The 114,151-nt window shown below is 37.3% G+C and overlaps 5 protein-coding genes, 1 long non-coding RNA gene and 1 pseudogene across 7 annotated transcripts; 4 read left to right on the top strand and 3 right to left on the bottom strand.

The window, feature by feature from the left end:
* The first annotated feature begins 3,419 nt into the window (after positions 1-3,419).
* LOC131530094 (zinc finger protein 239-like) lies at positions 3,420-6,308 on the top strand. The gene is made up of 3 exons (XM_058760217.1): positions 3,420-3,659; positions 4,174-4,740; positions 5,851-6,308. The coding sequence occupies exons 1-3, from the start codon at positions 3,611-3,613 to the stop codon at positions 6,306-6,308; spliced, it is 1,074 nt and encodes a 357-aa protein (XP_058616200.1). The 5' UTR covers positions 3,420-3,610.
* Positions 6,309-12,721: 6,413 nt separating this feature from the next.
* On the top strand, positions 12,722-14,147 carry LOC131531281 (zinc finger protein 239-like). The gene is made up of 2 exons (XM_058761965.1): positions 12,722-12,980; positions 13,342-14,147. The coding sequence occupies exons 1-2, from the start codon at positions 12,932-12,934 to the stop codon at positions 14,094-14,096; spliced, it is 804 nt and encodes a 267-aa protein (XP_058617948.1). The 5' UTR covers positions 12,722-12,931; the 3' UTR covers positions 14,097-14,147.
* Positions 14,148-18,325: 4,178 nt separating this feature from the next.
* Positions 18,326-19,069, bottom strand: LOC131530093 (gastrula zinc finger protein XlCGF49.1-like). The gene has a single exon (XM_058760216.1). The coding sequence runs from the start codon at positions 19,067-19,069 to the stop codon at positions 18,326-18,328; it is 744 nt and encodes a 247-aa protein (XP_058616199.1).
* Positions 19,070-24,312: 5,243 nt separating this feature from the next.
* LOC131530092 (NACHT, LRR and PYD domains-containing protein 12-like) lies at positions 24,313-75,652 on the bottom strand. Its single transcript, XM_058760215.1, has 17 exons — positions 75,527-75,652; positions 73,107-73,348; positions 67,215-67,319; positions 66,781-66,870; positions 65,778-65,862; positions 65,407-65,602; positions 63,467-65,294; positions 60,848-61,018; positions 41,183-41,356; positions 40,855-41,025; positions 36,551-36,724; positions 28,382-28,555; positions 27,472-27,645; positions 27,212-27,385; positions 25,619-25,792; positions 25,276-25,437; positions 24,313-24,431 (listed from the first exon to the last, which is right to left on the bottom strand). Exons 1-17 carry the CDS (start codon positions 75,650-75,652, stop codon positions 24,335-24,337), a joined length of 4,317 nt encoding a protein of 1,438 aa, XP_058616198.1. The 3' UTR covers positions 24,313-24,334.
* Positions 75,653-98,073: 22,421 nt separating this feature from the next.
* LOC131531293 (gastrula zinc finger protein XlCGF7.1-like) lies at positions 98,074-99,487 on the top strand (annotated as a pseudogene).
* LOC131531279 (gastrula zinc finger protein XlCGF49.1-like) lies at positions 98,074-108,354 on the top strand. Of its 2 annotated transcripts, XM_058761964.1 has the most exons (3): positions 98,074-98,188; positions 107,092-107,164; positions 107,570-108,354. In XM_058761964.1, the coding sequence occupies exons 2-3, from the start codon at positions 107,116-107,118 to the stop codon at positions 108,247-108,249; spliced, it is 729 nt and encodes a 242-aa protein (XP_058617947.1). In that variant the 5' UTR covers positions 98,074-98,188; positions 107,092-107,115; the 3' UTR covers positions 108,250-108,354. The 2 variants fall into 2 exon arrangements, with proteins under 2 accessions (XP_058617947.1, XP_058617946.1); XM_058761963.1 differs by lacking the exon at positions 98,074-98,188 and having other exon boundaries at positions 106,809-107,164.
* Positions 108,355-111,005: 2,651 nt separating this feature from the next.
* LOC131531424 (uncharacterized) lies at positions 111,006-112,353 on the bottom strand. Its single transcript, XR_009268686.1, has 3 exons — positions 111,838-112,353; positions 111,627-111,719; positions 111,006-111,322 (listed from the first exon to the last, which is right to left on the bottom strand). It is a non-coding gene; the product is annotated as an uncharacterized LOC131531424 (long non-coding RNA).
* Between the last annotated feature and the right edge of the window lie 1,798 nt (positions 112,354-114,151).

Below are 114,151 nucleotides of genomic sequence, written 5' to 3'. Positions count from 1 at the left end.
TGTTAATCCTTTTAATCTTTTATTTAAAAAAAAAAATCACAAAAATCTAACCTTTCATTGGATAATAAGAATTTAAAATGTTTAAATTATCATTCCATTAATTGATTTAAATCATAAAACTATTTAAATATTATGATTATATTATGATTGCTTTTGGGTCTTTCCATATGTTTTTATGATAATATTATGATTGCCTTTGGCTCTTTCCATATGTTTGGATCTACGGTTGGTTTCGCCTCGCGGTGATGACGTCATGAGTCGCGCACGCGCTTCAGTGTGGAGTTTCTGAGGTAAACAGTTCAGCTATTTCACTATTTGTAAAAAAAAATGTAATTTAATTTTTAAATTCTTACATTGTTTATATTTGTTTTTCACTTTTTATATTCTTTTAATTGTATGTGTTTTTTTCCCTATATTTCTGTGCCTGTATATTAATGAGAGAAAAGATAATAGATGGATAATAGAAGCATCAGAGGATCAGCAAGAAGTGAAATCTGCAGAGACAGAGTTTATTGCAGGACAGAGAGAACATGAGAGATCCAGAACCCTGCAGAATGAAACACACTGAAGAACAAACAGGTTGGTGTTTAAGCCCAATTTATACTTCTGCGTCAGACCTACGCCGCAGCTATCTGCCTCAGATACCTCTAAGTAAGAGGTATCTGACATAATATGACATAACATTGATCTTTTATATGAAGTTTCCAGAGCCATAGGCTATAATATGTTGTTTTTTAGATAAATAGCTCAGAGGGGTCTATTCTGTCCCCAGCATGCGTGTGTCGAGTAGAGGTTGACATTTTTTCGTGAATCCCGCGGGATGGGAAACAAAATTGCTACGAATCACGTGATTGGGACGGGACAGGAAAAAATGTCAGCGGGAGTGGGCGGGAATAGAAATGATACCCAACTTTATACACAATTATACCTTTTATATAAATAAACTATAAACTGTATATTTTAATTCTGAACTCAATTCTAGTTGCCCTGTCTCTTTATGCTCTTTTCCTCCTGTTTGCTTTGGTGTGGCTGGTTAAGTGAATGACGCAGTCCATGACGGACAGATTGTTAACGGCTGGTCTATGTGGTAATACAGTACTCGGGGCAGGACATCCAAACACTCACCTATCATTCATCGACCTCAAATATGGCTTTTCATCTGAAAGATGTATGCAGTAGCAACTTTACATGGCCGCTCAATATGATGTTAACCTAGAGAAATGCGCGCTATTGAAGTGTTTGTGTGGAGAGTGGAATTCAAAACTGTCCCAATCACCTTTAATTCACCCTATCATTATGCCCTTTAAAAAAATAAAATATCTAAAAACAGATTTGTTCACTAGAGTCTTTCTTTGATTTTTTTATTTTTGTATATTTGTTTTAACATACACTGGTTTTTGTACTTTGTTTTACTTTATCTCTTTTATGTTTGTATCTTGGTTTTTTTCTGTGAATGAACACATGCATCTCTCTGTAAAGCACTTTGTAAATACTTTTTTAAAAGGTGCTATTATAAATAAAGCTTTAACCAATCAGACTTCCACGACTGACCGATGAAAATACTACGTGAAATCTAATTGGCTGAGAGGAAACTGCACCTGGAATTCTTTTGACAATCAAAGATGGATCTTTAATTTCTTTCCAGTTTAATAATATTTAGCATTATTAATCAAATGTATATTAGAAATAGCTAGAAATTGGGTGCTTGGATGATTTCACATATAAATAACCCCTCCGAGCGATTTATCTAAAAACAACATATTATAGCCTATGGCTCTGAAGACTTCTTATAAAAAGATCAATGTTATGTCATATTATGTCAGATACCTCAACTGAATTTAAAATATTTGCAATAAATTTTCAGTTGGTATGATGGCAATAATAAGTAACAATTCCTATCAAATCAACATTGAATGCAAAAATTTATGTAAATGATAACAACAAATGCTCTTATAAAATCACTGTTTGGACACTATTGACAATAAGGGCGTTTTTAGACACGATTTTAGTTAGATTTAGTTTATTTTATTTTATTTTTTCATGAAAACCCACTTCATATTAGCGACACATCCAATGGCACTCTCCTCTAACACGGTTACAGGTAATTACATTGTCTGTGAATGCATTAATGTTATGACAAATATGAGAAATCTGTTATGGTGGTATATTTGATCTCCACATCTTAAGAATTTAGGGAATAGTGCATCTGACCCAGATCTAAATAGTCTTTTTGCTCCCTCTTGTATGTTGGTTATTAAAATGTAATGAAAGTAATTAATATCATTTCTATGATTGTAACTGTTTGGTAATGAGTATATTAAAAGAAAAATATACTGAGTGTTAGATGTTTTGCATGTGTGATGACAATTATAGCAATGATTGCAGTAGTGCTTTGCTAATGGAAACGGTGTTAATGTTCTTCCGAGAGATGTTTTTTCTTCTTTCTTCTCGCTAGAAATAAATAACCAAAATAACCTGTTTTTTTTTTTTTTAATTCATGAGTGATTCTTTTTCATGTTCTTCCAGTGTTTTTCTCTACATTCGTGTATGTGATTGTTTCAGTGTTTGGAGTCCAAAGCTAAAGTATGAATCTGTGAGGGAAAATAATAGGAATCAATCTCAAGACTTGCTGATGCAATTTTAATGTTATATAGCTTTCTTTCTTATTTTACATTTATTTTTGTAAAATAAAAAAATAGTTTTAGTTACTTTACGTTTTTATATTTGAATAGGACTGCAAACAGAAACTGTAAAGATGAGTGTGTCATGTCAGCGTGAGAAGTGTTTTTTTTTTCAATAGAGCTGTATTTCTAATGGAAAGCACTCAGAATAATATACTCAGAATAAAGTGAGATGATCTGCTGCTGATCCTGAATGGCTTGTTTAATGAGTGTTTATAGTCTGAGGCTCATCAATATTATCAGCTGCTGAAAATCCTCTTTATTTCATGATAATAGATCCTGTTTTCAAGTCATTCATTATGCTGATCTCCTGTAAATTGCCAGTTAAAGTTCAATTCATTCTTTTCAGAGACTTGTAGTCACTATTATGATATCTACAAGATACAGATGTCCTAACAGCATTTATTTCATTAGTCTGTGTTAAACTGTTTAATGTAAACCAAAACAAAGGTTAAAAACTAATGAACAAAACTTTAAACTCAAATGGAAAGAATTATGAAAACACTGATTTTTGTTGGTTACATAACTGTACTGTTTATTCTTTTGATTTCATTCTTGAAATTGTAATATTTGTAAATATTAAATGTAAAAATCTAACAGATAAACATAAATTAATGTGTGAATTTGTATTCAGATATTTTACTATAAAATAGCAGGTAAACATAAATGCTTAATATGTGAATTAGTAGAAAATCAAACTCACAAACTTTGGCAGATCTGCTCCTCCTTCAGTGAAGCTCCTCCCACAACAATCACACCTTCAGTGAAGCTCCTCCCACAACAATCACACCTTCAGTGAAGCTCCTCCCGCTGCAGTTCAGCAATAAATGCTGGAATATTCCCATCAGTCTACAAGTGAAGACGAGCATCAGAGCATCAGGAAGAAGTGAAATCTGCAGAGACAGAGTTTATTGAAGGACAGAGAGAACATGAGAGATCCAGAACCCTGCAGAATGAAACACACTGAAGAACAAACAGGTTGGTGTTTATTCTTGATGCTTAGTAATGAGAGTGGAAATCATTTAAAGTTATCAGCAGTTCATCAGATTTAGTGTTTATAGTAGAAAAATACTTTGAGTTTTAAAAAATGAAGAAAAAAAGTCCAGACTTTCTATCTCCAGGGTACAAAATAGGGACTGAAACTTAAATGTTGAAATGATGTCACTTCCTGGGTGTTAAAAAAAAAAAAAAGCTTTTGTTTTAAAAAGAAAGAAATTGAATGAAAATTGTGCTGCAACAGTGTTGAGTGAAAAAATATTGGTCAGTTAATTAGTGTAAAATAGTTATTAATTATAATAGTTCTCACTACAGAAACTCTGGATTAGTGTCTGTATTTTTTATATAGATTATTGTATCTTATTATTGCATCTTATTTTGTAAAAATGTAACAAAATTATTATAATTTGGTTAGCTGTTGTCTGCTTTTACTTCACATTTCTCCGATTTTTTAATGATTTAATTATATTGTAACCACTTTTAACTTTAATTTCAGGTCTAATGGAGGAGAAAAAACATCATGTCAAAACTGGAGAAAAAACTCTCTTGCCGACTGAAAGTATTTCTTTATTGAAAAGAAGAGACAAGAAAAGGTTCACCTGCACTCAGTGTGGAAAGAGTTTCACAAACAAACAGAATCTCAATGTTCACATGAGGATCCACACTGGAGAGAAACTGCATGAATGTGATCAATGTGGAAAAACTTTTTCATGGGCTTCAAACCTGAAGGAGCACCTGAGAGTTCATACGAAGGAGAAACCACATTCATGTTCTTTCTGTGGAAAGAGTTTTTCACAACAACAGAGTTTAAAAGTTCATCAGAAGATACACACTGGTGTGAGAGATCATATGTGCTTTGAGTGCGAGAAGACTTTTATTACAGCTGGTCAGTTAAAACGGCACCAGATGATCCACACTGGAGAGAAACCTTACAAGTGTTCACACTGCGACAAGAGATTCAATCAGTCAGGAGATCTGAAATCACATGAGAGGATTCACACTGGAGAGAAACCGTATCACTGCACTGCATGCGGGAAGAGTTTCGCTCATTCTTCTTCTCTACGCATGCATAAAATAAACAATCACATTAAGTAGTTTATCTTCAGGTCTACTGCTTTCAATGTTACACCACATCTCTTCCATATTAATCTGTCATAAGAAACATCATCTAATTTAGTCACAGTGAATCAAGTTAATCTTCAAGACCAGCAGATTCATCTGTGAGATTCAGATCAACTCAAAGATGGAGTTCCTCCCCTAAGAACAATATCTAAAGTTGTATTATTGTGTAAAATTTTTCTATATGATATAAATTATATTGTTATTCTTCATTACAAGTATCGTTTTATGTTCAAAATGTTCTTAAATTCATATTTTTAAGATTTTTACAGGTTCAAAATGTTCTTCTTCACTAAGCATTCGTGTGTATGATTGTTTCAATGTTTGGAGCCAAAAACTAAAGGATGAATCTGTGAGGAAAATTAATTAGACATGCTGATGCAATTTTAACGTTATTTATCATTCTTTCTTTTTTGACATTTATGTTTGTCAAATAAAAAAATAGTTTTAGTTACTTTACGTTTTTAAATAGCCTATAATTGAAAAGGATTACTAACAAACTGTAAAGATAAGTGTGTCAGTCATGTCAGTGTGAGAAGCGTGTGTTTTCTTCAATAGAGCTCTGTATTGCTGGAAAGCACTCAGACTCAGAATAAAGTGAGATGATCTGTTGCTGATCCTGAATGGCTTGTTTAATGAGTGTTAACAGTCTGAGGCTCATCAATAATAATAGAGCTGCTGAAAATCCTCTAGGCTATATTTGTTAATAGCTCCTGTTTTCACCTCATATTATGCAGATCTCCTGTAAACTGTCAGTTAAAGTTCATTTAATTCTTATCGCAGACTTAAACTATGCAGTTATTATTATGATATCTACAAGACACAAATGTCGTAACAACATTTATTTCATCATTAGTCTGTATTAGACTTTGTTAAAGTCTGTTGGCAAACGTGTGCAAAAATGTTATAATCAGTATTTAACAATGTTATCGGATGTAGATTATCTATATATCTAGAGTTTTTTTTCGAGTTTAATTCTTTTAAATCATCCAAAAAAAAATCTATAAAAGTTAGAAGTTAGCCCATCAGGACCGGGTGATTTATTTAATTTGAGGTTTTTCACAGCACATGATCATCGACACTGGAGAGAAACTGCATGAATGTGATCAATGTGGAAAAACATTTTCATGGGCTTCAAACCTGAAGGAGCACCTGAGAGTTCATACGAAGGAGAAACAACATTCATGTTCTTTCTGTGGAAAGAGTTTTTCACAACAACAGAGTTTAAAAGTTCATCAGAAGATACACACTGGTGTGAGAGATTATATGTGCTTTGAGTGTGAAAAGACTTTTATTACAGCGCACCATTTAAAACTGCACCAGAGGATCCACACTGGAGAGAAACCTTACAAGTGTTCACACTGCAACAAGAGATTCAGTCGGTCAGAACATCTGAAAAATCATGAGAGGATCCACACTGGAGAGAAACCATATCATTGCACTGCATGCGGGAAGAGTTTCACTCATTCAGCTTCTCTACGGAGTCATAAACTAAACAATCACATTAAGTAGTTTATCTTCAGGTCCAGCGCTTTCAAGTGCTACACCGCATCTCTTCCATATTAATCTGTCATAAGAAACATCATCTAAATTTATCACAGTGAATAAAGTTCATCTTCAAGACCAACAGTTTCATCTGTCAGATTCAGATCAACTCAATAATAGAGTTCCTCCCCTAAGAACAATATCTAAAGTTTTATTCTTGTATAGACTTTTGCTTTATGATATAAATTATATGATTATGCTTTATTACAAGTTGAATTTTATGTTCAAAATGTTCTTCTGAAGCATATTTGTAGAAGCTTTTTACAGGTTAAAATGTTCTTGTTCAATAAGCTGAAAAAGAGGCGCATTTACTTTTCATTTCAACTAGTTATTCTCCCGCTTATGGTGTGTTTTACAAAATGCAGCTGTAAGATAGTCTGTCATGTAGGTTTGCATCTGATCCATCTTCACTTTTACTCACTTTAGATGCTTTGCTATCTTGTTAGTCAATATAGAGAGAGATCTGTCTCATTCGCTTCCACTTTTACTTTTTATTTGCTTCAAGTATTAAACTCTTATTGTTCATTTTGTTGCCTGTTGATTTTTCTTGCATCACAAATGAATACTTTCATAAATGTAATTACATCTAAAAGCATCTAAAAATGAAATAGCAATTGATTTTCGGGGGCTTATATTTGCTTCAGGTATTACATTTGTATTGTCCATTATTGTTTTCAATTGATTTTTCTTGTATCACTAATTAATAATAAATAAGCCATGAAATATTAATTGCTTTTGGGGCTTTCAATAATTAAATTTCTCCTAAAGCTTTTAAATGCTTAATAAACTGTATTTCACCCATAGACTGTATAAAAACATGGACATAGTGTCCGTGACGCCATCTGTAGGTTTCCAAAGAGTGTTTTTGAAGCTCAAAGTGGGCGGAGACGTCAACGCGTGTCACTTCCAAATAACTGAAAATGGGCAAAGAGGCGGGAGTTGGGTGCTGAAACCACGCCCGCCTAGCTCGACGGTGGTGACAGCAGCCGCAATCCACCTGTCACTCAAGTGGCCACACCCTTAATTATGCAGAACTTTAAGGCTTAATATAATTTAAACGGATTAAATTCACCCCCCTCACAGTTGTCACGAAGGGCAAAATTAGCTATATAGACCAACATCATTTTTTGAACCAGGCTGTAAACATAATTTTTTTTTTCTGTAGTAAAGTTGGGCATTTTAACATGGGGAGTCTATGGGATTGAAGCCCAATTTATACTTCTGCGTCGGACCTAAGCCATAAGTGCATCGGTTTCCATATACTTCTGCGTCATCGTCCGCGTCGACGTGCAGTACACATGCGGACCGCTAGTCTGCAGTGTCCATGGGCATGTTGCTTGTGAACCCACAGTACCACGGCAAAAGCCGAAGAAGAAGCGGCTCGTCGGAGAAGCGTAGCCGTGACAGCGCCAAATAAATATCAAATCATTAAATCATTATTTAAAACTACAAAAAGGAGACAACAACGGAACACGAGAAGATGGCATCCTTTCAATCTCCACAGCAGATCAACATTGTTTGTCGCGGACAACTACTGATGTATAATGCTATGTAGTATAAATGATAAGACACTTGTTCTTTGCTTTGTTTTATTTTAAATAAGAAGGTGTAACATTAAACTATATTACCGTGCTCATAAACGCACACAAAACTCAAGTGCATACAGAGGGAGGGGTTCTAGCAGACCAATCACAGCACTTGCGGTCCGAGGTGCACGTCAGGTACGGCGTAGGTCCGACATAGAAGTATAAATTGGGCTTGACTCCCTTTTGCAGCCAGCCTCTAGCGGCCAGTCGATGAATTGCAGTTTTAGTCACTTCCGTGTTGGTTTCACGAGAGAGAGGGAGGTTGCCGTTTGATTTCACCGCACACCTGACTGTCTGTCTACATCAGTACGTCGTTTTACGGATATTTTGCCATTTTAAACAGAAGTTGGCGCGGTTTTGATCATCTACCGTTGGTTTCGCCTCGCTTCATCATTCGGGCACTCTTCAGTGGAGTTTCTGAGGTGAGCAGTTCATGCTATTTTCATATAATTGTAAAATACACATTACATAGTTTGTTTAATCAATTTATGGGGTCTGGATAGTTTTTATCAGGCTCAGTGCTATTTGTGTGCCTGATAACACTTATAGGTGTCTAAAGAAGCTTTGTCGTTTCTCTTCACATACAAAACGGTAAGAGGGAACTATTTTGTTGTTGTGAATGTAGTTATTGGAAAATCAAATTATATTTATAATTCATATGGGCAAATAAATAAATAAAGATGTCAGTGTCTTTATATTAGACTGCTGAGTCAGGCAGTCGTCCCCACGTGTCTCAAATCCACCTCCATAATTCCAGCACCAAAGAAGTCACCTGTGTCCTGTCTGAATGACTATTGTCCCCAATCATGATGAAGTGCTTTGAGAGGTTAGTCATGCAGCACATCAAGTTAAGTCGTGACGTATTGTCAAGTATGTTGACCCATACTCAAAATTGGTGCTCTGCATTTAACCCATCCAAGTGCACACACATAGCAGTGAGTAGTGAACAAATGCACACACACACACACACACACACACACACCCGGAGCAGTGGGCAGCTATTGCTCCAGCGCCCGGGGAGCAATTAGGGGTTTGGTGCCTTGCTCAAGACCACCTTAGTCATGGTATCAAAGGTGGAGAGAGTGCTGTTCATTCACAATCCCCACCTTCAGGTTACAAGCCCGACTCCCTAACCATTAGGCCACGACTATCAAGTCCAGTCTCCCAAACACGCTGGACCCACTCCAGTTTGCATACCGTCCAAACCGTTCCACAGACGATGCAATATCCACCACTCTCCACCTAGCTCTTACCCACCTGGAACAGAAAGACTCTTATGTTAGAATGCTGTTCATTGACTCAGCTCATCCACAAACTAAACCTGCTGGGCCTTAACACCTCCCTCTGTAATTGGATCCTGGACTTTTTAACTGCAAGACCTCAGTCAGTCCGTGTCGGCCGCAACACCTCAAGCACTACCACACTGAGCACAGGTGCCCCACAAGGCTGTGTGCTCAGCCCGCTGCTCTTCACGCTGCTGACCCACGACTGCACTGCCAAGTCCAGCTCCAACCACATCATCAAGTTTGCTGATGACACAACTGTGGTAGGCCTCTTCAGCAACAACGATGAAACGCACTACAGAGAGGAAGTGGCACAGCTGGCTGAATGGTGTGGTGCTAACAACCTGTCCCTAAATGTGAGTAAGATGAAAGAGGTTGTGATGGACTTCAGGAGAAACTCTGTCGACCACCTCCCACTGACCATCGACGGCTCAACTGTGGAGAGAGTCAGCAGCACTAAATTCCTGGGGATGCACATCACAAAGGATCTCATCTGGACCACCAATGTCGCGTCACTCAACAAGAAGGGCCACAGCGCCTCCACTTTCTCCGCCGGCTGAAAAGAGCAAGTTTCCCTCCACCCATCCTCACCACTTTTTACAGGGGCACCATTGAGAGTGTGCTGACCACCTGCATCACTGTCTGGTATGGGAACTGCAGTGCTGTGGACCGCAAGACCCTACAACAGACAGTGAACACTGCTGCAAAGATCATCGGTGCCCCTCTCCCCTCCATCCTGAACATTTTCCTTACACGATGCTCCAGCAAGGCCTCCAGCATCGTGAAGGACCCCACCCACCCCTCTCACAACCTCTTCCAGCTCCTGCCATCAGGTAGAAGGTACCGGAGCATCAGAGCTTGTTCTGTCGTATTGCTCAACAGCTTTTTTCCCCAGGCTGTGAGAGCTCTTAACTCCAATCCCCCTGCCCCCCTCTGAAACCATGAACACCTCAGCCCTCTCACCCCCAACTCATTAAAAAAACTGTTGACAATTTTACTAAGTGCAATTATGAATGTGCTACACACTGGTGAGTGGGCTCACTATATGCATACTAGACACTTTCTATAAACACTCCCTGCTACAAAGACTCTTAAGAAAATGTCTACTTGAACATTGCACTACAAAAAAAAACAAACAAAAAAAAACACGTTTACTTCAGCATTGCACTACAAAATCTTTTTGCACTATGCACTGTCTCCCACAAAAATCTCTCTCCTGCACAATAATTTAATGTACAAAATATATATTTTTCTGCACAATTTCATGTACATATATCTCTTTCGCACAATTGCATGTACAGTATGTATGTAAAGTTCTTGTACAGTCTCAGTTTGTGTATGTGTAGTCAACTAGGTATAGCAGTTATAGTATTTTTAGTATATGTATAGTCAGATGGTTAACTTGTATAGCTCTATTGTTTTTCCTATACTTTCAATGTTGTATGTTTATCTTAGGTTTAACTAGTATGTAGCACCGTGGTCCTGCGAGACACGACATTTCGTTCCACTATATGTCCACACATGTAGCAGAATGACAATAAAGCTCGGCTTGACTTGACTTAGTATTTTTTCTGTATCACTTGAGAAGTAATTGTCATATTAGAACGTTTTCCTAGGCTTTCAGCATATACTGTGACTCAAACAATCAGTTTCTTCCAGCAAACACTCAGAATAAGCTGATCTGCTGCTGATCCTGAATGTCTTGTTTAATGAGTGTTTATAGTCTGAAGCTCATCAATATTATCAGCTGTCGAAAATCCACTTTTTTTCATGTTAATAGATCCTGTTTTCACCTCATTCATTATGCTGATGACCTCAGATCCGCAAATTGTCACATTAAGCTCATTTTATTGCTGTCCAGAGGTGGAAAGTGTATGGAAATATTCTACTCAAGTAAAAAAAAAATTTACTTAAGTACAAGTAAAAGTATCAGTCTAAAAATCTACTCAAGTAAAAGTAAAAAATAGCTTGTTTAAAATTTACTTAGTTATAGTTTGGTCTATAAAGGGTCTATAAAGCAAATACTTGTTTCATTCTTCTTTTCTGCTTCTGCATATTATAGAGCCAATTGGAAAATAATGCAACTATAATTGTGTGGGTGTGTTGGTATAGATGTCAGAGTTTGGTTTGTACGTGTGTCATAAAAAAATTGTGTGTGTGTTCCTGTAAAATTTGAGAGAGAGAAACTCTACTGCAAATCACAAATACAACCACTGCACCAGCGGAGTTTTGCTGGCATCTAATGGGGAAAATTTGGTACTGCACCCAAACAAAATTTTAACGAAATCTCATTTTTTGAGATATCAACCTCAAATTTGGAACACAACTTGTTTAGATTTATGGCTTTGATTTTCTAGCAGGTTTAAAGTTCAACATGTTTCATATATAAAATATTCATAAAATAAATTATAAAATATTGTTCATAAATAATTTTCATGAACGTAAACCTGTATAACTTTTTTTTGGTTTCACTTTTAAAACTTTTAAAACTTTAACAATAATCTGCCATGGGTCTTCTTTAAAATGAGTCTGTGCTCCCAAGCTTCCAATTTTTATGACCGTTATTTGAGATGGACATTTTTGTCCACTATGGACCTAAGTGTAACTTTTTTTTATTAATGCACAAGGTTAAGCAACAGTCAAAGAGGTACTTTCCGAATTGCTTTCTGCATCTGCTGACTAAAACATTTATCACAGCAGGCAACGAGCATGTGAGGGAAAATGTTAAGATTTAAGCAAATTTGTGTTTTTGTATGTTCGTTTATGATTGTTTAGATGTTTGAAGTGATAATGATGCAGGTACTGAATGCTCTTTATTTTTTAAGATTTTATAATTTTTTTCAGTTTCTGGACATACCAAAAAGAAAATAATATTATGTTTTAGTTTTAGCATTTAAACTAATTTTCTTACGTGAATAATCAGTTTCTACCCACAGATGCTTATATAAAAAGTGAGCTGATCTGCTGCTGATCCCGAATGGCTTGTTTAATGAGTGTTTATAGTCTGAGGCTCATCAATATTATCAGCTGCTGAAAATCCTCTTTATTTCATGTCAATAGATCCTGTTTTCACCTCATTCATTATGCTGATGACTTTAAGTCTGTTAATTGCCACATTAAGCTCATTTTATTGGTGTTAACAGACTTAAGCAAATGACACAATCTGCTATTGTTACATTACAAGATGTAACTATCACAACAGCATTTACTCATTAATCTGTGAATTAACCATGTTTCATATAAAACACCCAAACTAGTGGGTTATTTGTTTCTTAATTTTAAATAAGTTGTATATATTTAATATTCTGTTGTTTTTATTCTTCTTTACATTGTTTATATTTGGTTTCTTTTAATTGTAGCATTTGTTTTCAAATTCTTGTTAGATAGTATGTATATAAAACATTGTACAATTCATTGACAAAACATACAGTACTATATATAGAGATGATATAGGTAAACATAAATGTTTAAAATGTGTGAATTAGTAAAAAGAAAATAGGTTACTGATTTATTCTTGATTTTGACAGATAAGGCTCCTCCTACTGCACAGTCATGATGATGCTCCTCCCACAACAATCACACCTTCAGTGAAGCTCCTCCTACTGCAGTTCAGCAATAAATGCTGGAATATTCCCATCAGTCTACAAGTGAAGATGAGCATCAGAGCATCAGGAAGAAGTGAAATCTGCAGAGACAGAGTTTATTGAAGGACAGAGAGAACATGAGAGATCCAGAACCCTGCAGAATGAAACACACTGAAGAACAAACAGGTTGGTGTTTATTCTTGATCCTTCATCAATGAGACTGAAGAACATTTAAAGTGATCAGCAGTTCATCAGATTTATTGCAGTAGGAAAATTTGTAAAATCTGTACAATAGTTGAAGCAATTAATAAGGACACTTTTAATAAACTGGGTAATTAAAAAAAAAAAATTTATGTTATATAATTGTGTATCTGGAAAGTTTCAGGGTCAATAAGGTCATATAAAAAATGCATCAAAATGATATAAAAATACATAGCAATTGCTACTTTCCACTGTTTCATTAGGGTTCACTTTTTTGTTCTTTCTTTTCACATTTCTCTGTTTTTTTTTTTTTTTTTTAATTCAACATTTTTTACTTTAATTTCAGAGTTGATTGAAGAAAACGAGGAGAAAGAAGAACTGAATAAAGAGGAGAAACATCATATCAAAACTGGAGAAAGTCACTCTCAAACCAAACAGAAAAATTTAAAGAAAAGAACAGACGAGAAATCTTTCACCTGCACTCAGTGTGGAAAGAGTTTCACATACAAACAGAGTCTCAATGTTCACATGAGGATCCACACTGGAGAGAAACCGTTCACATGTGATCAGTGCGGGAAGAGTTTCACACGATCAGCAACCCTTAAGGAACACATGAGCATCCACACTGGAGAGAAACTGCATGAATGTGATCAATGTGGAAAAACATTTTTGTGGGTTTCAAACTTGAATAGACACCTGAAAATACATTCAAAAGAGAAACTACATTCATGTTCTTTATGTGGGAAGAGTTTTTCAGATTTGCCGAGTTTAAAAGTACATCAGAAGAGACACACTGGTGTGAGAGATCATATGTGCTTTGAGTGTGAGAAGACTTTTATTACATATGACGATTTGAAACGGCACCAGAGGATCCACACTGGAGAGAAACCTTACAAGTGTTCACACTGCGACAAGAGATTCAGTCGGTCAGAAACCCTGAAAACACATGAGAGGATCCACACTGGACAGAAACCGTTCACATGTGATCAGTGTGGAAAGAGTTTCAGACAACAAGGACACCTTAAAGAGCACATGAACATCCACACTGGAGAGAAACCTTACAGTTTCAACTGTGAGATTCAGATCGACTCAAAGATGTAGTTCAAGTAGTTATTCTTCCATTTATGATGTATTTAGAAAATGCTGATGAAAGATGTACTGTAGCTTTGCAACTGATCCTCTTTTATTTCTCTTGTAAAATGACCATTTATTATTGTTACATAAACAGTATCATGTGAATTGTGTCTTGCCAACCGTTTCTATATAATATCAATATATTATTTGATGTGTTTTTACTATTCACACTCCAGAACAGAGATCTCTCTCACACTTTAGGTCTGTGCGATTAATCCAATTTTATTTTCGATTTTGAGTTTGGCTTCCAATGATAATGAAAACAAAATATTTGAGGTAAAGTGATTATTGTGCTGCATTCTGTCTACCTTCACAGAGCTTTTGTTCCTCTCTAAAAGTCTAGACATAACATTGTAGATCTCAGAGTGAATCAGACAGTGATAACATAATCAGAACTCAAACTGACCATGAAGCAGATTTCCACAGGAGGCCCCGAGTCCACATTTAGGACCTTAAAATGAGAGATTCTGTCATATAACGCCAGTCTCCGGAGCAGGGTTTCATAATCCCGGGTAAAATGCGGTGCTAACACCGCTTTCAAACTACAGGTGTGAAACGTGTCTTTACCCGGGGTTAAAAATGTTTAGAACGACGATAACCCAGGGTTAAGCGCAGTGTGAAAAGCCCTTGATTATCTCTAATGATTATACAGTAGTTTGAAACAAGACGTTTGTAGTACTGCTTATTGAGGTCCATATCTGTCCGTCTTCCATACCGCTTATACTCTACAGGACTCGGGATGGGAGTGCTGGATGATTACTGACAGCAGTGGTATTGGAGTAAAGAGGTTAGGAGAACGTTCTGGGAACATTCAGAGAACTTTCTGGGAACTTTCTAGGAATGTAAATATGCACTCACAATGTGATATAATACTACCAAAAAAATTATAATCCTAACCTTTAACTCCATACCGAAATCCCGGATTTGAAACTGTTTAGCTTAAATGAAAACACTTAGTTTAAATGTTTAATTTTAATAAACAATGCTCATAAACGGCTGCTGAGGTAGTATTCTCAAGTGAAGCGAGTTGAGACTTGGACCCAGAAACAACGCTTCTTACATCACCACTTAACAAGTGAATAGAGTGGTGGAACTATGATGTCACTTTGTAGGCGAGTTAGCATTTTAGCACTTCCGGTTCCATCGTCCCAGAGTCAATGGGTTTTTTAATGGGATTTTGGTTAAATCCCTTAAATAAGGTCCATGGTTCACACATGCTGAAGATACTTTCACGTTTTATTCTATGACATAAAACACACCAGTTACATCCAGTGTTGGGAGTAACGCATTACAAGTAACGCGAGTTACGTAATAATATTACTTTTTTCAAGTAACTAATAAAGTAACACATTACTTTTTAATTTACAATAAAATATCTGATTTACTTTTTCCATTTATTGACAGACAGTGCGCTGTGTGAACATGCTGTTACTGTAGTTCTAGACTAAATGTGAATGTGCATTAATTCATCCCACTCGCAAAAAACAGATTTGGTATTCATCAACATGAATTAAAACAGTGAAATGCAAACTCAGAATATGACGCAAACCTGCAATAATTAAATGTTAAACAGCATAAATGTATCTAATCCCATTTTATTAACTAATGTCTTTGTTGCTGACCTTTGATGATCCAATTCAACCATACTAATAAGCAAAAATGCCTTTAGATAAACTAACAATTGTGCTTCATTGTTTTTTTATTGCTGAAGAGTGTTGAACCTTCTCCTCCTGTGTTCTACTTTACAGACATGAATTTACTTTTCCTTCAGGGGTTTATTCATGACACCTTTTGGTGTGAAAGGGCTTTTACATTTGCTATAATTAGAACTTTTTGTATTAAAAACAATCAAGCCCTGCTCATATATAAAAAGTAACGCAAAAGTAACGTAACGCATTACTTGCCATAAAAAAGTTTGCTGATGACACAACTGTGATAAGCCTCATCAGAAACAACGATGAAATGCACTATGTAAGAAAAATTGATGAGGACGTCGAAGATCTCGATGAAGATGTTTATTGCAGCATAGTAGTGGCAAAGCACATGTAGTACCTTGGGTTCAACGGAGTCAGAATGAACCCAGAACATCCTAAGTTCAAACCTTTTATACATTTTACGTTTATTACCCTTCATGTAAGTGAAGTTGCTCCTGTTGTAACAGTTGTAGTCTGTATGTTAATTAAGTTCTGACACCCCTTTGTCTGAGGTGGTTCTCAGTGTCCCACACCTGCTCCCATTCTACAATTGGTCACCATTTTCTCAGGATGTGATCATCCCAAATGGTCTACAAACAACGTAACTGTTGACTTTCTTCTTATCTATAATAATTAAGCCATTTTGGGAAATGAGCATGATCAAACATATTGTGGAGTGGAAGCTGGGTCGAGGCAGACTATAGATTCTTACACACTACAGAAAGGAAGTGGCACAGCTGATTGAATGGTGTGGTGCTAACAACCTGTCCCTCAATGTGAGTAAGATAAAAGAGGTTGTGATGGACTTCAGGAGAAACTCTGTTGACCACCCCCTACTGGCCATCGATGGCTCAACCGTGTAGAGAGTCGGCAGCACTAAATTCCTGGGGGTGCACATTAAAGAGGATCTCACCTGGACCACCAACATCACGTCATTCAACAAAAAGGGACAACAGCGCCTCCACTTTCTCTGCCGGCTGAAAAGGGCAAGTCTCCCTCCACCTATCCTCACCACTTTCTACAGGGGCACCATTGAGAGCGTGCTGACCACCTGCATCACTGTCTGGTATGGGAACTGCAGTACTGCTGACCGCAAGACCCTACAACAGACAGTGAACACTGCCGCAAAGATCATCGGTGCCCCTCTTCCCTCCATCCTGGACATTTTCCTTGCATGATGCTCCAGCAAGGCCTCCAGCATCGTGAGGGACCCCACCCACCCCTCTCACAACCTCTTCCAGCTCCTGCCATCAGGTAGAAGGTACTGGAGCATCAGAGCTCGCTCTGTCAGATTGCTCAACAGATTTTTCCCCCAGGCTTTGAGAGCTCTTAACTCCAATCTCCCTGCCCCCCTCTAAAACCATGAACACCTCAGCCCCCTCGCCCCCAACAGTTTCTGCTGGCCTTCTTGTCCTTCAAACTGTTGATAATTTTCCTAAGTGCAATTCTGAGTGTGCTACACACAGGTGATTGGGCTATACAAATAATCTGTAGTAACGCACTCATCCCACTATATGCACACTAGACACTTTCTATAAACACTTCCTGCTACAAAGACTCAATAGGATAATATGTGTTTAACTTGAGCATTGCACTACAAAATCGCGCTGCTTCCCACAAAATCTCTCTTCTGCACAACAATTTAATGTACAAAATATGTATATTTTTGCACAATTTCATGTACAAATCTCTTTTGCACAATTTCATGTACAGTATTTATGTAGAGTTCTTGAACAGTCTCAGTTTGTGTGTGTGTGTAGTCAACTAGGTATAATAGTTATAGTATTTATAGTATATGTAGGGTCAGATGGTTAACTGTTGTATAGCTCTATTGTTTTTCTTATACTTGCATTGTTGTATGTTTATCTTATGTTTAACTAGTATGTAGCACCTGCGAGACATGACATTTCATTCCACTATATGTCCACACATGTAGCAGAATGACAATAAAGCTTGACTTGACTTGACTTGAGTTTTCCCAGATGAATGTAAACTCACGGCAGGAAGAGTTTAGCCCCTTTCACACAGTCTTTACTGGTAAATTAATATCCTTTTCAAAACTACCGGTAAATTTGTTCTGGCATTCATATAGTTCCTATGGAGATGACGTAATTAATTTAAGCTGTTACAAAGCTCTGCTGCTTTTTTAAATAGCTTTTCTATGTAAATATGGTGCTAGAAAGACATCTTTGAGCATTGCTCCTCGCAGCTTTTTCAATGTGCCGCGCGCTCAAGACACAGCCGCTTCTTTTTCATTCCTCTGCTATAATGCGTGTCTCGTGTTTATGACAGCAAAAACTTCTGATGGCTAGTAATGTTAGTTTGGTTGAGAGTGAATGCAGTGTTCCTCTCATACCATTGGTGGGCGAACTCATGAATTTGAACATGATGTCAGCAAGTTTTTTTTTAAATGTAGGACTATCTTTTTTTTTAACGCTGCCAAACTCCACACGCTGGAGATCCAGCATGGTGCTGGAGGACTTTAAGCCCTGTGAAGATAAACTACTTAATGTGGTTGTTTATTTTATGTCTTCGTAGAGAAGATGATTGAGCAAAACTCTTCCCACATGCAGTGTAGTGATACGGTTTCTCTCCAGTGTGAATCCTCTCGTGTGATTTCAGATGTTCTGACCGATTGAATCTCTTGTTGCAGTGTGAACACTTGTAAGGTTTCTCTCCAGTGTGGATCCTCTGGTGCAGTTTTAATTCTCCAACTGTAATAAAAGTCTCCTCACACTCAAAACACATATGATCTCTCACACCAGTATGTATCTTCTGATGGAGTTTTAAATTTTGCAGTTGTGAAAAACTCTTTTTACACAAAGAACATGAATGTGGTTTCTCCTTTGAATGAACTTTCAGGTGTTTATTCAAGCCTGAAGCCCACAAAAATGTTTTTCCGCATTGATCACATTCATGCAGTTTCTCTCCAGTGTGGATGATCATGTGGTCCTTAAAGTTTGATGATTGTGTGAAACTCTTCCCGCACTGATCACATGTGAACGGTTTCTCTCCAGTGTGGATGATCACGTGGTCCTTAAGGTGTCCTCGTTGTGTGAAACTCTTACCGCACTGATCACATGTGATTGGTTTCACTCCAGTGTGAATCCTCATGTGTCTCTTGAGACTCTGTTTGTATGTGAAACTCTTTCCAGACTGAGTGCAGGTGAAACTTTTCTTGTCTGTTCTTTTGAGTAAAGAAATACTTTCAGTCTGTGAGTGAGTTTTTTTCTCCGGTTTGGACATGATGTTGCTTCTCCTCCATTAGGTCTGAAATGAAAGTTAAAAAGGTAAAAATATAAATAAATCATGTGAAGTGAAAGCAGACAACAGCTACAACAAATTATGATAATTTCAACACATTTTACAAAATAAGGTACAATTATCTATATAAAAAAATACAGACACAAATTCTTTGTTTCTGTAGTAAGAACTATTTGATACTTAAAGGTGCTGTATGTAGGATTGCGGTTGAACTAGGTATTGCAGTCCACGCAGGTTGCCAGATTAACGACACCAACAGGAACGAGCGCACATGACGATTAATTAAATGAAATGCGCTGTGTTTTCCACCAACTGGCAACCCGGGGTGCTGAAATATAATTGGGTAAACTGACAGTGGGCGGGTTTCACAAACCATAACAAACACAGACTTTCCGGGCCGGAACGCACATTTTCAAAGGAGAATAACTGACTGTAGCATTGTTTTTCAGATAAACAAGTATGTTAACTTAGTATGTTTCTTAAATATCTGCAAACATATTATGGTATTTTTATGCTTTAGTAGAGTCAAAATCCTACATACAGCACCTTTATTCAAATCCACGATTATAATATGATATTATGAATATAATATTAGTATACTACACTGAAAAATATGTAATTAAGCATTTTAAACTAATTAGCTGGCCAATATTTTTCACTCAACACAATTTCCATTCCATTTCTTCCTTTTTAAAGCATTTTCTTTTTAATGGCAACATCATTTGAACATTTGAGTTTCAGTCCCTGTTTTGTACCCTGCAGACAGAAAGTCTCCCCTATATTTTTTACAACTCTTAAGGTATTTTTATAAACACCAAATCTGTTGAACTGCTGATAACTTTAAATGTTCTTCAGTCTCATTGATGAAGGATCAAGAATAAACACCAACCTGTTCAGTGGCGTGCACAGACCTCCGGAGGGGCAGGGGCAAAATGGGGTGGGGGTATGGGGGTATGTGTTTGGTCCCCCTCAGCTAGGGGTGGGCGATATGGCAAAAATATCACAATTGTTTTAGAAATATCATGATTCACAATATTATCACAATTCTTTGTCATGTTGGATTTTCTATTTTGCAAGCTGTTTGAGCAGTACAGCCAAACTAATTTCCCTATTATAAAGACAAAGCCTTTCAAGGTAACAAAATATTAAAAAGTATGGCAGATATTTAGGCCAAAGTGGGTGAAGATAAAAATTGTCGTCATTATTTTATCTTTGTTATTAAAAGATGAGAGCAAAGATACACATTACAAATTGTTAGAATCTAACTCTTAACAAACACCAAGATCGGCAGTCAGGTTTTGCTCGGATGCACAGAGAAGAGAAACCTTTCGGGTACCCGGGAGGCAGTGATTAAAGACAAGACTCAAGTGTCCCGTTTAACCAAAGCTCAGCATTTATTAAGTCATTGTGGAGTATATCTACGAAACGAGAAGTTACACCATTGGACGATCACAAGATCTTATCAGACACAGACATCTAAATCATCTAAATATGGAACAATGTCTCTTTAGCAATCAAGGCCAAAGTTTAGGACATATGCAAGCTCAGCACACATCAGCGCATCTTCTGGGCAAAAGGGCACAGAGTGTTTCTGCTAAAATCTAACAGTGGCCACTTTAAGACACCGTAATGTCTTACCTCTAGAACACTCTTGTGCAGGTTTAAGAATCATGTATATATACTCATTACATCATCAATAATCACCAAATCATTGTTAGCATATAATTAACCATCAACTCTGATCTGTGTTAATCAATAAAACATAAACATATGCTAAGGATTACAATGTTGATTCTTCTGGTTCCAACTCATATATTGATACATAATCACCTCCATTAACCTCATTTGCACGTTCGTAAGCAGGATTAACTGATACTACGTCAGGAGCAAATGTCCTCACGTTTCGTGCACTCATCATTACTTGATCGGTTCCTCTTGTCATGAGGGCTGTAATTGAGCGAGTTACAAGACCACCAATACATTGAATTATACATGGTGCAATCATTAATAAGATCAAACACAAAACTCCAATAGGTATAACAGTGTGGAAGATCCAAGTTCCCCATCCACCCAGAGGGTGTTCAGCCAGCTGAACCAAGAGGGATCCACCTTCTCCGGCTCTGGGATAGATTCCTTCATGTGCTCCACAATGTTCGTGATGTTGTCTGAGTTATCTGGAATGTGAAAACAACAGGACACTCCCAAGATCTTACAAACTCCTCCCTGCTGAGACGTCAAAATGTCCAAGACTAATCTGTTCTGTATAACAGCTTCTCTCATTTTCTTTAACTCCTCTGTGAGCAAATCTAATACAACAGCTGTATCATTTTCTAATGACAGAACTTGCCATGCTAACCCATTAATCTTATTCAGAGCAGTAGTAGTCCCTAATCCTGTAAACATACCTGCTAAGGACCATCCTACATTTTCCCATGGTTTTGTCCATGGACTCACGGTCTTATACCCATTATAACGAATAGGCATGCTAGATATGTCTCGTCTTTTGCGACTTCGTTCTAATTCTACATCCTTCCTTTCTATGTCCTTCTCTGTCAACACCGTAGTTCCTGTGGAGAGCAGAGCTGGATAGCAACATCCACGCCAGTCTCCCTGATCTAAATGATAGTAGGCCATTCCTCCACAGGTCCAGACCATTCCCAGAGCACTGTCAATGTGAGAAAATGGGCATACAAAATTACTTGTAGTTTGATTAAGGAACTTGATAGTACAGTTGTTAATACCATCTGTGTGAATCAGTGTTACAGTATTTCTGCATTCAGATATTCCTACATTATGCTTTCCATCATTTGAGCAGATACATAAATCTACCGGGTAGGACTGTACACGAAAGGCTGGACCTTTAAACGGTAATCCTACATGGGAGCAATTATGATCTTCAATATTGGATGTTATTGTTCTGTTCGCTTTCAAATTACCCATCATTTGTATTATCTTTGACATCTGTCTTGGTATTTCACATTTGTCTTTCTTGTGACATACTGTTTCTGGGGTCACTGGAAATGTTTTCCATGCTGCGTGTAATTGCATACAAATCCAACAATCTCCAGCTACTTCACTTCTCAGTACTTCTCTCTGTAATAGTGCTAATGCACAGGCATAGTTTCCTTCACACTTCATCTTTGCTATTCTCACTTCCTTAATATCATCACTAAACCCTGATCCCATGATGAACTCTACATCGTTTATGGGTGCAGCTGCTGATTCTTCTGCAGCTGAGCTTGGTCGTATTTTTAGATATTCCTCCCTCAACCTACTAATCTGTTCCTCAAATGGTATCACATCAATTCGAACTTCCTGATACGAATCTCTTCCCTTTACTGCCCATGCACAGTAATATACTCCTGCATCTGAAAACTGTACATCTGTTATTGTTACATTCAAGAGCAATACATGTCTCTTTTTCCCATCTTTCCAAGGTTTACCTCTCTGTTCTCTCTTAACTGATATTGCAGAAAACCTTGGGTCTATTCCCCAGGATCCTGGTCCATAATAAGCTTTTACCTCTGACCAGGAGCATGTTCCTGAACAGAAATACATTTCACGCCCATACCGTTCTTGTATTTCTTCTCGATTGTCATCTATCCCCATTGTTATGGATATGGGGTCACACAGGAAACTTTCATCTTTCCCTGTTTCTAACGTGACTGTCAGAGGGTTTGCATGTGGTGGACCTTTAGACCCAGGCAATGCTCTCTTATGATGAGTGGTGACGTTCTGCTTTTTCTTTTCTGTGTTCCATACTCGGGTCATTAATACAATTATTGTCGCAATTATCAATATTGCTAATACGGTTCCCCGTATCCCACACATACCTGGTCTCCTAAATGGATGCCAAGGCCTTGAATCTGTTTCTACTCTTCCCCGCATAGGAAGCGGTAGTGTATTTCCACCAATGTTTTTCTGACTTTGTCTATCCTGTACAAAACCAGTAACCCCTTGCGATGTGCTTCCAGTGGGTTTGTTACATGTACTATAACAGTGTCTGGATGCTTCCTTGCTAATTGAGCCTGTACAAATGCCCACGAATCCTCCCTTCCTTCGGGTGGAAACGTGTACACTGTAGATACTTTTCCAAAAGTGACTTTGTCTGCAGGTAGTCCTAATTTGGTCAATGCTCTTAAGGCGACTTCAATCCAAGTTTTCCCTCTTACCACTGTCCATTCCCTAAATAAACGTACCACGGACATTAGTAAAACACTTCACTTTTATATACTTCTGATGGTCCGTGTTCTTTCGTAAACATATAGAAAGAAATTTTATCAGGGTGTGTTCTCTGGAGAATTATGTGTATCACACCTGGATTGTCTTCTAGCGCAGCGTTTGCTAGCTGGACAATGTTTTCGCTAAATTCCAATATTGCCTCTAGAACTGGACATAAAGTAAAACTTTCCAGCGGAGGAACATTCATTACTGTAATCTGGCCCTTAATGCATAAACAGGGTTGTGTAAGGAGTTGGCACTGATTTGACTCAATGGGTCATCTACCTTCTTTGCCTTAGACAACCCCCACCCCACTATAAGAGGTAGTTCCTTCCTTGCTTTTCAAACAAAGGAGTTGTTTTTAACTGTACATGTAGCATTTTATTTACATGCAAATGTAAATGTGGTAAAAAAACACAAAATGTATTTGAGTATCTAGAGGAGAGTGAAAGACACAAATGCTGTTCACTGCTGAAAATGTTTAGTTGATCTGAACTGATGAAGGAGACTCCATCCACAGAACAAAGACAATATACTGGATATCTGTAACAACACACACACATAACTAACCTAATATAAATTAAAATAGAATAACAATGTGTATGAAATATGAGATAAGAAATGTTTTTTGTAACATGGAAATTTCACATTGTAGACCTGTTTTATTTCTTTTGATACATTTAAGTGCTGCACTTGACAATCACTTTTAAACATCTGAATCATTATGGATGAGTTTAATACAAATATTATTAAACTGAAGAGTCAGACAGACTCAACTGAACCTCTTCCTCTGTTCCAGCTTTAAATTAAACAAAATGATCATTATTTTGAATACTAAAACAACATCAATCATTCAATATCATGTTTCTAACACATGCTGCATTATTTCATTGTAAAGTCTGAGTCTCTTCACCTGTATGGATCACATTTACACATTTATCACACATTTATCCTCATAGACACAGTAATGAAGCTCTTCTGTGGATCTCACCTGATGTTTACTGCTCCTCTCAAGACGACTTCAAATTATGATATACAGCATTTATCATCTTTTGGTGATTTAACTCTATCAGGTATTTCTTGTGATTGATCAGGTTTTTCTGATGATGGATCTCTATCTACACTGTAAGGTGGAACAGAAGAGAAGATAATCAGAGTTCAGTGGAACAAAGTACAAATTAGTTACTATATTTCAATCACACTTTGTTTTTATTTTGTTTGGGGGTTTTTTTTTAGCAAAAAGTTCCATTTAAATCCTGTGATCAGATTAATTACTGACTATACCTGATTTTGAATATGTATTTATGAAACAGTATGTGTGTTTTAAATATAATACATTTAGAACATGAATTGCATTCTGTTTGTGTCTCTATTGAGTCAATATAAAGAGAAATACATACTAACGAGTGTACACCAAATATAATAAATTACAAGGAAAAAATACAAATGTGATTTTGCCTTAAAACAAAAACCGGTCAGTTAAATGTTCCACTAGTTAAAGCTGTTTGTCCTCTAGTTTAAACATGTGTTTTGGTCTCAGTAAATAACTGAAAGTAAAGTAAGTGTAAAGTAATGTGACGTGTTGCTTGTCAAAGTAAAAACATACAAGAGACCGAGACATTGATCATGTGATGCTGGACAACTGTGAGCTGAAGCTGGAATCTGCTCTGATTTTACCAGCGTTTTCCTACAATCTGACCAAATCTATTTCAAACTGTAATGGTTCACTATTAATGATGTAATTAATAAAGCAGCCGTTGCTGTATAAAGCTGTGACAGTGTGCTTTTGTTCTCTTTCCTTCTTTGTGTTAAACATTTTAATCAACTTTACATTTCATTCTGACACAAACCATTTGAAATAAAGCTTGATGATAATTTTATGAACTCTTTTCACAAATATTTGAAAGTTAATTTGTTCACATATCATAAATGAATCTCTTTAACATCACAAAGTGAAGTTTACTCACCTCAGTTTACAGTTTGAGTCTCGTAGCGCATCAATGAGCTTCTGCTTTGAGTCTCCAATCATATTGTCTCTCAGATAAAGCTCTTTTAGAAACTGCAGTGCTTTTGTGTTTGTCAAAGACCGAGTTAAAGAAGAAACATCTGTAATGCCACAGTCATAAAGACTAGAAAGAGACAAACAGAGGAAGAGAGATCATCTTACAAACAAATCATTAAAGTGAATAATTCTTCACAAATATAATGCGATCTCAGACTCATCATGAGATATTGAGTATAAAGTGTTTTGGTTTAAACTGCTGAAGTGATTTTTCATCATTTTGATTCTTGTATGTGAATGTTACTGACCTCAATCTCTCCAGTTTACAGTGTGAATCCTTCAGTACGTCACATAAGTGATTCACTCCTGTGTTTTTTATTTGATTCTCACTCAGGTTCAGTTCTCTCAGGTGTGATGGGTTTGATTTCAGAGCTGAAGTCAGGATGAGACACTGTTTCTCTGTAATACTGCATCTCCACAGACTGAAGACAGAAAGAGAAAACACAATGAATCATGTTTGAGTAATTCATCATGTGTTAATACCACACAGTGCAATAATTAAAAAAAAACACTGCCAAAAAATTAACAAAGTAGATTAAGATATAGGATCAACTATAGACTTAAAACAAAAAACAAAACAAAAAACATTAAAAATGTAAAAATTGAGTTTAAGTGTGAGAAATCAAGAAAATTGTGTTTCTGAATTATAATTTACCTAAAGACATTTTAAGAGTCGGGTACAACGGGGCTAAAGGCACACCTTAAGAATAAATGTGCTATTCACTCGCCTAAAATATATAATTGCAGAAAAATAAAAAAATATAAAGTATACGTTGTATTGAACATTAATGGAGCAACAGATTTTGTGTGAAAATAAATCATTCAAGTTGTTCAACAAAATCATTTTAATAAGTGAAGATTCTGAAAGTATTGATGGAAATCCAATAATAATTGAATATTTAAAGTAGTAACAACAAATGATATTTTATTATATGATATGATTAATATCTTGTTTTTAAACATGATGTTTCATTCTAAACATGGTGATTATCTCTAATATGGACACCCAACATAATATATGATATTTACCATCTGAATCTAACCATGTCAACAAACGGAAAAGTCAGCGATCTATTAATTATCATGTTAATAACTGTGCGCCTTTAGCCCCAACAGCAGCGGCGCTTTTTACCCCAAATACCATACTTCTACATATTCTTTTGTTATTTAAAAATTGTTGCTTTAATTATCTTAAACAAAACAATTCATAAAGAAGACCTTTGTCTCAAAATATATGCATTAATTTTAGCGATTCTCATTTGCTACTTAAATCTACAACATTTTTAAAAACATAAAATATTAGATCAAATAAGCACAGAATCAACTTTGCACTGCTGCCGGCGATCGCGTCAAAGATCAGATAAATATACACCTGCATCTTGAAAAGCGGATCTTTTGGAAAGTGCTAAAAAAAAAAGCTCCGATGTACCCCACTTTATCATCAATAAACATTTTTTTTTTTTTTTGCAATTGTCATTTTTTATTGTACAGCATGTCTGAATGAATGTTTAAAAAAAAAGTATGGCAGGATTTAATTTGGTCCATTAACAATTAATTGGACTGCTATCGTTTGTTTTTCCTGTGACCTCCGGTGATTGACAGATTTTCCTGCTCCATCAGAGGAGAGAAGAGATGTTGTTGTGAGGGAGAAGGAAAGTTATTCAGATGAAAGATCAGGAGGCCACATCAATTAGAAATACATTATATGCGCGTATAAATCATTTAAGCACTACAATATTCCATAAAAAAATATTAACTGTCAACTTTAATTTCATAGTGACTGAAAGTAAACCGTAAACTTTAATCACACTGTAACTTCTGTAGAGTATAATAATACTAACTCTAGTTTCTCCAGCTTGAATTGTGTGTTCATCAGTAGATCACTGAGGTTTTTCACTCCAGAGTCTCCTAGTTCATTCCTGCTCAGCTTCAGTTCTCTCATGTGTGATGGGTTCGATTTCAGAGCTGAAGTCACAGCAGAACAACCTTCATCTGTCATTTCACAGCTGCTTAACCTACATTGAGAGAAATGAGAAGACACACTTCATTCTGTTTCATTGAAATAAAATACTTTTTATTCTTGTATGTGAATGTTACTGACCTCAGTCTCTCCAGTTTACAGTGTGAATCCTTCAGTACGTCACATAAGTGATTCACTCCTGTGTTTTTTATTTGATTCCCGCTCAGGTTCAGTTCTCTCAGGTGTGATGGGTTTGATTTCAGAGCTGAAGTCAGGATGAGACACTGTTCCTCTGTAATACTGCAAACACGCAGACTGAAGACAGAAAGAGAAAAGACAAGTTATGTTCATGTGTGAGTTAAATTAATCAAGAGTAAACACCATACAGTGCAATAAATAAAATGTTGCTAAAACCTGAAAAATAATATAAATTAAATAAATAATCATACAGACATAAACTAAAACTAGGATTTGAGGATACTAGTTACATTTCAAGTCTGGAGAATCTTTAGTCAGACCAAGAAAAATGGTTTGTGATTTTTAATGTAATTAAGATACAGGATCAACTATAGACCCACTTTAAAATTGAATTTAAAATGTAACAAATCAAGAAAAATCTGTTCATAAATCAAAATTTACTTCAAGACATTGTAAGATTGTAGTTTACTATCAACAAATACAACATTTTGTGATCATATTTTGTTCTTATTGTGATGCATGTCTGTGTGAAACAGCTTTCTGAAAAAAAAAATGCAGGTTGGGAATTCATTTTTGATGAAAAGCTGGATAATTGTTGTCTGTTATTGCTGTGATCTCATGACTGACAGGTTTTCCCACCTTCACGTCATCAGACGAGAGAAGAGATGTTTTTGTGAGGGAAAGGGACAGTTATTTTTATTAAAGATCACAAGGGTACATTCATTTTTGGAAATAAATTATTTACCCAGATAAATCAATTATAATAACCACCAATTTTGATTTCGTGATTTTAAGAAACTAAACAGTGATCTTTAATCTCACTGTAACTGCTGTAGAGTATAATGATACTAACTCTAGTTTCTCCAGCTTGCATCGTGTGTTCATCAGTAGATCACTGAGGTTTTTCACTCCAGAGTCTCCGAGTTTATTTCTGCTCAGGTGCAGCTCTCTCAGGTGTGATGGGTTTGATTTCAGAGCTGAAGTCACAGCAGAACAACCTTCATCTGTCATTTCACAGCTGCTTAACCTACATTGAGAGAAAGAGAGAAGATAGAAGAAAACTATTTAATAAAGTCACAATGTCTTGATAAAACAAAAAACAGAGGAAGAGTGTCCAAAAACCTTTGGATAATTTTCAACAATTTGGGCTTCACAACAGAAAAACAAAAGTTGCTAATTTAATCAAATAATTTACACTTCTCGTGGTTTATGTACAATTTGTCTTGATTCTTGATATAAATACAAAGAAGTTTTAATTCCCAACAACCGTGTGTAGGTGTTAAAATATTTCATATCTTTTTATTTCTGTGATGCAATTCCCATTTCACCTTTTGTCTAAAACTGAGCATATTGTCTAAAATAAAAGTTCTGACTGCTGTGTATTTGTGCTTAAATAGATGCTGGTCTGCACATCACTACAACGTAAATGCATTCGCTCTTCTCTGTCCAGTGGCTTGATCAGCTTTGCTACACAGATTCAACTTTGCACATCTAAATAAAACTGCAGGTTTGTCTGGGTGTAGATGTGAAGTACAGTAATATTTCTCTGAAACAGGTAAGGTTGAAGAACCAATGCCTGCACAGAATAAAGCCCAGTCTGGACCGGTTCTGTTCGGTTGTGTTAGACATTCATTAATCTGGTGGTTTGATGGCAGAGAGATGATATGGAGCATCAATAAACACTATGAATATGTTCTTCTACAGCAGCACAGAACTATTCTGTTGCATTCCATTAATAAACACGATGAAAACAGTTCTGTCTCATTGGATAAAAGTGAAATGTTTGTGTATTTTTTGTATTATTAACAGAAATGATTGGATATTGGGTTGTGTATTTGACCTGTTGTATGGGCAACAATTGAAGCGGACAGAAATGAGCTCATTACATATTTCAAATATTTAGACCACACAACAACTTACTTTGTGTCTCCCTTACATAAAAATATACAGTATAGAATATAGACAGATTATCTAGACAAAAATATACGAACATATACAAAAATATACAAATATATATTGTGCAACAAACAAGGTAACAGTCAGTGAATGTAATGGGGAGTTAGTTTTAAAGGGTCATGAAACCCCAGACTACTTTTTCTGAGACTTTATCAGGTGTTTGTGTTGCACATCATAGAAGGTAATGTTAGCATCCGTTAATTTTAATTGTTGGATAAAACTGGTTTGTCACGTGTCTGCCCTCCTAAGTTCCTGTTTTCCCTTATTTGGTTTAGTTCCGGTTCTTGTTAGTTAATTGTCGTTCATTGTCCCCACCTGATTTGGATTATCTTGTTTGCTCTTTTGTTCTCGTCCTGTTATAAGTCCTCAGTTTTCCCGTTGTCTTTGTCTCAGCTTAATGTTTATTAAATGGAAAAGTGTGTTAATGTTATTTCGTTCTCCTATCCTTTATATGATTTCAACTATAACCACAAGTCCGTGACATGGTTAATTTTGAGCTTTTTTTGGGGGCGATTTTTGCCTTCCATGTTTAAAATCGACATTGTGTTGACGTCACAGTTTGTGAGGTGGCAAAGGACTATAGTACTTCGATGACGCATCGGTGTCTCTTAATTATTCATGAGACTGCGTGTTCTTATCCAATGAGAAGACACTTTGCTTAATTATTCACAGCAGCCGCAAGTAATAAAAGTATGAAAAACAGTAAACAAGTTTCACCCAAATTTAATTTGTCTTTTAATTAATTAAATTGAAACACATTGTATTGTTTTGGTAAATAAAGGGGATTTACTATTAAAATTAAAATATGGAAGAAATATTGTGATTTATTTAAAAATATGTTTTAAATAAATTTAAAAAAAAATTATATATATATAAAATTATATTTCTGGCACAATGTCTTTATGATGAACTTTTATTTTGACGGGTTGCCGTGAATACCTTTACATTTCTGTGTAGCTATATGATATGACGCTGGTTTTACTCAATGAAACGGTAAAATGCTCGCGAGGGGACTCTCAGAGCAGTTTCTGTAGATGTTGTTTATGTATTTATGTCCTCATTGAGATGGCAGATGATGAATCACCGCGAGCATCAGGCGCGATTCAGTGTATGTAGTAAAAAAAAAAAAACTGCGCGTCTCTGGCATTCATTCATTCACTCACACAGAGACTCGCAGAACATGCGGGATTCATATTTGAATCAACTTTTGCAGCTTAATATTTACAAATACTAGTCCACGTCGCGATTTGATTTAAGTGCAATGACCTACTTTTGATTAATTCATCCAAACTTTGACAAACTCCGTGACCATTCCGTGCTAAACTGTAAATTCCGTTTTTATAAATGGATTCCGAGATTCCGTCCGCGTTTTCTGCATCGCGGAAATCATCGGGCCGTACGCGTCAAGAACCGGGTTGACCGGGTACTCAGTACCACCGGTACTTAAAAAAACCTGGTACCGTGACGTTTTCACTTTTTTAGTACCGACTTGGTACCGAAGTACCGGGTCTTTTGACAACACTACTTCACAGCGCAAAGGCTTGTTATGGAGTCTGATGTCTTGTGGATAAAAATGGTTTGTGAGTCTTTCTGTTCTTGATTTCATTCTCCTGCACCATCTCCAGACAGCAGAAGTGTGAAGAGACTGTGTTGTGGATGTGTATCGTCTCTGATGATGTTGAGGACCTCCTGATGTGCTGTAAATATCCTGAAGTGAAGGGAAGGCTACTCGACAAATGAACTGTGCAGCTTTTAAAGTAAGAGCTTATTCCACTGTATTAACCGGACAAACGTCTGTGTACTCAGCAGAAAAACATTGTGCAATTTTGACTACAGAATCAATGAAGTAATAATTAAGTGCTTCAGCCACTTCAACTGGATTATTAATGGAAGTAATGACAACATATTTGGAGCGGTCGAATGTGGCATCTACCTTTACATATCTATGGTACAACCAAACAACTCGCTGAGAGCGGAAACTACGGTAATGCAGGACTGTCAGTCATCAGCTGTGGGAGGGGCCTAAACAATGTGATGTCACACTGCTCAGTGAATCAAAACAGCAGATCTAATGAGACTGATTTGGTTTAAAGGGGATTAAAAAACAAGGAGTGGGTGGATTTTTATTATTGTAGGGTGGTTGTGCTCACACACTGCCAACACATTTATGTCCAAACACTACCAGTAATTAGATTAGATTCAAGTTTGCCATTGTGCAGAGTAATCACAGACACATATTTATATATATATAAAATTATATTTCTGGCACAATGTCTTTATGATGAACTTTTATTTTGACGGGTTGCCGTGAATACCTTTACATTTCTGTGTAGCTATATGATATGACGCTGGTTTTACTCAATGAAACGGTAAAATGCTCGCGAGGGGACTCTCAGAGCAGTTTCTGTAGATGTTGTTTATGTATTTATGTCCTCATTGAGATGGCAGATGATGAATCACCGCGAGCATCAGGCGCGATTCAGTGTATGTAGTAAAAAAAAAAAAACTGCGCGTCTCTGGCATTCATTCATTCACTCACACAGAGACTCGCAGAACATGCGGGATTCATATTTGAATCAACTTTTGCAGCTTAATATTTACAAATACTAGTCCACGTCGCGATTTGATTTAAGTGCAATGACCTACTTTTGATTAATTCATCCAAACTTTGACAAACTCCGTGACCATTCCGTGCTAAACTGTAAATTCCGTTTTTATAAATGGATTCCGAGATTCCGTCCGCGTTTTCTGCATCGCGGAAATCATCGGGCCGTCACGCGTCAAGAACCGGGTTGACCGGTACTCAGTACCACCGGTACTTAAAAAAACCTGGTACCGTGACGTTTTCACTTTTTTAGTACCGACTTGGTACCGAAGTACCGGGTCTTTTGACAACACTACTTCACAGCGCAAAGGCTTGTTATGGAGTCTGATGTCTTGTGGATAAAAATGGTTTGTGAGTCTTTCTGTTCTTGATTTCATTCTCCTGCACCATCTCCAGACAGCAGAAGTGTGAAGAGACTGTGTTGTGGATGTGTATCGTCTCTGATGATGTTGTGGACCTCCTGATGTGCTGTAAATATCCTGAAGTGAAGGGAAGGCTACTCGACAAATGAACTGTGCAGCTTTTAAAGTAAGAGCTTATTCCACTGTATTAACCGGACAAACGTCTGTGTACTCAGCAGAAAAACATTGTGCAATTTTGACTACAGAATCAATGAAGTAATAATTAAGTGCTTCAGCCACTTCAACTGGATTATTAATGGAAGTAATGACAACATATTTGGAGCGGTCGAATGTGGCATCTACCTTTACATATCTATGGTACAACCAAACAACTCGCTGAGAGCGGAAACTACGGTAATGCAGGACTGTCAGTCATCAGCTGTGGGAGGGGCCTAAACAATGTGATGTCACACTGCTCAGTGAATCAAAACAGCAGATCTAATGAGACTGATTTGGTTTAAAGGGGATTAAAAAACAAGGAGTGGGTGGATTTTTATTATTGTAGGGTGGTTGTGCTCACACACTGCCAACACATTTATGTCCAAACACTACCAGTAATTAGATTAGATTCAAGTTTGCCATTGTGCAGAGTAATCACAGACACATATTTATATATATATAAAATTATATTTCTGGCACAATGTCTTTATGATGAACTTTTATTTTGACGGGTTGCCGTGAATACCTTTACATTTCTGTGTAGCTATATGATATGACGCTGGTTTTACTCAATGAAACGGTAAAATGCTCGCGAGGGGACTCTCAGAGCAGTTTCTGTAGATGTTGTTTATGTATTTATGTCCTCATTGAGATGGCAGATGATGAATCACCGCGAGCATCAGGCGCGATTCAGTGTATGTAGTAAAAAAAAAAAAACTGCGCGTCTCTGGCATTCATTCATTCACTCACACAGAGACTCGCAGAACATGCGGGATTCATATTTGAATCAACTTTTGCAGCTTAATATTTACAAATACTAGTCCACGTCGCGATTTGATTTAAGTGCAATGACCTACTTTTGATTAATTCATCCAAACTTTGACAAACTCCGTGACCATTCCGTGCTAAACTGTAAATTCCGTTTTTATAAATGGATTCCGAGATTCCGTCCGCGTTTTCTGCATCGCGGAAATCATCGGGCCGTACGCGTCAAGAACCGGGTTGACCGGGTACTCAGTACCACCGGTACTTAAAAAAACCTGGTACCGTGACGTTTTCACTTTTTTAGTACCGACTTGGTACCGAAGTACCGGGTCTTTTGACAACACTACTTCACAGCGCAAAGGCTTGTTATGGAGTCTGATGTCTTGTGGATAAAAATGGTTTGTGAGTCTTTCTGTTCTTGATTTCATTCTCCTGCACCATCTCCAGACAGCAGAAGTGTGAAGAGACTGTGTTGTGGATGTGTATCGTCTCTGATGATGTTGTGGACCTCCTGATGTGCTGTAAATATCCTGAAGTGAAGGGAAGGCTACTCGACAAATGAACTGTGCAGCTTTTAAAGTAAGAGCTTGTTCCACTGTATTAACCGGACAAACGTCTGTGTACTCAGCAGAAAAACATTGTGCAATTTTGACTACAGAATCAATGAAGTAATAATTAAGTGCTTCAGCCACTTCAACTGGATTATTAATGGAAGTAATGACAACATATTTGGAGCGGTCGAATGTGGCATCTACCTTTACATATCTATGGTACAACCAAACAACTCGCTGAGAGCGGAAACTACGGTAATGCAGGACTGTCAGTCATCAGCTGTGGGAGGGGCCTAAACAATGTGATGTCACACTGCTCAGTGAATCAAAACAGCAGATCTAATGAGACTGATTTGGTTTAAAGGGGATTAAAAAACAAGGAGTGGGTGGATTTTTATTATTGTAGGGTGGTTGTGCTCACACACTGCCAACATATTTATGTCCAAACACTACCAGTAATTAGATTAGATTCAAGTTTGCCATTGTGCAGAGTAATCACAGACACATATTTATATATATATAAAATTATATTTCTGGCACAATGTCTTTATGATGAACTTTTATTTTGACGGGTTGCCGTGAATACCTTTACATTTCTGTGTAGCTATATGATATGACGCTGGTTTTACTCAATGAAACGGTAAAATGCTCGCGAGGGGACTCTCAGAGCAGTTTCTGTAGATGTTGTTTATGTATTTATGTCCTCATTGAGATGGCAGATGATGAATCACCGCGAGCATCAGGCGCGATTCAGTGTATGTAGTAAAACTGCGTCTCTGGCATTCATTCATTCACTCACACAGAGACTCGCAGAACATGCGGGATTCATATTTGAATCAACTTTTGCAGCTTAATATTTACAAATACTAGTCCACGTCGCGATTTGATTTAAGTGCAATGACCTACTTTTGATTAATTCATCCAAACTTTGACAAACTCCGTGACCATTCCGTGCTAAACTGTAAATTCCGTTTTTATAAATGGATTCCGAGATTCCGTCCGCGTTTTCTGCATCGCGGAAATCATCGGGCCGTACGCGTCAAGAACCGGGTTGACCGGGTACTCAGTACCACCGGTACTTAAAAAAACCTGGTACCGTGACGTTTTCACTTTTTTAGTACCGACTTGGTACCGAAGTACCGGGTCTTTTGACAACACTACTTCACAGCGCAAAGGCTTGTTATGGAGTCTGATGTCTTGTGGATAAAAATGGTTTGTGAGTCTTTCTGTTCTTGATTTCATTCTCCTGCACCATCTCCAGACAGCAGAAGTGTGAAGAGACTGTGTTGTGGATGTGTATCGTCTCTGATGATGTTGTGGACCTCCTGATGTGCTGTAAATATCCTGAAGTGAAGGGAAGGCTACTCGACAAATGAACTGTGCAGCTTTTAAAGTAAGAGCTTGTTCCACTGTATTAACCGGACAAACGTCTGTGTACTCAGCAGAAAAACATTGTGCAATTTTGACTACAGAATCAATGAAGTAATAATTAAGTGCTTCAGCCACTTCAACTGGATTATTAATGGAAGTAATGACAACATATTTGGAGCGGTCGAATGTGGCATCTACCTTTACATATCTATGGTACAACCAAACAACTCGCTGAGAGCGGAAACTACGGTAATGCAGGACTGTCAGTCATCAGCTGTGGGAGGGGCCTAAACAATGTGATGTCACACTGCTCAGTGAATCAAAACAGCAGATCTAATGAGACTGATTTGGTTTAAAGGGGATTAAAAAACAAGGAGTGGGTGGATTTTTATTATTGTAGGGTGGTTGTGCTCACACACTGCCAACACATTTATGTCCAAACACTACCAGTAATTAGATTAGATTCAAGTTTGCCATTGTGCAGAGTAATCACAGACACATATTTATATATATATATTTTTTTTTTTTAAAAAGAAAGACAAATGTCAAAAGTAAATTATTTAAATGAAACTCAGGGGCAAAAGCTGACTAGATCATGATTTTCAAAAATATCAAGATCTTCTGGCTTTTAAGCAGGAGATGAGGAAAGTTAGCAAAGGGATAACTAGCTTGTGACAGCTAAGCATTCACAGCAATATATTTTGCTGATCTTTTGATGCCAGCTCTTCCTATTATTATGTAGCAGAATTCACCAAACTTAACTTGATTACTGATCCACTAACAGGGAACATGATCTGGGTTTAGATCATCTCTGGATAGTTTTATTTAACTGATGTCTGTTGATGCAACAGCAATTCTGCTCATTATGAGAGGAACAGCAGGTTCAGACACTGAATGTGTGTTTGTGTGTGTGTGTACCCATCGGTAAGCTCCGCCTCCCTTAGTAACTGTTGCTCCATCGGACAAACAAAGGGAGTTGCTCAATGTCTTACAATGACCGCTGCAGTGAAAACCTTGTCTCACGATGTTTTTGCACAATTTTGGACACAGAAGGCCACCAAATGGAAATTAAATATTCCATGGAGAGATTTATAAAATATTTAAAAATAAATATCCAATATCGTGCATGCCTAAATATAATATAATATATTTACACATAAGGTAATTAATTCACATACGTATCATTTATTTGGCATTATTTCATCATGTCTCACCTCAGTGTCTTCAGTTGACAGTTTGGATCCTGTAGTAAATCACTGAGCTCCTTCACTCCTGATTGTCCAGGATCATTTCCTGTGAGATCCAGCTCTATCAGGTGTGAAGGGTTTGATCTCAGAGCTGAAGACAGAGCTTTATAACCTTCTTCAGTGATACTGCAGTCTGAAAGTCTATTAAAAACAGATGTTATTCTTCCTTATAACACAGATTGTCATACAAGTACATGTTCTATAAAATAAAAATCTTAGGCCTGAACAGACCCTTTTCACGGTATAGCAGGGTAAAGTTCTATATTGGTGAACGTTAACTACAAACAAATGCAATTTTTGCATTATTTTCCACAATTATAAGCTACAGTTGCAATCAAATTTACTCAACCCCTCACATACTTTAGAAAGTCTAAGGCTATATGAAGATTTCCAAGACATTAAAAGCTCTCAGCCTTATTCCTTAGCTTTAAGTGTGTTGTACCAAAAAACCTTTGAGGGTGTTGAAGAAAAAGCATAATATCATAAAATGTTTAATCAGAGCAACTGACAAAAACCTGCAATGTACAGACAAAGACTTGCAAGATGACCTGATGAAAGGAGGAAAACCATTTCAATGCAATGTGTAAGGAACAGCACTTGACAAGTATGGCTGTAACATCTGATAAGGCTCCCATCCTTCAGAGGGAGCCCTCATCTGAGTATTGAACTCTGTCTACTTCCTGTTCCTGCCACATCAGTTCCTGTCTTGTCAATTCCTGTCACCATGTATTTAAGCCATGTGTTTCCACTACCATTTTGCAAAGTATTGCCAGTTCCACTGCCTTAAGCGTTCTTTCATGCAATTACTGCTGTTTATTGTTATGCCCATTGCTTTTGTTCTCCTGACTCCCACTCCTGGATTACTGTTTTGGATTTGTCTGCCACTGGATTGTTTCCTCCATATTTTGACTCAAGCCTGTGACCTGACTAGGAGCTGTGATTATTGTTTGACCTTAGATTGCAGATCACTGAATAAAGAGCCGCATATGGAATCCACTAGGCCTACCTTTTCCTTACAATGGCCTTCATGTTGAGGCATTTTTCTGAATACCACTCTTGACCATGAAGAACAAAAGGCCGACTAGAACTTGCTATAATTCATTTGGGTAGATCTGTGGAGTTCTGGAAGAATGTTTTATGTAGTGATGTGACCAAACTGGGACTTTGGTGGATTAGTCCTGTTATGGGGTTGCTTTACTGTAGCGTGAGTGAAAATCATGACCGTATGAAGGACATCATGGGTTCTTTGAAGTATCAGGCCATTTTGATAAGAATTGTGATGCCTTTGGTGCAAAGAAAGAAACTGATCCCTGAAACAAGCAAAAGTAGATTTGGATTGCTCTCCTGCAGGAAAGTCCATTGATCATCAGTCATAGAATGTTACTGAGTGTCCTGTTCAGTCTACAGACTTAATTCTCATTGAAAATATCTGGTTGAATTTAAAGAAAGCAGTGGCAATGTGAAAATCAAAGATTGTGTGTCTTTTTGTGGGTTGAATAATTTTGAACATGAATGTTTAGAGCCAGTTTGAACTTTATCATTATTCATAAATGTTACATTCTCAGAATCACTTAAAAATTGTATTAACAAACATTCTCTAATACTTTACTGATGACTTTGAATTCTTTTCATAAAATTGTGTTCTCTACAGCAAAATGTCTTGCAGGTCAAGGGTGGTGAATAATTTTGATTGCAACTGTATTATAACCTTCTTCAGTGATACTGCAGTTTGAAAGTCTATAGAAAGACTAAATAAATAAAAACATTTATTACACCATTAGCATATTAACATTTCCCATCACCTCAAAAAGCAATCTGTTTGTCAATATTTTATAAATGTATCTACACCAACACACCAGTTTCACATTACTGACCCATTCCTTGTGACACAGCGCCAGTTTACAGACCAGCTGGAGCTTTACATTGATTCATGTTTAGATTAACCAAATTCAGACCTGAGTATCTGTAGTGTGCTCTGTGAATTTCTCAGCAGACTGGAGATTTCTGTCACTCCAGAGTCTCTTATTTGATTCCTGCTCAGATCCAGTTCTCTGAGGTTTGACTTAAACACTGATGCCAAAGCAGCACAACCTTCATCTGTAATACTGATGCAGTTTAACCTGTAGAAGAGAGAACAAAACTAATTAAGCTATACATACATTAACGCTAATAGCAGCTTTAGCTACTATTTTATCCATCAATATGAGATCTGCATGACAATCACACTGTGAAATATATTTTTTTATTTGATAATTATAATAATATTTTGTATTTTGCAGTACAATACTTAAGCCTAAACCATAATTACAACACTACATAAAACAAGCAGCTTGGAGAAGGATTTCAGTTTTGAAGGATGGAATTATAAATTTACTATTGTGATATTTATTTCTTAAATTCTTTACTTTCGAATGTTAAGCCCTCAGGCTTTTATTTTGGTGGAAAACTGAACAGTGACCTTTAAATTTCTGTGTTTAGTTCTCATCAGGTTTATAAAGACTTTGTTGTACAAATATGGTGAAATCTGTTAACATTTGTTAACATCATCTACCAAAAAATATTGGAAATTACATTAATGTAAAATTAAGTGAACCTTTCAAATTCACGTCATAAGCTCAAAATAACTCACTCACCAGCCAATTTTTTTGAACATTTACAGCCATTCAGAACTTCTACTAGCCAAAACAAAAATATCAGAAATAAATGAAGATGTGGTTTTGGTAATCTTGGATTAAAATATACTTCATATTAAATCTGACCCTGAATTATTTAATTCTTTCAGTTTAACGACAGTCAAATTTTGTTTGGAGGTACAAATAAACAAAATAAAAATAAAACAATTCTCCATAACTTTTGTACCAGCATTTATTTTGTTTTTATTTCTAAATATAGCTCAGTCCAAAATGAATGTTTAGTGGCAAACATGTTAAAGATTAATAGAGAGGCTGTTTCCTCACAAATATCTGTGTACTGAACTCCACTGTTATCCTTTAAAAAAAGCCAAATCGAGTCCTGGTCTCCAGCAGCTCCAGTAACAAGCACTGCTACTCAGACTCAGATCTCACAGGCGTTACACACTGGATGTGTCATCTGTACTCTATTCTGATGTTCAAGCTTCAAAACCGTGAATCTAATCACTAGTGGCAGTCGTGGCCTAATGGATAGAGAGTCGGACTTGTAACTTGAAGGTTGTGGGTTTGAGTCTCAAGTCCGGCAGGGATTGTAGGTGGGGGGAGTGAATAACCAGCACTCTCTTCACCCTCAATACCATGACTGAGGTGAGACCCTTGAGCAAAGCACTGCAGCATTGGCTTCCCACTGCTGTGTTCACTACTGTGTGTGTGCGCACTTGGATGGGTTAAATGCAGAGCACAAATTCTGAGTATGGGTCACCATACATGGCCACACACCACTTCCCTTTGCCTAGTGTGCAGGCAAAAGTTCACTTAAAGAATGAACAAAGTGAATTTTAAAGACATGGCTCTTCTTTTCCAGTGTGCTGGATGTTAAATATTGGAGGGTACTGATTGAAGGACAGGATTTATTGATACTAACTCATGATCTGCTCACATGTAAATGCACTTCGCTCGTAAGCATGTGGCACTGCAGACTGTATATTTAATTAAATAGCAGCCTGTTGTGATTTGATAACTCCACTAACCCATATCACAATTTCAATTTTATTTTGATTAATTGTGCAGTCCTAATGAGAAGTATAAAATATTTTCCAATTTATGAAGCTGTGGTGGGTCACTACACTCTGGGTAATTAATGTGATACACTTTTAAAATACTTACTTTAGTTTTTCCAGTCTACACTGTACATTTTAAACAGAGTCAAGATGATCTTCATTCCTGGGTTTCCTAGTTTATTCTCACTCAGATCCAGCTCTGTCAGATTTGAAGGGTTTGAGTTTAGAGCTTCAGCCAGAACATGACAACCTCCTTCTGTGATACAGCTGTTATTCAGACTGCATAGAGAGAAAACACTTCAGTTTTAGTCTGAATATTTACCAGTATGTTTCAGCTGACAGTTGACAAATACTGGTGATGATGATGATGACGACAACCACATTACAAAAGTCACATGAGATTTTTTTCAGTCAGCAATCTCTTATACAAGACACATAAAAACACCCAGCAGCAAGAATTTAAAAGTGTCCTTGTAACAATGAAAAAACTTACATCAGTGGGGTCGGACTCAAATGAACATTAAAATAGACTACTGTAACATTACTAGTCATGTAACATGAAATGATGTAAGATACTCACAGCAGTGTGTTGAGTTTACAGTGTTTATCCTGCAGTAGAGCAGCGATCTGATTCACTCCTGTGTCTCCTAGTTCATGTTCACTCAGATTCAGCTCTCTCAGGAGTAACAGGTTTTTACCCACAATTCCAGTCACATACTGACAGGCTTCATCGGCAGCAGGACCCAAAAACCTACAGAAGGGAAGATGAAGTAAACTTAATTTCATAAATAAACTTGAAAAACAACATCTGACTCTAAAACAGTTTGTAAATTCATGCCTTTCACAGTGTTTAAATTAAATATTGAATTACCTGCATATTTATTTTACATTATTTCATCACGTCTCACCTCAGTGTCTTCAGTTGACAGTTTGGATCCTGTAGTAAATCACTGAGCTGCTTCACTCCTGATTGTCCAGGATCATTTCCTGTGAGATCCAGCTCTATCAGGTGTGAAGGGTTGGATCTCAGAGCTGAAGACAGAGCTTTATAACCTTCTTCAGTGATACTGCAGTCTGAAAGTCTAAAATAGAAATGAAAATGTAACATTCAACTGATTAATGAGTTATTCTAGGAATTACCTTTACAATATTAATCCATTAAGTGAATTATTTTTGTTGCTTGTCAGTTTACTGTGTAATTTAGTATACAACTGAATCCAAAAGGCCTAGATACCTTTAATATTTTACACATCAGCTCACCTGAGAACCTTCAGTTTACAGTTACTGAAAGGGGTCATGAACTGAGAAATTAAATTTCCCTTGATCTTCTGACATGTAACAGGTCAATGTACTATAGCTGTACTTTAACCTGGGTTTTCATCTCCGTCAACGTTCTTATCACAGAGTAACTTCCAAACGGTGATCCATGCTTTTGTAACAACTCGTTTAGACTATTGTAATTCAATTTATTACAGTGTTTCTCAGTCTTCTCTCTCTCGTCTGCAGCTAGTGCAAAACGCAGCTGCTAGACTACTCTCTGGTACCCACATGTATGAGCCAGTAACTCCTATTTTATCTACACTGCACTGGTTATTTATCAAATATAGAATTGATTTTAAAATTCTGTTATTTGTTTATAAAGCCCTCAATAATTTGGCCCCTCAGTACTGACCTGCTCCATCCGTACACCTCTTCTAGAACACTGAGATCCAGTGATCTCTGTCTACTCATCGTGCATAGAAAAAAACGAGGTGATCGAGCTTTTGCAACTGCTGGTCTGAAACTCTGGAACAGTCAACCTCTTCATATTAGATTAGCCCCCTCTATTTCTGCTTTTATGTCTGCTCTAAAGACATATCTGTTCTCTCTAGCTTTCAATACCCCTTGATCATTGGTTTAATTGTTGTGTTTTAAATTTGATAGTCTTGTTTTATTCATTTTATTTCTGAATTTTTATTCTATTCTGTACAACAAATTGGTCAGCTTCGGTTGTTTTTAAATGTGCTTTACAAATAAATATTGTATTGTATTCTATTGTATTAGTATGCAAAACTGTTAGCCTTGAATGTGCCCTGTGTCTTGAAACAGACTGTTCTGCAGAGAGGGTCAAAACTTAGACACAAAATAACCTATTATATCTAAATTATGATGTTTTTAGATGTAAAAATCTAACATTATAGGTGCAACACAGAGAACATTATAAAATAATTTAAAATGGAGTACATGACCCCTTTGAGGTTTCAATTATCTAAAACTCAACAGGTGTTAAAGTCTTTCATCTAAATGATCCATAACATACAAACAACCTCAAAATGGTTGAAAAAAAAAAGAAAATTACATTTTTGAAATTGCCTAACGTAAGTCCACTCTTAAACCACATTGAAATGCTGTGGAAGGATCTAGAATGTAGAGTTCATGCTGGAATTAAAGCCTATAAATTTCACTGAGCTGAAGTAGTTCTGTCCTTAATTCTGTGGCAAATTATCTAGGTCCATGTTAACAGATGGATCTGAATTCTAACCAAACAAGGGATTGTCACAAAACTTACCTCATTATCTCTAATTTGCTATTTATATTCTTCAGTCCAGTGCAGAGCAGCTTCACTCCTGAATCCTGCAGATTATTATTGCTCAGGTTCAGCTCTTTCAGACTGGTATCTGATCCAAGAACTGCAGCCAAAGCTGAACAGCTTTTGTCTGTTAAGCCACAATCATTTAGCCTACAAGAGAAATAAAACAAATCACAGAGTTAGATACATGTAATTTATTTGTTAAATACAAAAATTTAATTTATACCAATTATTTTTACATGAAAAAAATTATAATACTGTATATACGCAGTATATTTAATTGATTCAAATTTCCTAGATAAAACAAACTAGCATGCTTGAATAAAACTTAATAAAATATGTAAATAGATAATAGGTGTATATCATTAATGGCAATGAGTTATACATTTAAAAGTGCTGCTCTATTATCTTGATGAGTGTCTTGAGGTCTCTGAGGTTAATAATTTAAGCATCAGCTGATTCAAGTCTACCTATAGGAATACAACACCTATCACTACTTCCTTATATAAGGTCCATTCAGTATTATTCTGCAGTCAGGACTTGGCCTTCTGATATTCCTCATTGAGTCAGACTTTATCCTGAATTATGCTGTTGCATTAAATTGACATTATGTTTGATAGTGGCCCTGACAGAAATAGTTAGTTTTATCTGTCCCAACATATAGCATGCAACTCCATTCCAGGTTTTTTTTTTTTTTTTTTTTTGGGTAGATGTAATGTAGATTCAGAGCATTAAGCCAAATAAACAACATGTTAAAGAATATTTCAAAACGAACAATTATAATTAGGAAAATAACTTGTAGATGGCAAGGAAAGACAATTAAAACTTTCAAAATACTAAAATTGAAATTATTGGATGAGAACTGAACTGAGCTGATGATGACGTCACTGTTTTCTCCACAGTTGCTTTATAAATGAATTAAACTCGCTCTTAAATTGATGGACTTTACATATTTACTGAACCAAACTGAATCAACATTAAACTGATGTTAACTGAATAATGACTATTTTCTATCATCTTTTTAGAGTTACTTTGCAGCAGAATTGAATTTCGTTTGCATCACTGATTCACTATTTTCTTGTTTATACCAGTAAAGCAGCTTTGAAACTATCTGCATTGTATAAAGTGCTGTATAAAGACTACACATGTCTTGCCTTTAGTAGTTAACTTTTTCCTGTTCATCATGACAGAGCATTTTCATTATTCATGTAGTTTGTTTGTTTTGAGGATACTTATTTTAAGCAAACTATAAAAATTGTCCAGATTTCAAGAGGAAAACCCTGAACTCCCATGAAGTATTATATCAGTAAATGTAATACAAAAATTTAAAAATAACAATAGCCTGAAAACATCATATGTTAGCTCTCGATAGCCAATTATACATAGACAAACAGATATGCATAATCATAGATACAAATGGACCATCAAATGCATGTTAAGTTATCCCTACCTTGAACATAACCAAATACAATATACAAATACAAAAAGAAGAGAAGGGAGAAGGGAGAAGGGAGAAAGGGGATATTTGATGGTGTCCTGAGTTTTTAAACTCGGCTTCTGGACACATCCCATGTGGTGTCTTGACCAATTAGATAGGCTATTATCTTAGCTAGGGTTGTTCCTTCCATCATAAATCAGCATGTTATCAGTCACATGGTCCGAATTTTACACACTCTTGCAAAGTGTACTTTTGGATGTGATTTCTATAACCGGAATATGATACATATGACAGAGAATCAATTGGAAGAAACGTTTCAAGCTAGAATTGTCAAACTCATACATACCAAACGCGAATAAACCTTAACCCTCTGGGGTCGACAAATGCGTTTTGAGGCAGATTTTCCTGATAAGGCCAAAATGAGCTTAAATTACTCTGCCATTTTTGATCGTACAGATAAGAGCAATACACCATTCGAATCTGTAAGGGGTCTACTTTTATTTGTATACACTCATAACGACAACTAAACTTTGTGCTTTTGAAGAATAAAGAAAACAAACAGGGTGTGCTCTCGGTCTTCTCTGTCTCCGTGAACTGCTTTTTGAAACACGTCACTAAAATGAACTGTAACTCAGAAAATACTTCACACAGAGACATGAGAAATATATCTATAGAAAGCTTGACATGTCTACTGTTAAATCTGAAAATCTTACCGAAAACAAATATTCTGTGATAAATTAATCCGTATGAAACCAAGGACATGTCCAGTTTTCCCGTCTGGTCTCATTATCTCTAATTAGGTCACGCCCACGCGCTGCTCGCACTATTGTTATTACAAACCTCCACGCGAGCCACTCGGCATGTAAATGCCCACACCACCGTAAACAAAGCAGCAAAGCGTTCATCTCAGATACTTTTCAGTTTTGGAAGAACACACTGAGAGGAAAAAAGAGTTATATTTACCTCTGAAACGCGCTGAGAGGAAAAAGAGTTATATTTACCTCAGAAACGCGCTGAGAGGAAAAAGTTGTATTTACAGCCAGAAGACGAGCTGAGAGGAAAAAGCTTTGTTTACCGCACAAACAGAACGCGAGCGCAGCTGGAGCCACGGAGGACGAGATACTTTATACAGAGTAAGTAATGTTTCTTATTGGCATTCGATAATGTGTTGTTGTGACAAAGTTGAACGCATTTACTGGTGAACTTTTCCCAAACTATAACTCCAGAATAAAATGTGTGAAATCGAGTGCAACATTTTGAAATATGATAGGCAACCTTTCATTGCATTTAAATGTTGCACGACATGAGGATGTTCTATAAACAATGATATAAAAGTAATGTCTAAGAAAGTTTAGACCAATCTTTACTGTGAAGTAGCCTACTCTGTTTGCAAATACCTGCTCAAACATGTTTATAATAAGCTTAACAATAATAATTTAGTTTCTCAGTTATAAAATGTTGTTTTTGTATTGTATGATAGTACATGTGTGCATCTATGTTATAAAATCACGTGGGCAATATTGGTGATTGCTAATGTAATAATATAGTTGCGCCTGATAAGACTATCAACATGCTCACTAATTTATTTATTAATTTGAGTGTGTGTGTGTGTGGAGGGGGGGGGGGGGGTGCTTTATTTATTTTGAATAGTAACAATATGTAGGCCTATATATTATAATAAATATAATGTACTGTTTTTGCTGTACTTTGTATCAAATAAATGAGCTGAAGACATTCATTTCAAATCTTACTGTTTAAATAATTTGACTGGTAGTGTATGTATTGTCACCATGTTTGCTTTGTCTTTGTCCGTTCATTGTGTTGCTCACGTCTGTTTTGTGTTTTCTCATGCAGTTTCTGCTGTCTCCTGTTTTCCTGGGATCCAGTTTCCTGCCACGGTTTTGGATATTTTGGATTTATTTTTTTTGTTTATTTTTTAGTTTGTTACTCAGACGCAGGCAGTGCGCAGCATGAGACAAAAAAAGTGCCAAATCCACCGCTTAGCCACTCTTTAGTGTAAGGTTAGATGCATGTTGATTTTATCAGACGATGTCACGATTATAAATGAGAGTGACATGTATTAACGAGTCGTGTTTAATCACTATTTAGTGTGGAATTTTTCTACAATATTTGCTTATCATAACAGTAAAATAGGGCATTCTAAGTCAATCTACTGCAGTTTTTCCTCTCTCAATCAGTAGAAAATGTGGATAACACCCGGTCATGCATGAAAAAAAAAAAAATAAAATACCGTCATATACCGTGAAACCGGTATAATTTTGAAAAATACCATGATATAAATTTCATACCACCCAGCACTACTGGTCTCATTATCTCTAATTAGGTCACGCCCACGCGCTGCTCGCTCTATTAAGGCGAGACACTGCAGGTGAATAGGGTAAAAAAATTAACTAATAGTTATCGCCTTACTTACCTAGTTGATTGATTACATTGATAATTGCAAACATTTTTTGTATTACAAGTTTTCTAAAATGTTAGGTTTAAATATGCAAATGAGGCATTATTTAATGAAATATGCACTAATTTGCATACATTTCTAGTACAAAAATCTAAACACTGGATGAAGTCAGTTTCAAAATTCTTGTTTAATTTTTTTGACATATTATAAACAAAAGTTTTTACAGAGGGAATTTTGGGTATCTCATTTTGTCACTCCATAATTCAGAAAATACTTAGAACAGACAGAAAACACTATATTTTGACAATTTTGGGGCGATTAAAATGTTGTATATAATCAAGCAAATTATATATGAACAAATCCCTCTGTAAAAACCTTCAGGATATAGACAGGAATAAAAATGTAAAGTTTGGTGTGTCTAAGTGCTACTGAAGTGGAGATTTATGGCTCAGTGTAGGAGAAAAAACTCATTTTGAGAAAACGGCCTTTAAAAATATGTATTGTAATTGAAATCTATTGACCCAAATAGATAAAGTGCTATAAAAGAAACACTTAACAGTGTCTTTTGGATGTTTTCGTTCTACTAGTCTGAAAAAACACTTTATGAAAAACCAAAAAGCCCAAAATCTCAAAATTGACAGGTGCATAAAAAAAACTGTGTTTTTGCCTGTAGTGTCTCCCCTTAATATTACAAATCTCCACGCGAGACACGCGGCATGTAAACACCCACATCACCGTAAACAAAGCAGCAACACGTTCATCTCAGATACTTTTCAGTTTTGGAAGAACACGCTGTGCTTTTTTCAGTTGCTTATAAACATTTTAATGGCTAAAGTCTAAAAACACTGTATTCAGCACAAACTGGGCTACAATAATATGTGAGCAGCATGTACGTCCGTGACAGTGTTTTTGAGAAAACAACGTTTATAAGTAACTGAAATAAGGCCGTAAAACACATACAGAACATTTGTTCACATGACTTTTGAGAACTGGATCTTGTAGCCTAGAATATTTGCTTCAAAATGATCTGAAAATAATCTAACTCACTCATTCAGAGAAAACGATAAATTGATTTAAATTTTCTAAGTCACTTTTTGAGTAGAAAGTGTCTATTCTGGGTAATGCTGTGACTCACACCTGAGAAGACAAAGGCCCGCATAATGAGCTATTCAGTCAGGTGGCTGGCTGAGAGGGAAGAATTACAAGAAAGAATGTGAGGAAAAAAGAAGTGTATACACATTAAATAACTTGAGATTCACTTGCGAGTGCAGTTAAACAGTTTATTAGGAACAAACAAACAAATAAACAACAGAAGAGTCAAGACATTGTGGGTGCAATATCCAAAATATCCAAAACAGTGGCAGGAAACTGGAACCCAGGAAAACGGGAGACAGCAAAAACTGCATGAGAAAACACAAAACAGACGTGAGCAACACAATGAACGGACAAAGACAAAGCAAACATGGTGACAATACATACACTACCAGTCAAATTATTTAAACAGCTCACCAAGCCTGCATTTATTTGATCCAAAGTACAGCAAAAAAAAGTACATTATATTTATTATAATATATAGGTCTACATATTGTTACCATTCAAAATAAATAAAGCACCCCCCCCCCCACTAAAATTAATAAATAAATTAGTGAGCATGTTGATAGGCTTATCAGGAGCAACTATATTATTACATTAGCAATCACCAATATTGCCCACGTGATTTTATAACATAGATGCACACATGCATTGCATGTATTATCATACAATGCAAAAACAACATTTTATAACTGAGAAACTATATTATTGTTAAGCTTATTATAAACATGTCTGAGCAGGTATTTGCAAACTGAGTAGGCTATTTCACAGTATAGATTGGTCTAAACTTTCTTAGACATTACTTTTATATCATTGTTTATAGAACATCCTCATGTCGTGCAACATTTAAATGCAATGAAAGGTTGCCTATCATATTTCAAAATGTTGCACTCGATTTCACACATTTTATTCTGGAGTTATAGTTTGGGAAAAGTTTGACTAGTAAATGCATTCAACTTTGTCACAACAACACATTATCGAATGCCAATAAGAAACATTACTTACTCCTTATAAAATATCTCCTCCTCCGCCGGCTCCAGCTGCGCTCGCGTTCGGTTTGTGAGGTAAACAAAGCTTTTTCCTCTCACCGCGTCTTCTGGGGGTAAATACAAGGCTTGTTCCTCTCAGCGCGTTTCTGTGGTAAATACAAGGCTTATTCCTCACAGCGTGTTCTTCCAAAACTGAAAAGTATCCGAGATGAAAGCGTTGCTGCTTTGTTTATGGTTGTGTGGGCGTTTACATGTCGTGTGGCTCGCGTGGAGGTTTGTAATAACAATAGCGCAAGCAGCACGTGGGCGTGACCTAATTAGAGATAATGAGACTAGACGGAAAAACTGGACATGTCCTTGGTTTCATACGGACTACTTTATCACAGAATATTTGTTTTCGGTAAGACTTACTTAATTTGAGAGTATACATGCCAAGCTTTCTATAGATATATTTCTCATGTCTCTGTGTGAAATATTTGCTGAGTTACAGTTCATTTTAGTGACGTGTTTCAAAAAGCAGTTCGCGGAGACGGAGAAGACAGAGAGTGCACCCTGTTTGTTTTCTTTATTCTTCAAAAGCACAAAGTTTAGTTGTTATTATGAGTGTATACAAATAAAAGTAGACCCCTTACAGATTCGAATTGTGTATTGCTCTTATCTGTACGATCAAAAATGGCAGAGTAATTCAAGCTCATTTCGGCCTTATCAGGAAAATCTGCCTCAAAAGCAGCGATACGTTGTCGACCCCAGAGGGTTAATGACAGCAGACTCAAAGTTACGACCTTGGTCACTGTGCAAGCGTTCTGGAATCCTGTAGTGCACAAAGAAGTTGTTCCACAGAGCTTTAGCTTTGTTTTTGCTCTCTGATCGGCTGTAGGGACAGCCACAGCATATTTAGTAAAATGGTCCGTGATAACTAGGATGTTCTTCGTACCACGGCCATCTGGTTCTAGAGAGAGGTAGTCCATACAGACTAGTTCCAGTGGCCTGCTGGTTTCTATATTAACCAAGGGGAATGCTCTTTCGGCCTTGGCCTTCCTTCTGATGCATCTCTTGCAAGTGCTGACTTTGCGTTCAACATCTAGGGACATCCTCGGCCAATAAAAGCGAATGCGCACTAGATCTAAAGTGCGTTCTCCACTCATATGACCTACTGAGTCATGTAGTCCCTTGACTGTTCGGCAATCCACTCCTGCTGTGACATTCTGGGGAGAGTGCTTGACCCAGGGAGTAAATCTGCCAGCAATAACTCTGCTGGAATGGCATCAGTATTCATGACCAAACATTGCAAAATAGCAGGTAAATAATCTTGCTCTTCTTCTGCCACAAGCTCATGCAATTGATGTTTCTGGCAAATGGCTTTCACAGCCTCATTTGGGAATGAATTTGCATTTTCTTTTTTCATGAACTTAGAAATGAATTGATAAATACGATCGTCCTCAGTTTTAGAACTGAAATCGATGTCGGGCTGAGGGTGTGGTCGCCGGGACAGATCATCGGCATCTTGATTTTTCTTTCCGGCTCGGTACTGAAGGCTAAAATTGAAATGTGATAAGGACGCAAGCCAACGGTGTCCCGCAGCGTGAAGCTTGGCAGATGTTAATATATATGTTAGTGGGTTATTGTCTGTCATGACAACGAACTCTGCTCCGTTCAGGTAGTCATAGAATGTGTCAGTTATCGCCCACTTCAAGGCTACAAATTCCAGCTTGTGGGTGGGGTAATGTCTCTCACAATTTGATAACCCTCTGCTGGCAAATGCGATAACTCTCAGGTGGCCTTCTTGCTCTTGATATAAAGCAGCGCCCAGGCCATGTAGGCTGGCATCTGTGTGAAGAATATACGGCAACTTTGGGTTTGCAAACCCCAACACTGGTGCGGTAGTGAGTTTCTCAAATAATGTCTGAAAAGAAACAAATCACACTCAGGTGTCCATCTACTGCCAAAAGGCTTCTTAAAGTCAGTGTTAGGAGGAAGTCTGGACCCCTTTTTCTTACGGGGTGGACAGTAACCAGCTGTCAGTGCATTTAAGGGCTTCGCGATTTTTGAGTAGTCCCTGACAAACCTTTGATAATAGCCAGTAAATCCTAAGAAGGATTTTAGCTCACTGATATTAGTGGGTTTTGGCCAGGTGGTAAGAGCTGAGATTTTATTGGGGTCAGTCTCTACACCGTTTTCGGAAACAATGTGTCTAAGGTACTTTACAGACTTCATGAACAACCGACACTTGTCTGGGGACAGCTTTAGACCAAATTCTTTTAGTTTGTTCAAGACTTTCATGAGGTGTTCCTCTAGACTGCTTGAAAAAAACGATTAAATCATCAAGAAATACAAGGACTTCTTTCAGATGTAGGCTGCCCATACACTTTTCCATAACACGCCGAAAGGTGCTAGGGGCGTTTGCCACCCCCTGAGGCATCCTGTTAAGTTCCCATAATCCCATAGGTGTAACAAATGCTGTCTTATGTTTGTCGTCCTCTTCAACCTCGACTTGATAGTACCCTGACTTCAAGTCCATAACAGAGAACCACTTTGACCCTGTTAAGGCAGAAAATGTCTCTTCAATGTTTGGAAGTGCGTAGGCATCCTTTATCGTTTGATTGTTCAACTTTCTATAGTCTATGCAGAGTCTAATGGAACCATTTTCCTTTTTCACGACAACTATAGGTGAAGCAAATGGACTTTCAGACTTGTGGTTGACGTTTGCGTCCTTGAGTTCCTGAAGATGAAGTCTAACAGCCTCATAGTCAGAAGGATGGATGGGCCTTGCTCTTTGTTTAAAAGGTGTTGGGTCAGAGACGCGAATTCTGTGCTTAACCCTCTGGGGTCCGAGGTCATTTTGGGGCCCTTGAGATGTTTTGACATGCCCTGATATTTGTGCTTATTTCAGCAACTTAAAACATACTATTGACCAACATGTAATTTTTTTTGTATTCAGCACAAACTGTGCTACAATAATATGTGACCAAGATGGATGTACATGTTTGCATTTTTTAGAAAAAAAATATTATGCGTGGTTTGTAAGTTTTGGGGAAAAAAATGTAGCTGAAATAAGGCCTTAAAACCCATACTAAATAGTCCTGACCAAGACTTTTGAGTAATCAGTCTTGTAGCCTATTTACTTCAAAATTATGTGAAAATCATTCTGCTTACTCATTCACAGAAAACAATATATTGATTTAAAATTTTCAAGACATGTTTTGTGATCGAGGATCTATATGCGAGGGAGTGGCAATGGCCATGAATATTAATTGATTTTCACCTGAGAGACAAAGGGCCCTCCCCTATGGGCCCCTAATGGCCCATCAGTGTGACTGTGACTTTGAGGCAGGTAAGAGAGAATGTGAGGAGATTGAAAAAAAGTTTTTTTTTTAATTATTTGTATTTTATTTACAACACAGTATAATCAAAACATACATAATGAAGGTCAAAGACACATTATTGTGCACACTGATCTAACCACAGAGATGTGAACAGACTTTGAGTCATTCCTGCAACAGATTCTGTTCAACAAGTGAAACAAGTAAATCATACCTGATATTTACGTGTGTTATTTAAGTGTTTCTACTTCTTTCCATGGATTCAAGAAGAAAAATCATAATCAGTAGAGAAGGAGCTTGTTTTGACATAGAATATCAGTGTAGTTGAACATCTGATGTTGGTACAGCGCTCTCAGAGGAAAACAGTTTGAAGAGACATCAGGATTCATCTGGTGCTGGTATCTGATTCAATAAAATACAAACAAAAAAACATTTGTGAGCATGTTAATATCAGGAACATCTGTATATATATCATAAATATCATATATATCACTATCATAAAAAAGAGAAAGAAATCTTATATCTGAGAAACTAATTATTATTGTTTAGCACGTTATTAAAATCTATTTCTGAACAGAGTAGGCTAGTAATAATAAACATGTACTAAACATACTTAGACTCGTAGCATTCATCATGTTGCAGTGTACACTCATATTACTTTTATTGTTTTATATAGAGCATGAAAACATCATAGCGCTGTAAGAAATTTAAATACAATGAATTGCCTATCATATTCAAAATGTTTTACATGATTTCAAACATTGTAGTCAGGAATTATAGTTTGGGAAAAACCCAACTATGATTTTGTAGTCATATAGTCTAGTATGTATGATTTTATAGTAGCCTATGATATGATTCTGTAGCCACAGACTCAAGCATGCTTTGTACAATAAAAGGATGTACTTTGTACTATAAAAAAATGATATTTTATATCTGAGAAACTAATTATTATTGTTTAGCACGCTATTAAAATCTATTTGTGAACAGAGTATTAATAATAAACATGGTCTAAACATTCTTAGACGCGTAGCATTCATCATGTTGTCGTTTGGGGGAAAACCCAGTTAACGGTTAGTAAATCTGTTCAGGTTTATGTCACAATAAAACGTTAACTAATGTAAAAAAGAAACATTACTTACTCATCTCCTCTGCTGGGTGAAATCGTGTTCTTCTTTCGAGGGAAATCCTGCCTTTACTCAGCGCGTCTTCCAGAAACGAACAGTAGCCGCGATGAAGGACCTCCTCTTTGTTTGTGTTGTTGGGCGTTTGCACGCGCGCACTTACCACGTGGCTATTTACATATGAACAGCGCGAGCCGCGCGGGGGCGGGATCACATTAGCGATAAAGAGTCAGACGGGAAAGATTGAACATCGTGTTGGTTTCATACGGATTACTTAATCACAGAATGTTTGTTTTCGATAAGACTTGCTTCATTTCAAAGTAGACACTCCAAGCTTTCTATAGATATAACTCCCATGTCTCTGTGTTGAGTATTTGCTGAGTTACAGTTCATTTTAGTGACGCGTTTCTAAAAACAGTTCGCGGAGACGGAGAAGACAGAGAGCACACCCTGTTTGTTTTCTTTATTCTTCAGAAGCACAAAGTTTAGTTGTTATTACGAGTGTATACAAATAAAAGTAGACCCTTTACAGATTCGAATGGTGTATTGCTCTTATCTGTACGATCAAAAATGGCAGAGTAATTCAAGCTCATTTCGGCCTTATCAGGAAAATCTGCCTCAAAACGCGTATACGCGTTTGTCGACCCCAGAGGGTTAACTGCTGTGGTGTGTCCGTAATCGAGATCAGTCATAGCAAAAACATGAGATACAAGGGTTCCCTTCAAAGACAATTTCCGCAGTGCATCTGGGACCTATGATACCAGGAATCAACTCATTGTCATAAGCTGAGGAACTGGAATGGGCTTGACTCTTTATTCCTTGTTCATTCAATCCATTGGGACACTTCATTTTGCACTGGGCTCCAGTATGTCCCATTACTGAAACCCGACCCGGTTTAGCAGCATTCCTCTCCTCGTTGCCCAGTCATCCTGTTTGGCCTTGAGCTCCTTGTACTTTTTGTCTACTAGAGCTTTGTTGATGGAGCCTTCACATGATCTGGCTACATGGCCATCTTCCCCACATCTGAAGCAGAACCATGGCTTTTGAGGTTTATTTGTAATTTGCTGTGCATTTACCTCGGCTTTAGATGGAGTAACTTTTGGGCTTTCCACTAAAGCAGGCTCATGTCTTTCTTTCTTTTCAGACTTTGAGGACTTTAACTGCATTTGTAGATCAGCTACTTGCTTTCTCAATGCCTCAGTCTCTGACAGGCAAGCTTGCAGCACACCGTGGTCACCATAAGCAGAGACATCAGTAGCAAACTGTGTGTGACATGTAAGTTTATGCTTTGAACTACCTATGTGTCGCTGCATCCCGTCAAGTTTAGCAGCTCTTCTGTCCTCTTCAGTTCTCAGCAGTAATAACAGCTCAGCAAAGTCAGGTGGAGTCTTTGTTTTGGACTCAAGCTGAAGGGTAAGTATAAGGGAATGATCCCAGCAGCCGCGCTGGAACTGTTTCAGTAAATGGCGATTTGCAGAGGACTGCTTCACTCCATTCTGCCTGACAGCAGTGCTAAGGATTGTCTGCAGTCTCTGTAAGTAGTCAGAAGCTTTTTCACTGGTGTCCTGGTGAGTATTTAGGAACCTGGCAAATATCTCATCGCCATCCTCCACCAGCCCATAAGCAGAATCAAGAAGTTTCACATAATCCTGTGGAGGGGCAGTGGAACCAAGTTGCTTGATCACATCTGAGGCTGGTGGTAAGAGACTTTCAAGGATGCTTCTTCGCAGTACATCTGAAGGGAGAGAGTCCTGCAGCAAAAGGTCAACATGAAGACACCATGTGATCAGCTTCACCTGGGGGTTTTGGAATTCGGCCAGAGAAAGAACGCAGCCATTTTGAATGTGCTTGCACTGCAGAAGCATCATTTTTAATGATATGTTCGACAACTATGCGTTGCTCCTCAGGTGGGTTTAATTCATCAGGAGTAAGTGCATTCAGTGCAGACTTTGGAGTCTTTTTCCTCACTACTGGATCAGATTTCATTTTTGATCTTTGTAACATCTGCTTATGATCCTTGATGGTCGTTGGGACTTTATGGCTTAAGGGACCCTTTTAGCCTTTTGACTTTTGCATATAAATTACTGACCTGGCCTCAGCGTTTACATTTATATGGGTACTAAATTGCAGATGGTCTTTATCACTATCAAAAGGATGCAAAGGATCGACTAAGTGTCCTTATCAAGCTTCAAAACATTCCACATAAGGGGGGGTGACCCCCCGGACCAGAGAAGTCTGTCTCCACGATTTCAAATACACATCACACACACACACCTAAAGACATTTTCTCTATTTAGGCCATAATTAAGCAGTTATAAATGTATCTGGTATATGCATGTGTTGTTTGTATGTTTCCTTATTATATCAGCCTAGTTACCACTCGTTATTCGTATTAGTAAGCTCTAAACACTCATATTTAGAGGTATGAAGGTATCTCTGGTTTAATACCTTTCAGATGTCTCTTTCTTGATATCAAAATGATCTGCTCTTTATTCCTCACACAATGATGTACACTATGTGATCATGAAATGCATCACACTATTTTTACTGTACTGTGGGGAAAATTACACCAGTCTCCAGATCAGTCGTAAAACATGCAAACGAGGTGTCAAGTGGGACAAAGAACATTTTCCCGCTGAAACTATGAGCCTTGTTATTGGTCAAACTAACCAAAATGGGTGTTACAGGGAAACTATAATAATAAAACTTCTCCCGCACCAAAAGCCAACGCTCCTCTTAACTTTCGGTGCCCCGGAGACACACTTATCACCTTGGAAACCTCACGGCTCCCCTTCCGGGGGGAGCCCGATCTTCTGGCAGATTTTAAGATCAGTAACTTTGTCAACTCACTTCGGACTAATCCACCCATGACTGGAATGACGAAGCTTTCAATCCTAAAGGAATTCATCAGGAATCTACGCATTATACATGCACCAGGATGCTTTACTCAGCACCCACGAAACCCATGCAAGTAACCGCTTGTTAACTATCTAGATGCGCTTCTAGGCTTCGACCCCTTTTAATTAAGGTGATGTGATTATCTAATGGTTCATAACAGGTTTTAGTTAGCTGATGTTAAAATCCTGCCATTCTCTCTCTCTCTCTCTCTCTCCAGGCCTTCCTTGCGTTGGCATCTATGTTTAATGTGTGTATGTCTGTGTCTAGTTCTATGTTACATGTTCCCTGTAGTGTAGTTTAATAAACATCCATATGTATTCACACTTGGTTGTCTGTGTCTGCTACTCTCAGAACGAAGTCACTTTAACGTCCGGTCTTGTTACATGCTCGGAAGCAATGTTTCAGTAAGGAAATTATTTGTCGTGGCCAGATAAATAATTTTCCTTAGAGTCAATAGAAGGGTCCGTACTGCGGACGAACTAATCATTTTATTGTACTATTAATACTACAGCTAGTTCCTGAAGATGGATATATAATTGATAACCCGTCCTGATTAATTATGTTCATCTCATAAAGCAAATATGCTACATCTTTTAGACAGTGATTTCTTTTTGTATCTTTGCAGCATGGAAGTGCTGTGGTCAGAATATGAAATACCTGAAACAGCATCATCACAACTGGTCTCACTTGAATCCAGAAAAGAATGTTCAACTTGAGCATGCGACTGTTTAGTGAGTGGGGCTAACATTTTGACGCTATCTACATGCCAGGTAACTGTGGGGTTTCGAACATTTTTTTTCTCTAGGGGGAAAATCAGGCTCCATGAGTGCAACAGGAGTCTGTGTATCAAACTCTACCACTACAGTAGATTGTCCTGACAGTGCAGTACTGGGGGCTACTCTCACTACTTTGTTTTATCCTACTACCCGGGTAGTGTGAGTATGAAGTAACAGCTTAGCTGTAATTGAAAAGAATCCCACGATGCAGACTGGTCCGAGTTGGACATCGGCAGTAGGTCCTTCACAGAATCACAGGGTCTGGCTCGCCATCGCTATCATAAGCTCACAGTTGTTCATGTCACAGGATGGAATCAGGCAAAAAAAAAAAAAAAAAAGTCAGAGCTCGTAGAAATAACTTCTCAATTGACATCAATATGAATTCCTTTTGAAACCCACGAATATACTCGTGCGTACCAGCTGCGAAGAGTTTTCTTCTCCTAATCTCTACGTCTCAGTTAACGAGATCATACAGTGACCCCTACAGGGAAACTACGGTACTGCATGAAACTTAAGTATAGAACAGTGTGTTATGTTCCACGTGTGTTTGTGTATATTATTTCTTTTTCTCACTCTCCTGTCTTTTTTTTTGTTACTTTTTGCTCCGCTTCTAGGTCGGTGTTTATTGGCAGACTTGACTGTCAATCATCATTCTGACGTCACGATGTTCTGCCAATCTGCTGACGTGCCAGCTGCATTTGAGGACGCGAGTTGATTGCGTGTGCGTGCGCCACGCCAGCGTACCTTGTGCTTCCAACACGATCAGCAGTCTTGTGTCGACGCCAATTGTCTCCCGAGGCTCAATGTATTTTGCCTTATGAAGTTATGCTTTGCTCTATTTATATATTTGTTCTTTGGCTATTGACTTGTATCGAATCCTTCGTAAAAGATAACGCTGATGTCGGTGTTGGAGTTTTAGTCCTATTACGGGTCAAGTTCAAAGTAAAGGATGCATTTTAGCGCATCGAACTACTTAATCAAACCTGTCTCTTGGTGATGATTGGAATACCTAGTCAACTGTTGTGATAATACTGTTCGCTTGTTTTTGATTAGGTTAGTTTGAACTTTGTTAGATTAGATTTCCAAGTCTTACGCCACCCTTGTATTTTTGTTTGTAGTTTAAAGGAGTTTAGTTTGAGCATCGTATACGCTGAAGAATTCTGTTTTATTTTCATATTTCTTTTGGTTAGTTAGTTTAGAGGTTAGTTATAAGGATTGTTCTGTTTTGTTTATTTCTATAACCCTCTGGGGTCGACAAACGCGTATACGCGTTTTGAGGCAGATTTTCCTGATAAGGCCGAAATGAGCTTGAATTACTCTGCCATTTTTGATCGTACAGATAAGAGCAATACACCATTCAAATCTGTAAGGGGTCTACTTTTATTTGTATACACTCATAATAATAACTAAACTTTGTGCTTTTGAAGAATAAAGAAAACAAACAGTGTGCGCTCTTTGTCTTCTCTGTTTCCGCGAACTGCTTTTTGAAACACGTCACTAAAATGAACTGTAACTCAGCAAATACTTCACACAGAGACATGAGAAATATATCTATAGAAAGCTTGACATGTCTACTGTTAAATGAAGTAAGTCTTACCGAAAACAAATATTCTGTGATAAAGTAATCCGTATGAAACCAAGGACATGTCCAGTTTTTCCGTCTGGTCTCATTATCTCTAATTAGGTCACGCCCACGTTATTAATTTGTGGGGAGCTTTATTTATTTTGAATAGTAACAATATGTAGGCCTATATATTATAATAAATATAATGTACTGTTTTTGCTGTACTTTGGATCAAATAAATGAGCTGAAGACACTTCTTAAAAAAAAAACAAGAAAATTACAAATCTTACCATTTAAATAATTTGACTGGTAGTGTACTGTATGTATTGTCACCATGTTTGCTTTGTCTTTGTCCGTTTATTCTGTTGCTCACGTCTGTTTTGTGTTTTCTCATGCAGTTTCTGCTGGCTCCTGTTTTCCTGGGTTCCAGTTTCCTGCCACTGATTTGGATATTTTGGATATTGCACCCACAATGTCTTGACTCTTCTGTTGTTTATTTGTTTGTTTGTTCCTAATAAACTGTTTAACTGCACTCGCAAGTGAATCTCAAGTTATTTTATGGGATAGTTATACGTATACACATTTCTTTTTTCCTCACATTCTTTCTTGTAACTCTTCTCTCTCAGTCACACACCTGACTGAATGGCTCATTATGGAGCTCATTATGCACGCCTTTGTCTTCTCAGGTGTGTGTCACGCCCTCTCGCATAGAGCCTTTCCACTCAAAAAGTGACTTAGAAAATTTAAATCAATATATTGTTTTCTCTGAATGAGTGAGTTAGATTATTTTCAGATCATTTTGAAGCAAATATTCTAGGCTACAAGATCCAGTTCTCAAAAGTCTTGTGAAAAAATGTTCTGTATGTGTTTTATGGCCTTATTTCAGTTACTTTAAAATTGTAGTTTTTTTGTAACCACGCATAAACGTTGTTTTCTCAAAAACACAATCACATACGTACAAGCTGCTGACATATTATTGTAGCCCAGTTTGTGCTGAATACAGTGTTTTTAGACTTTAGCCATTAAAATGTTTATAAGCAACTGAAAAAAGCACAAACGTCAGGGCATGTCAAAACTTCTCCGGGGCCCCAAAACACCCTCAGACCCCAGAGGGTTAATTTGGGTGACACTCCTGTTTTTTTTCTCCTGTGTTAAACATCATAATTTATTTTCCTTTTTTACATATTATCTGTTTACAAAGCGTCCAGTAAAGATCTTTTCGCAATACTATTTCTCAGTACCATCTTTGATCCGCACCACACCCAGTAACAGCGGTCTCACATAAATGTTATGGTATCATCCCGTTTTAACATCAAGCACATAACAAGTGTAAAACTCTAGGGGGTTACAAAACGATATAGTTTCTCTGTGCCTTTATCATTATAGCTGTGGTGTGGACTCTGCTGTTCTTTAATATTGAGAACGATTTTAAGAACTATATCTTTATCACTATCATCTTTCAAAACAGTGGAGATGATAGTAGACTTCAAGAGGAGCCCCCTGCACTCCCCCCACTCACCATCATGGGCAGCACTGTGGCTGCAGTAGAGTCATTCAGGTTCCTGGGCACCACCATCTCCCAGGACCTGAAGTGGGACATTCACATTGACTATTGTGAAAAAGGCCCAGCAGAGGCTGTATTTCCTCCGCCAGCTAAGGAGGTTCAACCTGCCACAGGAGCTGCTGAAACAGTTCTACTCTGCCATCATCGAGTCCGTCCTGTGTTCATCTATAACTGTTTGGTTCAGCTACCAGAACAGACATCAGAAGAATACAACGGACAGTCAGGACTGCTGAGAGGATTATCGGTGCCCCTCTACCCAACATCCAAGATCGTTATATCTCCAGAGTGAGGAAAAGGGCTAAGAAAGTCACTCTGGACACCTCACACCCAGCTCACTCTCTCTTTGAACTGTTGCTCTCTGGCCGGCGCTACAGATCACTAAGCACCAAAACAGCCAGACACAAGAACAGTTTTTTCCCCCAGACCATATACCACCTGAACAACACATAACACACCCCAGTACTGTACATCTATAAATAACTCATCAAACCTTCATCCATACATAGGACATATGCACATTCACAGTTCTGTCTATGGAGATTTTTTATTTTCTGTATATTTATTTTTATTACTGTTGTTATTTATAATTTGTCTATTTTCTTCATTATTATTGTTTTTATTACCTTAATTATATGTTGTCTGCACTATGTTTGTACTTCTGTACTGGAAGACCAAGACAAATTCCTTGTGTGTTTAAACACACTTGGCAATACAGCTCTTTCTGATTCTGATTCTGAACATACAGACTTGTTCAATATCTAAGTCTGGTTTTCACCTTATGGTTTTGTTGAGCTCAATTTTTGTCTATGGTCACAAAACTTACCTCAGTATCTCCAAATGACACTTCATATTTTCCATTCCAGTGCAGAGCAGCTTCACTCCTGAATCCTGCAGATTATTATTGCTCATGTTCAGCTCTTTGAGACTGGAATCTGATCCAAGAACTGTAGCCAGAGCTGAACAGCTTTTGTCTGTTAAGCCACAATCATTTAGCCTACAAGAGAAATAAAACAAATAACAGAATTAGATGCATGTAATTTATTTGTTAAATACAAAAATTAAATTCATACCAATTATTTTTACATGAACAAAATTTTAATATATACACAGTATATTTAATTGATTCCTACATAAAACAAACTAGCATGCTTGAATAAAACTTAAAATATGTAAATAGATAATAGGTGTATTTCATTAATGGCAATGAGTTATACATTTAAAAGTGCTGCTCTATTATCTTGATGAGTGTCTTGAGGTCTCTGAGGTTAATAATTTAAGCATCAGCTGATTCAAGTCTACCTATAGGAATACAATGCCTATCACTACTTCCTTATATAAGGTCCATTCAGAATCATTCAGCAGTCAGGACTTGGCCTTCTGATATTCCTCATTGAGTCAGACTTTATCCTGAATTATGTTGTTACATTAAATTGTCTATGTTTGATGATAGTGGCCTTGACAGAAATAGTTAGTTTTATCTGTCCAACATATAACATGTAACTGCATTCCAGATTTTTTATTTTGTTTGGTATATGTAATGTAGATTTAGAGCATTAAGCCAAATAAATAGCATGTTAAAGAATATTTTATAATGAACAATTGTAATTAGGAAAATAACTTGTAGATGGCAAGGAAAGAAAATTAAAACTTTGAAAATACTAAAATTGAAATTATTGGATGAGAACTGAACTGAGCTGATTATGACGTCACTGTTTTCTCCACAGCTGCTTTATAAATGAATTAAACTCACTCTTAAATTGATGGACTTTACATATTTACTGAACCAAACTGAATCAACATTAAACTGATTTTAACTGAATAATGACTATTTTCTATTGTCTTTTTAGAGTTACTTAGCAGCAGAATTGAATTCCGTTTTCATCACTGATTCACTATTTTCTTGTTTATGCCTGTAAAGCAGCTTTGAAACTATCTGTATTGTATAAAATGCTATGCAACTAAACATGTCTTGACTTTACTAGTTAACTTTTTCCTGTTCATCATGAGAGAGCATTTTCATTCTTCATGTAGTTTGTTTGTTTTGAGGATACTTATTTTAAGCAAAATATAAAAATTGTCCAGATTTCAAGAGGAAAACCCTGAACTCCCACACAGTATATTATATCAGTAAATGTAATACAAAAATGTAACACTAACAATAGCCTCAAAACATCTTATGTTAGCTTTTGATATCCAATTATATATACAAACATATGCATCATCATAGATACAAATGAACCATCAAATGTATGTTAAGTTATCCCTATCTTGAACATAACCAAATACATTCTGTAAACAATATAGCACAATGCGTCAGTTTAGAACAGAGTCAATGACAGACCAAATCAGAAAAAGAATACTACAGCAGGCATAAATATAATAGTATCTCCATGCACAACATACAGACTTGTTCATTATCTAAGTCTGATTTTCACCTTATGTTTTTGTTGAGCTCCATTTTGTCTATTGTCACAAAACTTACCTCAGTATCTCCAAATGACACTTCATATGTTCCAGTCCAGTGCAGAGCAGCTTCACTCCTGAATCCTGCAGATTATTATTGCTCATGTCCAGCTCTTTCAGACTGGAATCTGATCCAAGAACTGTAGCCAAAGCTGAACAGCTTTTGTCTGTTAAGCCACAATCATTTAGCCTACAAGAGAAAAAAAAATTACAGAATAATTAGATTGAATGCATTTACTAAATACAAATTATTACAATACAAATTTTTCATCTACAGCTTTAATTACAATGAATTATACATTTGAAAGTGCTACTTCCATGGTTTCACGGAAAAGCATTACTGAGTAGTATGGATTCTCATCTGTGAAATGCGCTACATGCGGTATTTTCCCGGTTAGTCGATGCCAGCAAAATGAAGTCGAAGATTTCAATCAACGAATCTCAACAGCCCTATTACTGAGTGACTTCTGATTAAACACCTTTACCATTGCGATCATGTGCTCAACATTGTCTACAATGCACAATGCTGTAAAACATGTTGTAAAACACAATGCTTTTTACAGAGTGCTCACAAAAAAAAATGGAAAGGAATGTTTGAAAGCAGCAGCCTATCAGCAGCACTGGCCCAGTATTTGGTACTACTGGTATTGCAGAAAGGCTGGAATTATACATTAAAATAAAACGCAATCACTAGGTAGCTGATTTTCTGTTGACATTTACTGCAAACATTTGATGGACTAACCATCATCATTCAAAATACTTCTCTCATATGTCAAACCTCAGCATCCCTGAACAAAGCATTTTCTCTACTAACATTAATTGTTTCAAGAACAAAACTCTTCATTCTCAGCTAAAGAAAAACATTTTTTTTAAATAATTTTCCACAACAACAAGATTTTCGCTAATTAATTTTCCAAGATGCATGGGAACCCTAGACAAATGTCTTTTTCAGGATGAAAGCAAAAAATGATTAACTTACAGAGCTCTTTTGGAGGTTCTGATGACTGCTGATAATCTAATGAGACACTCGTCTGATTTCTTGAATTTCTGAAGCTCAAACTCCTCCAGCTCCTCCTCTGATGTCAACACAAAGGCCAAAGCAGACCACTGGGCAGGTGAAAGATCAGCAGATGATAGACTTCCTTTGCTAAGGTGGGTCTGAATCTCTTTCACCAGAGTTTGGTCGTTCAGTTCATTCAGACAGTAGAATAGATTGATGGATCTCTCTGGAGACAGATTAGCTTCTAATTTCTGCTTGATGTACTGAACTATTTCCTTTTTGCTCTGGTCATTTCCATTTTGCTGTGTCAACAGACCCTGTAAGAGTTTCTGATTGGACTGGAGTGACAAACCAAGGAGGAATCGAAGAAAGAGATCCAGGTGTCCATTATCACTCTCGAGTGCCTTGTCCACTGCAGTCTTGAGCAAATCAATCATGTTTTCACTTTTGTTTTCATGTTCTGTAGAGTCTTGAGCAAATACATATTTCTTGTTGATGTCTAGAAACAGATGTGCATAAAGGCCTGCAATAAACTCTTGAATGCTCAAGTGAACGAAGCAGTACATGGTACCAAGGACGATCCCCGTTTCCTCTTTAAAGATCTGGGTACACATGCCTGAGTACACTGATGCCTTATAGACGTCAATACCACAGGCTTCCAGATCGGTCTCATAGAAGATCACATTGTTTCTTTCCAGCTGATGAAATGCCAGTTTTCCCAATGAAAAGATGGCATCTTTATCCCAGGAAACATCTGGTGTATATTCTCCATCATACTTTCGTCTGCTTTGCTGGATCTGAAATCTGAGAAAGTGTGTGTACATTTGTGTCAGAGTCTTAGGAGTGTCTGCAGTATTTGACTCACGCAGTGTTTTGGAGGCATCATCAGCCTGATTGTTTTTCACAACATTATTTATTTTCTTCTCTAAAATGTTCTGGAGAACAGTGGCTGAAATCCAGCAGAAGACTGGGATGTGGCACATGATAAAGAGACTCTTTGATTGTTTAACATGATCAATGATTTCTTTGGCCAGATTCTCATCCATAATTTTTTTTCTGAAGTACTCCTCCTTTTGTGCATCATTGAATCCTCGTATCTCTGTCAGCCGGTCGATACAGTCAGGAGGAATCTTACTGGCAGCTGCTGGTCTGGTGGTGATCCAGATGAGAGCAGAAGGAAGCAGATTTCCCTTGATGAGGTTTGTTAGGAGAACATCCAGAGAGGCTGGTGATGATACATCACACCACGTCTCATTATCGTCAAAGTTTACAGGAAGTCGACATTCATCCAGTCCATCAAGGATTAACAAGACTTTGAATTGATTACTTCTTGTAAGGTTCAGTCCTTTTGTCTCTGGGAAAAACTGAGTTATAAGGTCCATCAAACTTTGTTTTTCTTTCTCCTTTAAGTTCATCTCTCTGAATGGAAGAGGAAATATGAAGCTGATATCTTGATTTTCTTTTCCTTCGGCCCAATCCAGAACAAACTTCTGCACAGAGACTGATTTTCCGATGCCAGCAACTCCTTTTGTCAGTACAGTTCTGATCTGCTTGTCTTGATCTGGTGCTTCAAACAAATGTTTGCACTCAACTTGTATCTCCTGTGATTCATGACGTCTGGAAGCAACTTCAATCTGTCTTACCTCATGTTCAGTATTGACCTGTTCACTACAACCCTGAGTGATATAGAGATCTGTGTAGATGTTATTCAGAAGTGTAGAGTCACCTTGCTTTGCAATTCCTTCAAACACACATTGATACTTCTTCTTTAGGCTACATTTTAGCTGATGAATGAAGACCAGCTCATCTAAATACAGGGACAAAAAAAAAGTTTTTTTTTTTTTTTAGTACTTTATATTTACTATTTTCTCCAATACACTTATAAGTGACAGTCTGACAGATGGTCACAAGTCTCTTACCTTCTAGAGTATCAGCAGCTTCATCTTGCTTCATCTCTCTCAGGAAGTAGAGTGTGAGATCAAGAGCTGCTTCTTTGATACTGCATCTGTTCTCATTAAAATCCTTCACAAAGCATTGTATGTCTTCTTTTTGTAATATTTTCTTAAACTTTTCCAGCTCATTCTTCAGAAATGTGATTATTTTGCTTTCAAGATCCTAAAAATCAAAGAAAAATTCATTTTTCATTTTACATTTTTATGTGTTCCTAAAAGAAAACAAATGATCAAGATAAAACAGAAATCAAATTTTTATAGAATATGCTTGCACACGTTGTTCAGTAAACTATTTGTTTGTTATAAATGTAAACATTATTGAACATGTGTTTTCCTACCTGGAAGATCCTCAGGAGATTTTCTTTGAAATTCTTGTAGTTCCTGTGAGTCTGGACGTCTGAATCTAATGTCTCATATTGAACCCTATTACTGAATAAAATGAAGTACTGCATTTTCGGGAAACTATTAGATAAATAGCTTGCAAATATTTTGTTTAAATTCACACGGTTACAAGTATAGGATCTACTTAATTATAAATTTGGTAAATATTAGGTCTCTCATTGTAATATTTTATGTCCTATAAGCAAACAACACAGTGGCTGGTGAATTAATAATATATACCGCATTGACAATGGATATTTTCATACAATGTTCAGCAGTTATGTCAGTGCACCAAAATTAATGGGGTTTACAAAATATATAGTTCACATCAAATCATTTTAATCTTTGCTGATGCTCTTAGCATCTTAATGAAAACTCTGATAACTATTTAACCTCTTAACTGTCACCGTCCACCCTGTGGGACGCCTAGGTTTACTTCACTATTTTACAATTAAATCCTAATCTAATCATGACAAACTATATATCGTTGGAAAGGTATAAGACTCCTAAATAGGTATTTTACCACTTTTTTTGTAAAAACATTATGTAGGAAAAGTAATAGATTAATTTATGACAAGAGTGCACCTGAAAAATCTACATCATAACAGGAGTTCTGACCTTTGTCACAGAAAGTCTTCTTTTTTGCCTTTTTCTCTATCACGCTTTAGAAATCATAAGAAATATATCAGCTGAAAACTTAAAATCTCAAAATTCATCCTTTAAAACCCATTTTAAAATCAGACATTGCATTACCATGGAAATGGTACATCAAAATCACGTTGGAAAATGTTTTCATTCATGAATTATAAAAAAATAAGTTTGGATAGTGCACTATAATGTCTGTGTTCAAAACTGTGAGTGACAGTTAAGGGGTTAAACAATATAGAGTCATGCTAAATATTCAATGAAATATTTTCTAGCAGTCCATGTGCAATCAACAATAAGAAAAACAATAAATACCTTTTGGTAGATGTTTTTTTCTCACTGAAGGTCGGTGACCAGTCACTCTTCACAGACACAGAGCTGAACACATGTGAGCCTGATCTTACACTAATGACACAAAGAACAGAGAGAAACAATATTACACAATGTACTTCGGTCTAATTTATTCAGTTTTAATGTTGTAAATGGTAATTAATATACAGATAGCCATGCATTTGTTCTTCTATGCCTATAAATGTTTGGTTGCATGATCTACTCTATTTTTCATTGTGAATTTATGCCTCCTAATGTCTGCCTGTATAATTGTTTTATTGGAAAGAAGCTCCAGACTGAGTTCAATAAAAGGTCACCATACATTGTGTTCAGTGATTTATTTATTTTTATATTCAGTCAACATCTATCACAAAAACCACAGTGACGAAATTAGGTAACATAATGCTATAATGTCATACCTTTTGGTAGATGATGTTTTTTTCTCACTGAATCTCGGAGGTACATCTTTTGACCGGTCACTCTTCACAGACACAGAGCTGGACACATGTGAGCCTGATCTTACACTAATGACACAAAGAGAGAAGATAGGAGATACTTCAAAAAGAGATTTTGTGTGTCAAATGCGAGTTTGTTTAGTCCAGTTTAACACAAACTAATTGACTAACTTATCAGTCCTGCTATAAAGGAATCATCTAACAGTCAATTGAAGCGCTGCTTTCTCATCCTGCACAATTTCTACTTCACTGAAAAACACAACTGGCTCAAAAACTGTGTTATAGTGCAACAATATCAAACCTGTTGAGTAAAACTCTGATGACCACACTGACAGAAGAGAAAATACTAAAAAACAATATCTTGTATCTATAGCAATGAATATAATGAACTGTACAGTGAACGAGTCTGAGAAAGAGACAAACATCTTTTAAATTTCCCTTTAAAAATATCCACAAATCTGCACTGTAAGAGTTTGATGTATTTTTTTTTATTAATTTAAATGAAATCTAGTTTGCCCATTATTTACATTTAACACCCACTAAATGTGCACCCCCAAACGTGTAATGCAATCAGATTTATGATAAGTGGATAGTGAACATGGCGGCCCGTGCGGTAGCACGTGCTAGAGGTGCTGTGTGTTCTCAAACGAAATCTGAGATTTTTATCTATAAAACAGCTGATGGGAAAGTGATAGTGGAGGATGAGTTTTTGGAACTTTATTGTTGTTAAAATGAGAACACTGTCTCATGATGAAATTGTTTTGTTGGCCTCAAACAATTTTTCATCTGAGTGGACTGAGGAATCCAAGTGACTGTTGTTTGAAATGTGCACGACTACAATACGAAGCATCAAGCATAAAGGCCCTCAGAAGGACATTAATAACATCAAGGACTTTTTGAAGGTGTTAAATGAGTGCGGTGAAAAGATCCCCAGGTTTGTTTATCTGGATGAACTTCCGCCTGTGGGATTTGGTAACATGGACGCCTCGGCGTTACTCAGTAGAGTGGAAATGCTGAGTCGGGAAGTTTCAAGTTTGAGAGAGGCCCTGGAAGCTCAGGTGAGTGTGAATGAAAACGTGCAACAGATTCCTTTTCATGTTACTGCTGAGTGTAATGAAATAGCAGATATGTATGACCCACAACTTTGGACGTTGGGGATTGTAAACAGTGACGTTGTGGCCCTCAAATTAGAAGGGGGGGGGGGGGGGCGATTTGCATGAACATCGCCCAGTGTCTGAACTGAATTAAATGAAGATCAATGTTGTGTCATATAATGCTCAAGGACTGCGTGTTGGCCATAGTGATGCAGATAAATCACACCGTTTTGTGGTGGATAAACTATTGGAGTCCTGTGACATTTGTGTGTCCAAGAGACTTTCTTACCTAAGCAGGACTTGGAAAGACTGAATTCTATACATAATGACTTCTATGGGACGGGTGAATCTACCACTGACCTAAGCACAAAAATAGTTCAAGGTAGAATACCGGGTGGTGTTGCCATATTATGGCACAAAAAGTTCGACCAGCTAGTTAATGTGGTTAGATTGGATGTTGATTGATCTATAGGAATTGAGTTCAGTGGTGATGGGAAAAAGTTAATCATTCTGAACATTTATACACCTTATGAGAGTCCCCAGAATGAAGATGAATACCTAAACAGGTTGGTTTGTAGGGCTGCAACAAACGATTATTTTGATAATCGATTAATCTAATGATTAATCGACTAATCATCGATTATTTCACTGATCAATCAGTAGACTTTGATTATTCAGCTTTTGCAACTACTTAAAATATTAAGTTACACATATTCTAACATAAATAAACGTCACTTCAGCTTTAGAATCAGATTCCATCCAGATATGCACAAAATCAGATTTGGGCTGACAGTCTGAACAAGGCTAAAGGGATGTGCCACAAAAGATCATCAACTTAATCAATGCGGAGATCGCTGGAATCTGTGCTTCAATGATGAATGTCCACAGATCTGACCATCAGCACATCACCCATGAGCATCTGTATAACCACATCCATCGAGAGGGCATGAGACTGTTTTCAAAAACCATCAAGGAGAAAGCTCTGAAACCCCTCAGAAGACACTCTGTGATCACGAGGAGAGGGTAAGACAGTCAGACAGCTACGCCGCTGTAGCAGCAGGAAGAGGTAGAAAAGACACCAGCGACCTTATCGAGATAAAAACATGCTGAAAATTATGTGTGACAACCTATTAGCTTAACTACTCACAGAGTGTCTGTAGTTAAATATGATCATATCTTAATGACTTTTATTTGACTTATTTCTACTAACTTTCAAATTTTACAATTGTAAACTGATTCACTCATGATATTTTTATAACCTCTATACTTCCTTTTTTAGTTTATTAATCTATATTTTGATTTGGTCATGAATTCATACATTATTCTGGTGAATACAATACTTCCCAATGTCATAGTTTAAAGGGGTGGTTTACTGCTTTTTTTCTTTGCTTGATTGTGTTTATGGGGTGCAATATAATATGTTTCGTGTTTCGTTTGTTAAAAAACACCTTATTTTTCATATATTTCACCTTTATTGTAAGCCGTTTTCTCCTCTGTCACTTGAACGACCGGTTGACTTCCTGATTCTATGAAACCACTCCCTCAGAAACAGGCAATGGGCTCAGATTGGTTAGTCGGGCCAGTGTGTTGTGATTGGCTAAACCACGTACTTCACGGAAACTTCACGCCCATTACCTTCACTGCGACAGCTGCATGCGCTCCGGTCAAATGTAAATAATGGTGTCAATATTGCTGTGTCAGTTTGAGCCAGAATCAGACCCAGAAAGCGGTAATGAAGAGAGTCAAGCAGAACTTCCAAGTTCGTACACGTTTGTCTTATACACACAAAATAGCATCGAACTAACTGGCTACTAAAACCAAACAGCGTTGGCTTGCGTTTACGTTCTTGATCAAATCGAAAAATTATGTCATAAAGTATACATGGAAAATACATTTACAAAATTAGTACATAATTACAAATTCGCGTCCAAAATGTTTGTCATTCGCGTTTGTCAAAGACACACGAAATAGCATTTAAGTAACTGGCTACTAAAGCCGGCGTTGGCATTTGTTTACATCCTTGATAAAACTAAAACATTACGTCTGAAATTATACATGCAAATACATTTAAAATGATTAAATCTTACTTACAGGTTGTGGCCCAACAACTGCTGCCTCTGGTTTTAAAGTTGAAACCGCTCCATGTTTTAGTAATAGTTTCTGTGTGAATCCGGCATTGAACTCGTGTAGATTCTGGAAGCTGTCTTCCGTAAAATGCGCAGCACAGAGAGCTAAATTAGGATTGTAATTATCAGGAACATAATCAAACATAAATTTTAACCATTGTTGACGAACTACAGCATCCGTAGGAAGCCCAAACACAGAAGACCTGACAGCTGGGTGAAAATAACACAGTTTCAACGGCATGACTACAACTCTCACTATAACTCTTCCTCTTGACAAAGCCGCAGAACATGGCCTTGCCCCTCTTTGGCATGTTCGGAGGGAGGGTTGATGCAAATGTATGGGTTTTTACGTATGCAACCCGGGAAGTATCTCGTTGTAGTCCCGTATGAGTCGTTTTGTAGGCATTAAACTTCCTGATTTTTAAAGGCGATATCTCCGCTTCGTTGAACTTTCAGCGCAGCAACTTTGCAGATACTGTTCATGCACCAACAGCAACATTACACACTATTTAAAATTAAAAAAGTGAAATCGCAGTAAACCACCCCTTTAAATGCTCGAAGCACGGAGGGGAAATTGTTGACGCTCCACTCCGCTCACATAGCCTACTCTGCCACATGTGGCTTTTTGTTAATGACTGTCCTACTACAGGATTTAACAGAGAGTAACAACTCACTACCAGTTACAAAAGACATTGTAACAGTCTGTCAGGCAATTATAGTTTCATTTTTTATCAATTAATTTCTTATCCTTTGACTATGTTCTGTCCCGCTATTTTTTTTTTTTTTTGGCCCGATGCCACACTTACTTGCGGATCCCTGCCACATACCCTCAATCAAACAGCCTAATTTTAAAAACTGAGGAGATTCAGGAGGAATCATAGTTTGGTTCAAAGACCATCTGTGGCAGTATATTCAGTTTGTGAAAAAGAGAAAAACACATATTTTTGATAAAACGTAAAGAGATTGTGTTTAGACGAGGACCTGTACCTGTGTGTCACATATATCCCCCCACGTGAGTCGCCTTATTATAACAGAGACATCTTCTCAACCCTACAGTCAGAGACAATTTATTTGCCATCTATAGGTTCAGTTTTATTAATGGGGATCTGAATGACAGAACAGGGAAGGAAGTGGAATACATTAGTTCAGATGGAGACAAATGTAAACAGTTCACTTGCCAGAATAATGAAAACACAATTAACAGAAATGGAAAACAAGTCCTGCAGCTCTGCAAAAGCATGGGCCTATAGTTAACAGCAGAATAAAGGGTGAATCTCTGGGTCGATTTACATACTGCTCATATTTAGGCAGCGACACAGTAGATTACGCCACCATCACAGATATAGACCAAAATAAGATCAATTATTTCACAGTGATGCCACAGCTGCCTTTATTAGACCACAGTCACATAATCCACAGTCTCAACAGGTCAGTGAATCTTCTGCCATCTTCAGAACAGAAAGTTAAACTATATCCGCTCCCCCAAATTTATATGGAGTAAAGACAGTCCTGTCCAGTATGAAGCTGCGCTCCACAGCACACAGGATGAAAACATGATAGACTCATTTCTCTTGACTACATTTAGTGAAGAGAAGAGACGCATCAATTTAACAACTGAGCAGTTAACTAAAATATGTTCTACAGTGGTCAGAAAAGCCCTGAGAAAAATAAAAAATTACAAATGTAAAAAATAAATAGCTAAAGATGCTTGGTTCGATAAAGAACGCCAAAAACTAAGAATCAAATAAAATTACCAAATAAAAAACACAGAGACCCGCAAACCAACAAATACAAGCCACATATCAACAAACCCTTAAAATATAAAAGTCACTATTAATACAGAAGAAAACTGATCACATAAAAATAAAAATAAACAAAATTGAGGCGGCAGTCGATCAAAATTATTTTGGGGATTTATGGAACAATTTAGACAAATCCAAACACCTTCCCATCTGTGACCCAAACATCTGGACTGAACATTTTGGAAAACTCTGTTCACTAAACGAACCAACCCTCGCCCAAAAAACATCTGACCTCCAACTAAATAAGTTGGAATAATCTAGAAGAGACCGGCTAAATCATTTAGACAAGCCCATAGAATTAACTGAACTGACGGAGAAGAGGAAATCCCTAAAAAAAAAAAAAACACAGCAGCCCCAAACTGAGAGTTGCTGTCCTGAAATTATTCAATCTCTTATTCAAATCTGGACACTTCTCTGAGATCTGGAAAGAGAACGTGATCACCCCAATTTTTAAACAAGGTGAGAAGTACGACCCAAATAATTATAGAGGCATCACAGTCAGCAGTAACCTCGGAAAACTATTCTGTTCCATCGTTAATGATTAATTCAGTTTATCCAAGAACACACGATTTAACAATTGGATTCATACCTAAACAGAGAACTTCAAATCACATTTACACACTCATACAAAAATATGTTCATCAAACAAAACATGGGAAAAAGATTGGCTGCTTCATTGATTAAAAAAAAAAAAAAAAGCCTTTGACTCGGTAAGACATAATGGACTTTTTCTAAAATTAATTCAAAGTGGAGAGAGAGAGAGAGAGAGAGACGTGCCACAAAGGATCATCAACAACATCAACGTGGAGATAGCTAACATCTGTGCCCCAATACCGAATGTCCACATAACCAACCATCAGCAAATCACACATCAGCATCTCTACGACCATATCCACATCCACCGAGAGGGCATGAGACTGTTTGCAAAAACTATCAAGGCATCGACCCTGAACAGCCCTCAGAAGACACATCCGGACCGTGAGGAGAGAGCTGGGCAGCTTCCCGGCAGCTACGCCGCTGTAGTGGCACGACGAGGTAGAGCAGACTCCACTGACCTCATCCAGATAAAAAACATGCTGAAAATTATATGTGATAATCTATTAACTTAAGCACACGATGGGTCTATAGTCAAGAATGATCATTATTTCTTAATGACTTATTTATTTATTTATTAACTTTTTTTTTTTTTTTTTTGCTTATTTACTTGTTTATTTTTAAATGTAACATCTGTAAAATAGATCCACTCACTGTATTTCTCTATATTCTCTATATTATTTTTTTAATTGATTAATCTATATATTTTTATGATTGTGTCATGAACTCATACATTATTCTGGTAATTACAATAATACTCAATGTCATCGTTTAAAATCACATGTTACAATATTCAAGGGATGTTCTCTTCAGCTTTTGGGGAGAAAATTACTAACTCTGATTTTGTTAATATTGTATATAGTTCAGATATAATTATATTACTTGAGACGTGGAGTCGTTTAGACTCCAAATCCTACACCCCTCCAAACTACAGAGATGTGTATCCCCTCAATCAAACAGCCTAATGTTAAAAACGGAAGAGATTCAGGAGGAATCATAGTTTGGTTCAAAGACCATCTGTGGCAGTATATTACCGTTATCAGACCACAGTCACATAGTCCTCAGTCTGAACGCGTCAGTGACTCTTCTGCCATCTTCAGAGCAGAAGGTCAAACTGTACCCCCTCCCCTCCAAATTTATATGGAGTAAAGACAGTCCTGCCCAGTACGAAGCCGAGCTCCACAGCACTCACGTGGAGAACATGATAGACTCATTTCTACTGACTTCATTTGGTGAAGAGAAGAAAATGATCAATTTAGCAACAGAACAATTAACTTCAATTTTCTCTACAGTAGTCAGAAAAGCCCTGAGAAAAAGAAAACATTACAGATGTAAAAAGGAAATCGCTAAAGCTGGTTGGTTTGATAAAGAATGCCAAAAACTAAGAAAAGAATTACGATCATTATCAAATAAAAAACACAGAGACCCTGCAAACCAACAAACACGAGCCACATATCAACAAACCCTTAAGATATACAAGTCACTGCTAATACAGAAAAAAGCTGATCACATGAAAATAAAGCTCAACAAGATCGAGGAGGCAGTCAATCAAAATTCTTTTTGGGAATTATGGAATAATTTAGATAAATCCAGAGAAGCTAAACACATTCCCATCCACGACCCAAACATCTGGACTGAACATTTCGGAAAACTCTTTTCACAAAATGAACCAACCATTACCCAAAAACATCTGACCTCTGAACTACACGACCTAGAATTCACTGTTAAAGAGCAGCTAAACCATTTAGACAAACCCATAGCATTAAATGAACTACAAAATTATAAACAACTGTCAAATTGGATTTATGCCTAAACAAAGAACATCAGATCACATTTACACACTCCACACACTCATACAAAAATACGTTCAGCAGACAAAACAAGGAAAAATATTTGGTTGCTTCATTGATTTCCAAAAAGCCTTCGATTCGGTATGGCACGATGGACTTTTCCTAAAACTTATCCAGAGTGGAATAGGAGGAAGGACATATGACATCATAAAGGACATATACAACGGGAACAAATGTTGTGTCAAAATCAACGACAAACAAATGGATTACTTCAGTCAAACGAAAGGAGTCCGTCAAGGCTGCTGCCTCAGCCCGACTCTATTTAATATCCATATTAATGAACTGGCATCAGCACTTGATAAGTCCTCTTGTCCTGGTCTGACCCTCGAGGGCAGAGATATTAAATGCCTCCTGTATGCAGACGATCTTCTGCTCTTGTCTCCTCATGAAGAGGGGCTGCACCAAAGCCTATCCATTCTGGAAAAGTACAGTAATGATTGGGCCTTACCGATAAACATGGAGAAGTCAAAAATCATGATCTTTCAGAAAAAGCCTCGTCTTGCTGACAAAAAATATGAGTTCACAATTGGTGGAACAATTCTTAATCATGTCACCTGTTATAATTATTTGGGTCTGACGATCTCAGCCTCTGGACAGCTCAATACTGCAATAAAAGATCTGATGGATAAGGCACGCAGGGCTTTTACAGTATAAGACGACCCTGTTCAAATTCAACCCACCCATTAAACTGTGGCTGAAAATCTTGACAGCATCATCAAACCCATTCTTCTCTATGGCTGTGAAATCTGGGGCCCCAAATTTAAATTAAACTATGAATCATGGGACAAAAACCCTGTTGAAATTTTCCACCTTGAATTCTGCAAAAACATCTTGGGAATTCACAGAAATGCCCCGAATCTTGGCTGTAGAGCAGAACTGGGCAGATTCCCTCTGCTCTCTGAGATCCAGAAGACAGCAGCGAAGTTCTGGTTCCATCTTTCAGACTCGCTGACAGATAGCTACCACCACAGTGCTTTCACTTATCGGCAAAAACACCCAGAGAGTGACCCCTTTCACTATGTAGTGGAAAAACATCAACTCAATTCAACAATTCAGTTAAATAATTCAAAAATTAAAGAAACAGAAAAAATAACCCAGGAAGAATACATTCATGATTGGCAGCAAAATGTAACTCAAGTAAAGAAATTAACTTACTTCCACAGTATAAAATCTGATTATAAATTAGCGCTATACCTGAGCAGTATTAAAGACTATGGTCAGAGAAAGCTGCTGACGAAGTATGGTCTGAGTGAACACAGTCTGTGTGTGGAGACAGGTCGACACAAGCAGAGCTGGAGAGCCAGAGAGCTCCGACTGTGTTCTCACTGCACAGAGAGAGAGTGTGTGTGTGTGTGTGTGTGAGAGAGAGAGAGTGGAAACGGGCCGACACAAACAGAGCTGGAGAGCCAGAGAGCTCCGACTGTGTTCTCACTGCACTGAGGGACTGGTAGAGGACGAGCTGCACTTCCTCACGGAGTGCAGCAAATATAAACACATCAGAGATGCCTATTTCAAACAAATAGCTCTAGTTTCACCTGAATTTAAGCATACAAGCAACTTAGATAAACTCTGTTATATTCTGGGAGAAAAGGAAAAGTGTATCCACCTGGCAGCGCAATATGTGTGCTCCTGCCATCAAATGAGGGACAAAGGCTGATCCCTCCTTTCCATTTATAACTGCTCTCTGCATTCATTTAATCATTTAGTTATTAATTTTTTTTTTTTTTTTTTTTTTGTTTACATGTATAATATGGACATGTATATGTGTTTATCCTAGATTTTATTTATCTGTATAATATATGTATAATGTATGTATTGCTTTGGCAACATTGTGATGTTACACAGTCATGCCAATAAAGCTAATTTGAATTGAATTGAATTGAATTGAATTGAATTGAATTGAATTGAGAGAGTGTGTGTGTGTGAGAGAGAGAGAGAGAGAGAGTGGAAACGGGCCGACACAAACAGAGCTGGAGAGTCAGAGAGATCAGACTGTGTTCTCACTGCACAGAGGGACTCATAGAGGACGAGCAAATATAAGCACATCAGAGATACTTATTTTACCCAAATAGCTCAAATTGCACTTGAATTTCAGCAAGCGAGCCACACAGACAAACTCTGATATATTTTGGGAGAGAAAGAAAAGTGTATCCACCAGCAGCGCAGTATGTGTCCTCCTCCATATTATGAGGGACAAAGGCTAAAGTCCCTTTTCTTTATCACTGCTCTCGTTAAATATTTACCTTGTATTTGCTATTGTTATATGTGATAATATATGTACAATATGGCCATTGAATAAGTTTTTATTTTTTAATTAATCAATATGCCTACTGTGTATTGCTTTGGCAACATTGTGCTATTCCACAGTCATGCCAATAAAACTAATTTGAATTGAATTGAATTGAATTGAATTGAATTGAATTGAATTGAATTGAATTGAATTGAGAGAGAGAGAGAGAGAGAGAGAGCACACTTTACAGCAAAGCATACTCAGTTTGCCATGATTATTTTGACTTGTTTAAGTTACCATATTATTTAAATTTTCTATCCACTAAATGTGCAAACTGAAACCAAAATATAAAACATTTTAATTCTGGGGTTGTACAGCACTTATCATATATGATAAATCAAAAAAATTTAACTAGGCTAAATATACCTGTATATTAAACATTTAACAAGTTTCAGGCTGTTTTTACCCTGTGACATTCTAAAACATTTATAGGAAGTTCTCATTTATTTTGCAAAGCATTTGATGACAATAGTGAGAGAAAACACTCCTTGTTGAAAAGTGTTGTATTTTTCTCTGAAAGCAGACTCAGTCTTACCTCTGTTTCTGTGAGAGACTCATCTTTCCTCTCTTCTCTGACATACTGCAGATGAACAGCTCAACACTGAGATCTTTGTGTCTCTGAAGACCATCAGATGCTCATCCTGACCTGGACATGACAATGTGTCTCTGTCTGAGATCAACATCATGACAGTTCAGAGGAATACATGATAAATAAAAAAGGTTTGTTTTAGTATATCTTTCTGCTTCTCGGTGTAGAAGTTATAAGTTATAAGTATAAGTTATAACTTAACAAATCATGCTTCATATAGCTCTGAAACCCGTTCATCATTCTCCTAAATAACTGTAATCGTGAAAGTATTCAGACTTACTTGCAGTAGTTCAGACGATCTTGTGTAGGAACAGAATCCAGAAGTCTTTAAAACACTTTCGGTTTGTGATCGCTGTTAAACACCTGTGCGATCTTCACGATTGATGTTTTTCACCTGATACGACTCCATCTCGGAGAAAATCAAAGTCCAGTTCACAACAGATCTGTAATTCCAAAGATCATGGTGGTTTAGAGCTGTTGAGTTATGATACTTTAAACAATGTATTTAAAATAAATTGGCTTATTCAATATTTTAAAAATAAAGACAGTATTTGGAATTCCTTTCCCAAATATCTGTTCAAGATATTTGACCTCGAATTTTTGTTGAAGTGCAATAATTCAATTGAAAAAAAATACCAGTTAAGCTTGCAACATTTTATAAACAAGCTCTTGTCCTACAAACTTGGTCTCTGTCCTACAAACATAAGTAAAATAAATCTTTATTTTTTTGATTACTGGTTTGAAAGCAATATTATAGTAGTTAACCAGCTTCTAAACAATGATGGAGTTTTATTAACATATCAGGTATTTTTGAATAAATGTAAAATACCAGTTAGAACTAAGAAATTTGCAGTTGTAATGGATGCAATCCCTCAAAACGTTTTGATCCTTCTCAGAAGTGCATCACAGGAGAAAGATTTAAAATTTGAAGAGATCAGGAGTAAAATATTTATTGGTAATACAAACATTATACAAAATAGACTCTCAAATAACTATATTAGGAATACTCTTAATAACAGTGTTTATCCTCCAGATCGCTTGTTCTGGTCTGTATTTGGAGATGTGAATTGACATAAAGCTTGGCGAACAGTAAACAAATTCTATATTAACAACAAAGTAAAAGAGGTTTCTTTTAAATTAATGCATAGAATGTATCCAGTAAAACATGTGCTGGGACGCTTTAAATTAGAAATTGATTACTCTTGTGATTTCTGTAAAGGTGAAAAGGAAACAATTTTTCATTTATTTTTGCATTGTATACAGTGGGTACGGAAAGTATTCAGACCCCCTTAAATTTTTCACTCTTTGTTATATTGCAGCCATTTGCTAAAATCATTTAAGTTCTTTTTTTTCCCCTCATTAATGTACACAAAGCACCCCATATTGACAGAAAAACACAGAATTGTTGACATTTTTGCAGATTTATTAAAAAAGAAAAACTGAAAGGCCACCGATTCCCCGAAGGGTGCACCAGGAGCGACGCTCGCCGGAGGGTACCTTTCGGCCAGTAGGCAGGCTGGCGGCTCCCGAGCCACAGGATGAGCCCATGCCCACGGAGCCTCCCGCCGCACCACCCCGGGCATGGCTGGCAGGTTGTGCAGTACATCGCGATCCTCCCCTGGCGGCTCCGAAGGTAGACGTAGAGGTGAATGGACGTCCCCATCGAGCTCTCCTGGACTCCGGCATCACGGTCAGCCTGGTCCAGTCGTCGATAGTCTCCCCTCGACCAGGATCCAAGGCCCTGCTCCCCATCACGTGTGTACACGGCGACACGCGCCAGGTCCCCACTCGCCGTGTTACCATCACCGCCGCCCCCGGCTCGTGGCCCGTAGAAGTGGGCCTAATGAAGGACCTCCCCGTCCCGGTACTTCTGGGGAGAAACTGGCCAGGTTTTGACCGCTTGCTCGCCGTCGCCACCCAACCTGCCAGCCCGGCCGGGAGCCGCCGCACTCGGAGGTACGGCCGACGTCCCCGACGACGCCCCGCCCTGCTGGCATCGGACAGCCCCAGAGACGGTGAGTCCCCCTCCCAAAATTCGAACCTTTTTTATGATGTGTTTCAGCAGGTTAGGGGAGGCGGGGCCTTCGCCAAAGAGCAACTCGGGGACGATCGGCTGAAACACTGTTGGACTCAAGTGAGGGTGACCGAAGGGAAGGAGATCCATCCACCTCCACATCCGGTCCCCCACTTCATTTGGAGAAACAACTGCTGGTGGTGCCCCGGTCTAAGACGGAGATCATAATGGAGCTCGCGCACTCCCATCCAATGGCTGGCCACTTAGGAGCCCACAACACCATTCAAAGAATCCGCGACCGCTTCCATTGGCCTGGCTTGGATGCGGACGTGAAGCGCTTCTGCCGCGCCTGCCCCACGTGCCAGCGGACCTCACCCAGCACCCCTCCCCCCAGCCCGTTGATTCCGCTGCCCATCATTGAGGTACCCTTCGAGCGGATAGGCATGGATCTGGTTGGGCCGCTGCCGAAGTCCGCCCGGGGCCATGAACACATCTTGGTCATCGTGGATTATGCCACCCGCTACCCCGAAGCCATCCCCCTGCGGAAAGCCACTTTGAAGGCCATAGCCCAGGAGCTGTTCCTCCTGTGTAGCCGGGTTGGCATCCCCGCCGAGATATTGACCGACCAGGGTACTCCGTTCATGTCCCGGACCATGGCTGACCTCTGTCGCCTCCCTCAGGTCAAACAACTCCGCACCTCCGTGTATCACCCTCAGACCGATGGGCTAGTAGAGCGATTCAATCAAACCTTGAAGCGGATGCTCCGTCGAGTGGCCGCGGAGGATAAACGCGACTGGGACCGGATGCTCCCCTACGTCCTATTCGGGATCCGGGAGGTGCCCCAAGCGTCCACCGGCTTCACCCCATTCGAGCTCCTGTTCGGACGTCAACCCCGCGGACTACTCGACGTCGCCAAGGAGGCCTGGGAACAACAGCCGGCCGCCCATCGGTCCACCATCGAGCACGTCCGAGAAATGAAGGAACGGATCGACAGAGTTATGCCCCTGGTCCGGAAACACCTCACGCGAGCGCAACAGGCCCAACAACGCCACTACGACCGGGCAGCCCAACCATGGGAATTCCAACCTTGAGACCTCGTCCTGGTCCTAGTCCCGACCGCAGCCTACAAGTTCTTGGCAAAATGGCAGGGGCCCTATACAGTGACGGAGAAGGTGGGGCCCGTCACCTACCGGGTGCGCCAGCCCGGAAGACGGAAAGAAGATCAGATCTACCACATAAACCTCCTGAAACGGTGGGTCGGGACTAGGACCCAGTTAGCCGCCCTGGCCACTTCCAGTCCCGTGGTTGTAGATGTCAACCCCCACCTCTCGGCTGCCCAGAAGAACGAGTTGCAACACCTGGTCGGTCAGTTCTCCGACGTGTTCTCCCCACTCCCCGGGCGGACCCACGTCCTTCAACATGACGTCCGCACACCACCAGGAACCATCGTTCTGCAGCGACCCTACAGAGTGCCGGAGGCCCGGCGAAGAGGAAGTGCAGGAGATGCTGAAGTTAGGGGTAATAGAGCCCTCGCGCAGCCCATGGTCCAGCCCCATCGTCATGGTCCCAAAACCGGATGGCACCCTCCGCTTTTGCAATGACTTCCGCCGCTTGAACGAGGTCTCCGAATTCGACGGGTATCCCATGCCGCGGGTAGACGAGCTGCTGGATCGGCTGGGGAGAGCCCGATACATTTCCACCCTGGACCTTACAAAGGGATATTGGCAAGTGCCCCTATCAGAAGAAGCGAAGCCAAAGACCGCCTTCTCCACGCCCAGTGGGCACTGGCAATATCGGGTTCTCCCCTTCGGCTTACATGGGGCTTCCGCCACCTTCCAGCGCTTAATGGATATCCTCCTGAGGCCCCATCAGCCCTACGCCGCGGCCTACCTGGACGACGTAGTCATCCATTCAGAGACCTGGGAGGACCACCTGGAGCGGCTGCGGAGGGTGCTAGTGGAGCTGCGCAGGGCCGGCCTGACCGCCAATCCCCGGAAGTGTCACCTGGCCTTTGACGAAGCAAAGTACCTGGGCTTCCGGGTGGGCCGAGGACTCATAAAACCCCAGGAGAATAAGGTGGCAGCTATCCTCTCGGCCCCACGGCCCACCTCTAAAACCCAGGTACGGGCCTTTTTGGGGTTGGCGGGATACTATCGTTGCTTTATCCCTAACTTCTCCTCCTTAGCTGCTCCCCTGACAGACCTGACCAGGAAGGGGCAACCGGAGAAAGTATCCTGGGGACCCACTGAAACCGAAGCGTTCCAGAAGGTGAAGGAGGCTCTCACCGCGGAGCCGGTGTTACGAGCCCCAGACTTCAACTGCCCCTTCCTGTTGCAAACGGACGCCTCCGACACCGGGTTGGGAGCCGTCCTCTCCCAGGTACAGGACGGTGAGGAACACCCGGTAATCTACATCAGCCGAAAGCTGACCCCCACGGAACAACGGTATGCCGCCGTGGAGAAGGAAGCGTTGGCCGTCAAGTGGGCAGTCCTGGAGGTAAGGTATTACCTCCTCGGCAGGAAATTCACGTTGTTCACCGACCATGCCCCTCTTCAGTGGATGGCGCGGGCCAAGGACACGAACGCGAGTCGGGCTCGTGAAGGAGGGCAGTGTTCCAAAGGGAAGGGTCCAGGAAGGCGGAGTCCGGCGGCGCCGCGCGCTCCCACTCGGGTCCGGGCGCGAGGCGGCGGCTTCATCACAGCGGCGGCTCTTACCGTCGTCCACGGCCTTTGGCAGGACTTATGCGGCCCGACATCCTGGTCCGACGGCCGTGTCACGGGTGCGGCTTTCGTCCGGACCGCGGGTTCGGCAGCTCACGTCTTCGGTGGCGCGATGTCCTCTCGCACCCTTCCTGGACCCACGAGGACACCAGCGTGCATGCGGGGAAGAGACCGGTCTCTCGAGGAGGCGCTGGGCATTTAACAGCGGCGGTGATGAGGCTTCATTCAGTCCAGCTGTGCCTCATCACACGCCGCCAGCCACGTTGATGCCACGCCCTCCTCTCATCCACCCACTCCAGTCGGGAGCCTGGTGAAGGGCGGCGAATAAGGGACGGGGTGGTGATGATAATGAGGAGGGCCACTGATCCGTCACATTATATATTATATATATATAATTTTATTTATTATTTTATTATTTTTCTTTGTGTTAGAATTTGTTTTGTTTTTGTTCTTAATTCTGTTTTGTTTTGTCCTCTGGCAAAAAAAGTTTGGAAAAAAGTTAACAACAGATCTCGTGCATCAGCGCCACCAACTGGACAGGAATGTGAAGCACAAACACACCTGCTTTCTCCTTCTTCCTTCTAACAGCAGATCACAAACTAAAACAGTGCACTAGCGCCACCTGCTGTTACTTCATATTCTCCCTCTCCTGCAGATAATGCTCAATCTGCTCCATTCACCTCCTCTTCTACATCTGTGAACTCTGAAGGGTGAGTTGAATAATGACAGACAAATCATATCAAATAATCCAAGCCAAACATATAAATCTGAAAGGTAATAATTATTATATAACAGAATTACACACAGTCCTATTCTCATTTGAAGAAATTTCATTACAGCAATAGCCTCTGAATTCAGATCGAATGATTTCATTCAGTTAGCCTGTAGGTTATGATGAATAATTAAGATATATGAAATGTATGATTCATTGAATTAGTTCAGAACTCAATTAATTATAATGAACTTTCAGTTTCTACATACAAATAGAAAATGCCCAGTTATTTATCTTATTTTCTGAATTTACCATCTCTGTTCAGTTTCACAGGTTGCTGTGATGTAGATATATGTGCGTCTCACAATCTGTCATTTAAGGTTTAAATAGTTTTGAATCTAATGTCTATTAAAACAGAAAAACTGAGACTGTTACTCATGAACTTATGTGGGTTTGAAAAAGACAAAACACCACTTTATTTCTTATTTAGAGATGAAATTAACATTTTTATCATTGTACAATCAAAAATCCGTTATAATTTATGTATTTTAAATCCTACATTTAAGGAAATATTAGACTGATTAATGAATTTAGAGTCTTCTTCATTATTTACTGGCTTTCTGTTCTCTTATTCAACATTTATAACACTGTTTTTTTTATGTAATTGAAATATCACAGCTGTCTTATTTACTCTCAGTGTAATTTATTCTGTAATGTTTTGAGCTCATCGACCCATTACTGTCTTTACCACTGTCCTCAAAATCCTGCATCAGAATCAGATAAACAAAAGAGAAAAACTGATGCATCCATCAGTCAAAATGCATCCAGTAGCTATGTGCAATATATATATATAAAAGTTTTCAGTTTTTATTAGTTTTCAGTCACTCTACAGTGATACACAAATCAGTCCCACATGATGTGCCACATGCTCCTTTTCAGAAGAATCCAGAACAAAAAATAAATAAAATTAAAAAAAAATGTTAAAAAATATTTATTATTTATTTGCCAGACGATGTTATAAAAGTCAACTGACAGCAAAATGAAGACCACACTAGTGAGACTGAAGAACAAACAATGACAAGCAACGATACAATGATACACAACCAACATCAGCGGATCTGACCTCAGTGACCTTATGACCTACTGGTGATTCAATCCAGTTCATTCCTTTGGATGTTTATTATGATTTGGGAAAACATGAAAATAAAAGGAACAATAGGAACAGTGTTGCTACACATGATAAAAACAGTATATAGCAAAAGGGTTATGGGTGATTATGATCATTTTGATTTACTGCAGCAAAATGTTGTTGACAATGTTTAGACATTTAGAAAAACAAAGTTTGGGGAAATTATTAGCCTTGCATTATAAATACATAACTGAAATGTGGTTATATACAATTATTACAGAGGAAGTTGTACTTTCAGGAGCAGTGGTTTACATAATAGTAGAAGTCATTTTGATAACTAAAAGTGTAGCAATAGCGGATGGAGAGAATGGAAAGTGGTAACTTTAACTAAATGGATAACTGGAGCAATTATATTAGGTGTAAATGCAATGATGGGTCCAAGAGGAATAACTTATATGATGTGTTTAGAAGCGCCAAAAACACCTGAAACAGAGGATCTGGTGTCTGCTACAGAAGAAAAACTGATGGAGAGAAAATAGACAAGAAATATTATTTAGAATATGGAAAATGTATAAATTGGATTCAATAATAATAATAATAATAAAGATGATGTGTGATTTTAATTGTAGGAAATTTATACAAATATTGTATTAATCAATGACAGTACAATTGTAATGAAGCAACAGAAAATTGAAAAATGAGAATTATTATTAAATAATTAAAAGTGTTTGTTTAAATACTGAGATGTAATATGATGGGGTGAAAGACTGTACATTGAAAAAAGGTGATAAACCAAATTTTTGTACATGCTTTACATTGAAGACTCGAATCTCAACATGGTATTATAAGAGATATGGTGCTCATAATTTGTTTACTTAAAATGTATTAAAGAATAAACAATATTAAAGAATTCCATTACATAAAAGTTACATCTTGTTATGTCACAATAGCTGATCGTGTCATTTGCTGAAGTCTGTTAACACCAATAAAATTAGCTTAATGTGGCAATTAACAGATCTGAAGTCATCAGCATAATAAATGAGGTGAAAACAGGATCTATTGACATGAAATAAAGAGGATTTTCAGCAGCTGATAATATTGATGAGCCTCAGACTATAAACACTCATTAAACAAGCCATTCAGGATCAGCAGCAGATCATCTCACTTTATTCTGAGTGTTTGCTGATAGTTTGAGTCACAATATTAATACTGAAAGCCTATTAAAGTGCTCTATTGAAAAATAACTCACTGCTCACTGTTCACCTCAGAAAACTCCACTGAAGCGCGCGAGTGATGACGTCACCACCGCGAGGCGAAACCAACGGTAGATGATCAAAAACCGCGCCAAATTCTGTTTAAAATGGCAAAACCTCTATAACAAAAATATCTATAACACAACGTATCAAACAAAAATCATGTTAAAACAGTTACTGATAGACAGACAGTCAGGTGTGAGGGAGAATATAGTTTATTAGGTAGTTTATTTAAAAGCTTTATCGATAAATGTAATTAAGCCCCAAAAGCAATCATAATATGGCTTTTAGATGTAACTAGAATTATGAAATTATTAATTCGTGACACAAGAAAAATCAGCAACAAAAGTGGACAATAAAAGTTTAATACTTGAAGCAAATATAAAGTAAAAGACAGATCTCTCTTTATTGACTAACAAGATATAAAGCATCTCAAGTGAATAAAAGTGAAGATGGATCAGATGCAAACCTATATGACAGAATATCTTACACCTGCATTTTGTAAAACACACCCTAAGAGGAATGATAACTATGTTTAAAAACAGCAGTGAAGATGAAATTAAAAATAAATTAGCCTCTTTTTCAGTTTAGTGAGCAAGAACATTTTGAACCTGTAAAAACCTTCTACAAATATGCATTAGAAGAACATTTTGAATATAAAATTAAACTCGTAATAAAGCATAATAATATAATTTATATCATAAAGCAAAGTTGTATACAAGAATAAAACTGTGTTACTCTATTATTGAGTTGATCAGAATCTCACAGATATCTGCTGGTCTTGAAGATGAACTTTATTCACTGTGACTAATTTAGATGATGTTTCTTATGACAGATTAATATGGAAGAGATGCGGTGTAGCACTTGAAAGCAGTGGACCTGAAGATAAACTACTTCTTGTGATTGTTTATTTTATGACTGCGTAGAGAAGAAGAATGAGTGAAACTCTTCCCGCATGCAGTGCAGTGATACGGTTTCTCTCCAGTGTGAATCCTCTGGTGCAGTTTTAATTCTTTAGCTGTAATAAAAGTCTTCTCACACTCAAAGCACATATAATCTCTCACACCAGTGTGTATCTTCTGATGTAGTTTTAAATTCTGCAGTTGTGAAAAACTCTTTCCACAGAAAGAACATGAATGTGGTTTCTCCTTTGAATGAACTTTCAGGTGATCCTTCAGGTTTGAAGCCCGTGAAAATGTTTTTCCACATCGATCACATTCATGCAGTTTCTCTCCAGTGTGGATCCTCATGTCGTTCTTAAAAAAAAGCTTAATCAAATCCACAATTACAATATTATATTATAAACATAATATTAACATTAATACACTTTAAAAAAAAAAAAACTAATTAATAATTATTTTAAACTAAAACTGACCAATATTTTTCACTCAGCACAATTTCCATTTATTTCTTACTTTTTAAAGCATTTTATTTTTAATGACAACATCCAGGAAGTGACATCATTTGAACATTTGAGTTTCAGTCCCTATTCTGTACCCTGGAGATAGAAAGTATCCCCTATATTATTTATTGGTTTAATTTTTCCCTTTATTTTCTTCAACTCTAAGGTATTTTCTTGCCTTGCCTTAACTACAGTCACTTATTTCCATTCAAATCTTCTGTCTAAACTGCTGCTATACAACATGCAGTTTACAATATACACAATATTGTACAATATGCAATATGTTAATCTGCAATACCACTGTCTGAACACTTTGTTTATCAGAACTTTAAACAAATGCACTAAATATTGTGTCAGGGTGAAATACCATATCTGGTTACTAAATGTGAAACACTATAGTTGCAGTAAAGGTGCAATAATATATGTGCAATAATATACACTATATGCCAATGTGCAATATTATATCTAGTCACTAAATCACTACTTATTCCATTTAAATTGTTTGAAGGCCAACGTGCAACAAATGGTCACTTTGAGATTGCTCAATGTGAATATCATGACTCAGTCGCTTGTTGTATTTACTTGTAAAATTGTACTGTACAGTCTTATAGTCTTATTTATTGTTTGTGGTTATATGTTTGTTTTTCTAACACCAGTCAGCAGCAGTGCTCCTAATTCCGTTGTATGCAGAAAAATACAATTACAATAAGGGCGTTCAATTCAATTCAATTCAAATCTGATGAACTGTTGATAACTTTAAATGTTTTTCAGTCTCACTGATGAAGGATCAAGAATAAACACCAACCTGTTTGTTCTTCAGTGTGTTTCATTCTGCAGGGTTCTGGATCTCTCATGTTCTCTCTGTCCTTCAATAAACTCTGTCTCTGCAGATTTCACTTCTTCCTGATGCTCTGATGCTCGTCTTCACTTGTAGACTGATGGGAATATTCCAGCATTTATTGCTGAACTGCAGTGGGAGGAGCTTCACTGAAGGTGTGATTGTTGTGGGAGGAGCTTCACTGAAGGTGTGATTGTTGTGGGAGGAGCTTCACTGAAAGTGTGATTGTTGTGGGAGGAGCTTCACTGAAGCAAGTTTGTGAGTTTGATTTTCTACTAATTCACATATTAAGCATTTATGTTTACCTGCTATTTTATAGTAAAATATCTGAATACAAATTCACACATTAATTTATGTTTATCTGTTAGATTTTTACATTTAATATTTACAAATATTACAATTTCAAGAATAAAATCAAAAGAATAAACAGAAGTACAGTTATGTAACCAACAAAAATCAGTGTTTTCATAATTCCTTCCATTTGAGTTTAAAGTTTTGTTCATTAGTTTTTAACCTTTGTTTTGGTTTACATTAAACAGTTTAACACAGACTAATGAAATAAATGCTGTTAGGACATCTGTATCTTGTAGATATCATAATAGTGACTACATAGTTTATGTCTCTGAAAAGAATGAATTGAACTTTAACTGGCAATTTACAGGAGATCTGCATAATGAATGAGATGAAAACAGGAGCTATTATCATGAAATAAAGAGGATTTTCAGCAGCTGGTAATATTGATGAGCCTCAGACTATAAACACTCATTAAACAAGCCATTCAGGATCAGCAGCAGATCATCTCACTTTATTCTGAGTATATTATTCAGAGTGCTTTCCATTAGAAATACAGCTCTATTGAAAAAAAAAAAACACTTCTCACGCTGACATGACTGACACACTCATCTTTACAGTTTCTGTTTGCAGTCCTATTCAAATATAAAAACGTAAAGTAACTAAAACTATTTTTTTATTTTACAAAAATAAATGTCAAAAAAGAAAGAAAGCTATATAACATTAAAATTGCATCAGCAAGTCTTGAGATTGATTCCTATTATTTTCCCTCACAGATTCATGCTTTAGCTTTGGACTCCAAACACTGAAACAATCATATACACGAATGTATCCACTTCCACTTCCGGGTCGGGAACGCTGTGCGCGTGTGGCTGCCGCTCTGTACCTGGACTGCTTTTTTTGTATGTTTTCACCCCTCTGCTGGACTAATTTTGTTTTGTTTTTTTGTTTTTGTTTCGTCTACTCCACCTCTTATTGTTGGCGCTTTTGGACCTGTCTTTGGACTTGGCAAGTGATACTAATGAACTTTGGTACTTTTAAGTTCTGCCACCCGGCCGCTGTGAGCTCTCTGCCCTGTTACATTTTCCACGGTGTCTGGTTCATCGGCTGGGTGAGTTGCCGCTCGCTCTGTCTGTTGTGCTGTATAAGTTACTACTGCTCGCTATTTGGGTGTGCTGCTTCCCATTTAGTTTGCAGTTTCTGTGATGTGACGTTCGGGCTTGGCTAACGTGGCTTTCACTCTGGTTGGCAATAGTACCATAATGCCTCGGCAATAGCTTTCCTTTTTGCTTTGTCTCTTTCCTTTTGCCTATAATGGAGTTTGAATATACATCGTCTCAGTTAAAACTCTGAACTGTCGCTCGCGCCTCGACCCGGCGATGAATGACTACTGTCGGCGGCTAGGGATTCTCCGGCGTCCTCGATATTTACATCGCTCCCCACGTATCTTCATGCATAGCTCTCGCTCTAAGCCTGATGCTCTTCCATGCATCTGGTCTGACCGTCGGAAATCATCCAAACCAAGTGCATCCCCTACTAACAGCTCATCACATCGCTCTCTAATTCATCTCACTGGTAACAACTGTCAACTAACATCGTCGTCAAATTCATCTGCCTCGTAATGTCACGCTGCTCTTTTGAACTGTCGGTCCATCTCGGATAAAGCCCTTACCTCAACGAACTTATAACTGACAATAAGCTTGACTTTTGTTTCTCACGGAAACTTGGCAAGTTCCTGATGACTTCCTGCAGTTAAACATACTCACGCCATATGGATATAAGCAGTTGTCCAGGCCACGACTGCATGGTAAAGGGGGTGGTCTCGCTGTCATCTACCGTGATAATCTCCGTATCACACAACTCGACTTCCACGACACCGATACATTTGAATATATGGTTCTGAAGGCTGACTCTTTTACTATCATTCTACTCTATCGTCCTCCCAAAGCATTTTCAAACTTTTTTTCCCAATTTAGTGAACTGTTAACCCTTGCCTGCTCCATGTCTTCTCCTGTTCTCCTGCTTGGTGACTTTAATATACATGTTGATGTTGTTTGCTCTAACACCACTCAACTACTGTCTGTTTTTGATTGTTTTAGTTTGTCTCAGCATGTTAATTTTCCTACTCATTCTCATGGTCATATCCTTGATTTGATCTGTACCTCAGGTGTTGGTATTTGTTCCATCTCTTCCTCTGATACTGGTATCTCTGATCATAAACTTATAGACTTTCACTTTAGTTTGCCTATACATGATAAATCTGCAAAGACTGTTATATCCTACCGTAATTGTAATAATGTTGACGTCACATCATTTTGTTCCTCTATTGCTTCCTCTAATCTTTCTGATGTTTTTGATTTATCTTCTCCTTCACTGATTCTTTCAAATTTTAACTCCATATTATCTGATATTTTGTCTGTACATGCTCCTGTTAAGACTAGAACTGTTCCTTCTACTCATACTTCTCCCTGGTTTACCCCCGACCTTCACATCCTCAAGAGCTCCGGTCGACGGCTTGAACGTCTCTATAGGAAAATTGGCCTCACTGTTCATCACCAAGCCTTTCTTGAACATCTCAAAAATTACAAATCTGCCTTACACTTAGCACGCTCTAGTTTTGTTTCTGCCATGATTAATAAAGCTAGTAACAGACCAAAAGCACTATTCGACACAGTAAATAAACTTACCAAACTCCCACCTAATGATACTGCAGGTTCAGCTGAATTCTGCTACTCCTTTCTAAATCATCTTCTAGACAAGACGGCTGCCGTCCACCAGGGCTTTTCGAACAGCACTATCAATTTTAACTTTGAGCCTAATCCCTCTGGTCATTCCCTATCCTACTTCTCTCTTACTAATCCTTCCTCTGTCTCTGAGCTTATTTCGAAATCCAACTCCTCTACCTGTCGACTAGACCCAGCTCCTACTTCTCTCTTAAAACAGTGTCATTCGGTAATTTCTGCACCTATCTCTCATTTCATAAATGCTTAGCTTGTCACTACTACTTTTCCTCAGTCACTTAAAATCGCTGCAGTTACCCCAGTTCTCAAAAAACCCAATCTCGATCCGTCAGTTTTATCCAATTATCGTCCCATTTCAAACTTGCCATTTGTTGCTAAATTACTGGAAAGTACTGTAGCAGCCCAGCTTCGGTCCTTCCTAGTGGCAAATAATTTCTTTGATCCATTTCAGTCAGGCTTCCGTCCAAAACATAGTACAGAAACTGCCCTTGTAAAGGTAGTTAATGATTTATTACTCTCTTGCGATACCGGCTCTCTATCGTTACTTCTGTTACTAGACCTCAGTTCTGCCTTTGACACTATCTCTCATGATTTACTCATCTCTCGACTTTCGGCTGTGGGTATATCTGGTACTGCTCTTTCCTGGTTCTCTTCATATCTATATGATAGACACTTTTACATTTCTGCTCGGGATTTCAGATCCCCTACTGCCCCTGAAACAAGGCATCCCCAGGGTTCCGTTCTGGGGCCTTTGCTGTTTATTATTTACATTTTACCACTGGGTCAGATACTACAGCGTCACGGCTTTAGCTATCATTTTATGCTGATGACATCCAAATCTACACGTCATGCAGGCCTTCCCTATCCACCCAAATCGACAAAATTTCTGTTTGCGTGCAGGATATTAAAACTTGGCTTAACTCTAATTTTCTGAAACTAAATATGGAAAAAACCGAGATCATCATCATTGGTACTCCAGCACTTACCACCAAAGTTCCGCTGACTTTACTTGTGATATTACTGGCACTCTAATCACTCCATCTAGTATCGTCAGAAATCTCGGTGTTATGTTTGACCCATCTCTTTCATTTCAGTATCATATTAACTCTCTCTCTAAATTGGCATTTTTTCACTTACGACGAATTGTCCAGCTCCGTCCTTTCATAAGTACCAAAGATGCAGAAACTCTCATTCACGCTTTTGTCTCATCTCGTCTCGATTACTGTAATGCCCTCTTCATTGGCTTGCCAGCTACCACTATTGCTAGATTACAGTATATTCAAAACTCAACCGCTCGTATTCTCACTGCACCAAGCGTTCAGCCCACATCACCCCTATTCTAGCTGATCTGCACTGGCTACCAGTGGCCTATCGCATCAAGTTTAAAATTATCCTGCTTACTTTTAAAGCCTTGAATGGTCTGGCTCCTTACTATCTCTGCAATCTGCTCCACCCTATTCTCCACCACGTTCATTGCGGTCCTCTGATTCTCGCCTTCTCACCATCCCTCGATATCGCCTCTCTTCCATGGGGGGCAGATCGTTCAGTGTTGTTGCCCCTAAATTATGGAACTCTCTACCCAGATCACTCTGTCTTGCCAATAGCCTGTCTGAATTTAAATCGCTGCTCAAAACTCACTTGTTTTCAGAATGTTATCTTTCTTAGTTAACCTCTGTTTACTTTGTTTTATGTTGTATATTACTCTTTGGATTTCTGATGTTGTTTTCTTTCTGTTTATTGTTCGATGTTTTCCTCCCATTTCTGATGTTTATTGTAAAGTGTCCTTGAGCTCTGGAAAGGCGCTATATAAATAAAACTTATTATTATTATTATTATGTAGAGAAAAACACTGGAAGAACATGAAAAAGAATCACTCATGAATTAAAAAAAAAAAAAAAACAGGTTATTTTGGTTATTTATTTCTAGCGGTTGAAATAAAAAAGAAGAAAAAACATATCTCGGAAGAACATTAACACCGTTTCCATTAGCAAAGCACTACTGCAATCATTGCTATAATTGTCGTCACACATGCAAAACATCTAACACTCAGTATATTTTTCTTTTAATATACTCATTACCAAACAGTTACAATCATAGAAATGATATTAATTACTTTCATTACATTTTAATAACCAACATACAAGAGGGAGCAAAAAGACTATTTAGATCTGGGTCAGATGCACTATTCCCTAAATTCTTAAGATGTGGAGACCAAATATACCACCATAACAGATTTCTCATATTTGTCATAACATTAATGCATTCACAGACAATGTAATTACCTGTAACCGTGTTAGAGGAGAGTGCCATTGGATGTGTCGCTAATATGAAGTGGGTTTTCATGAAAAAATAAAATAAAATAACTAAATCTAACTAAAATCAGAACTAATTTTTTTTTTTTTAAACTCCCAACAATTGTCCAAACAGTGATTTTATAAGAGCATTTGTTGTTATCTTTCATTATTTACATACAATTTTGCATTCAATGTTGATTTGATAGGAATTGTTATTTATTATTGCCATCATACCAACTGAAAATATATTGCAAATATTTTAAATTCAGTTGAGGTATCTGACATAATATGACATAACATTGATCTTTTTATAAGAAGTCTTCAGAGCCATAGGCTATAATATGTTGTTTTTAGATAAATCGCTCAGAGGGGTTATTTATATGTGAAATCATCCATTAATATACATTTGATTAATAATGCTAAATATTATTAAACTGGAAAGAAATTAAAGATCCATCTTTGATTGTCAAAAGAATTCCAGGTGCAGTTTCCTCTCAGCCAATTAGATTTCACGTAGTATTTTCATCGGTCAGTCGTGGAAGTCTGATTGGTTAAAGCTTTATTTATAATAGCACCTTTTAAAAAAGTGTTTACAAAGTGCTTTACAGAGAGATGCATGTGTTCATTCACAGAAAAAAAAACAAGATACAAACATAAAAGAGATAAAGTAAAACAAAGTACAATAACCAGTGTATGTTAAAACAAATATACAAAAATAAATAAAAAAAATCAAAGAAAGACTCTAGTGAACAAATCTGTTTTTAGATATTTTATTTTTTTAAAGGGCGTAATGATAGGGTGAATTAAAGGTGATTGGGACAGTTTTGAATTTCTGCCTTCTGAAAGGTTTCTTGCCTTAAGAGCAAGTGAGCGCCTGTCCTGCAGCGAGCGCGCTATTCATCTTCCACTCTCCACACAAACACTTCAATAGCGCGCATTTCTCTAGGTTAACATCATATTGAGCGGCCATGTAAAGTTGCTACTGCATACATCTTTCAGATGAAAAGCCATATTTGAGGTCGATGAATGATAGGTGAGTGTTTGGATGTCCTGCCCCGAGTACTGTATTACCACATAGACCAGCCGTTAACAATCTGTCCGTCATGGACTGCGTCATTCACTTAACCAGCCACACCAAAGCAAACAGGAGGAAAAGAGCATAAAGAGACAGGGCAACTAGAATTGAGTTCAGAATTAAAATATACAGTTTATAGTTTATTTATATAAAAGGTATAATTGTGTATAAAGTTGGGTATCATTTATATTCCCGCCCACTCCCGCTGACATTTTTTCCTGTCCCGTCCCAATCACGTGATTCGTACCAATTTTGTTTCCCATCCCGCGGGATTCCCGAAAAAATGTCAGCCTCTACTCGACACACGCATGCTGGGGACAGAATAGACCCCTCTGAGCTATTTATCTAAAAAACAACATATTATAGCCTATGGCTCTGGAAACTTTATATAAAAGATCAATGTTATGTCATATTATGTCAGATACCTCTTACTTAGAGCGTAAGGTCTGACGCAGAAGTATAAATTGGGCTTAAACACCAACCTGTTTGTTCTTCAGTGTGTTACATTCTGCAGGGTTCTGGATCTCTCATGTTCTCTCTGTCCTGCAATAAACTCTGTCTCTGCAGATTTCACTTCTTCCTGATGCTCTGATGCTTGTACTTGTAGGCTGAAATAAAATAAAAAATAAATAAATCCATCTATTATCTTTTCTCTCATTAATATACAGGCACAGAAATATAGGGAAAAAAACACATACAGTTAAAAGAATATAAAAAGTGAAAAACAAATACAAACAATGTAAGAATTTAAAAATTCAAATTTTTTTCACAAATAGTGAAATAGCTGAACTGTTTACCTCAGAAACTCCACACTGAAGCGCGCGACTCATGACGTCATCACCGCGAGGCGAAACCAACCGTAGAGCCAAACATATGGAAAGACCCAAAGGCAATCATAATATTATCATAAAAACATATGGAAAGACCCAAAGACAAACATAATATTATCATAAAAACATATGGAAAGACCCAAAGACAAACATAATATTATCATAAAAACATATGGAAAGACCCAATGTTACGTGCGGTTGTGGTGTCCAAGGAGTGCGAGGAGGCGACGGTTACACAAGGTAGGTTCTTTAATGAAGGAAAGTGGATCACGGAATATACACACATCACAACTTAACTTAACATCATCATCAATAACGGACAAAAACTAAGGGAGAACTGAAGGCTTTTAAAGGAACAGGAACAAAAGACCAAACAACATAATGAAACTCAGGTGGGGACAATCAAACGATGATTAACTAATGAGGGCAGGAACTAAACCAAATAAAGAAGATGAGGGCTAGGACAGACAGACATGTAACAGTATCTCCCCCTCCCGTTAGGCGCGTCCCGCGCCGTAACAGTACCAATGGGGAGGGGGGGGTGGGCGTCCTGGATGCCGGAGCAGGACGGAGACACAGGGCATAGAGGAGGCATCCAGGGCGGATCTGGAGACTCCGGCAGCCATGGCGGGTCTGGGGACTCCGAGGGCCATGGCGGGTCTGGGGGCTTGGGAGGCCTAGGCGGGTCAGGAGGCTTGGACGCTCATGGAGGATCCCAGGGCTTGGGCGCCCTAGACGGAGCAGGAGACACAGGGGAATAGCCCCCAAAATTTTAAGGCTGAAATTCGGGGCTAGTCATATTTGTCTGGACTTTTGGGGGCGCTCGGAGAGCGCAGACTCTTGGGGGCGCTCAGGCAGCGCGGGCTCTTGGGGCGCTCGGAGAGCGCAGACTCTTGGGGCGCTCAGGCAGCGCTGGCTCTTGGGGCGCTCAGGCAGCGCTGGCTCTTGGGGCGCTCAGGCAGCGCGGGCTCTTGGGGGCGCTCGGGCAGCGCGGGCTCTGGGTGGCGCTCTTGCAGCGCGGAGACAGGGAGGCGCCTTCTTGGCGCAGGTACAGGGGTGCGCTCTTGCAGCGCGGAGTATACACACATCACAACTTAACTTAACATCATCATCAATAATGGACAAAAACTAAGGGAGAACTGAAGGCTTTTAAAGGAACAGGAACAAAAGACCAAACAACATAATGAAACTCAGGTGGGGACAATCAAACGATGATTAACTAATGAGGGCAGGAACTAAACCAAATAAGGAAGACGAGGGCTAGGACAGACAGACATGTAACACCCAAAGGCAATCATAATATAATCATAATATTTAAATAGTTTTATGATTTAAATCAATTAATGGAATGATAATTTAAACATTTATTTCATAATAATATTTCCCCCCATTTTAAATTCTTATTATCCAATGAAAGGTTAGATTTTTGTGATTTTTTTAAATAAAAGATTAAAAGGATTAACAACAGATTAATTTTCACAGCCTTCTTTGATCATATTTACGAAGGGTGCTGATATTTTTGGCCATGACTGTATATAAATTAGGTGTTTATTATTTACAAATAATAAAGTTCTTAAAGGGAGATTCACCCAAAAATGAAAATTGTCATCATTTACTCAACATCATGTCAATCCATACCTGCATGATTTTTTTTTCTTCTGTGTAACATAATTTGAGAAATTCAAGAAATTGGTGTCCATACAGTAGAAATCAAGGGTAACCAAAATGGTTTGGTAACATTCTACAAAATCTTATTTTGTGTTCAACAGAAGAAAGTAAGTCATACAGGTTTGGAATGACATGAAGGTGAGGAAATGATCACTGAATTTATTAGCAGTAACTTTCAGCAGTCTAGCTCAAAATCAATGCTTTTCAAGTGCTTTACCAGTAGACACCTTTATAGTTTCCATTAAAACCAATACAATTCCCATTATAACCATTAAATCCATTACATTTTCTATTGTGTTTTGGGCAGGGGGCAACAGATTATGGAGGCAGGTGAAGTGGGGCACAGGTGAAGAGATGAGCTGATGCTCCAAACAGTAGACCAATACAGAATGCACATAAATGGAATGATATAAAGCTGGAGGATGTGGATTCTATTTTAGATTGTGATAGACTAGATATATTTTAAATTTATACAGTCTTGTGTCTCCTGAAATAATAAAACTGATAATATAAAACACAAAATGTGAAATTTGGTCCAATTCGTTTATGCTATTTTGTATGTTACTACTTAAAAAGCATAAAAATGAAACATAATTCAATCAATAATCAAGAAAAGTGCTCATGGCACATAGTAAAATAGGATTCTGGGTGTAATGTGTTTTATATAGCCTGTTTTGCAAAGGAAACTCAAAATGACACTTGTAGATGCAAAATAGGACAATTTCACTCGCTTTATTTATGATACAGTAACTCCTCTTTGGAAGCTGTTATTTGAAAAATATTTTTTTCTGGTACATTTTGCCATCTAGTGGCATCAAACAAAGTAAGCTGCAAAGAGCGGGACCAAATAGATCCTGAATAACAGAATTTTAAAAAATAAAATATATATAATAAATCAAAAAGCGCCTATGTTTTTTAGTGTTTATTGTAATATTTGAAACATATATAATGTTATTTATAAAGAATTACACTCATATTTTGTAGTTCAAAGGGTTTCATTTACAATGAAACCATTTTTTTATTAATTTCCTCCTTTGTATGTGTGTAGGGTAAACATCTGAATTTGAATATGCCAGATTTAAGCGAAAATCCCCAAAAATGCCCCAGAAAATTTTTAAAACTAAAACAAAAACAAATTGTTTAGTTAAACTCAACTGGCAGTTTATCTGTACCTTGAAAATTTGTAAAATTATATTTCTATGTTTAAGAATTTAAATAAGTAAATGCAATTTTTAGAAAATAAAAAGAGATATAAGTTGTGAATCAGTATAAGACACTTTGTGGTTAATTAACTTAATAGTTGCTTCACTAGATGGATAGATGGATTACTATTTAAAATGTGTAAATTATTACACAAATAATGTGTAATAACTGATTTATCTTTAATTTTGGCAGATCTGCTCTTCCTTCAGTGAAGCTCCTCCCACAACAATCACACCTTCAGTTAAGCTCCTCCCACTGCGGTTCAGCAATAAATGCTGGAATATTCCCATCAGTCTACAAGTGAAGACGAGCATCAGAGCATCAGGAAGAAGTGAAATCTGCAGAGACAGAGTTTATTGAAGGACAGAGAGAACATGAGAGATCCAGAACCCTGCAGAATGAAACACACTGAAGAACAAACAGGTTGGTGTTTATTCTTGATCCTTCTTCAGTGAGACTGAGAAACATTTAAAGTTATCAGCAGTTCATCAGATTTAGTGTTTATAGTAGAAAAATACTTTGAGTTTTAAAAAATTAAGAAAAAAGTCCAATAAATAATATAGGGGAGACTTTCTATCTCCAGGGTACAAAATAGGGACTGAAACTCAAACGTTCAAATGATGTCACTTCCTGGATGTTAAAAAAAGCTTTTGTTTTAAAAAGGAAGAAATTGAATGAAAATTGTGCTGTAACAGTGTTGAGTGAAAAAATATTGGTCAATTAATTAGTGTCAATTATTATTAGTTATTAATTATAATAGTTCTCACTACAGAAACACTGGATTAGTGTCTGTATTTTTTTATATAGATTATTGTATCTTATTATTGCATCTTATTTTGCAAAAATGTAACAAAATGATTATAATTTCGTTAGCTGTTGTCTGCTTTTATTCACAATTCTCAGATTTTTTAATGATTTAATTATATTGTAACCTCTTTTAACTTTAATTTCAGGTCTAATGGAGGAGAAAAAATCATCATGTCAAAACTGGGAAAAAAAACTCGCTCACAGACTGAAAGTATTTCTTTACTGAAAAGACGAGACAAGAAAAGGTTCACCTGCACTCAGTGTGGAAAGAGTTTCACATGCAAACACAATCTCAATGTTCACATGAGGATCCACACTGGAGAGAAACCATTCACATGTGATCAGTGCGGGAAGAGTTTCACACGATCATCATCCCTTAAGGACCACATGAAGATCCACACTGGAGAGAAACTGCATGAATGTGATCAATGTGGAAAAACATTTTCACGGGCTTCAAACCTGAAGGAGCACCTGAAAGTTCATACGAAGAAGAAACCACATTCATGTTCTTTCTGTGGAAAGAGTTTTTCTCAACTACAGAGTTTAAAACTACATCAGAAGATACTGGTGTGAGAGATCATATGTGCTTTGAGTGTGGGAAGACTTTTATTACTGCTGATCATTTGAAACGGCACCAGAGGATTCACACTGGAGAGAAACCTTACAAGTGTTCACACTGTGACAAGAGATTCAGTCGGTCAGGAGATCTGAAATCACATGAGAGGATTCACACTGGATCTTTGTAATATCACTGCACTGCATGCGGGAAGAGTTTCACTCATTCTTCTAATCTACAGAGACATAAAATAAACAATCACATTAAGTAGTTTATCTTCAGGTCCACTGCTTTCAAGTGCTACACCGCATCTCTTCCATATTAATCTGTCATAAGAAACATCATCTAAATTAGTCACAGTGAATAAAGTTCATCTTCAAGACCAGCAAAGTTTCATCTGAGATATTCAGATAATCTCAATAACAGAGTTCCTCACCTAAGAACAATATCTAAAGTGTTATTATTGTATACAATTTTGCTTTATGATATACATTATTATGCTTTATTTCAAGTTTCATTTTATGTTCAAAATGTTCTTATAATGCATATTTGTAGAAGTTCTTGTTCACTAAGCTGAAAAAGAGGCTGATTTATTTTTCATCTTCACTGCTGTTTTTTAAACAACTAGTTATTCTTCCGCCTAGAGTGTGTTTTTATGGTGTGCATCTGATCCATCTTCACTTTTATTCACATGTTGAGATGCTTTGCTATCTTGTTAGTCAATAAAGAGAGATATCTGTCTCATTCGCTTCCACTTTTACTTTATATTTGCTTCAAGTATTCAAGGGGACCTATTATGCAAAAATCACTTTTATAAGGTGTTTGAACACAGTTTTTGGCCGCAGTGTGTGAAAACAACCAGCCTATAATGTTAAAAATCCACCAACTCATTTTTTTATAAAACCAAAAAATCATAAAGTCTCTCCAAACGAGCTGTTTCAGATTCTCCCTCTGTTCATGTCACAGAGGGGAAAAAGTCCCACCCATGTGTGACGCTCTCTGCCCTATTAGCATAAACACAGCCCTGAGTGGTCCGCCATTACTGGAGTTATATACAATGTCAGCACCGAAGAGGCTTTACAAGTGTTGTGTTTTGGGATGTACTAATAAACATAGGAGTACGGGCGTCTCGGTTCGGTGCATGAGGCCTTACGACGAATACAGGCAATTCACCCCAATCCAGAAGGGGGCGCCCGCAGTAATGCAGCGCTGTTTGATAACCGCCAGCAGAAGAACAGCGAATGCCATGAGTTGCGCAATTGAATACAAAGCCCCCCAGACAGTGACCATGTGCTGATTCTGAACGCGTCTCTCACAGGCTGACAAGGGAGTATACTTTAAAGGCTTGCACACTCAACTGTTTGCAAAATGGAGCTTTGTGCTCGTGTATCCTACCTCTCTCATTCGGCATAAATCCAAATATTCCATAATATTTCCATATTTGCGATGTAACGTATCTGAATACTAAACTATTATTTATTATGTAAATCATAGGCTTTGTACTTCAGTCGCATTCCGGTGACACAGAGGCGCGCACACTGATGTTTGGCTCACTATATTTTATTTTGATAAAGTACCAACTGTGCTGTCAAGTTAGCAATGCTGGAACTGATGTGTTTTGTGTGTGTGTGTGTGTGTGTGTGTGTGCACGTGTGCGTGCGCTCCGGCACGATCATTTCAGCTGTTTCCTTATACCAGCAGAATCAACTTTAAACACTTATTGTCTTATTAATAATCACTGTATAAAGGTCTGCTTTTATTTGTGTACACTCACAATGAAAGCAAAACAGATTTTATATATACAGGTATATAACATGTAATAATATTTAGTATTTTCACATCTAGATGGAAAATTTTTTCATTTGCACTACTGTCTGTTCAAAATAAATGAAAACAAACTGAGCATAGTAGATTACCCCCCCACCCCTCCCCTGTTGTACAGAAATCGTATCGAACCGTGACCCCCGAACCGAGGTATGAACCGAACCGTGACATCTGTGTACCGTGCCACCCCTAATAGACAGGTTCTGGGTAAAGCCCAGAGCATTTTGTTAGATTCCCACCCCATGTATCACAAGTTTAACCTTCTCCCTTCTGGCATTCATTATAGAACCCTAGTAAAACAAATCGGTTTAGACATTCATTTATCCCCTCAGCTGTAAAGTCTTTAAATTTAAGGTAAGAACTTTTTAGGAAGGAAATGGATTTTTTTTTTTGGGGTTTTTTGTTTTTTTGTTTGTTTATGTGAAATGCTTGTGTGCTGCAACCAAATTGCCTTCGGGAAATGAATAAAGATGAACTGAACTGAAGCATCTAAAATTAAATATTAATTGCTTTTTGGGGGGCTTATATTTACTTCAGGTATTACATTTGAATGAATGAATGAATGAATGAATGAGGCATTTATATAGCGCTTTAATATGTATTGCAATACAGCCAAAGCCCTTTACAATCATGTGTGTGTGGGGGGGTCTCTCCTCAACCACCACCATTTGTATTGTCCATTATTGTTTTCAATTGATTTTTCTTGCATCACTAATGAATAATTTCATAATTTTAATTACATATAAAAGCCATGAAATATTAATTGCTTTTGGGGCTTTCCATAATTTAATTTCTCCTAAAGCTTTTAAATGCTTAATAAACTGCATTTCATTGCACACCTGACTGTCCGTCTGTCTACATCAGTCACTGTTTTAACAGTATTTTTGTTTGATATGTTGTTTTATAGATACTTTTCCATTTTAAACTGAATATGGCGCGGTTTTGATCATCTACCGTTAGTTCGCCTCGCCTCGCCGTGGTGACGTCATCATTCGCGCGCGCTTCAGTGGAGTTTCTGAGGTGAGCAGTTCACGCTTTTTCATGTCATTGTAAAATACACGTTACATAGTTTGTTTAATCAACATTTACGGAGTCTGAATAGTTTCTATCGGGCTCAGTGATATGTGTGTGCCTGCTAACACAAGAAGGTCTTGTTTCTCTTCACATACAAAACGGTAAGAGGGAACTGCATGTTGTTGTGAATGTAGTTATTATAAAATCGAATTATATTTAGATTCATATGGGCAAATAAATAAATAAAGGTGTCAGTGTCTTTATATTAGTATTTTTTCTGTGTCACTTGAGAAGTATATTAGAACGATTTCCTAGGATTTCAGCATATATTGTGACTCAAACAATCAGTTTCTACCTGCAAAATATCAGAATAAAGTGAGATGGTCTGCTGCTGATCCTGAATGGCTTGTTTAATGAGTGTTTATAGTCTGAGGCTCATCAATATTATCAGCTGCTGAAAATCCTCTTTATTTCATGTCAATAGATCCTGTTTTCACCTCATTCATTATGCTGATGACCTCAGTTCCGCAAATTGCCACATTAAGCTCATTTTATTGCTGTTCAGAGGTGGAAAGAGTACGAAAATATTCGACTCAAGTAAAAGTACCATTATATGAATTAAATTTGTACAAGTAAAATTACCAGTCTAAAATCTACTCAAGTAAAAGTAAAAAGTAGCATAATTGTGTCAAAACTAGAGAAAAAAACTCACTCTCAGACTGAAAGAGTTTCTTTGCTGAAAACAAGAGTCAAGAAAAGTTTGCTGGGTCACTTTAAAAAAAAAAAGGAGGCATAAATTAAGAGCATACCTACTTCTCCAGGCTCCACTACACCACTGACAGTACCCACTATTTATAATATTCCAGTTAAATCTGAAATTACATATTTGGCATTGTGATAACTACAAATCAAGACAAAAGATGTACCTTGAACTTTGACCCGGTTCTACATTAGCAACCAATTAACATTCTATATGATTCATGGATTAAGTAATAAATTAATTGTTATTAGTTAAATGTTATGGCGTATACAAAGAAGAGGTGTATTAGTTGGTTTCTGCTGGGTACCAGCACATGTGGGCATATTGGGAAATTAAACTGCTGATGAATTGGCAAAAGATGCTTTAAAAAAGGAAGAAGTAGATGTTAATGTTGCTTTAAGTAAAGGTGAAGTCAAAACTATAATTATGGAAAATAGGAAAAAGGATTGGCAAGAAATATGGAATTCAGATAATAAGGGGAGGCATTTATTTAATATTAAAATACTGGAGCACGTTTTATGTGAGTATTGTGAGGAGAAAGAAACAGTAGAGCATGTAATATACGATTGTAAAAAAAATGACGAAAAAAAGGAATTAATAATGTTCTTAAATAAAAAGGGCAAGGTAAATAAGGATTCGGGGTACTTAGGATATGAGTTTAATAAAATATGCCATTTTTAAAGGGGTGGTTTATTGCAATTTCACTTTTTTAAGGTTAGTTAGTGTGTAATGTTGCTGTTTGAGCATAAACAACATCTGCAAAGTTGCAGCGCTGAAAGCTCAATGCAAACAGAGATATCGTCTTTTAAAATTCTGGAAGTTTAATGCCTACAAAAACGGCTGGTAAGGGACTACAACGAACTACTTCCCGGGTCTGATACGTCAGTGACCCAGATAAACCCCGCCCTCAGGAACATGTAAGGAAGGGGGCGAGGTCATGCTGTGCTGCTTTAGGGAAGAGGAAGAGAAAACTAGGGGTGCACCTAAAAATCTATTCATATATGAATCGCGATTCTGTCTTCTAACGATTCTAATGGATTCACAAGTTTCAAAATCAATGTTCTAAAACAGCCTCTTAATAATCCTGTTCCTCGCGTCTCCTGCTCTGCATCTCTCTCTCTCTCTCTCTCTCATTCAGATCGTCAGATCAGCTCCAACAAACTGTTATGAGAAGCGTTATACATGGACGCGTGTGCGGTTGCCGTACTGTATTAAAGTTTTAATCAGAATAAAACCGTATATTAAAAGCTAACATAAGTAGTAGCATAATAACAGCGTATCTAAAAGTATGAGACAACAAACAAACAAACATACCATTAAGAGCCGTGCTTGCACAGGTTCTGCGCGATCCTCTTCACTAATATCCTCTGCGTCTCAATCGGGCTCAAACTGATAAGCAATATAGACGTTTCTATATTGTTATAAATCATTGTTTACAATACAACTGGAACACATGCAGCTGAGCTGAGGGGCGGGACATTTAGACGCACGCTCGGCGGTTTAACGAATCACAACACACTGAGCCAGCTAACCAATCAGAGCTCATCACATATTTCTGAGGGAGGGGCTTCATAAAAACGGAAGTAATCTAGGCGTTGTCAGAGAAGGGACAGAGCGGTGTGGAATAAAGGTAAATTATATGAAAAATAATGTGTTTTAAAAAAACAAAGCATGAACACATGTTAGACTACACCCCATAAACACAATCAAGCCTAGAAAAAAAACAGTAAACCGCCCCTTTAAGGATAATAGCTAACATGACTGCACAACAGCATAAGGGGACGCTATAGATTTAGATTGTTATGCGCCAAAAAGAAAAACTAAAGAAGGAGGCGAATATTTTCATTCCTCATTCAGTCAGCGCGCGTTTGTTGTGTCTTCTGAGGTGAGTCGATCAGTTCAGATATTTTGCTTATTTACACAGATATGGGACACCTCACTCAGTTTGTTTAATCAACATCATACGAGGTTATTTCTAAATAGTTTTCCTCGGATAAAGCACTTTATGCGCCTGTTCTGGCATCTGCAGACTGATTTAGTTGAAAGGAACATTACTGTAAACTAAAGTCATGCAGACATGAACGATTTCGTGTATTTTTTATTTATTTATTTTTTCAAAGCTGCCGTGTTAAATTTTTAGAGTAATAATTAGTGTTATTGAATGTTGGAAGGTTTTATGATCGTTTGCTTCTCTTTATATGCAAACCAGTAAGATGTTAATTAGATTAATTAGATTATAATATGGACAAATTAAAGTGGTTGATAAAGATGGGCATCATTAGTGTCTGTCTTTATTGTAATGATGTTTTTCTGTATCAAAGCTGAGAAATAATATTAGTAGCCTATTTGCAACAGAGCATTTTTAAAGACTTTCTGCGGACATGCACTTGCACCCTCAGTCACCTGCGCTTCCACAAGAGACGTTACTTGCAATCTTTTTTTTTTTTTTAATTGAATCTCTCTTGCACCTGATTTTATAAGCACAAATGTAAAAAAATCAACTCAATCCGAGCAACTGAGTCCTTCTTCAAGAATCGGCTAAAAGCACATTTCTTCCATCTTTATTTGACCCTCTAACTCTAGCACTCTCTATTCTAATTCTATTCTTAAAAAAAAAAAATAATCTTTTTGTATTCTATCTGTTTTCTTTTTATTTATTACACAATTAACAATAGCAAAAAAGTCCTCTAACACTAGCTTGTGTTACATTTATTATATAATTAAAAAAAAAGAAAAACCTTGCTACGTGTACTGTGTTAAGCTGAGACTTGTTATAGCACTTGTATATCATTGCTCTTTTGTTGATTTTGATTACTTCCATTGTCCTCATTTGTAAGTTGCTTTGGATAAAAGTGTCTGCTAAATGACTAAATGTAAATGTAAAAAATCCTAAATATTTTACACTTCCCATTAGTGTTGTCATGGTACTAATTAAAAACACATTATTTTTGTGAATAAAGTTAAACAAAAATAAAATTTGCATAAATCAATGTCATTCTTTATACTTGTGTAAAATTGTGTTTCAAGTTTTTCCACAAGTAATAAAAGTATGAAAAAAGTAAACAAGTTTCACCAATTTGATAGGTTAAAGTCAATTGGTGGTCTATTTGAACCTTGCAAATTTGTAAAATTATATTTCCATGTTTATTATTTCATTTTTTTCTTACATTGAAATTGTTTTTCATTTTCCCCCCATCTTTATACTCCTTTAAATTAATAAGAGGTAATATAAATGTAAGAATTAAAATCGATTTTTCAAAAGTTTTTGTCGTATTTTTGCTGCCACTGAAATACCACTGTTGTCTGTTTTAGGGTTTGCTGGAGTGTTTCATGATCTTCTGCGGCCTGCAGCTGTAAAAGGACAATATAATATACTTAAAGCAATGGGCTGAGTCTGACCAAATGCAACATTAGATCATTGCCTCCAGCTAAAATATAACTTTTCAGTAAATAACAAACCTCAGCTTTTATAATAAATTTAGATAAGATTACATATATTTTAAGACAAGTGTATATCATATAGATTGAAACTGTAGTATTAAAACACTTTACAATAAGATTCCATTTGTTAGATAACATGACCTAACAATAAACAATAGTTATATAGCAATAAGGCTATTCTTCTTAGGGTTAATTTCAAAATGTACTAATATAAAATCAACAGCTTAATCTGTCAAAATTATTTATTGCACAATGAACTACAAGACACAAATGACCTAACATTAGCTGGTGAAAATCAATAGATCCTGTTTTCACCTCATTATGCTGATGACTTCAGATCTGTTAATTGCCACATTAAGCTATTTTTATTGCTGTCAACTGACTTAAGCAAAAGCAACCCCCAACTTTATACGCCTTTAAATTAATAAGAGGTCATATAAATGTAAGAATTAAAATATAGAGATGAAATTCTTAGAAAGTAAAAAGAGATATAAGTTGTAAATTAGTATAAAGCACAGTTTTTAATTAACTTAATAGTCACTTCATTAGGTGGATAGATTGGTGAACATTAATATTTAAAATGGGTAAATTATTACACAAATAATGTGTAATAACTTATTTATCTTTAATTTGGGCAGATCTGCTCCTCCTCCAGTGAAGCTCCTCCCACAACAATCACACCTTCAGTGAAGCTCCACCCACAACAATCACACCTTCAGTGAAGCCCCTCCCACAATAATCACAGCTTCAGTGAAGCTCCTCCCACAACAATCACACCTTCAGTGAAGCTCCTCCCACAACAATCACACCTTCAGTGAAGCTCCTCCCACTGCAGTTCAGTAATAAATGCTGGAATATTCCCATCAGTCTACAAGTGAAGACGAGCATCAGAGCATCAGGAAGAAGAGAAATCTGCAGAGACAGAGTTTATTGAAGGACAGAGAGAACATGAGAGATCCAGAACCCTGCAGAATGAAACACACTGAAGAACAAACAGGTTGGTGTTTATTCTTCATCCTTCATCAGTGAGACTGAAGAACATTAAGAAGGAAATATTTTTTTCTTTAAAAAGGAAGAAATGGAATGGAAATTATGTTGAGTGAAGAATACTTGCCAGTTAATTAGTTTATAATAGAAAAATAGTTAAATACATAATATTTTAGTATATTTATATTAATGCTAATATTATGTTTATAATATAATATTATAATTGTGTATTTGATTAAGCATCAAATAGTTCTTGCTACAGAAACATTGGATTAGTGTCTGTATTATTTTAATATAGTTAATTGTACCTTATTTTGTAAAAATGTGTCAATGATCATAATTTTGTGTAGCCGTTGTCTGCTTTTAGTTCACATTTCTCTGATTTATTATTTATTTTTTTAACCTTAAATTTCAGATCTAATGGAGAAACCACATCATGTCAAAACTGGAGAAAAAACTCGCTCACAGACCGAGAGAGTTTCTTTACTGAAAAGAAAAGTCAAGAATAGTTTCACCTGCACTCAGTGTGGAAAGAGTTTCACAAACAAACAGAATCTCAAGAGACACATGAGGATCCACACTGGAGAGAAACCATTCACATGTGATCAGTGCGGGAAGAGTTTCACACGATCATCAAACCTTCAGAGACACATGAGCATCCACACTGGAGAGAAACTGCATGAATGTGATCGATGTGGAAAAACATTTTCATGGGCTTCAAACCTGAAGGAGCACCTGAAAGTTCATTCAAAGGAGAAACCACATTCATGTTCTTTGTGTGGAAAGAGTTTTTCACAGCTGCAGAGTCTAAAAGTTCATCAGAAGATACACACTGGTGTGAGAGATTATATGTGCTTTGAGTGCGAGAAGACTTTTATTAGAGCTGATCATTTGAAACTTCACCAGAGGATCCACACTGGAGAGAAACCTTACAAGTGTTCACACTGCGACAAGAGATTTAATCATTCAGGAGACCTGAAAGCACATGAGAGGATTCACACTGGAGAGAAACCGTATCACTGCACTGCATGCAGGAAGAGTTTCACTTATTGTTCTTCTCTACGCAGGCATAAAATAAACAATCACATTAAGTAGTTTATCTTCAGGTCCACTGCTTTCAATGTTACACCGCATCTCTTCCATATTAATCTGTCATAAACATCATCTAAATTAGTCACAGTGAATAAAGTTCATCTTCAAGACCAACAAAGTTTCATCTGTGAGATTCAGATCAACTCAAAGATGGAGTTCCTCCCCTAAGAACAATATCTAAAGTTGTATTATTGTATACAATTTTCCTTTATGATGCAAATTATATTGTTATGCTTCATTACAAGTTTTGTTTTATGTTCAAAATGTTCTTAAATTCATATATTTTTAAGATTTTTACAGCTTTAAAATGTTCTTCTTCACTAAGCATTCGTGTGTATGATTGTTTTAATGTTTGGAGCCAAAAACTAAAGGATGAATCTGTGACGGAAATTAATTAGACATGCTGATGCAATTTTAATGTTATTATCATTCTTTCTTTTTTTGACATTTATGTTTGTCAAATAAAAAATAGTTTTAGTTCCTTTACGTTTTTAAATAGCCTATATTTGAAAAGATTGCAAACAGAAACTGTAAAGATAAGTGTGTCAGTCGTGTCAGTGTGAGAAGCGTGTGTTTTCTTCAATAGAGCTCTGTATTGCTGGAAAGCACTCAGACTCAGAATAAAGTGAGATGATCTGCTGCTGATCCTGAATGGCTTGTTTAATGAGTGTTAACAGTCTGAGGCTCATCAATAATAATAGAGCTGCTGAAAATCCTCTATGCTATATTTGTTAATAGCTCCTGTTTTCACCTCATATTATGCAGATTTCCTGTAAACTGTCAGTTAAAGTTCATTTCATTCTTATCGTCAGACTTAAACTATACAGTTACTATTATGATATCTACAAGACACAAATGTCCTAACAGCATTTATTTCATCATTAGTCTGTGTTAGACTTTGTTAAAGTCTGTTGGCAAAAATGTGTACAAAAATGTTATAATCAGTATTTAACAAGGTTATCGGACGTAAGATTATCTATATATCTAGAGTTTTTTTCGGGTTTAGATAGTAACGTAATCAGCCCTTGTCTCTGTGTAGAGCTTAATGTGCCTTCTTCAGTAGATTGTAGGAAAGCTTTAAATAATAATTATTTTAAATCATCCAAAAAACATCTATAAAAGTTAGAAGTTAGCCCATCAGGACCAGGTGATTTATTTAATTGAGGTTTTTAACACCTATATTTGGCATTTTTTATTTAATTTTTTTTAATAAAGAAGAATGATGGAACATTACAAAAATATATTAACAAGTAAATCCAGATACACAAAATATAATAGCAATCTTAAACTGTAGAACAATGTTTAAGAGGAGAAATTCAATAAATAAAATTAACAAATAACCACATAGGAAAAACTAAATAATAAATAAACATTAAAAAACACAGAAACAACTAAACAAGAGTACAATTTTTCTTCCTTTTTCCTTAAGACATATTCAAAGACTGCAGCGGGGGAGCTATACAGAAAAAAAAATCTCCATGAAATCTAACAATATGTCATTATTTTGTTATTAATTTGCATTAGAGACTTTTTCAAAGCTTCCATTTCTGATAAAAATAGATTACAGTTTGGTATGCATTTCACAAATTTGTGTGTATGAATATAATATTTACCTTGCAAAATTTAAAATTTAACGGCATAATCATTTTAATTTTGTGTGAAAAAGTACAAATAACATATTTTAAAGATAGCATATAATTAACATTTCTTTGCAGAAATAGAAAGGCACTAATATCAGACCAAAATCTAAGAGACAAATCACAATTATGAAACAAATGACACAAGTCTTCCTCGTGCGTGTTACAGAAACTGCAAGTATTGTCAATGTCCATGAATTTAGAAAGAGCTACTTTACATGGGTACATTTTGTGATGTATTTTGAAATGCACCTCTTTAACTTTATTCAAAATACAAAATTCGTAAGGATTTGACCAGATCGTTTTCCAATTAATCTCAGAAATTTTTGCATTCCAAAATAATTTTCCTCGAGGGGAGATTTTATGTTTTGATTGCAAAATTTGTCTAATATTTTTATTATTACAACACTGTAAAATGTAACAAGTTGACTTTACTTAGAAAAAGTGAGGAAACCGATTGCCTTAAAATTTCCAAGTAAAGTAGAGTATTAATGTTTAGTTGGCGTAACTTAACACAATTTGTGGAGACAACTTGTTAATCAAGTATACTTAAGTACTGTTGACTTAAAATCTTTATTTGACTTAACTTTCTATTAGTGTTCACATTACTAGGAAAATGTTAGGAAACCGATTGCCTTAAAAATTTCAAGTAAACTAAACTAAAAACAATAAGTTAAGACAAAAAGCAACAACTGAACTTGAGTTTAACATTGTTTATTATATATTAAATCTCTTCAGGTACTACAGCGTACCAAACAAAGTCAGATGACCCAACTCTACAAGTAGTTTTTTGAATGTAGCATTAACAATTTTTGACAAACAAAAAACACTGTCACTCATGTTAATCTCCTAAAGCAACTTAAAAGTGCAGTGCAAGTGCAGCTAAAAAAAAGGATCCTGACTGCTTGACAATCTTTGACCTGAAACTGAACAGGTGACCTTTTAAAATAATCAACACTAGCTTAAGTCTTAACAGTGCTTACAATTAAAAAATAATAACACTGCTTTAAAACTTTTAAGAAATTTTTAAACATTCTTCAACGTTTAAAAATGTTTTCAACAAAGTTTGACAGGTAACAGTCGAAAAGTGTAATTAAACAAACTTTTGTGCAACCAGAAGATTAAAGGGATTCAACTATCCCTTTAAAACAATCTCAAACAGCCTCAACTTACATCAGCAGCAGGTCTTTAAGTGACTGTAGTTTTGGTTTCAGAAATTTGTGTCCAAGTAAAAGAAACACTCTCAGCGCATATGTCAGCCCAAAAAGTAGTCACATGGCATCTGGAAGATTTTCAAGATCATCCATCAGGATGACTCCTTCCAAGATGATTGCGGTGTTTGAAGCCTCCAAATGCAGTGCTTGTGGGGAATCCTGGCTATCTTCTGGTGTCACAGTCAGTATCCCAATGGAAATCTGGGGTGTGTCACATTCACAGTCCTAATTTTTTAAAAAAGAACAGCAATATTACAATTCTTGTTACATTATAAATGGGAAATCTCACAAAAGTATGTCACCTAAAGAATCAGGACCATCTCTTGGGCCATGTTCTAAGTATAACTAATCAAAACTGTTGTTAAAGTACATTGTAGAAATTTGACAAAATGAACAGTACAAGGGCTTGATTAAGAAAAGTGAAACAAAAGCAGAATTTACTTATCTGGTCCAAATTAAGGACTTGACTAAAGCATAATTGAATGCCTATACGTGATGTTTGTGTGGGGGTTATAGTAAAGGTACTTACCAGTGCTGTTGTAAAAAAGTCAGAGGCTTCTTCTCCAAGAATGAGTGGAAGTCCACGTAGAACTGCCGTGCGCTTTGCAGTGATATCAGTGCTCTGGATTAAAAAAGATACAATTACATTTTACAGTGTATGTACAACAAAATTAAATATGAAATTAGTTAATAAGGCAGTAACATAATTTAGTTTAAGAAAGAAGCATTGATAAGCTTACCACAGGTTTGATTCGCTGAAGCAATTCAGTCTTTTTCCAACAGCCCCTTTCTTGCTCTCAAAAATGTCCAGAAATCATGAAGCATGTTGATCGAGTGCAGAGAAAAATTCTTGCTTGAGGTTTTTGCTGTAATTTGATTAAACTCTTAATTGATCTGTAAAAAGAAACAGAAAAGTATATTAGGCTTTTTGTTACTCTTTTAAAGGGATACTTGCAAATTGTTTAATTTACTCACACTCATGCAGTCCTAGATTCACATGACTACCTTCAGATGAATCCAAATGAGTAAATTTATAATACAAAAATAACCCATCCCTGAGTTCATATAGAGTTGTATGGATTAAATGTAGCAATATCTGTTTGCGCTTTTGAGCTTTCACATTGTAGCACCTCTTCACTTGCAATAAATTGACTAGTTTTCTAAAAACTTAAAAAAAAAATGTTGGTGGGAAAAAAGGCATCTGGCATGGCATGAGGGAAAGTAAATTAAGTGTTCTTTATATTTTGTGTTATCGTGTTGTGATTTAATTATAAGTTACCTCTCTTTCTGTGAAAATTAATGGCCATCTTTGGAGAGTCTCTTTACTGGAGGCTCCTTCTCTACAATCTCTTTTCAATGTGCTTCAAGCAGGTGTAAAACCTACTAACATTTAGAAAACAATTTCATGAACCAAAAATTTACATCAGAACGGAATGAACAACACACATTCAAAGGCCATTCAAAACAAAAACGTGATTAAAAAAAATGCAGTCAAAGATGCAGTGATTAGCAAATGTTAGACTGCTCATTTCGATGAACACAATCCAGCACAATCCAACAATTTGATCAAAAAAATATAACATCCAATGTTGCTATGCAACTCTACCTTACTTAATCTGATTATTACTTGGTCGATTACTGTATATTAAGCAACTAAAAAATATGACAAACACGAGATGACTCACCTCTCCATGTGCTCCTCCCATCGTCAGATGCACTGCTGCAAATAGATTCCACCTATTGGTGGAACTGTGCATAACCACTCATTTCAAAATACTCATTATTGTAAGTAAAGTTTAATTGAACCTATTTAGTTTAATAACTTTCAGTGATAACAGGTTGTCGTTACTTTGTTAAACTTAGTAAAGTCAACAAACTTATTCAAAATAAGTTATAACCACTTACTTTTATTAGTAAGATCATCAGTTACATTTTACAGTGAAGATGAAGAAAATATTTCAATACCATCAACATTTAATTCTGGAAATATCCTTTAATTGCTTCCAAAAGAGAGGTGATTATTTATTAGTTGTATCAACCCATTTGGAATAGCTTTAACCACTTGTTGAAATTCTTTAAAGTGCCCCTATTATGCCTTTTAGAGAGACTGATTCTTCGTTTAGGAATCATTTAGAAATTAGGTAAAATTAAAGCAATTTTTGGAGAAAACTAAACTCTTTTTTGACCTTGGATGCACGTAAACCTGTTTTAGGAGACTCATAAAACAATATTAGCAACCTAAAAAATGGCATAATAGGGGCACTTTAAAGGGGATGGAAAAGTTGAAACATGCATAAAGTCTTCATAAGACAGAATGTTTCCACTCTCATAGAACATATCTATAACAAAACACAGTATATATTCCTTTCAAACCACCTATGCAAAAATAACAATTTATTCCTAGAAACAGAGCCTAAAATTAACACTCGCCAAGCACCAAATGCGAGTACAAATGGCGAGTATATGTAACAGTGTCAGTCGCTAGTTGGCGGGTAAAACATTTTCTGAAATATAACAATACAATGTAGTGGGAACAACGGCCAGTTTTAAAAAGGATTCGCTGTTTCTGACGTAAGTGAATAAAATAATCTTTTCCGAAGACAAGATCCTCGTGAAGATAAGCGACAACAACGAATCAAATAATAGGATACAAACAGGCTGATAAGGTCAGAGCCGTGTGATGGCCCGCTTGTCCCTAGACACGGTTCTAATAACTTTTACCTGAGAAGATATTGCTCATTTCGGAAGATTACCTTTTCCCTTCTTTATCCTTCATAACCCGAGAATGTGGCGACACATACCTGGGCTTACGGTACAGTGAAGTTTGAAAGGTTGCTCGTTCGGCTGTACACAACATGATTGTAAAACACACTTAACTGATTATTTAAGCAACATGTTAATAGGTAATTTCTGAATTGTTTTGTTTCTGTGTTTGCTGACTAAAACATTTATCACAGCAGGCGACGAGCATGTGAGGGAAAATGTTAAGATCTGAGCAATTTTGTTTTGTATGTTTGTTCGTATGATTATCTTGATGTTGGAGTGATTATGTTG

This window comes from Onychostoma macrolepis, chromosome 22, assembly GCF_012432095.1.
Source record: "Onychostoma macrolepis isolate SWU-2019 chromosome 22, ASM1243209v1, whole genome shotgun sequence".
Taxonomy (NCBI): Eukaryota; Metazoa; Chordata; class Actinopteri; order Cypriniformes; family Cyprinidae; genus Onychostoma; species Onychostoma macrolepis.
This window is presented reverse-complemented; position numbering and strand designations above follow the sequence as displayed.

Coding starts and splice junctions, on each gene's coding strand:
- LOC131531281 (XM_058761965.1), top strand. CDS start 12,932: ATGAGAGATCCAGAACCCTGCAGAATGAAACACACTGAAGAACAAACA. Junction 12,981..13,341: donor ACACACTGAAGAACAAACAG/GTTGGTGTTTAT, acceptor CTTTAATTTCAG/AGTTGATTGAAGAAAACGAG.
- LOC131530092 (XM_058760215.1), bottom strand. CDS start 75,652: ATGGAACCAGAACTTCGCTGCTGTCTTCTGGATCTCAGAGAGCAGAGG. Junction 27,646..28,381: donor TGCAAGCTGGAGAAACTAGA/GTTAGTATCATT, acceptor TTCTGTCTTCAG/TCTGCGTGTTTGCAGTATTA. Junction 27,386..27,471: donor TGTAAACTGGAGAGACTGAG/GTCAGTAACATT, acceptor CTCTCAATGTAG/GTTAAGCAGCTGTGAAATGA.
- LOC131530094 (XM_058760217.1), top strand. CDS start 3,611: ATGAGAGATCCAGAACCCTGCAGAATGAAACACACTGAAGAACAAACA. Junction 3,660..4,173: donor ACACACTGAAGAACAAACAG/GTTGGTGTTTAT, acceptor CTTTAATTTCAG/GTCTAATGGAGGAGAAAAAA. Junction 4,741..5,850: donor CGCTCATTCTTCTTCTCTAC/GCATGCATAAAA, acceptor ATTTAATTTGAG/GTTTTTCACAGCACATGATC.
- LOC131530093 (XM_058760216.1), bottom strand. CDS start 19,069: ATGTCCAAACCGGAGAAAAAAACTCACTCACAGACTGAAAGTATTTCT.
- LOC131531279 (XM_058761963.1), top strand. CDS start 107,014: ATGCTGGAATATTCCCATCAGTCTACAAGTGAAGACGAGCATCAGAGC. Junction 107,165..107,569: donor ACACACTGAAGAACAAACAG/GTTGGTGTTTAT, acceptor CTTAAATTTCAG/ATCTAATGGAGAAACCACAT.